The 144,179-nt window shown below is 39.0% G+C and overlaps 1 protein-coding gene across 1 annotated transcript; it reads left to right on the top strand.

Moving 5' to 3' along the window:
* Window positions 1–94,298: 94,298 nt before the first annotated feature.
* Window positions 94,299–140,825, top strand: LOC134869800 (BMP/retinoic acid-inducible neural-specific protein 3-like). The gene is made up of 9 exons (XM_063891709.1): window positions 94,299–94,891; window positions 110,699–111,067; window positions 123,167–123,357; window positions 126,506–126,696; window positions 131,574–131,679; window positions 131,862–132,098; window positions 133,979–134,201; window positions 138,311–138,653; window positions 139,549–140,825. Exons 2-9 carry the CDS (start codon window positions 110,847–110,849, stop codon window positions 140,317–140,319), a joined length of 2,283 nt encoding a protein of 760 aa, XP_063747779.1. The 5' UTR covers window positions 94,299–94,891; window positions 110,699–110,846; the 3' UTR covers window positions 140,320–140,825.
* Window positions 140,826–144,179: the final 3,354 nt, after the last annotated feature.

Here is a 144,179-nt window from a genome sequence, read left to right as displayed (position 1 = left end):
GGAGAATTTTGGAGGCAAATATACTTTCTTTGCTAACACAACTTACAAATGCCGGCCAATGAGAAGCTGAGCCTGGCACGACTTCCTGCAGAAAATCTTGCTTTGAATGCCAGAGGAGCATGATGGGAGGTGGATGCCTGCAAAGTATGCCAGAGGGGAAGAGAGAAGAACTACTACTGGCATGGGAGCTGAGCGTACCTCTGTGTCTCCATTCACTGCTCTCTGTAGGTGTTTAAACCTGAAGATAAATAGCTGCAGAGTTCTACTGGGTAGTTTTGGAGAAAAATATCAAGGGAAACACACACACACACACACACACACACACACACACACACACACACACACACACACACACACACACACACACACACACACATACTTTATACACAACACACCTCAGAGTATTCATTATTTTGATGGTTTATTTTTGCAGGCCGGTTTTATGGGATTCCGTTTCCTTTGCTTCCATTTCATTTGCAATCTGCCTCAAATCAAACCTCTTTCTGATCAATAAATCCACCGTCAGGGCCATTGTAGCAGTCCCCCATCATCCATCTGCCCTTTATCCACTCAGCAGTGGCAACTGAAAGTGCCTTTTTCTCAAATCATGTCTAAATAGAACTGGTTTAAGGAGAGTTAAAGTAGGAAAGAAAGGTTATCTGCTGTCTCATAAGTTAATTAGACAATATGTGTGGCTTGTGACGCCTGGAAAGAACAGCAAAGTACACACACCAGTAGCACACTTTCTGAAGTCACATAAACACAAATTTGAAGACACTTTGCTATGAGACTTGTAATTTAGGTCAGGGTCCTCCTATTTCTCTTGATCACATTTTTCTACACCTTGATTGGACACCAACTATGGTAAGTTTAGATTTAGAAAATCATTTGGCAAGACATACAGTGGGGCAAAAAAGTATTTAGTCAGCCACCAATTGTGCAAGTTCTCCCATTTAAAAAGATGAGAGATGCCTGTAATTTTTATCATAGGTATACCTCAACTATGAGAGACAGAATGAGAAAATAAATCCAGAAAATCACATTGTAGGATTTTTAAAGAATTTATTTCAAATTATTGTGGAAAATAAGTATTTGGTCAATAACAAAAGTTCATCTCAATACTTTGATATATACCCTTTGTTGGCAATGACAGAGGTCCAACGTTTTCTGTAAGTCTTCACAAGGTTTCCACACACTGTTGCTGGTATTTTGGCCCATTCCTCCATGCAGATCTCCTCTAAAGCAGTGATGTTTTGGGGCTGTCGCTGGGCAACACGGACTTTCAACTCCCTCCAAAGATTTTCTATGGGGTTGAGATCTGGAGACTGGCTAGGCCACTCCAGGACCTTGAAATGCTTCTTACGAAGCCACTCCTTCATTGCCCTGGCGGTGTGTTTGGGATCATGGTCATGCTGAAAGACCCAGCCACGCTTCATCTTCAGTGCCCTTGCTGATGGAAGGAGGTTTTCACTCAAAATCTCACGATACATGGCCCCATTCATTCTTTCCTTTACACGGACCAGTCGTCCTGGTCCCTTTGCAGAAAAACAGCCCCAAAGCATGATGTTTCCACTCCCATGCTTCACAGTAGGTATGGTGTTCTTTGGATGCAACTCTGCATTCTTTCTCCTCCAAACACGACGAGTTGAGTTTTTACCAAAAAGTTCTATTTTGGTTTCATCTGACCATATGACATTCTCCCAATCATCTTCTAGATCATCCAAATGCCCTCTAGCAAACTTCAGACGGGCCTGGACATGTACTGGCTTAAGCAGGGGGACACGTCTGGAACTGCAGGATTTAAGTCCCTGGCGGCGTAGTGTGTTACTGATGGTAGCCTCTGTTACTTTGGTCCCAGCTCTCTGCAGGTCATTCACTAGGTCCCCCCGTGTGGTTCTGGGATTTTTGCTCACCGTTCTTGTGATCATTTTGACCCCACGGGGTGAGATCTTGCGTGGAGCCCCAGATCGAGGGAGATTAGCAGTGGTCTTGTATGTCTTCCATTTTCTAATAATTGCTCCCACAGTTGATTTCTTCACACCAAGCTGCTTACCTATTGCAGATTCAGTTTTCCCAGCCTGGTGCAGGTCTACAATTTTGTCTCTGGTCTCCTTTGACAGCTCTTTGGTCTTGGCCATAGTGGAGTTAGGAGTATGACTGTTTGAGGTTGTGGACAGGTGTCTTTTATACTGATAACGAGTTCAAAAAGGTGCCATTAATACAGGTAACGAGTGGAGGACAGAGGAGCCTCTTAAAGAACAAGTTACAGGTCTGTGAGAGCCAGAAATCTTGCTTGTTTGTAGGTGACCAAATACTTATTTTACAGAGGAATTTACCAATTAATTCATTAAAAATCCTACAATGTGATTTTCTGGATTTCTTTTCTCATTCTGTCTCTCATAGTTGAGGTATACCTATGATAAAAATTACAGGCCTCTCTCATCTTTTTAAATGGGAGAACTTGCACAATTGGTGGCTGACTAAATACTTTTTTGCCCCACTGTACATCAGTCTATGTCTGAATTAAAAATCTCAACAGAGAGACCAGAAAATGAAGAATGGAAGGTGTGCAAAGCGTTTCATGTCATACCCAACAAGACTTAGGACTGTTATCGCTAAGGGTCCGAATTCTCATGGAATAAACATGTAAATACATTAAAAATCCTACAAGCAAGGTATAGTAGCGAGGTTTTTTGATCAAAGGAAAAAAAGTGAAGGTGTCTAAATACTTAATATGTTAATGTGGCCCTATCAAACCATGTATACAGTGGCTGCTTAGAGTAAAAGAGACAGACACCACATGTGTGGCTGTACTCCATTTGTGAGTGTAGTTATGTGTTATGACAATAAAGTTTTGAAACTTGAATCTTTTTGTTGTTTTGCCCACATTGGGGAAACATTTGTATTATTTGAATCTTTAAAAAACTTCATGAATGTTGGCGATTTGGAGGTGTGTAAATATGTTAAAGCTGATGGACAGCCAAATAAATTCTGCAGTTTCAGCAAGGCATATCTCGACTTGAACAAATAAAACCTGGACTCTGCATGACTTCCACTTGTCCATTCTTTTTTCTTTAAGTGTCAGAGAACCAATCCTTGAAACCTTTATGTAAGGGAGTCTTTCTTTACAGGACAATGCCATGGTTCAAGTTCACAAAGTCACATAACTGGAGGGCACCTCCAGGACACTGACAGCAGTAGGGAGAGTAGAGCGGAACCCAAGAGTGTCCCACTTTTTAGGAAAAACAAACTCTGAAAGTCTGATTGAGGATACAAAAAAACTAGCATCCTATGAATTTTCCCTCCCGGGGAAAACAAAAGTATTATAGTACAGCCATCATTCTGAGTCTAAACAAAACAAAAGTGCACAACTTTTTCCAAACAATATTTCAGCTTTTCCTCTGTACAATTGAAACAAACATTGCCATAACAATATCATTGTGTATACCCAGAGCAACACATTTATGAAGTAAGTGGGCTCACTGATAATTATTTCTTGTCAAGTAAAAGCCCGTTTGTTATAATGGAACATCTTAGCATTAACTGGAGGTAAAAGATGTTGGTTTCTGCAAAAGAGAAGCAGCGATAGCAATGATATTTGTAGTTTTCATGGCGATAGATGTAGTTGCTACGTATAGCGGCACTTAACTGATTTGCCAACACTACACACTAATGCACCACTTTTTTAAATGCTGGCTGGCCATCATTCTACATTAGAAGCAGCATCACAGGCTTTTGTTAATTGATGAATATAATAGACTGCATTTATGTAGTGCTTTTATCCAGAGCGTTTTGCAAAGTAATATTCTTTTAGCCCTCACATACATACTAGGAATTCAGCTGGGGACCAATTTGTGGTTCAGTGTGTTGCGACACAAGGACAGGAGGAGCTGGGGATCAAAAGGCCAACTAACTGTAGCAATTAATGGATGACTTGCACTGCTTACCTTCGACTGCCTTTATTTTTCTAGGTCCTTTTTTTCAATTAATATTGCATATTTAATCAATGTTTTTCTCACTTTAATTTATTAAACACTGGATGCGGAGTTGAGTTAGCCTCAGATTCAGACAGTACCTGTTTGGAAAGGTTGATTTACACATATAATATTGTTGATTTGTTTATTAAAGTCAAAGTATTAAACAGAAAATGAAAATTGTACTTTCTACACTAGTACATATGTTACAGTTCCTATTGAACTAAAAATCGTCTCTGCTTGTTGTTTTGCCTACAAGTGTGATGGCAGTCCCCTTCATCCCACCTCAAATATCAACTTGCATTGTTTTATGTGTAGTAGTGGTAGCTCTAGTACGATATATCATGGCCAAATGAAGCTTACAGTATGTACACTTAACACTTTTTCAAACAAACACAATGATGTATTGTCCTCACCTTGGAAATCATCTGAAATGATCAATCCTAAACATAATAAGTCTCATTGATAAAGAATACCATATGACGTATCACCGATTCACTTGCCATAATCATTTATACATCCACTGAGTTAGGGGAATAAGTATCCAGGATTTAAAGTCGGGAAACCAAGTTGATGTGTGAATCAATACTTTGAGTGCAATTTTGATCCTAAATCTCGAGGTGTGTTGTCTGGACCGTAAATTGAAATGCGCTGGGAGCCATTTATGCACATTTACATGGAGACAGGATGTTGATTGTGGGATTGCAGAGTTACTGAGCGCCACAATGGGGAAATTTTGAGAGAGGCAAAGCACTAAAGAGTTCACAAGCACATCGACATCAGGTCATAAATCTTCCTCAACTGAATAAGCACTCTTTTATATTCCTCTTCCAAATGCGTCACGCCTCCCCCTCTGTGTCTCCTTCTCTACTGTCTGTGGCTTATCTCACTGTCTCCCTCTCTTACTTTTCAGTCGGATAATGAGTGTGATGACAGTAAAAGTTTCATCATCAGCGTACATCCCATTAGGCTGTTATTGGATAATGTTTGTTTTTCAGTAAGCCTTAAGGATAGAAGAAAGAAGAGTTAAGGCGCATAGCAAAATGCAGACTGTCAAGTTTCGTCTTTGCTTTGTCACTCACAGCAAATGAGAATTAAGTTCATTATTGATATATATGCATTAATATGCAGGAATAAGCAGCCATCCAAATAAATTGACAGTAGAGTGTGTCTAAATCCAAAATCACTGAGGTTTGAGTGCTTAAAATGTCATCCTGACATCCACAATCAACATGATTCCACGCTTTGTTTTCTGGTCGCCTTCTTAATGCCATTGCCCAGCAGATGCTCCAGTCTAATTATTCAACTAAGAACTGTTGCCTTAAAAATGTCATCTGCTCGCCCTTCAGCCAAATATTTGTCCATTTTATTGCACTAATTAAATGAAATAATGAACCAAGTTGAAATACAGCACACTCTTGATAAATTATTTACTCATTTAGCTGAAAACTAAGTGGCCAGAGATTAAATGACATGAGGACCACTTTCTTGCACAGTCAAACACAGAGAACACAATATGAATTATGAGGAAAGAAAACAATTATATTAAGTAACAGCAAGGTTAACTAATTCAATTTAAAAGTGGAATTAATCATTTCCCAGGCTGAGAATGATTCCTGTCATCAACAATGGGAATCAGCATTTCGGTAATGCCTGTAAATGATTTTCCATATCAGACTAATGACATATACAGCCCAGTTTCCACAGAGCCAGTGGTGACAAATTGTCAGCCTCCATCAGACTGCCCCTGATCAAAGGGATCGATTTGGAAAATATCACAGCAGCCTCAGGATCTTCAAAATTGAGAAGAACTGTCAACAAAGCGCAGAGAAGAAAGAAATTTCACTGGCACCTGGTGTCAACATGGAGAAAAAAAGAGAACCAAATCAATACTCTGACCCTGAGAGGGGCTACTGTCGTGTATGTGAAATACCAAATAACAATCACCTTTACAATGCTCCCAGAGGCTCACGATAGTGTTATTTGAGCAGAAACAACATATTACAGACTCTGGGTTATGGATGTTGTCTGCTTGTTTTGTGGTCAGTTTGCAGAACTAACGATGTTTGCAGTTCAATACAGGAGAAAATGAAATGGTATCATCTGATGTTTGTCCGTAGCGCAGAGGTGTTCAGTCTGGTTTAGTTCAATCAGGAGCCACATGAAACGCCCTCAAGTCAACATCTGAGCATATTTTTATTGTAAAGTATTTCCTTTAGCACACTTGCGCTCGATGTTCACCCACTGGTTGGATTGTACTTGGACGGTTGATACCTCCCAGTCCTGTTTCTCATTGCCACTCAATAGGGGATGTAGAGGAACATTGGTTGGCAGCTGACATTGAGCCGTTGAAGAGTTTTCTTGAACATAACATATCTGCATTGGCAAGAGGAAGCCTTTTAATGCATGTTTTAACTGCCCAAGTAGCTGTTATGCCGACCATACCTAAAAGCCACAGCTAAAATAAACCTTTTAGCTGTGGGATTACCTAAGAAAACACTTTGACAGGTTTGTTCTTGTTAATGTCAACGCACCTTTTGCAAATAATTGTCCTACGGAGGGCACGGATGAGGAAATAATGTCTTTATAAAACAGGAAAGATGTGCTTTGATGTGCGTAGGAGGGACACAGCATCAGGTTGCCGGCACAATATGATCATCATGCCAATTAAGAGCCGTGTCAGCAGCAGCAAATGTTCAAGCAAACTATTACTGCAGTTTTCCTCCGGCTTGTTTTGCAACAGAACTCAAACCTCTACCTTCAATTTGCATTTACTAAAATAAGTGTTGGGTCCTATTTTGCACAAGATTGATTGTTGCAATTAGCTGTTTTGCATTGCAAAATATTTGTGCTCAGATGTAGAGAAGGCAGAACAATGCTGTATGTGCAAGTCTGGCAAGTCTGTGATGAGTGTGTGCATGTGTGTGTGTGTAACATTGTATCAGTTCATTGACCTTGAATGTGATGAGCGACACTGACAATTGCCTTCTTTCCTGCAGATTTTTTTTTTTTTTTTAACCAAAAAAAAAAAAAAAACTGTTTGCAAGGTAATTCAAAATTCTTATAGACAATGACAAACAAAGAGAGCAGATGCTTGTGTCAAGACTTACGCTTCTGTTGCTCGCAGATGTGTCCACTGAAGCATCGTATGAGTTGAGCTGGAAACCATGACTGAGACTAAAAAAGGTATTGACCCTTGATAATGGCCGGGCAGCACAAAGCAAAACACGTTTACAAGCTGAGTGAACCTAAAAGTGAGAGAGTCTGGAACTCGCACAGTCACAAAATGAGGCTCATTAATTTTCTGTTCACTAGAGAGATGTATGGGCTACTGGGCCGTACCCGCCAACTTTCAATGGTCTGAAATTACAGCTAAAGTGAAAACCATGGAGATGCTAAAGGCTATCATTCTCCCCACATGTCCTATTCATATCTGAGCTGACATCTCTTGACAGCACACAGGCTAAATGTAAAACTAAGATTCATCTAAAGTCTGTACTGTTTTATTTCCTAGTGGATTACGATTAATAATGTAGTTTTGATCTTAAAGAAGGAAAAATCAATGATTTTCAGTAAGAATTTATTCCTCTGTGGTCAAGAGCTGGGGAAGTACAAGAATTTCAGATTAAAGAGAACCACTCATGATTATTTAACATATTTTTCTATAAATGCTACTGAGCGAACAGAAAATTACTCTTCAGAGTAAGGCATATGACTGATGTTGTGGAGCATAATTTGATGAGTGACAACACAGAGAAGCAGGTCAATGCTCATCCCAGGAGGAAACACAAGTTTCATCCCATTTGCTTATCTTGCCTCCTCTTTTCCCTCACTCGTGTCTCTTTCTCGCCTCTTAGCTCCGCCCCAGTAAGAAGCAAGAGAAGCGAGGACAGAGGAGTCCTCAGGTATGAATTGGGATATCCTCGTTCACGCCATTTTCACTTTTAAATGATGCCCTCTAATGCTGCCTTGTGCACAGTCTTTCACCTGTCACTGGACTTCACTCAAAGTAAATCCTTTCAAACCTGTGATTTAGTTTAGGTCACATGTTCGTTGAAATTAATTTGTCCATCTTTTTTTTATTATATTTATTATTATTTTCGGTCCTGTATTTGTTTTTCCACATATAACATTTAAGTTATAATAATAATAATAATAATAATAATAATAATAATAAAAATAATAATAATAATAATAATAATAATAATAATGATGATGATGATGATGATGATGATGATGATGATGATGATGATGATGATGATAACAATAATAATAATAATAATAATAATAATAATAATAATAATAATAATAATAATAATAATAATAATAATAATAATAATAATAATTGGTGGGTTCATTTCATTATGTTATTTGAGCTTGTTTCAGATTAACTTTTGTATTGGATTTCTCCGACATAAGAGATCACTAAAAGATCTCGTGGATATTCGACAAGAATTTATATATAACCTAAATGTTCTGTGGGTTTTATCCATACATGGAGCAAAAAAACAGGAATAAGATCTGTATTTAATTAGTTAATAATCAAACCATGATTATTTAATCTGTAAGTACATTTCACACACCTTAATGAGTATGATCTCATTATTTGTTAAAGAGATCTATATTTTTTACTCAGATAGCAGTACTTTAAACATTTAATGACTGTTCTTCCTTTAACAGTAAGAACAGCAGCAGCTGACGGCTGTGGAACTGGGGCGGAGCTTTGATGCATGAGTAGCGATAATACGCAAAGTCTGAACTCATGTATCCTCCCTCTCATCTCCTCTGGAAGCCTCCTCCATCTTCTCCCCTTGACTCCTCCGTGGGCATTGAAGCGATAGGGATGTCCTTCAACATGGCGTGTCTCGATTGATTTCCGGGTAAATAATGAAGGAGAAAGGAGTTTAGGAGTCGAGGAGGGATATTAGGATGAACCTCCAGATTTAAGCCAAGGAAGAGAATTTTGTAGAAGTGCCAGAAGCTGCAGTTCCTCGAATGGCCACGTGAGCCTGGCTCAAAAAGCAAGCCAATCTCCATATACCTCCATGTATTAACGCTCAACTTCTAACAATAATAATGATAACACCATGGTTAAATGTAGAATTCATCAGCTTCACCTCTATGTTTGATAAGGCTGTAGTTAGGCGGTATCGCCACTGCCAAAATGGCGAAGAACAGAGGGCAACACATATTGAGCTTCACGATGGCTTCTATAGGAAACCTTTGGGTTACTCCACAGACTACACTGTTTCTACAGTCAGTGGTTTTACTCAAATGAGCAGATGTGGACAAATGTTGACGTTTTAGGCTCATATAATTGCGATTAGATTCTGACTGGGAAGATGTACCTTATTCCCCTTGAAAAGGATGGGTATTTTTCACTACATTTCTACATACAGTACCTCGCGTCTTAACAATCCTGTAGACTTTCTAGGCAAAAAATTGGAAAACCAGTGTCATTCTTTAAACTGGTGGCTAAAACATTGTTAGACACAAATTGTTTTGGGAATACCAATAATTTGGGTGTTTAATTAAAGAAAATTAATGAATCAAATAGTCTGATCTGGATAGTTTCACACTCAGGGACAGAAACAGATCTGTGCGCAGCTCAAGCTGAAAAACAGGTACAGATACAGGCTCAGACAAAGAGATATGTTAAGGCTTAAAAGCAGAGAAGTTGCAAAGTAGACAAATATTTTGTGACAGGTTTTACTTAGGCTAAGGGTTTGACAAAGGGAATATGTTTAGGCTTAGTTTCAAAGTATCATCTAAACGTTTTTTTGGTTGGTTCTTGAAAAAAACTAACAAAGAATGTGCCTTAAAATGCATTTTAAACTTAGCCACTTTAATCTGAATATGCAATTCAGAAAAAAAAGACAGAATACAAGAGGACAGCCCAGGAAATGTAGATTACATTAGGTTAAGTAAGGCCAGACAAGAGTACAAGCTAAAACGTTATGAACCCATTGAGATTCTCTCCGGTGTGAGTCTCGGGAGAGCTGCCACGGTGTCATATCTCCGCCACCCTGATTGAAATGAGAGGTGATGACACGGTAGTATTGATTCTTAGCATATATGCATTTTCGTAAAGGACAGGCCCAGCTGTATTGATTGACCCTGCACTCCAGGGATAATGTTAAGCGATGTACAGTCGTCCATACCGAGCCCATCTAGCAACATAAAATCTTGATAATAAAAAGACGGCAATTACTGACTAAGCAGAATTCAAATCAGACCCCTTTAGCCTAAGCGGCTGCTGAAAATGATTCTCATGTCAGGAAAATGCTGACAGGAATTTCTCGAATGATATGATCACTTTAAATGCATCTACTGTATATGGTATTTTCAGTATAGCATACAGTACTTAGTTGTTGACTTTTACTTCTGCAATGTGTAATAGATGAGAATCATAAGGGGGGGTAGCTTCAATATGCCCTCATTGCCTCAGTATGAAATGAAATTATGGTAGGATTGTCTAACAGCAACTCCGACCTCCCTCCTCTCATATGCTTCAATGTTGGAATTGGGGTGGTTGAATTGAACAGTTTTGTAAGTTTCCCAAAACAGACCATCTGACACATTCGCCCACTCATTCACAGGCCAGGTACACTTACCTGTTGGGCAGACCAGGGTTTGAAATTATCTCTCCTGAACTTATACTTGTATTATTTACACGCCATACACTTTTTGAGAATTGGGCAGGCAGTTTAATACAACCTTGTCACGAAGAAGTTACATTTAAAGTATATCACACTTTTCTTTTGGCAACTCGAAGGTAAATCAATGTTCTGTGGGTGGAAACAAACACATTCAAATGGAGGGAAGGGCAAATATGTATAGCAGGTGTACAAATTGTAGGACAATGAAAGCAGGATTTTGACTGTCTATGGTTAGATTTCAAGAACAAAATGTCAATAAACGTGCCTATAATTGATATTTTTTTAATATGAAAATGTATCAAATGAGAAAGGTAAAGGTGGTGAACACACTATTACTGTATCCTCCATGTCCTTGTTTGCCTCTCTGTGTTTGTGTTGTTCCTGTTCTCCCCTTCACCTGAACCCTGCTACCAACACACCTTGGTGTTCTTCTCCGACTCGTTGTTTTGGGAATCACTGGCAATAAACATACTTTGACGTTTTGGTATGAAGGCGGATTTTTTCGTTATATCTATTTACTGTATTGGTTTTAAATTACTTCTACCCATTTTGTTCCAAGTACACACAAAGCCATACATTATGCTATATTCACAGATTAAATAAATATAAAGCCTAAATAATACTGTATATCAAATTACAAGATTACGCAGAAAGCTTTCATTGTAAAAATAAAATTGTGACACTTTATGGGTCTTATGTAATACGATGGTGTCCATATAATATCTGATGAACTTTGTAAAAGGAATAATGACATCACTGACAATTTAATTTGTGTACCAGAACTCTCCAAACCGGATTCCTTCTCTGAATGTGTGTATACTTTTAATCTCTTTTAGGAACAAATTATCTCCCTACTTTTGTAATAATGAGACCCTAAAATGTACTTTAGTGTCTCCACCACAAGATTTTCAGGCCATAAAAGAGTAAGATGCCTTTTTCTGTGGATGCCTTTTATGCCATTTTCATTGTGGCAGCCCTGCTTTTATTTGAACTGTGTTTTGCATAACCACCATCGCCTCAAGTCACTCCATCTGTGAAACTCAAGCAGCATGAACAAAAGAGGAAAAGAGAGAAGAGACCGAAATTAGAAAATGGGAGGGAGAGCAAAAAGAGAGAAGATACATTTGAGGAGAAAGGAAGCACAGAAGGGATTAGAGCGCAAGTTTCAACTGTAACCTTGGTCTTGGTTTGTCTCAGAAGACAAAACTGTTCAATAGTACTTATTATACTTTTGGGGGTTTTCCCTTTCCTGTAGAGTGTTACAGTATATAAGTTTTGTGCATGTTTATTGTCTGGAAAGGCTAAAATCCCAAAGTTATCTTCCACCCTGCCTGAAACGCCTTGATTTGACTCCTTTGTTTACTTCTGTAACATCACTACGTTACACTTTTGCTTATTTTGGCTTGCGCTCTAACACATTGTGCATGATAGGCTAAGGGGTGGGACAACTCTAAGTGGGTGACCATCACAACAGAGCTGGCCTGCTAACCAATCAGAGCAGACCGTGCTCTGGTTTCAGACAGAGGGTGAAAAGAGGCGCTAGTATGGAAAAAATAAAGATCTTTTTGCACATGAAAGCATGGAAACATGTCACAATAGAGACAGAAAAAACAATTATGAAACCTATAAAATATTTATTTGTTTATCAAATGCTAGGTGAGCTGAACAATTTATTTGCCCCCCTATGTTTCATTTAGTAAGTAATGTACAGTTGTCCTCTTTGCCTGGCTGGCCATTTGTAATTTAATTGCCTTTTTTTTCAAATCTTCTAACAAATCTTCACTGACTGTGCACTGCTGCAACTTCAAAGTGACCTTGTCAGACTGCTGTAGTGTGACTGGCTTACTACAGTGTGTATTACAGCACCATATCGACTGATATAGCAGACTGCTGACGCACAAGTAGCGAGGTAGAGCGTGCCTTTAATCATCTCTTAACAAGAGCACTGATGACATGTGCAGCAGAGTGTTATCTGTCCTGTATCCCTTCGTGTGCCTGAATTATTCAGCTGGCACAGAATAAGGGAGACATGAGACAAGCCTGTTCACCAGATTAGTAGTTAATTAATAAACTTTAGGTGGTTTCAGTGTTTCAGCAAGCCTGCATTATTCAGTTTAAATATCTGTCCTAATTACCTCCCCTAAGGCTGATCTATGACTTTGTATTTTTTCCTTGGGGGCTCCATTTCTCCGGACCAGGTCTCCTATAAATAGCTTTTTTTTTTGGAGGCTCTTTCACCATGCATACCTTTTTTTCCTCCACTAATGATTGTAAGATCTGACCTGTCCAAACATACTTTACTGAGACGCAATACAGCCAAGAGCATGTGGATGTGGGAGAAATAAAAACCAAAAAAAGAGCCAGAATGGGCAATTGACTGCAATGTGAACTCCACTATGAAAAGTAAGGAGTGCGTAGGCTTTTAATTGTATCATAGTGCGTTCAATTAAAAAATGCTGCAAACATTTTTTTTGTAGATTAATGTACAATAAGGCTTATAACCATGTGGATTCAACACCCCAAAATCTAAGAATCATACAAGTACATCAATTTCATCAACTATGCTTAACTGCTTTTAGTGCTGCATTAAGAAACAATTAGTGGATCGTTTTCAATCTACGAAGGAAACTGTGTAGAGTCTCTGCCGTCCTGATGTCAATGGGGAGCTTGTGCCGACATTTATTATTTTGGTGAGTGATAGCACACTGACTGGCAGTAATAGGACATAGAAGACCGGCTGGGTTGTATAGTTTTTATCATGTCCAAGTTTGAGAATGGGCCTGAGATATTTGCAGCACGGTAAGCAATTACCCCTGACTTGAATTGGATTCTAGCAATGGTAACTAGTGAAGGATGCAGGAGGGAGTGTGAGGACAACTTGGGTATTGAAGACCGAGTCGGGATGAAGTCAATCCGAAGGAGCCTTTTGAAATTGTAGGAATTTCTATTGTTCAACTAAATGTATCACATTTTTAAGGACCTAAACATGAATGCAAAACAGGTTTTTATATGGCGAAACATGAATCATGGTGAAATTGTCATAAAGTATGGGAATTGCTCATGGACATGGCAAATTGGCTCAACAGCAACACCTACAACGCAACCAATGCCAATAATATGTCCTATGAAATTTGAAAGGTAAATGTACATGTGGAGACAACCAAAAAAGGTAGTCTCGATGGAACAACTTCATCGTGATGTGAACAAGAAAAGAGTGTGACATTTTTAGAGAAAAACTTTACACACAGATTCCTGCTGCCAGCCAACATTAGTTGCATCCAGACGTGTAAGAAATATGTCCTTTACTCTATTAAAAGGTGCTATACCTCACTGTGAAAAAAGTACGTTAGTATCAATTATGAAAATGTACTTACAGTAAAATAATTGCTTGTGCGGTTACAAGTGATGTGTCAGTCTCAAGAAAGTGTTTCTTTTCATTTATGGTATATTACTATTGTAGATGTTTAGGTTAAGGTGCTTTAGCTCCATTATGAACAGTTGGGTGGTCTGATCTACAGAAAACATCACATTCTATGAGATCATCATATGTTTATAGCTTTGTCACTTTCATATTAGAACCAAGTATATTTCCAGAAACATCTCTATGTTTAGCTTTGCAATGAAAATGTTCCAGCCTATCCAAGAAGAATAGTTTTTAAAAACAAAAAGCAACACAAACATTCAAAATTAACATATACATTATTTAAAAACACATTATTTACATCTGAGATGTAGTGTATGGATGTAAAGTAAAATTGGAGAATCTTAACAGTACTTGAGTAAATGTACTTAGTTTCTTTCTACCACTGATTGTATTTGTACTTATGCAGGTATTAAGTTCTACAAAGACTACAAACTACAACTACAAACAACCAATACGAGCATTGTTCAACCCTAATGCTTAAGAGTATTCCATCTTTTTAGCACTGCACATCTAAAATGTTGGCCAATACGGCCACTGCAGAAAACAAAACCCCTTTAGTTGAGGGTTCATTCAAGCCTGATTTGATGGATACATGACAACTTCATGATAGCTTTATTCTCGTGTTCCACAATTCAACACATGATAAATGTGATCAGTGACCTGATCAAGTAAATGCATGCTAATCCATGATAAGAAAACAGGAACGAGAGAAAGAGAGTGATAGGCTCAATAAGTAGGAATAGAATGACAGATCTCAAGATGGGAGATGAATGTGAACCAACAGTTAACACTCCCCTATTTAAACTCCGTCGACACAATATATTTGCAGTGATTAAATAGCAAATGGCACTAAATCATCACGTAAAAGTAAGGTTGATATATTGGCCCCCGAAAAAGTAATCCATTCTTTGACCATGTTGTTTGAATATCAAAGAGTGCTGCGATGTGCGCCACGTGTTCGCCGACATCTGCAATTTAAATTGGGAGTCTGAATGTGCATTAAGCACATCAGCATCAGCATCAATCATTTGGCATTTAGTTAGCTAAGCTGTAAGGGAGGAGGTTGGTTCAATGTTCTCCTCTTTAATGAGAAAATAGTTCCATCTGAATTTGCCTCATAAATCATTGCCACGGTGACCAAATACTCTGGTTTTAAAGTACCAGTCCCTTTAGACTGTTTTCCTTATGATTCAGCATCCTTTCTGTGTTCTTTGCTGTTACTAAAAACACATTATTTAATGGGCATTTTGTGGCATAATAAGCATGTCAGAAAAATAGCTTGCTTTGTAATTTCTTCATCTTATATCAGCATTGCATTTGCAGCAGTACATATTCATGTCCCTTTGGGATGTGCACATTAAATAAATTGCAGTACATGTCGTATCATGATTATTTACAGCTGTGCTCTTACTTTCTTTGTTTCTTTGTTGTGAACACTGTCAGCTTACACCAATGTGCCTCTGTTGAAGCCCAGTTGTGAAAAGCATTATGGTTTCATAATTAACAAAGCTCTCATAAGTGTGCTCCATCATTATCAGTCCAAGATGAAATGTATTTTGAAGTCGGAAGAGGCTCAGTCGCCTGTCAACTGTCATAACCCCCCAGGTGTCATTTTCTAATCAAACTTTCATTTATTGTCTCCTTCCTTCTGCAGACAGGCGGGCAAAAAGAGTTTTTCTCCATTGCTAAGACCATCTGCTATTGTGGGAATCATTTCAAGGTTGTGTATGCAATTTCACACCACAGTAAGCCAGAGTAGGGTCCATAGTGCACCCGTAGGTCTAGTTATGTGGAACAGAAAGCCACCTGAAAAGGCGACAGCTCTAAAGCCAGAGGCTACGGAGTAGCCGTTTAAGTATAAGCCTCTTGGTCAGAAATTGTACTTAAGGAGCAGACGAACCTCGGTTTTCTACTTGTGTATGGTGTTTTGTCCTTCATGCTCACTTATTCAAAGTTGAAGGTTTCAGAAATGTGTTTGAAATGGAATTGCCCTCTGCAGGTTGTACGCACTACATGTGGAGACCCTTTTACAATGCATTTCATTTCAAGACAGCTCTTGGCTGTGTTCGTCCAAATGGCAGTTGTCAGTGAATTTCGATTTCCCATGACTAACTGCAAAAACCACTTCATCTGTTGTCATATTTATCCTTTTTTCCTCTTTGTGTTTCAGTACTTTATGTTTTGAATGAGCAAACATTCGCAACATTGAGGGTCAAATTCACCAATAATTGTGTTGTAGCCATGCAAAGTGTTGCCTATAAAGTAATGTCTGATGCCCCGGTGCAGTTTGCAAGTATTGAAAGAGGCCCTATGATGCTTTTGGGGTTTCCTATTCCTGCCATGTGTTTTATAGGTTCTTGTACTTTCATATGGTTCACACCAGCCTGAAGTGCCTCCATTACTCCTTTGTTAACTTCTGTAACATGGTGATATCACTACGTAACACTCATGCTACTATTGGCTAATGCTCGAAACACATTGTTCGTGATTGGCAAAGCAGCGGGACATTTCTAACACAACTCTAAGCATTTTACCAATCCCAACAGAGCCGGCCAGTTTATCGGTTTCAGAAAGAGGGTGAAAAGAGCAGGCAGTATGAGAAAAATGAAGCACTTTCTGAACATTAAAGCATGTAAAAATGGGCCAGTGGCGGCACAAAATACAAATTAAGACTTTAAAATGAGCATAGTGTAAATGTAGAGAGGGTTCTACTAAATTGGGTAAAGAGTGATCTGGGCAATCAAGAGCAAATTACTTAAGTTTAAAAGGTTAAAATAATTCATTATTTGACATAAAAACTTTACTCTAAGTATAATTAAAGCAATAAAGCAAGCTAAAAGGACTTACAAATATATATATTTTTTAATCCAGCTTAGCTCCCACTCTAAAAAAACAGACAAACAGCAGTCACTTGTCTTTTAAATTCAAATCAGGTATTTGATTAGAGTAGTTTCTCACGAAACAAGCACAGAGCTCTAAACTCTGCCCTCTTCTGTCCTTGGCTTCACACTCTTCACTGGACTGCTGTTTGTCTTTGGAAAATGGTCTGTCTGCGTCTTCTCTTGTCTTCTTCACTGTGTTTCTTCCCTCCCCTGTGTTCCCTGCCTTTTATATGTAGGCCATGATTGGCCCCAAGTGCTGTCAAGTGTCCTTAATCCCCAGAAGTAAATAACACCATTTCAAAATAAAAGCATGCTAAAAGGAAGTAAAACTAGATACAATTAAACAGTTCAAACACTAAAAGCACACACAAACCATGCAATATGATTAAAATACTTTGCAATGTGACAAAAGTATGTTCTATTTAAACTAACTAATACAGTATGTACACATTTGGTGCACAATTGCAAAAACTGTTCAATTCACAAGATCCTCCATAAAAGCAACACGCAGTTGCTTGTATGTACAGTGACATTTTTTTCAGAGATTTGGAGGTAACTGAGGTGCATTTGGTGTCTGCTTCAACTCGTTTATTTGACCGTGCAGTGATGACAGTTGTGTCATGAGAAATAAATGAAGTGAGGAATAGAATGCACTATTAAAATATAAATATATATTTATTTGCTCTCCCTTCTTTCCCAAATCCTTGGGTTTCATGTTTCCTCTCTGGAAGCCTCTCTTGTGGAGTTTGGATATAATTGGCAGTCTTACGAGTCCCCCCTGCCTCAGACTGACTCTGACCGGTCATGAGGGGAAGCATCAAGCACATTTATACTTTACCACAAGCATTATTAAAAACAGATGCTGAACTTTCTGGGCATGTTTTAGCTGTAATATTCCTTAAAAACAATATCTGTGTTGGGCAGATCAGCGTGTGCAAATGATTGGCAATTCTCATCAAAACATTGAATATTCTGTTGTTCAGGATTATGTGAATCCTACTATGCCAATATGATGATTCTAAAAATCCTTAATGAAGTTATAAACCAATATTGTCTGATAAAACACATCGAAAGCAGAACATAATTATTTGACAAAAAATGATACATGAGAGTTTGCAAGCACAACATCTTCTTATTTATCTTTGAAACAATATAAAGGATTTTTATGGATTTCCCATTCCTGTAGTTTGTTTTTGTTTTTGTGCATGCAAATGGTGTATTAAGGCCAAAGCCTCCCCCTTGGACTCATCAAAGCAGACTTGACTCTGGTTTCAGTCAGAGGGTGAAAAGAGGTGCTGCAGCACTGACTGAATGAGAAAAATACAATACAGGCCCAAAATACACGATATGTACCTGAAAATGAATATAAAAGGGCCCCTTTAATATTAATATTATCCACATTGGCCGGTATTAATTAGGGTGATGAAGAATCAAACATGAACCGTCAGTTTCAAACATTCTTGACAATTGTAAAAGTGTTTATATACTTCTGAAGCTGCACATCTGGCAGAACATGACATTTGAGGTTGTATCTTACAGGCGCTCCTTGCTCAGCCTTGCATGCAGGCTTTTCTCAGATCAGTTACGTGTGTGCTGTTCACTGTGAGCAGCCTACGGGTTAGAAAAGTATGCAGCCTTTGTGTGGAAGGTCAGCGCTTCAAATCGTCGGACCAGCTTTAAAATTTGATTAGGCAAAGAGAACGGGTACCTATCTGTGCTCCCATGACAACTAGGAATCGAAGTGCCCTTGAGCTAAGCATTTAACCTCCCACTGCTCCACTGGAGCTGCTCATTGGCCAGAAACCGAAAACAATGGCTATAGTGTGGGACTCCCATGTGTGAGTGCTTTGTACTTCAGCTGGGTGAAAATTAGTGTGCCTCTCTAGTCAACCTTGCCTGAATAAATATAGATTAAAGACACAGGCAACCAAGAAACTCCACAGCACAATAAGTAAATCTCGCAATATAAATAACAAATAAATAAAATATAAATATGCAATACAGCTGATTGTTAAATTGCTGACATTGTTCTGCACTTGTTAATGAATTCAGGTTTAGTATTAACCTTAATAGAACTATAAGCCAATTTGGGTTTTATTTTGCCTCACATAATATTACAGTTTGCAATAAAAGCCTATCATCCAGAGAACACGGCTTTTGTTTTTAAATCATTCGCTTGCTCTCATCCAAAGGAGGCCAGTGAAAAAGTACAGCAGTGGTAACAACTTAACCAGCACATAGGAAAAAAGTGCCCTAAAGTGCACTTTGCAATCTGCTCCAACAATTCAGGGTACACACTTCCCAGGTTGCACTGCCCCTGGCTTGACAAATGGAGGGAGCTGGTTTCACACTAATCACTGTGGAGTACAGTACATCAGCTGCTGTGTCTGCAAAGTGGGCCTTTCCCGCTGGATATTGTACAATCAGACCTCCACAGGAAATGTACTGAGTGACTAAGAGAGGGAAAGGTGTGCGGGTGTAAGACAGAGTGATAAAAGGCAAAACAGAATGAGAAGAGGGAGAGAGATTTCAGAGTTTGCTGACCTTGGCATCCGTGTGGCAGAGTTGTACTAACTGTCCTTGACTTTGACATGGAGAAACTATCAGAACCCTTTAGTGCTCCGAGTGGATGGGGATTAGAAGGCTCTCTCTCTGTCATTGCATGCTGGGACCCACTGGAAATGGAGGACCAGATGGGCGGAAAGCCTCTGGCTCCAACTGTTGATTTGCCTGGACAGCATGGGATGGATTGAAGGCTGACTATTTGTGTATATGTGTGGGTGAGTCAGTGTGTTTATATTGTTGGTAAGTGAGTGTATCAGCGTGATAAAGAGAAAGCGGCTGAGGGAGGGAGCGCGGGCAGCAGATCTCACTCGGCTGGTGAGAAAGGGTGTCTGAGTGTAATGGGCACATTTGCCTCCCTTTACATACCGGAAACTTTGGCTCCAGACCGTGGTCTTCGCAGGCTGCCATCCATGGCTGAAGCTACGCTGCTCCAAGCCATGTAACCTACCTCACTTGGCAGCAGATACAGCAGCGCTCAGCCAGGGATTTCTGGAAACAAGCACTCTGCCGCCTGCATGCCGTGTTTATATGCAATCAAACCAAAGTTAATGGGAGAATTCTCCCTTGCAATACAACAAAACAGAGGTTTATCACTCACACCCTGAGGGTTTATGAATGCCATATCCACACACCATATGACAGCCCTCCGTGTGAATTTCCCCTCTGCACTGTCACATGCTGCACCCTGCTATTATATACTGTAGCTACAGAGTACTGAGCTCCCCCCTCCTTTCAACTTCTTCAAGCTATAAAACGCATACTGGGGAGACTCTGACAAAAGCACATGGATATAGCCTCTCAGATATATTAAGTCACAAACCCCCACAGAAAAAAATTGCTCTGGTAACTGCCAGGAGGATGCAATACTCGGCAGAAATAAAAAGTCAACCGTGCCATGGGGATGTGCCTCAGCTTTATAGAAGGAGCCACTGTTCTCTACCTGAAGCCCAATCTTTGAACATGTAAGTGTAAAGTCATCTTCAGGATTTTTTTACGCACCATAAAAATGAAACATGTTATCATCAAACAGCTACGTAAGTTCAGTCAGGAAGGCTGCAGCTTGTAAGTCTGATCCAAAAGAGTGCTTGCTAGTATTCCCTTTAGACTGCAAATGTTGTACAAAGTGGCTGCAGTGCTGTCAAAACAACTAATAGTCTGTTATGGAGGTAAGACTTTGAGACAGGTGGCTAGCATGCGTTTATGGTATTCTACGTTGCAGGATGTAATGTATGGATTTACTGGTGCTCTTCTACAAGGTCGCTAGAATCTTGTGCATGCTAGAGAGAATAGAATAAGAAATATACAATTGAATAACTCATAATTTGTTACTGCCCACTCTGCAGAAAAGTCAGTCCATTTGAACTTTGAAGATCCAGGCCTGTTGCAGACTGTGCTGCTTTTGCTGACATACTGCTCCAACTACCACCTGTTTAGAGTTGCTTTTATGTTCTATGACAGGCACATTATGTGCCACTTAATAGCTGTGTAATTGCTCCACTGTACCAACAAAGCAAACAAAAGCAGGGACACTGCAAAATAGCACAAAGGTTACATTTCTTTAACCAATATCCAAGCTGTTCTGAATGTGGATTGGTTGTCTAAAGTTTCTCGAACAATTATGCAGGTTTTGTCTTATTTTCTTGTTGAAAAGCAAAGTGAAGCATCTAATCCCTCAGCTGAGACAAAGCACATCTACACAGTTAGCCTAAATTCAATGCTGGAGGTGGGTTATGGTCACTGAAAGGAGTTGTCTCGGCCTACAGGAGATAGATCAAAACGAATAGTCAAATCCAGTATAATCCCACAAAGCAAAGGGATACAGTTCTGAATGTCTTCCATAACTCTACCCACGCAGCTAAGCTCCTACAAAGAGGACAGATGATGACTTGTGGGCATTGGAATCTTTCTATTCAAAATGCTTTCTCTTCATGCTGTACTGTATGTATTCATACTAAGGGGTTAAAGAGACAAAAATACAATTTGAAGTGGTAAATCTGGCTTCGGATGCACATTGAGTGCAGCTTTCTATGTTAGAAGAAGAAGAACACATACGTTTATAATCCCTTAGCGGGACATTTCTTTCTCCTTTCTGTTGTGTTTTACAAACATTACACACACAGGGAGGATATACATGCACAAACACAGAGGAAACACATGCACAAACACAACCACATGCACATAGGAGAGGTGGCAGAGCAGAGAGGATGCCAGGTACCCGGCACCAGGGAGCAGTTTTGGGGTTTGCTGCCTTGCTCAAAGACACCTCGGCAGTGGCTCAGAAGGCGAAGTGGCACTTCTCCAGTGCCAGTTCACCTTGTCCTTCAGAACCAAGTCCAAGCCCCTACAGACTGAGCCACTACCCCAACTGCCATTAGAGAAAGCATATGGATTTTCTTCTGTAAAATAGTATTTGCTTCCCTCTTGGATTGTGCAAACAATCTTCAAGACATCAAACAACTGCTCTGGCCTTGGATGCATAATTTGTCTCTTGCTGTTCCTTTTTGCTCTTCTGAACAACACTTAACACCATCAGACTATATGATACAATTTTCTGGCTCATATTTACACAAGGAGAATCTAAAGCAGCAATCTGCTTTAGAGGAGTCAAATATGGTGTTAACCTTGTCATTTTCCAACTGAATCTTTGTGTCATCTATTTACTGTATTACATAATTAAATAATGTTGTTTAATCAAGGGAGGCTGTGACACAGTGGAATAGTGCACTGCTCTTCTGATCAGGGGAGAGCAGTTTCCAGTCCCACTGCATGGAGGTAAGACTTTGAGACAGGTGGCAGCATGTCGTTGTGTCCTTGGGCATGTCACTTCACCCAAATTGCTCCTGTCGGGATCACCCACAGTACTGAATGCATGTAAGTCGCTTTGGATAAAAGCGTCTAACAAGTAACATAATCAGTATAATACTCTATCAGAGATTAAGGAACCAAAGATATGTTGAAATACTGGCTTCATTAAGAAACATGCAGCTACTGGTATGATCTTTCTTTTTTAGGGTGTTGTTTTGGCCTTTGTGTTTCTACCCATGGCCCTTTTGACTCCCTTTGATGAAAAATAGGAAAACAAATTGGTATTTGCTGTTTGGAAGCATACATCTTTCTCATATTTTGAGTTGGTGGGTTCCAAAGCAGAGCTAAATTAGAGAGTAATCCCTGATTTATACTATCCAAGAGCCAAGGACCAATACTCAGATTGCTTTATTCATTGAACAATGTAATAATCATGACCACAATCATTTCCTGACCCCAGTTGTTTTGATTGCAAAAACAAAATCATAATTAAAGTCAAGAGCTCTTAAACCCCCACTTTTGCAACAAAAGCTTCGCCCCTACTTCGGATGTGCTACTGTCCACTGCACATCTCCTCTCCTGCAGATTTTATGTGAATTTGACAAACAGCAGTGCTGCTACAGTGAATGGCTCTTGGGAACATGCTGTGCTTTACTCTTAGCAACTATCGTCTGCAGTCACACTGTTCTTGAAACTTGTGGTGTGAAAACATATTGTGCTTTGAGTGCATCAATCTCTCCCTCCTTCTGATTTTCTGAAGGTGAAAACAAAGATGTAATGCCTGATAATCTCAGTAATGGGAGCTTTACTGCATTACAAGTGCTAACTATTGAACCTTTACACCCTGTGTTCAGGGCAAATATTGGAATTTTTCATTCCAGTTCAAGGTGTTCTAGCTGCACATTGAGCATGGATAGAGAGCTCATTCTGCTTAATCCATAGGGGATTATCAATTATTTACTGCATAAGACGGATCAAGCTAATTTGCCCCCAACGGTCGGACCTCGCTGTTCATTAAAAGTAGCATCAGAGAGACCAATTAATCAGTGTTCCTTTCATCTGTCAAACAGGAATAAAAAAATGAAGGTACGCTCCCCTTCATACATATAGCCATTAGAGGATAAGACTTTTTCTCTAAATGTTTTTCGTATGCTGGCATTAGTTATTTCTGCTTTTACCCCTGAAAAGGGTGTCGGTGTAAGGAGGTAAGGCATGCCAATTAATGATGCTGCATAAATATTGAAAGGTAGACTGATTACTTCCTTTTTAATTCAAATTTGACAAACTAATATAATAGCTTCCTATAAAACTCATTTTCTGTGTCAGTCAGAGGACTGCTTAGACATTTGGTGCTCTTAAAAAATAATAATTAATAATTGATTTGTTATAAAAAAAACCATAAAAAATGATGTCATGTTTTAAACCAGATAAACACAAAAGTGGTCTGAAGTGAAGAAGAAGAAGAAGAAGAAGAAGAAGAAGAAGAAGAAGAAGAAGAAGAAGAAGAAGAAGAAGAAGAAGAAGAAGAAGACTTTTGACTTTTACAAAAACACTTTATTACAGGTTTACATCAAGTACAACAAAAATCAATTTACCTAGAATAGGTAAATAAAAAAGCTAAGCCTTAAAAACTTGTGTAAAGTGCAAATCCTCGTTCACCACAGAACATACAATATCTTCATAACACCACCGTTGTTTAAAAGCTTCCAAGTCCCCAATGTGTTTGTAAAACCGATGTTCTAGCCAGAGTCTGGCTCTGATGTTGCACAGCCAGATCGCTTTTGCTTCTTGTCCCTTTTTGTTTTCCACTCTGTTCTTCCTACTTAGATAGATAGCCATTTTAGCTTCACCAGAGAGGTAGTTTAGGAGCTGCCACTTTTCTTTGCTTGTCTTTTTGTATGGAGCCCCCATGATAAACATGCTCTCTGTAAAAGCTATACTAAAAAGACTAAAAACCAATGTTAAAAGAGAGAAGAAACCTGTGAGTCTCTGGCACTCTGTAAAAACATGGAAAACAGTCTCTCTAAAACCACAAAATGGACAGTTGTTACTGACAGCAGGATTGATGACAGAGATAAAAGAATTGGAGGCGATAGCGCCGTGTAAAATTCTCCACTGGAGGTCGGCAGTACGTTTCTTTAAGGGAGGTTTGTACAGAATCCTCCACTGTGGGCCTGGTCCGTTTCCGGCACCCAGTCTAGTGCTCCACACAGTGGAGGCCCTGTCCTTCAGTCCATTTTTGTTAATAGTTTTTACAATGTTCGTGTAAATAGTCTTTTTGTCAGCTTTGTGTATGCTCATTTTCTCTGGGTTTGCAACCTTGAGCAGGGGGCCCGTCAGCTCTCCGAGCCCTGGGCTCAGGTTTATCTCCGGGAAAGGGTCTGTTGGGTCTGGTTTGGCTCTGCCCTGTCCGTAGCTCCTTAACAGTCTCTGTTCCTCAGCGCAGAGGCTCCGGCTCCAGAGTTGCAGGATCCTCTGGGCCACCCGGACAGAGTGGAGACCCAGCAGAGAGCCCAAGGCCCGGGCATCGCTCAGCTCCGGCCCCGCTGCTTCCACCACCTGCTGAAGGCTCAGGGTCCCAGATCTGCGCAGCACCACCGCCAGTCCTGGTGTCTCGCTGCAGCTAACGTCCAGCCTGGCTCCATGAATCAGAGGCTCTTTTAACAACCAGTGCAGAGAGTCAGTCTTTGGACACCTTCTATGGTCAAAAAGGGCCCAAGACTTAAAAACACCTTGATAAAAGGGAGGTAACCCACTTAACTTTAAAATGGTTAAATCAGTTAAAAACAGAGCAGCATCCAGCCCCAGGTTACTCACGCATCTTAGAATGCAGCTGCTCACATCTCTCCACACCAAATCAGCCGGGCCGGTAAGATACCTTTGCAGAAACTGCACTCTAAAGGTGGCTGTTCGGCTGGCCAGGTGGACAAGGCCCTGTCCCCCCTCCTCTCTAGGTAAAAACAGCACCCCCTGTGGCACCCAGTGTAGCCCATCCCAAAAGAAATCTACCAATCTCTTTTGTATTTGGGCCAGTAGGCCTGAGGGAGGGTCTACACAGGTAAGGCGGTGCCACAGTTGGGATGCCACAAGGTTGTTTAAAACCAACACTCTACCTTTAAAAGACATCTGCGGGAGCAGCCACTTCCATTTAGACAGTTTTTCCTCAATTTTCTCTGTGACATTCTCCCAGTTCTTCTGGACTATATTTGTGTTCCCTACAAACACCCCCAGGTACTTTATGCCATCTCTTTTCCATGTCATTCCCTGGGGAAGAACTGGGAGACCGCCACGCCACTCACCGACAGCGAGGGCCTCACTCTTCTTCCAATTGACCCTCGCTGCCGATGCTGAACCAATATCTGTCACAATATTGGTTAAAGTGTCTGCATCCCTCTGGTCACTAATAAAAACAACAATGTCGTCCGCATACGCAGATAAAACCGTGCTTCCATTAAAACCAGGTAAAAACAGCCCTTGCAATTTAGAGCGTATTTTGCAGAGGAGGGGTTCTAGGGAGAGTGCATAGAGCATCCCAGACAGAGCACAGCCCTGCCGGACCCCTCTACACACTCTAAAAGGAGCACACAGCCCACCGTTGAACTTCAGCACACTCTCAATCTTATTGTACAAGACTTTGATCTTAGCTATGAAACCAGCGCTGAACCCAAACTTCTCCATTACTTTCCAGAGGAAGCTGTGCTCAACGCGGTCAAAAGCCTTTTCCTGATCTAGAGAAATCAGACCAGTATCAATGCCCAATGAGCTGGAGACCTCCAAAACATCTCGAATCAGGTGGACATTGTCCACCATGGACCTGCCGGGCACACAGTAGGTCTGATCCCGATGGATGACCTGCTCAATAGCTCTCCCCAACCTGGTGGCCAAAGCCTTGGACAGAAGCTTGTAATCCACACACAGCAAAGACACAGGGTGCCAGTTTTTGATGTCCTGCAAGTTCCCTTTTTTTGGCAGCAGCGTGATCACCGCTCTGCTGCAGGACATTGGCATAGAGCCAGAGGCCAGACTCTCATTAAAAACGTCTAACAGGTCATGAGACAAGATGTCCCAATACGCTTTAAAAAACTCTACCGAGAGGCCGTCGATACCAGGAGCCCGCCGTCCCTGCATGCCTTGCAGTGCGGCCTGCAACTCCTGCGTTGTCAACGGCCCTGCGAGCTGTGAGTTGGCCTCCTCAGAGACCTGAGGTAGTTCTGCACAAAACTCCTCTGAGAGCGTTTCGTCCTCATTGTACTCACTCGTGTAGAGGGTGGAATAAAAACTCACAGCTCGCCTCCTGATCTGGCTTGGCTCTGTTAGTTCCTGCCCTGTGTCTGACAGCAGTGAGTGGATTACCCGCCTCTGTCCATTCTTTTTCTCCAGGCCGAAGAAGAAACTAGTGGGAGCATCCATCTCGTTTATGTTTAAAAACCGGGACCTGACCAATGCACCCTGAACTTTAACGTCCAGCAGGCTGGCTAGAGCCATCTTTTTCTCTTTGAGGATTTCAATATATCCTCGATCTCCTGTGGACTCGCTTATTGCTTCTAGTTCCACTATATCACTCTCCAGGTCTTTCATAGATCTGATGTTGTCCTGTGTGACATTGAGGGTGTGCTGTTGACAGAGCATTCTTATCTCAGTCTTACCATGGTCCCACCACTGGCTAAGACTGCTAAACTCTCCCTTCCTCTGTCTAAAAACACTCCAAAAATAAGTGAGGGCCTCTTTAAAATGTTTATCAAATGTTAAAACCAAATTAAAATGCCAATAAGCACTTCTCGGTAAAACATTTCTAATAAAAACATTACATAGAAGCAAAGAGTGATCTGTAAAACCAGCAGGGAGTATACTGCACATTTTAAAAGTATTAAAATGATGCTTAAAGCAATAAATGCGATCTAGTCTGGCTGATGAAATCCTATTCTCTCGGATGTGGGACCAGGTGTACTGCCTTTCGTCTGTGTGCATTCTTCTCCATACATCCACCAGGCCGTGGGAGTGGACCAGCTGCCTCAGAGCATGCTGGGATGCTGGATGCGGCTCTGCATGGTTGCGATCCAAAGATGCATTCTCCGTACAATTAAAATCCCCACCCAAGAATAAAAAATCCTCCGTGGCACAGCCGTTTAAAACATCATTCACTTTTTGTAAAAACAGCTTCCTCTCTGCACCGTTTGTTGGAGCATACACATTCATAAAAACAGCCGTAAAAAGGTCAAACCGTGCTTTTATTAAAAGCAACCTCCCCTTGATAAACTGCTCGACCTCCAGTGAGACAGGATTAAAAGACTTGGAGAGAAGGAAGCCCACCCCTCCACTGAGAGAGGTGCTGTGGCTTAAAATGACTTCCCCCTCCCACTCTTTTTTCCAGTCATTCTCGTTACCAACGTCGCTGTGCGTCTCCTGTAAAAAAAGCACGTCGACATGTTTTATACTTGCTGTTTGATAAATTAAAGCCCTCTTTCTTAGCTCTCTGGCTCCATTGACGTTCAGGCTTCCCACTCTAAAAGTGTCCATTGTGAGTGAGGTGGTGCATACAATAATAAAAACAAATAAGTTAAATAAAACACACATAAGGGGTTTTAACTTCATTGCTGCTTATTTGTTTTCGTACTCTATACACCAGTTTTTTTAGTCTCCAAGCTTCCTGTTCTGTGAAGACAGACTCCTCTTTTCGACTAAGATTGAACTTGGCCGAAGAACAAAAAACGACCAAATCAGGGAAATACTCTTCCACAACTACCCCATGCTGGTCCTTTGTCTGGAGTAGATAGTTTTTAATCATTTCCGCTGTGTACATTTTTTCCTTTTGACTGTCACTGAACCCTATCACATCACTGCCGTCTGACACACACTCATCCTCACTCTCATCTGTCTGCCATTGCTCTCTTCCTTTCTTTCCCTCGCTCACCACTTTGCTGCTCTTTCTAACAGTAGGTGCGTTGTTCCTCGTGCTTCTGCGTTTATTAGCAGTCTTTTTTTTTTTGCTATTGCTGTTGCCACCTCTTCATCCTCCATCTCAGCAATCTCCACCTGCTCGCCCCATGTTTTCCTCTCCTCTCCTGTTTTCACCATATGCGCTTCATTTCCCATATTTTCCTCCTGTGTTTGGCAGACTTCACCCGTCTCTACCATTTTTTCGATTATCTGTTTTTTTTTGTGTTTTTCACCATTTTTCTTTTTTTTTTTTCTTTTTCTCTCCCCACCTGATTTTCTTCACCTCTACACAAAACCACAACCTCCCTTTCGTGAACATCTTTATCATCACCCACACCCTGTGCAACACCCCCGCATGCCCCGTCGGACACAGCAACAGCCGGCTGCTCCGGAGCAGCGGCGCTGTCCGCAGCCGCGGCCGCCTCCGGAGGGGAGCCCCCCACCGCCACAGCGGCCACATTAACGGCCACCGTCGCTGGAGACACCCCTCCCTCAGCAGCAGCAGCCACCTCCGGAGGGGAGCCCCCCACCACCACAGCAGCCGCACCAGCGGACACCGCCGCTGGAGACACCCCACCCTCAGCAGCAGCAGCCGCCCTCTGCTCCACTACAACCGGCACGGCCGCAGACGTTCCCGGCACGGAGGCAGAAGTGACATCCGGACCAGGCGGAGTCGAGTCCCCGCGCCCCGGACAGGCAATCACGGTGGTGGAGAGCGGGGTAATGTGGGACACAGGGTAATGTGAGACACCCGCTGTAACTAGGCAAAGAAACAAATTTGCGGTCATGTGACCATAATGTTTTCAAGCCCCTCCCACCCCCCACTTGTCATGAAGGAGAAGTTGGTGCTGGTTCTGTAAGTATTTTTTTCACAAAAATGTGTTTTTTGCATGTAAAAGTAAATGTTCTTACTGCGAACGTAATCAACTGTTGTGTCAAAGCAAATTGATTTAGGTTGAAAAACTTATATCATACATGTTGACTTCCAACATATAAAACCGTGATTGATGCTAGTTAAAGATTAGCCTGAATTGCCTAGAGATGTTGTTTTTTCTAAAATGGTGGCTGTGGGGTAAAGTGAGACAGATGCTGTGGGGTAAAGTGAGATGCTGACTCACTTTACCCCGACATGAAGCACAAGTTAAGTTTAGTCTTATATTTAGTCTAATATTGCAATACATATGTTTTAATTTTAATGTCATAAACATTGTAGAAAGGTCATCATGCCAAGACGATGCATCAGGAAGACAGCTTGGGGCCAAACACCCCTCACAGAGATGGAGAGTGCAGCTGCTGAGGTCATGCAAGGAAAGAAGTCCTTAAGACAAGCAGGAAAGGAAAGAAATATCGACAAGACAACCCTCCAAAGATTCATTAAGAAAATAGAGAAAGGGAAAGTTAAATCAGTAGCCTGGGGTGCAGTAGCTGAGGCAAAGAGAATACTCACAGATGAGATGGAGGAGGAGCTTGCCCAACACTTAAAACAACTGGCTGACCAGTTCCATGGCATTGCTCCAGTTAAGTGCCGTGGACTGGCATTTGAATATGCAGACAAAAACCATATCCCTGTCCCTGCCAATTGGACGGAGAAACAATGTGCAGGTAGGCTAGGGTGCGCAAGAGATCACATGATTCTGTAGGTCAACTTAGGCCAACTGATCTTGCCACAAAGCTAATCTTATAATAACAAATTGTCCACTCTTTAGGAGTAGAGAGGTTTGGCAGCTTTCTAGCCCGTCGCCATCTCTCTGTCCGAACTCCGGAGGCAACATCCCTGGGAAGGGCTACAGCCTTCAATAAAACTACAGTGGGGGAGTTCTTTGAAAATCTGGCTGTAGTGATGGACAGGTGACATAATTAATTCTTTAGTTGCAAATGTTTTATGGAGGCTTTACCTGTAAGATTTGGTTTTGATTCTGATAAGGTTCTTCCCTTGCCTCTCTTCTTTAACAGACACACATTTCCTCCACACATGATTTACAATGTGGATGAAACAGGCGTCTGTACAGTACAAAAGCCACGGCAGGTAAGCTACTAGAGAGCAGCAGACTGATACTGAGTGGCTTGTGATAATGACCAGCTAGCTATTGGCAGAATGCTGAAACTAATGCTATTAGTAATGTTGTGAGCCTGTGAACTAGAAAAAATGAATGGACTGCAACAAAATAAAATGTACCTTTAGACCAATAGTAGCCTACTGATTGCACATGCCATTGATTCTAAACTTTCTACTTGATTCAGGTTGTGACAGAGAAAGGAAAAAAGCAAGTTGGTTCTATCACATCAGCTGAGAGACGAGAACTGGTGACTGTGGTGTGTGCAGTGAATGCTGCTGGGAATGCCATACCTCCCATGTTTGTCTTCCTCAGAGTTAGGTTTAAGGACGACTTCATGATAGGAGCACCTCCAGGAGCCAAAGGTGCCTCCACCAGAACAGGATGGATGAATGAAGACACCTGGCCTGAGTTCCTTGATCACTTGATACAGCACACTAAGTGCACTCCTGACCATCCCATGCTGCTAATCCTGGATAATCTGAGAGCTCACATCTCACTCAAGGCAGTGGAGAAAGCAAAGAGCAATGGTATTGTTCTGCTCACCCTCCCACCCCACACATCCCATCGCTTGCAGCCTCTCGACGTGACGGTGTATGGCCCGTTCAAGACCCTATACAGCCGAGCTCTTGATGGGTGGATGAGATCTAACCCTGGCAAAACAGTCTCCATCTATCAGATTGCAGGATTTGTGAATGAGGCCTTCTTGTCACCACGGAATATAACCTCTGGCTTCAAGTCCACTGGGATCTTCCCATATAACAGAGATATTTTCCCTGAGGAAGCGTTTGCACCATCCATGGTGTCAGACCGGCCAAACCCTGAGCTGGGGCCTGCATCCACTGGTCCATCCACTTCAGATGATCCGGATGGTCCACGGCCTGCAGATGATCCACCCCCTGCAGATGAACCACCTTCTGCAGATGATCCACTCGCTGATGCTAATCCATCCACTTTTCATGGTCAACATGGATCGGCCTCGCCAGCTGTCTCAGATGTGCCACATGTTCCCAGACAACCTGGATATGTGTCTCCTCAGGAAATCATACCACTTCCAAAATGTCCCCCCAGAGGACAAACAAAACGAAAGCGTGTGAAGACAGCCATCCTAACAGATACTCCAGAGAAGCAAATCATAGAACAGGCTTATGAAGAGAGACAAAATAAACTGGCAGGGAAAAAGCAAAATAGCAAAGAAAAGGGAAAACCCAAAAAGAAGGCACCCAAGAAGAAAATCATAGATAGCAGCTCTGAGGAGAGTGATGACCCTGTCCCACTTGACGATGATTTTGAGAGCTCTGAAGATGAGAGGAGTGACCCTGGAAACAAAGATCTGTCCTTGGGTGACTTCGTCCTCGTTAACTTTGCCACAAAACACCGAAGTCTCCGTTATGTTGGCATGGTTGAGAAAGTGGAGGGGGACGAAATACTAACCCAATTCCTCAGAAGGATCCAGGGAAACAAGAGAGAGTGGGAGAGACCCACGTTTGCCATGAAAGAAAAGGATGTGGCACATGTTCCTAAAGGTGATGTGGTGAAGAAGCTGCCTCAACCTAATAGGCCTGGAGGAACAACACGGAGAGAGCAACTCTTCACCTTTCCCTGTAACCTTCAGGGCTGGAATGTAGAGTAGGCCTTGTTAAAATATGCGGCTGATGTTCATATCATATCGTGTTCTAATCTAACTGGTTAAATGGTTAACTGAATGTTTATTAAAGCACTTTGAAATATATTATGTTGTATTTGACTTTGTTTGGAGTTACTTTGTTTAAAAAATGTGCTAAATTGACCAATCCCCATGATTATGTTGCGCGTCCGACATTAGTTTTGGAATGTGTGGTTGTCAATCTATCTGTCAGGATTCTAACTGTTACAACATGTGTTGTTATGGTAGTTTAAAAGTGGAAAAGGTAAGTAGTTCACTTTACCCCCTTGATTTCTCTAGTCTGTCTCAGTTCACCCCTTAGCTGGGGTAAAGTGAGACACAAGACCACTTTTTTAAAAACAATCATATTTTGACTGCCCTTTGTCCTGAAGACATTCTGATCATTTCCAGTGCTAGGAAACATCCTGAATTAATGGGAAATGTGTACATTTTACTGATATATCATTTTAGCTCGCCTACAGGGGAGCAAATGTAAAAAATGTCTCACATTACCCCGCTCTCCCCTGTGCCCCTCTTCCCCGCAACCAAAACACTTCATAACTGACGAGGTTGCAAAAATCACGTAGTCATAATCATCTACTTTAACGTAAAAACGGAGGTTGAGCTCCGCGTTCCGATTGTTAAGTATCATATAGACTTGTCTGCGATGAGACATCACATGCTTCAGTAACTGAGACTTACACCCAGACAGCATCTTCTTCACCGGAGAAACAAGTTTCCCGTGTCTGGATAGCTCTCTACTAAGGAACTCATCAGTTATGAAGGGAGGGACGTTGGATAGAACCACTTTGGTTGCGGGGAGCGTCAGCGGCTGCACCCGCACAAACATTTCACTCACCGTGATCAGTGGCGATTCTAGAGTCTGTTGGGGCCCAACAGCAAAAATTCCCAGGGGGCCCATCCGACCGGTGTCTTTTACAAATGCTGCTTACGGGCCTTGGCTTGTGCAAATGCTGACACTATGTCCTCCAGATCCACAGACCTTCGCACACTGTGCTCTATTGAAATAAGAGCCAGTCCTGAAAGTCTCTCTTGTTGACCTGAGATAGGTTTTGATTCGTTTTAAAGCTGAGAAACTTCTCTCTCCAGAGGCAACAGTGACTGGAAGAGTTAATAGCAGACGGAAGGCAATGCTGAGATTTCCATAAAGATCCAGAAGCTGTTCCTTGTAAATGTAATCAAGCATCTCTCTTGGGGAGGCAGATACATGATCAGGAAAGGCATAGACAGCAGCCCTGATCTCCAGAACCAAATCCTCAGAATCAATGTCATGTAGTGTGTTTTCCAGTTTCTTGCAGCTGTCTTCAAGTTTGCCACCCTGAATATTTGATGACATATTTTCTTTGGAGAAGATAAAACCATAAAGGGCATAAACATCCTCCATTTTTGAAAATCTTTCATCCAAACGAGTGAGGGCTGTGTCCACTAGGGGCAGAAAAAACTCTCTGTTAAAGTGCTCATCTGGAGTGGACTGCGTTTCTTCTCTGCCCTCATACAGGAACTGCCTGGTTGTTTTCTGCTTTCTTTTTTCAGGAAACTTCATATCAATCTCTAGGTTTTCTGCTATCTCTCTAGCATCAGTCTGAGAGGCAGCAAGTCCATTTCCCCTGAAATTCTCCAGATACACTCTCACTGTGCTTGTTTCTCTTTTAAGTGTTTCAAGAGAAACAGTGGGACTCTGGAGAATCTTGCTGACGTGGTTGATCTGATACAATATGTTGTACCAGATTACAGTGCACATTACAAAACTCCATGTCAGGAGTTCATCCTTAATGCTGGTTGCTGTGGACAATGTCTCTGAGTCCTTCTTCTGCACTGAAAGTTTTTGGAGAGCAGGCAAAGCTTGTATGATCTCCGGCAGGTGGTAACGCACCACTTTCACACTGTCAATCCTGGCCTCCCATCTGGTCACTGACAAAGATTTTACTGTTAACTGTTTGACATGTTCCTGTAAAACTGCCCAGCGTTGCACAGAGGAGCTAAAAAGATTATACAGTCTCTGGAGAACACCAAAAAAGGAGATGGAGACTACTGAAGATTTTGCAGCATCTGCTAGAACCAGATTAAGAGTGTGACTACTGCATGGGACACACAGTGCCTTCTCATTCATTTGCAATATTCTTGCTTGAACCCCTTGTTTATGTCCCATCATGTTGCTCCCATTATCGTAGGATTGTCCACGGCAATCTGCAATGCTCAAGCTGAACTGGTCCAGCTTCTCCAGGAATGTGTTACACAGACCTTTGCCAGTGGTGTCTTGAACATCAACAAATCCTACGAAATATTCAGAGATAGATGCGCCAACTGATGGCTCGCAGTTCACCACTCTCAAGACAACAGAAAGCTGCTCGGTGTGGCTAATGTCAGGAGTACAGTCCATTATGACAGAAAAGTACTTTGCTTTTTTCACCTTTTTGACTATCTCATGAATTACTTTGTCTCCAATTAGTGCTATGATTTCATTTTGGATTTGACTGCTGAGGTAGTGCACCTTTGTTTCCTTGTTTTGGATCCTCCTCAAATGTTCATTCATGATTGGATCAAATTGTGCCATTAATTCCACCTGTGACAAGAAATTACCATTATGTGGGTCATATAGCACATTTGTATGCCCTCTCAAAGCGAGGTTCCTTTCAGCTAGGTGGCATATTATGGCAATCACTCTGCGTATGACACCTCTCCAGTGCTGCATCTCAAGATGCATCAAATCCTTGTTGATCAATGGCTGTTTTAGTTTTGAGCCTCATCTGGAGTTCATGCCAAGTTGTCATACAGGTAATGTGTGTTTTGGAATATTCATGTTCCTTTAGATGTCCAGCCAGATTCCTCCAATTTCTGAAACCTCCTTTTGTAAGTGCATTGTCCTGTTTACCAAAAACTTTGCACGCAAAACAGAACACAGAGTCTGTGCTAACTGAATAAAGAAGCCATGTTCGCTGTATCTTTTCCCCATTTCTCATTACCATTTCGTAGTTTTCCTTTGTGAATCTACGTGGATTTTTCTCAGAATTCTGTGGGAAAACCACATCTTTGATCTGCTTAGGCCTATTTGTGACTAATGCACACACTTCAGTATGGCTTAGAACACTTGACCATTCTGCAGGGTCTTCTGATGTGGTCAAAGCTGTTGTAGAAGCAGGTGACGTGTCATGATGAGGGGTAGGAGTTGCAGTCCTGCTGGAGGTGGACGTTGCCGGAACTGAATGACAAAAAAAAACAAGGTATACATTGTCAAAAAGAATCTTTACAGGGCATGGTATATGTTATCAACTAAAGTAAAATGTATTGATTTATTAAACTCACAGTCATCTGTATCATAACCTGGGATGGGCACTCAATGTGCCTCTGGTGTCTCTTCCTGCTCATGACAACCACCAGGCGGAGTGTCCACTATCCCACTGGAGGTAGATGTTGCTGGAACTGATATGACAAAAAACAACAGGGTATATATTATCTTAAAGAATCTTTTCAGAGCATGTCACATGTTATCAATTGAAGTAAAATGTATTGAACTCACAGTCATCAGCATCATATCTTGGGATGGGCGCTCGATGTGCCTGTGGTGTCTCTTCCTGCTCATGACAACCACCAGGCGGAGTGTCCACTATCCCACTGGAGGTAGATGTTGCTGGAACTGATGTGACAAAAAACTAAATTGTGTAGTTCTATATTGTCATAAATAATCTTTACAATTAACAATTAAACAGTTACAGTCAACAGTTAACAATTAAAGTGGAACACTGGACTTACGGTTTTCACCGTCAGCATTTGGTACGGGCACTTTATCTGTTTTATTTGTGGTCATAAATTTAAGTAAAGATCCTGAGGAGAGATATGAAAGAGATTTGTAATTGTTCTCCTTGGGCATAGCTTTCATTATTCATTGCTATCATAGCATTCATAGTAGCTAGCTTAACACTAGCTGCTAGTCTGTCTCCCTGTTAGTTCAACAATAAATAACACTAGTCAGTAGTTCAATAACAGTAGTCATTTACTGTTGATGTTATGCTTAGCTCATTATCTGCTCCACTTACCACTGTCTGTCTTTCTTTCTTTTTTTTCTTCTTCTTCTCACAACCAGATGGATAGCTCCTCTTCATTTTCCTCCAGCTTAGTTTCCAATTTAATGAACGATGGCATCACATGGGTTAACGTGAAGTGGGATAACTGACCTAGAGACTTCACCCATTCACTTAAGTTCATTTTCGAAACCGGGCGGGAAGTTGGGTTTCTGACTCGGCAAAGCCAATGTCAATCAACATTCCATCCAATCGGAATATGTGTACGAAAAGACTCCCTTTATTTACGTGACGTTGCCTAGCAACGCTGCGCATGTGCAGTTGGAGAGTAGCACGTTTAAGTTCGCGGCCAAATAGTAATTTACGTATTGTTACTATACAAGTTAAGCACCTGTAACATCAGTGTTAAATGCGTATGTGCCGGTTGGTGTGCGTACCTTATGAAAGTAAGTGTTTATCGCCGTAACTAGTAGTTGGCTTAACATGCCAGCTCTTGGGGGCCCCCTAGCGGCTCGGGGCCCCAAGCAGTTGCCTGCCTCGCCTGTTCACAAGCTGCGCGTCTGCCCGTGATGCCTGTCTCGATAACGCGGTTCACTTTCTCCACCTGGTCCAGAAAGATCACGACTGCACTGTTCATCCGCGCCAGGGACTTAATGCTGCTGTGTCCGACCTTATATCCCACAGCCAGCCCGATATCCTCCACAGTGCATGGGAAGCCGGCCGATATTTTGATGCCGTGCTTCCGCGTGAGTTTGGAAAAGTCTCCATTCACCATGGCGTCAGACGCCGGCTGGCGAGACACCGGCAGGAGAATCCCGCAAAACACACCAAAACCACCACCAAAAGACACAAAAAGTAAAGCAAATGAAACTACCACCGAAAAACTATATTAAATTAACACCCATAAACAAAAATAAACGGAAAAATAACGCAACAAGTGTCGTTCTTTTCTTCAACTCGCACTCCGAAAATCTCCCAGCATGCACCGGAAGAAGAAGAAGAAGAAGAAGAAGAAGAGGAACTTTGTGCTCATTGGCTAATGCTGCACTGTTCATGTTGACCTTATGCCTATTGTGTGTGTGTGAGGTGTAACCTAAACTCATACACAAATACCACTTTCTTATAGTTGAATAGTGAATGATGAAGTCTACTAAATGTTCATTCAATATGCAACTCGTTAAATGAGGCTGCAAGAATAAGTTCCACTTGAAAAATAAATACATAACTACAAGATAAAAGTAAAGTTCCTGTTACTTATTTTTTCAGTTATGAGACTTTTAAAGGTCAAAGACATCAACTTAATTTCCATTTGCCTGGTCATAAAATGGGTTGCCATGAAGCTGATGTGCATTGACCAATTCAGATGGATGACATGCTCTTCACAATATGCGTTTAATGAAATATGTTACCTGGCGGGATAGAGACAAAGCATGAATAGAGGTTTCTTCATAGACCCTGTATGTTGTTGACATTTCCAAATAAACAAATAACAGGAAAAACTCAAAACCTCAATTACATCTTTTTCACATGTGTAAATACTACTAATACTTAGCAAGTGTTAAGGAACCTTAACGTATTATTCAATGAATCTGCAACCATTCCAACATATTAATACAGAACATATCTGAAACCTTTCCACTAGTTGTAGTTTTATAACATCAATAACCTTTTTTAACATCTAATCCTGGCAACCAAAGTGCAAGGCTTTTGTGCGAGGTAGTTGTGGTAAGTATGCTAAGGTTGTGGTCTATTTTATTTTAGAAAAAGTACATTTGTTTTCATTTATCCATAAAAATCATCGACCAAATGTTTTATTAGATTAAAAACTACACTGGTATGATAGAGGGATAGCCAATGACAGAAGAAGCTCTGAAAACAAACAAGATAGAAAATAGTTCTGACTCATATTTCCTTCAGCAGACAAACACCACTACTTCAGTAAAAAAAACAGGTCAGGTCAAGGTCAGGCTGTGGAGCTGTGTAGATAAAAGCATGTAGTGCTTGTTTGAGTGACCCCGCTGCTGCTTTGATAATTCTGTGTACAGCCCAGAATTAACCTGTGCTTGTGTGTGTCAGACAGAGCTCAGAGGTGTGAAGAGGTCTTCTTTGACTTCTAAGCAAACTTAGAAGAGGATTGCACCCTACTTCACAGGGTTTCTTGTCCTCCAGGAAGGCATTTATGCCCTCCATTTGAAAGGATGCTTTACATTTACCGTTGGCTAATGCAGACAGTGACATGAATTGATTCCCTTTATCGATCGGGGCCATGCTTACCAGACCTCAACATATTGCTGAGTTATGTTGGAAGTTTTTATAATGACTTTTCGGCTGGCTCCAAAAAGATCTTCAATAAACATCAGCGTTCATTTAAAGAGGACAGGAAATGCTGCTGCCCAGCATTAGATATGGAGTCTTTGAAAGATGCTAGCAATGACAGGATAGCTAATAGTGTAAAATAACAAAGAAATTCCCCAGAAACTAGAGACATCCTTTTTTCATCCCCAATGGCTAATTGTGTTACTGAAAAATAAGGGGCAAACATTGGACAGAATTGCTAAAACCTCATGGGATATTGATTCTCAGTTGGATCAGAAGTAGCAACTAGCGGAGTGTTAGTTACATTTAATATAAATCAATGGTTTACAAAAAGGGAATTTAAAACAACAACAAAGCCAAGTCCTTTCATTCCCCTATGGTCACATGCAAAGCTAACATGCCCTGACCACAAAAGTTGGCCCCTGTTCAAACCCTGTTAGTTAGAACACTACACAACCCCCAAAAATGTTGGGAGTCACATGGACTATATTCAGTTGAAAACAGAAACAGCTGTACTCATCACAAGTCTCTCATCACATTGTAAACCACCTCCTTATGAAATACTATTCAATCTGCTGCTACTCTTTTTGCCATTGCTTTTCTGTAGAATATACAATTGCAAAACTATTTAAAGCTTCTATTATAGATGATTATTTCACAGACATGTGTTTTGTTTCACATTTGACATTTTAGGCAAAAGTGTTTTACTTTGGAACGGCATCACTGTATCATTGCTGTTTGATGATCAGTCAGGTTGATAGTCCAGAACAAAGCTGTTATGGACTCACGTCAGATGATATAATCATGAGCCAAAACACATTGCAGCGCTTTGAAAGAAACCCACACTTCCTTGGATATAATGTTTCAACCCAGTTAATTTGTTCCTCAGTGCAATTTATAATATTCATCCTTGCGGATGACTTAACTTCACAGAACTCTTCCATTTTCCAAAGAAGCAATTACCTGACATCCCAGTATCTGTCATGTCTCAGGCAGTAACAGATTAAACTAATTTCTGAACTGACCTTGATTATAAGAGCCTCATACATTTAGGTGCTAAGCGACTGGATTTTCTACACAAACATTAATGAGGTACCAACAGCTAATTATGCAAAACAGGTGTCATAGCAGGAGACTGATACACAAATTGCTTGCAACTGTGATGTTCTGGAAAGGCCTTTTGAGGCAGCTGTAAACTCACCTCATCACTTCGAAGGATTTCTACATTTTGTCACAATGTCATACTCAACAGTGACAAAACTTGATGATCCTTCAAGAGGCTAAATGTGATACAGAATAAAGCAAACATGGATAAATGGTTGACTGTTCAACAAAAGTGGCTTTACATTTTCGGACATAATACTAAGATTGGTCAATGCTATGGTCCCAGTTATGATGAAAAAGCAAGGACAAAAGAAAATATGAACCATGGGGCATTGATAGATCCAATCCGTCTTAGACGGGGAAATTGCCCACGTTAATAACAATAGCACTGAGCCATTAAACATTTATGATTGTACAGCCAGTCAAGAGGTACAAGCAAAGCATTTTAGAGGGGTTATAGTGTGATCTGCCAAGCCATGCATCTCACGTTACTTAGTGCTGGGGCTTGTCTACAGTAGACCATCTCAAAATGACTACTAGCCTTGACAGCTCATAAGTGGGTTTCAGGTTGAATGTGCAAAAAGAAAGGAAAGCCATGCTTTCCCAGGCAAATGGCATTTAAATGGTAGCCCTAGACCCTGAGTGCCAGCATCATATATCTTTAACACCCCTTGAATGGTATCTCTTTGAAAATGGGATGATGTGCAGCGAATTGGTCATTATGGGGAAAAGAACACCCGGCTGATCAGGGAGCCCAACACAAATCTTGATCAGCCTGAAGGGTGTTCTTTACTAAAGACTAACTAACGACTTCACTCCCAATATTAATTGAAATTATTTTATTGACAAAGTCTCATATTTATTCTGCTAAGGAGAAAGAAATCCGTTCCACGGTGCACCAATGGCTGGAACTGCAAAAACAACAAATTTACAGCAGCACTGATCAACCTTTTTTCCTTTCTCTTTTTGATCCTCCCTAGAAACGGTCATTATAGTCCTTGACAGTTGTCTGCACTACTGTATTAACATGTGTCACATGTTATCATTTGACCAATCAAAATCGAGTATACAACTAAGCCGTGGAATAAAATGACATAATATATATCCAGACTTTAATGAATGCCGAGCCTAATGGCCGGTACTTTATGAGGGGCTCCATAGTCGTTCAGTCACTCATCTTTTTCAAAAGAGTCCTCATTCAAAGCAGATCCTGTCCCCACAGAGTACTTTAGGTTTCATAAAGGGTAGGGCTATCATAGCTTCACAATCAAACCTATGTTCAGTCACTATTAGTTCTTAGACTAAAATAAAGTCTGTACTGTCAATCTACAGGTCCATACAACTGGCTGACATATTTTTCCAGGGAATATTTTATAACAAATTGGCACCAATTTCTGTACTAATAATATTTGTCTTTAAATGCAGAAACCTAAAATACTTGTTTAATTTTCTGACTTTACCTTCATCACCATCGTGTGACATTGAGAGTAATATCAAAATATGGGATGGATTGGTATGACATGTATTATACACCATTATTTCCTCTTCATTCAAATCCTTTAACTCTTCATCCATTGTTATTCAATTGTCCAAAACCTAGCTTTATGATGAAATACCTGCAAATAGTTGGGGTAAAGCTTGTTTTTGTTGAGAGGAGCAATGACATTGTGGTAACATGCTAAACTTAAGTAGTGAATTTAGTATAAAGTGTACCTGCTTACTACTAGCATATTAACCTTTTTCAAACTATTTTTTTCCCGGTAGGTTAAAGGTTACATTTAAACTCAAAGAAGTTCTAAAAGTACTTGAAATTATATGAAGGTATTGGCCAGTCAACAAACCAACATTCATTTGTGACTCTTTTTTAATATTGGCAGGGAAAGTATGGGGAAGTCGTTTTAAAACAATATTAACTTAGTAGGGACTGTACTGTGAGGGATAACAGCCATTAAAAAACAAGTGGTGCTCAGAAGATGGGTGCTTACTATTCAACAGGGTTACGCCCCCTCAACGAATTGAACCTGCTGAGCATAGAGCAAGAGGCAGTACAGTAGTTAACACAAATTATATGAATCATCAAACACTGAAACATTACGTTTCTTGCATTAAAAATCCATAAAAAGTGTTTCCTGACGGGATTATAATCACTGCACTAGATCCTATATTACATCAGTATGTCGGACTATTGGAGAGCTCTTCGTATTTTCCATTTAGACAATTCAAAAAGCCCACACACTCTCTAACTGCGTGGGATTGATGTCATGCTATGACAATCATGGTTACAATACATGTCACCTTCCTGAAACAATAACTGTACAATTGATCCTCCACTTAAGAGGGAGGAAGCGCAATTGTACAAACAAACAAAAAATAATTGTTAATGCAACTTTTTATGACCGTTGTAGTTCAAAAGACCTCCTGTTCCCTCTAAGTTTAGTATGCCTGGTCCCTAAGCATACAACAGGAGTCTATCAGTCTGGAATTGAGTGCACTCCATGAAAGATCAGACAACAGATCAATACTCCACATCCTTAAGGACGAGTCTGTTAAGTCAAACAGAAAGAAAAGGAGAGCTTTGACATACAGGGAAGGTAGGAATAGCAAATCATGCCAAAGAACAACACTAACAAGTCTAGCCATTAGTGCTGAGAAAACTATTAATGGGGAGTGGATGCTGGAATATCTTTCACAACACAAATCAGCAAGACCTCAATGACCATTCAGTTATTGCATGCAACAAATAAATGCATCATCTCCAACACTACAATACACACACACTAACACACATGGTTTTACCCATCAGTGTTCAACAACCAATTCAAGGATTACAAAATGACAAAGGCAATGATGCAGATACTGGACTATTGGGTTGTTGATTATCTGTTAAACACAGTTTTTGTCAGATACATCCTGCAGTAAACAGCAATGCCTTGTGGGTATTACCTCCACCAAGCTGGGCAAACCAGGATACAATTGGTATGACTATTTGGTATATCCCATTGACTGTTAATAGAGTTGTTCTTATTATTTTCAAGTGAATTGGGATGGTGAGCAAAAAATGGTCTTTTGATGATTATTACCTAACCATGTCCATTTCAGAGATGGCAGTTTCAATTGGACAGCACCAGGCTGCACATTTTAGCATGGGATGACTTTTTAGATATGCATTTTTTTATTTATTGAGTTTCTGTAGTGCGTTTAGGTGATGAGATTTTTCTTTTTATTCATTTACTGCAGCTCTTTCGGACCACTCAGGTGGTAAGCGGTAAGTCTGTAAAAGCCACTGCCTCCACTCACTGGGGTTTAAATCACTTCCTTACAAGCAAGTAATTTTCCCAGGTGCCAATGGACTAAATGGATGAAAAAAAAAGGAGTTTTAATGGGTGAATGCTTTCAGGCATCATTGAGTTCTGGTCTGCTGTTTGGCTTAATCGTTCCCAACCTCAGGAAAGAGTGTTTACCTCACCTCTTCAGCAAAGTACATTTACATCAAACTACCTTCACTGTCTCAGCTCTCATTTACAAGGTAAGCGAGACCCAACAAGGCAGGCTCACAGACCTGATGTCAACATCAGGAGGTGTGTCAGTGAGACAACGTATTGATTTTGAAACTATGCTGAGAAGCACTTACAACTTTTTCATGGTTTAGTGCTCCATAAAATAATAGAGTCTTAAGCATGATACACTGAACCCGAAGTATATACACATTTGAGAGACTAAAGGTATTTTTGCAATTTGTTTGAAATGTAACAACCTGTCAGCCTGTCAATAACTCCTGGTCGGCAATTTAAAATGTAGTAATGGCGCACCCTGCCACTGATGAATATTAATATTTAGAGAGGTAATCACTGAATTTTAATGTGGCTGACACAGAAAGAAATACAATTCATAAATTGCATCAAAAAATGATGTTTGATTCAATAAAAATCCCTAGGACACCAGATAACTGCACAGCTGTGCAATGCCAATAGCAGCTATTAAACCTGGTTCATTAGGACTCAAGATCATGTTCACCTTGACTTTAGCCTCCACGGAAGAGTCTTTGACATTTAACATCATATAGCTGAACATTATGGATAACTTTATAGAACCTCAATGTGTCCCTTTATGTTTTCAAAAGAGCCCCAACAGTCAAGGTTTAGTAATAAAATGTCTAATGCTTTTCTTTGTACCCGAGATGCTTTTCCTCCACATTTCTGTCGATTAAAGTCCTGTTTTTGTGAGATAAGAAATGTTCAGATCAAATAAAATAATGGTTTTAATTGAGGAGTATGAGTCACATTTCAGACATATCCAAGGCTTTTAGCTTGGATACTTAATAAACTTGATGAAATATGCTCAGGTACCACACTGAATGTGTGTTAGACTCTATGCAACAGAAGCATCAGAAGTCCTAATGTAAAGATGTAATCAAATGCAATATGTTAATTGTAACTAAAGACACTTGAAGACACATATACTCTTGTGCTATCTACCCTTGAAGAGTCCCACAGGGTGCATGATGTTCACTTAAGAAGTAATGGCTTGAATTTAATAAAGCGAATGACTATAATGAAACAGACAATTACCATCTTCAATGAGATTATTATGTTAATACTGATACACGCTCAGGTTCATCAAGCTTTACTTTAATGGGCATCGAGAAACTACAGCCAAACACATTTGTCAGAATACAGTACCTTTGTTGCTTTGATCTCCAGGAAATGTTTCCACGGGGAGCCCTTCAGACTCATTGTAATTGTCTGACTTGTTATACATTTAATCAGAGATTAAAAGAGGTTTAAATAGTTCCAGTGAGATCTTACACCGCACTGTATTCTATGTGAGATTCTACAGGCAATAGTGGGACCTTTGTTGTTTCTTTATGCAAATTGCCACCTATGATAAATGCTCTCGATTTGCATGGGGGGGTTAACACAATAAGTTAATGACATGAAACAAATGAGCTCATGGTGGACTTGCACTGGCAAATATGCTTTTCAAATTAATGTAAGTTCATATTTAGTTTTGATGATTATTCTTTAAAGAAAACATCATTATTTATGATTAAATGTGAATGCTGTTTGTATACTCTGGTTTCATTCCAATTAAAGTAATAACAATATTTCATATTCCATTCAACAGTAAATGACTACATTCCTGCTGTTTTACCACACCTCTAGTTTATATATATATACACAATATAAAAAATGTATATATACAGTGGGGCAAAAAAGTATTTAGTCAGCCACCAATTGTGCAAGTTCTCCCATTTAAAAAGATGAGAGAGGCCTGTCATAGGTACACTTCAACTATGAGAGACAGAATGAGAAAAAAAAAATCCAGAAAATCACATTGTAGGATTTTTAAACAATTTATTTTCCAATTATTGTGGAAAATAAGTATTTGGTCAATAACAAAAGTTCATCTCAATACTTTGTTATATACCCTTTGTTGGCAATGACAGAGGTCAAACGTTTTCTGTAAGTCTTCACAAGGTTTTCACTCACTGTTGCTGGTATTTTGGCCCATTCCTCCATGCAGATCTCCTCTAAAGCAGTGATGTTTTGGGGCTGTCGCTGGGCAACACGGACTTTCAACTTCCTCCAAAGATTTTCTATGGGGTTGAGATCTGGAGACTGGCTAGGCCACTCCAGGACCTTGAAATGTTTCTTATGAAGCCACTCCTTCGTTGCCCTGGCGGTGTGTTTGGGATCATTGTCATGCTGAAAGACCCAGCCACGCTTCATCTTCAGTGCCCTTGCTGATGGAAGGAGGTTTTTACTCAAAATCTCAAGATACATGGCCCCATTCATTCTTTCCTTTACACAGATCAGTCGTCCTGGTCCCTTTGCAGAAAAACAGCCCCAAAGCATGATGTTTCCACCCCATGCTTCACAGTAGGTATGGTGTTCTTTGGATGCAACTCTGCATTCTTTCTCCTCCAAACACGACGAGTTGAGTTTTTACCAAAAAGTTCTATTTTGGTTTCATCTGACATTCTCCCAATCGTCTTCTGGATCATCCAAATGCCCTCTAGCAAACTTCAGACGGGCCTGGACATGTACTGGCTTAAGCAGGGGGACACGTCTGGAACTGCAGGATTTAAATCCCTGGCGGCGTAGTGTGTTACTGATGGTAGCCTCTGTTACTTTGGTCCCAGCTCTCTGCAGGTCATTCACTAGGTCCCCCCGTGTGGTTCTGGGATTTTTGCCCACCGTTCTTGTGATGATTTTGACCCCACGGGGTGAGATCTTGAGTGGAGCCCCAGATCGAGGGAGATTAGCAGTGGTCTTGTATGTCTTCCATTTTCTAATAATTGCTCCCACAGTTGATTTCTTCACACCAAGCTGCTTACCTGTTGCAGATTCAGTTTTCCCAGCCTGGTGCAGGTCTACAATTTTGTCTCTGGTCTCCTTTGACAGCTCTTTGGTCTTGGCCATAGTGGAGTTTGGAGTATGACTGTTTGAGGTTGTGGACAGGTGTCTTTTATACTGATAACGAGTTCAAAAAGGTGCCATTAATACAGGTAAAGAGTGGAGGACAGAGGAGCCTCTTAAAGAAGAAGTTACAGGTCTGTGAGAGCCAGATATCTTGCTTGTTTGTAGGTGACCAAATACTTATTTTACCGAGGAATTTACCAATTAATTCATGAAAAATCCTACAATGTGATTTCCTGGATTTTTTTTTCTCATTCTGTCTCTCATAGTTGAGGTATACCTATGATAAAAATTACAGGCCTCTCTCATCTTTTTAAATGGGAGAACTTGCACAATTGGTGGCTGACTAAATACTTTTTTGCCCCACTGTATATATATATATATATTTATATAACATAACACAGCTGGGACTCTTTAACACACAATGAATAAGGGATTTTTACTTTTAGCCAATATCCAAAATGCATAAATACCTGTTAGTAGGCACAGAGCAGTATCCATGATGCTTTGTGACAACAAATATAAAAAATACTAATATCTTAAAACATAAGGATTTATTAAATTATTATTATTATTATTATTATTATTATTATTATTATTATTATTATTATTATTATTATTATTATTATTATTAATAATAATAATAATAATAATAATAATAATTTTAAATCAATTATAAGGTCATGTAATATATTACTTTATAACTGATTGTCACTCATTTACATTTCATATCTAATGATTTGTTATACTTTTATCAGTCTGAATCTAAATGTCTAGTATGTGGTATGAGTTTGATCATGTGTCTGTTGCAATGATTAATTATTAACCTTCCTGTTGTTCCTGTGTCAATGTATGCATTTATAAATGTGTTACTATCAGAAATATGGGTTTGTTCTGTCTGATTGCAACTTGGATAGTTCCATGCTTAATTTTGTTCAAATGTATAGCTTCTGGGATTTATTTAATGAACTTTTTAAATTTAAAAATGATGTAACATTTGGGTCTATTGACCATAAGTTCCAAAACACAAATAACGTGTATTAATGTGTCGGAATACAGTTTGTTAAAGAAGGTGTAGCACATAATCTGGTCATACATTATATCACATAAATAATAAGCAATCAAACCAAACCAGCTCAATTTTGACTTCAGGGGAGAAAAACCTTCCAAGTTCAATGAGAATACAACACAAAGGTTATATTAAGTCAAATGATATGACTATGCTGGACATTCAGGGAATATCTTTCCAGCAAATGTATGCAGTAAAAATATGTACATTCAACTATGGCAGGTGGTCAGGGTTCAGCAACACCCACGTTATGTACTGCATGACTGACCTATTGCCTGAGACAATGTAACTACTTCCAATAGTTTGATTATGTAGGAGTGAATACATTTTGTAAAGCAAGGGAAATCCTGTGTGAGTCCTTAAAAATCTGTTGAAACGTTTTTTTAATTTTTTAATTTCTTAATTGGCAGGTTTCCTACACCCTCTATTAACCTACCTGAGTTTATCAGACAGTTTTCTCTTCTATCAAAAATAAATTTAGTAGCGCTTTAGCAATGTGTTGCATTACAGTCATATCAGCTGAATGGAGTTAAGAGAGATAACACTGCTCTATCCTCCTCCTCCTACTCTTTTCTGATCCTGCCAAAGCAGGGGCAAGCAATTAGACTCCTTGTTGGAGGGAGGTTATCTCTGTGTCCATGACACAAGCACAACAACAGAGTCCCACTGCAGGGCCACGTAAACAAGATTGACCATGGGATTCGTGTTGCGTGTTAGGAAGCAGCTATCAGCACATGGTTGTGTGGGGGGGGGGGGGGTGTTGTAACGAACAATAAGGATTCACCTCGGCAACACCCACGGCTGATTAAGATGCTCTGGAGGGCCAGCTGCTGTTTTAAGGAGAGGGCAACTGTTCTGGTTAAAGTGCAACATTTTGAAAGACTAAATAATGAATAGTGAACCTGTGGCCCTCTCATTACCTCACCTGTGATTGTGTGGGGACGTGGAGCCGTGCAGCAGTGGGGGTGCGTCCGCTGTTATCTAATGCCAAGATTGCAGCAATTTAGATCCAATCTCTATCTCAGGGCTATGACCTATTCCCTGCTCAGCTGGGAGGATATGTTCCCTGCTGGATACAACGACCAGATCATTTACATCGGTTTCCTGGAGCTGGAGGAATATACAAGAAAGGGAAATGATTTCAGTTCTGTGCTTATAGAAATTATTTGAAGTTGGGAGTTGTTGTTCAATGACTGTTTACAAAGGAGTGTCATTTCCTGCCTGTTTAATTGTACATTTGTTTTAAAACGACATTTTGTCCACATTTACGCTGATTCATTCTGACACACAGTTGCACGTTGACATCCATATCCCACTGCTTTGCTGCAAATTATACACATCGTGCTCATTATTTTTTTCACAAATAAAATGTTTCTACAAAATAACTTATAATCATACATGGAGCTGTCCCGAACCATAATTACAGCTTTTAAACAGCGTAAATACATTATTTATGCAAATACGTGGTGCTTATGCCGCATTTCTTTGACTTTATTTTTTTTCTGCACTAAAATAAACATTGTAAATTCAAATACAACTAAGCGAGTGGAATCCCCTCAATTGAAAAAAAAAACCCAATAATTTTAAAGTGAATATAGACCGTCATAGAAGCAACATGTTCTTCTTCTATTATAGTCTTGCTGTTAGTTATAGTGGAATAAGATAATAACGTTTCTATACAGAAAAAGTAACACTAGATTGGTTTTAAAATGATCCAGATTATATCTGAGTTAACTGCTTTGTTTTACTATTATATATTGGTAAAACAAGTCATCTAAACTTCTTTGAGAATCAAGAGGAAACAGCGGTAGTTTCAGCTAGGAAACTCTGCCAGTTGTTCATATGGCAAGTCAACTTTATTCTAGGAAATAAACTAAATAAACACATACCTTGTCAAGAAAGGAAATATTATTGCTAATATTCTATTTTATTGAATAGACAAATACAGATTGGTTAAATTAAACCCTTAATTCACAGAGTTAGATGTGGAAAATGCTCTACACGGTATGTATCCCAGCTGTCTCTGCCTGCTGAGTATGCTGGCTGGACAGCCTACATTCTTTGTAGAACTCTTAATAAGTCGAATAAAAAGACAAAAGGCAAATAAGGGATATGTAATAATGTGTATGTCTACTTCAGTTAACTGTTAGCATTTTCAAAAACAGTCCACCAAGCCTGTTAGGAGAACAGAGGTGTGAGCAGTGGATGTCGTCAATAAAGTGGGTTCTTGTCAGTCCCAGCAACCACAAGAGGTCCTTGAGCAGTTAATGACAAAAAACATAGCAGGGTGATTTGTCCATTAGCATGGAAGATTATCCATGGACAAACACAAAGATCACTCACTCATGCTGTACTTACATGACAAATACTTTGCCCTGGTAGATATAGGCATAATCAAACTGAATAAAATTAGCCCCACATAACCACACTGCACTATTCTTAACCACTGAAGCAACTTGCAGGGGGGACATGATAAAAACACTAAAAAGCTACAATCAGGATTCCGCCATGTGGCCTCATGGCTGTTTTCCCCATTGTGAGCCAACAGCACTTGCACTGTAATGCTTGTCCTTGGGTCTCCTGCGTTTAGGCAAGCTGCATGCCCAGAGAAGGCCCCATGCTGGCCCTTAGTGGTTCTGTAATGTGTGGTGTGCTAACTGGGCCAAATCACACAACAGGGGACTTCACAGCTACACTCGACACAACTGTCATATCTGGCCCAGCAGTCTGTCCCACTCCTCGCTCCATTACCAGTATTTGTTTTGTTTAAAGATATCCATTATCAAAAACAAGAAAGCAAATATGCAGACATACCACTGTTTGACATGCAGCTTAGAGGTTTTAAATACTGTTCATTCATTTGAATAACTTTCTTTAAAATGTGTGATGGTGGTGGAGAGGACTTTAATGGCTTTACTTCTACTTAGTCTCTCACCCAGTGGCGGCTCCTGAACAAAATCTCAGGGGGGGCAATTTTTTATGATAATGATTAAGGTGACCCATTTAATAGGTACATTAAGCAAGACCATATCAATTTCTTGTTAGCTGATTTACTCAGACAGAGATCCCTCTTGTTGTCCACTAGACGGCAACACACAACATAAATATATCCCCTCTAGCATACACTCCAGTAGCTCGTTTTGAACAGTCTTTGATGTGCCCTTGAACACCGTAGCATGTTTCAGATGCTCATCAAAACTTCATCTAACTGTTCCACGAAATGTACCAGTCCGAGAGAAATGCCAGGGTTGGTGGAGCCCTCAGTTTCACCTTTGCCTCGCAAAGCTAGCTCAAACACCCCGCAGAATTTCACACACTGGACAAGCCGGTTGAGGTTGTTGGATGACGGTTCTTGCTCACATCATCATTGTGGCGACAAACAGCTAGCCTGTATCCCTCATCCAGTTGAGCGGCAATGTTCACCCTCCCAAAAGGCGAAAATCTCAAGCAGCTATCCATGTGGATCTGCGACAACTCATGTTTCTTTATTTTTTCGGATAGATGCTGCATATCTGTTACACCAGTCGACGTCTAAGCATTGCTGTCTGCCGTGCCACCTTCAGGGTGAAAAAGTAGGCAGGGATAGCAGAAAACTGCTTTGGCTACTTCACAGCCTGCTAGCCAGGTTTGTCTCTCATACCGATTTGTAGAAAATCCTCGGGTGTAGGTCTTCCTCCCCTTTGTAGAAACTTGTTGAATGGTTAAATTTGGTCTTGAAGGTTCTTGTTTAATACCAATTTATCTGGATTTGCACGCCGACTAAAAGGAACTTCTTTCAAAGACACAATGGAATTGCACTGCACGCTAGCTATCTTGAGAGTACTAAGTGACTTGATCGAAGAAGCTGCCCGCTTTTTTTCTCAGTTAGGTATGATGAAAGCGCGTAAGTGCAAGCCCTCCCGGAACCCATAGAGATTGCATTGAAAGCTCTGACGTTTGAAAAAAATGCATTTTATATGAGAGTCTATGAGAGAACCCTGGGTCGATGTTCAACCTGACTGAAATCGCACCTAAAGGGGCAGGACCATGTAAAGCACGACTTTAGTCTGATTGGACAATGATGTTTTTGACAGATATGACGTCTAGAACACTGAATACGACTGCTGCTGTGTTAGGAAAAAAAATCCCTCTTTTTCCCGTTGGTAGTGCGTCGCCCAAATAGCCCTAATACACAAACCACCCCTGCTCTCACCTCTAAATGTAATACTTTCTGTGGAATTGTTTGCCTCTTAGGAGGAAGAAAGGTCAGGTACAGGCTATGTTGGTAACAGTCAGTGCAGGGAAGAATTGTTTCAAGGATTAGCACGACTTGGTCTTGTTTCACCCACTCGCTCACTGAAGCGCAGGTGAAAGTGCAGTTTCCTCTGTGGAATTTGTCTAGGCTCGCGCTGCAACTCTCATAAACTCTCATAAACAAATCATACTCAGTATCTCACTAGCATTGTGTGTGATTATGAAGGTAAACAAATACCAAAACAAGTAAGCATATCCTCCAAGCAATAACTTTTTTTTAATACTGTACTGTGATTGTGGTGTCAAAATCGTCATTGCATGAAAGACAGGGGTTGATTCCACTGGCCATGTTGTCAGATGTTTGAACATTTATACAAATATATTTCATGATTTAATTCTCTGCTCTGATCTTTAGTGAGTTAGTCATTAGGAAGAGATCAAAGTCTTGGTTTTGGATGTTTTAATTTGTGAGCAAAGGAAGCATTTTTGAAGATGTAATGAACGGAAGGTTGGATCAACATATTAAAGTGTTCACATATATTCAGATAGACTGTAAAACTTTACTGTAACCCTAACCCTGTCCCTACCATGACTCTCTATCAGGGCTAACCGTAAAACTGCTTTTACTCGTCCACAAAGCACAGTACATAAGATTTGGAATATAAACAGGATTTAGTGATAAGAAATTGCAGATGTCGAAAGAGATTGGTTGCCACACAGTGACTTTCCACCACCTCTGGATCAAAGTTAGCTACGTACCTTCTAGATTTATTTCCTGCCCAGAGTTGCCGGCAATGCTCTCATGGTCTCCTTAAGTGATTTGCTGCAACTTGCAGAATAAATAAATAGATCAACATCCTCTCATCTGGCACATTAGGGGCCCTTCTACAGGAAAGCAAAACAAGTAACTTGATTGATAAGGCAAGACAATGTAAAATAATCTCGGACCAACCCCCTTGTGCTTTGTGTGTCAAAAGTTGTTCTTGAGATATATTCACAAATATTAAAAATGTTTGGCCACTGCCTGAATTCATATGAATATTATGTTGGCATGCAACCAGAGTAAGAATTTTGCAGGCCAAAGTTCAACTATCTAGTCAGTTTGCAAAATGCTTTTATTAGCTGCCTGCATTATTGTTCATATCAAGTAAACATGGAGATTTGTTTGCAATCTTCCTGCTTGTTTTCCTGCTCATGTTCAGATTCTGACCTCATTCTGATGTTCCCTAATATTCCCCAGATCTCACACATAATGTGTTTTCACAATCAATAACTACCTAAATGTGTTTCTTTACAGTCTTCAGAGTTCTAGTTCTACCATAGCCTAGGGTAATCATATCCTGACAATAATTCAAAAACACGAGATGAATCAATACTGAAAAACTTAGCATTTTCTATATATTTAAGGCTGCCTTACAGCTGTCTCATAAAAACAAAATATTGTGGTATATTCTGGTCTCCACCCCGTTCACTTGAAATTCGACCTCACCACATCTCAAAATAAATTTGAGTGTTACCACATTTCAATTCCATCCAGTTATGGAGTGTTTGTGTGTGGGTGAATGAGAGAAAGACAATCACGCACTGCCAGTCTCCAAGGAGAATAATATGGTACCGAATGATTTATGAGAGTCAGAGCACATATCATAGCATGATATTTACAATCCACTCAGGGGAAAAAAAGAGGGCAATACTTTCCCGTGACCTCCAATGTATCTTTCTGTAACATTTTGGCATTTCACTTAAGGCGCGGTTATCCGAGGCTGTGCATATTGGAGTGCAGGCTGCAGAGAGATGTTTGCCCTGTCACATTGTGTGATCTGAAATGTGCTATTGCAGACCCCTCGGCTCTGGTGGCTCTCTCCTGGGTCTCTTCTGAGGGAAGAGTCAACATAAACAAAAAAGAAAGCCCCCGCAACCACTACATGCCACTCAAATAGAAAACATGATTATTGATGCTTTTTCAACCTAAATGCAAAAGCTGACAGTACAGATGTCGCTATTACAAAAATCACACTTTTCTTTGTAGAGATGCTTCTTGTGAGTGTGGATTCTTGCCACTCTGCTGCTCAGGGGAATATTCTAATTTCTGTTCTTCTTTGTTTTTTTCTAGCTGTCAAAATGCACAAGAGAAAATATGGCAACCAGTAGAATTGAAGAAAAGAGATAAGCTTTGTGCATGTTCTGCTTTAGATTTAAAGAGTTGCTGGTTGAAGCTGCATGCTGAGGTCTGTGTTTGCACTGTCAAACTTAATAACTGAGAAAGGTAACAGCATGCACACAGACAGTTTTATATACAATATACAAATGTAAAATGGAATAACTTATATAAAGGATTATACAAGTAGCTGGTGTTAAAAGTATTATGAAGACTTCAGATTTAACAGAGCAACTTATTTGACTTATTCAACTTTTCCAATAACATGTTCTATATTCTTGCTTATTAGCAGCCCTTTCACAATCCATTTCATTTTTACAAGATAGTGATTTCTACAGTTAGTTTCCTAAAACACTTGCTTGTAATTTTAAGCTTTTTAAGGAAAATAAGACGTTGAAGTTCATTGAAGTCTGGCAAACACCACATTTGAGAAATCCTAATAAAACACAAAATGATGTGAAATATTTATCCAATAATTGCAAAGTTACACAGCAGCAAAGTATTTACTGTTCCATGAGTTGTTTTAATTTTAAAGCAAAACTGAGCATAGATACTTTGCAAATGAATTCAGGGCAGGTTATTCCCATAGCCCGGGGGGCGTTGGGGTACTTCAATGACATCACCACCCATCTCCACATATCCCTATCTTCCGCCAGTCTCATGCATGGTTAATGCCCGTCAGCCAATCTCCGTGCATGTTGTTTGATAGCGACCCGTTGGCCTTTGTTATTTGTCCAAACCACTGTAACTTTCGCCACCTAGCTATTTCCGTTAATGGTACGAAAAGCCCGAGCAGTGCTTGTATGTCCTGCTTCGCTGAGTTGTTTCTACGGTGTATTTATCACCACACAAACCATTCAGTGAAGATGAAATCAGAAGCGACCAATTTAAAATAGCAATCATGTGTGAGCATTTCCTAATATGTCCACCTGATCACATTTAATCTTTAGATGTGTTTCCTTCTATTACCTGAAACCGTATGATTTGAAGTGACTTGGGTCAATGACGCAACCCCAGAGGTTATTGTCTTCCAGGAATCAACGGTTCCTTAACATAAACTTTTTTTAATTGGTTTATCCGCTGAGTTTGAACAGGCTGTGATGATTTTTGGGTGACCTACTTCTCCGCCGCTTCAGAAGAGACTTAATTGGAAGCTAATTGAGAAGTTTAACGGCATCCTGTGATCATAAAGTGGGGAGTGCTGCAGATAGAAGATGTGTGGGCTTTAAACATTTACATGCTGCTCAGCTGGAATGCAGTTAGGAAGGCAGGGCCGAATGGGGACGTGTCACTAATACTCGGCCACTTTGGTGGGCTTGATTGATTAGGGCCTCAGAGATTCCAATGTATTTTGGAACTTTTAGAGCATAGAGGACTGGGACATAGATGCACAGTGACACAGCTTCAACAGATGTGCTATCAGTGCTTGGATTCATCTATATAGCACATTGATGAAATCAGCACTCTTATTTTGAAGGGATATGCCCCTCTTTTATCTACAAACAATGCTAAGTATGGTCTTGAAGGCAAAATTCAATATTCAAAAAGAGAACAAAAAAATCAAATAAATCGTGTTCAGGGGGGGGGAAATGTCAAGTGTTTTCTTTCTCTTTTCAAAACGTGCTGCAGTTAGAAATGTCACTTTCTATAAAGCTGGAAAAAAACCTCTTTGGTGGTAGAGAACTTTAAAATGCCCCATTAATGGAAACTACAGTCCATTAAGTCTCAAAGGCATTTTTAACATCAGATGGGCTTAAGAAGTGATAAGCAAAAATGTCTCATGGGGGTATATAGTTTCACAGTAATTAAAAAGTAACTTCTAGTGCTTGGTTGGTTTTATCAGTATCTCCTGAGCAAGTGCTTAGTAAAAAGAAAAGTTATGTCGTTTAACAGCTTGGGTCTTATTTTTTGCTATCATTCACGATAACACTTAACTCACCGACAGACAAATTACAGAGATGTAGGGCTACAACCAATGCTGTATGTGCCTAAAAACAAAATGTAGTGGATGATTGAGCAGCTAAAGAGCCTGAAACATGACTTCTTAATATTGCCAATTTTGCACAATAATGGAAAGTTTGCCATACCAACTTTAACCCACCAAATGGTGCCAAAAAAAATGTAAAGGATAAATACTAGGCAACTCAAGTTTCTTGCTCCGCTCAAGTTACAGCTGTTTGTAGCTACACCTCCATACAAAAAATCCACTGTGGTCATGCATATCCCACAACATATTTGTTTATGTTAATTTTTAACCATAAAGTTTTAAGAGCAACAAGGTTTGCCATCAATAGGGGGTTCATGGTGAACAGATTGCTCCAAAATCACCAAGGGATAATGCTACTTCCATATTATTTCAACCAAAGCAACGACGCATTTGTCATGTGACATTACGACTTACGTAGTAGTTTCAACCTCCTTTGGTAAACCTAAATAAGTAGTTTTGTTCCCTTGATCTTACCAACTTGAATTACTTGAATATGGTAGGTTATTCTGAAAAGACCATATGCATGTAATGAGTGGGAAATTGTACAACGGCCGAGAGGTGCGAACGTGCTGCAACAGCTTAAAACACTTCCATTAGGAGACATAGGAGAACATCGAAACAAGCAAATAAATGCGGCAAAACACATGCAAGTTAGGAAACATATTCCTCCACATTACCAGATATGCACATTATTTTTGGAACTGCAGCATGTTTTTCCCAATGGAAATGTTATGGGCCATTGTACTGCGTTTGTACCTGTCAGCCACTGTATAATTGTCACATTCCTTTGAGAAAGCATGAAATAAGGAATAACCTTTTGGAAGCAATCATGAGAACGGTTGTTTGAGAAAACATTAATTTCCTGTGGTGACTTCACACTGTGCTGTGTCTTCTTTAAGTGTTCCAAAAATACTGGTGACATTCATGTTGAACACTTAATGTATAAAAGATTATTTGTAGTCCCACTTCATGTGTTCAATTTTACGGTGATGTTCTTTATGTCTGCAGAAAAAACACACCTCAGGTCAAACATCTGTGAAACAGTTCTATATATATTCAGTGCTATATATAATGTGGCCATCTACCAGAGAAATAAATGAACCGCTCACTCAAAAGGAACCGTGTGTTCAATGGTCTTTCATCATAAGCGATAAAGCTACAGGAACAATTGTTTTTGTTAATGCAGGAAAAGACAGACTATTCATTATCTGCTTCCATATATATTTATATATTTACACATGTACTTAAGTGCACTGTGTACCAAGGTAAATCTAAATATTCAGCACTTAAGCATGTATATGCTGAGTGTTTGTTTTCCATGGTATTCACGTTAACCGGAGTTTCATTAGTGTTTCAATTTTGTGTACTCCATCCATTTAAATGGCTTCATCATTCAGACGTTATTATTGCAATGTGTTGAATAAACATCCACAAAACTTGGGTCGCTGGGACATTTGGCAATTATAATACAAAAACACGGAACTTTGCCAGGGGATTTTCTTAATCAGCTGCACTCTATTGCACCATCTGTTACAGTCGACAATAATAGGCTCTACAATTACCTGTGAATGAATAGGATCCTCTTCATTCAACATATGTATGATAACCACACAGTATTTTATTCTAACAGTACACATCTTGACTAGAGAGTGAATGCAGGAAGCTCCACAGAGGTTTTGCTGGAGATGTGTGTACATTATTTCATTCTGGACTGACAAAATAAAAACACAAAAGATTTGAGACAAAATATGAGCCTTTTTAACAACAAAACTGCAGTTGGGCACAGTTATTTGCCTTGCCTAAGCCCCTTTGTCTACAAATCATGCCAATATACAATAGCAAAAATTCATTGGAGGCCGAATTCTTTCCTAAAATGCTGTAGATCTAATCTTATGATATAAGATACATATACATAGACAAAGTGTGTTTTCTGTTGCTCAGAGTTGAACTGGGGACAAAGGAGGGAGTGTGAAAGGTGCATTTTGATATAAAACAAAGACAATTTAAACACAGAAGTGGAGGATATAGAACAAGGAAAGATGCAATGAAATGCGTGTGAAGTTTTAAAGCTTGGTGCTTATGATTCAAAGGTGCCAGTAATGTTAATAGAAAACAGTAAATAAATTGAAGGAAAAAAAAAAGAAGTTAAGGCAATGAAAGGTTCCCCAGAAGTACAGATGGGATATTATAAGCTGAGAAAGGGCAATGAGATAGGCTAATATTGTTTTTCACACCAAACTTTCTATAAAGTTTATCCATAACTTTAAATTAAATACATGTAGATAATACTTCCTAAATCAGCGACCCTTGCTGCATAATGGGGGGATTATAATCTCTGTTTCCGTATCGGTTATCAGTAATAAAATGCAATCACAATAAGGCAGGTCATTAACTAAGAAATCATTTTTGAAAGACAAGAATGACAGATTAATGTCTGCTGGCCTCACCTAAACTGTTTATTGCCCTATTTCTATTAATAATCACTGTTTGAAATATTGCATGAATTTCATTTTGCTTAATGAAATCATTTAGCTGTCAAGATGTCTTCAATCAAAGCACTTTCACTAGAGCACCAAGAAAAATAACTTGTGATCGTTTTGACTTTCAATTTGTTATTTGATCGAAAAAATGATAAACATTTATTGGAACACGGCATATGACGGAAATGTCAATCATTCTAAGGATGTACCATGACTTTAACTAAATTATTTTTACAGTTTTTCGATTTTTTTTTTTCGTTGCAGAAATGATTTCATTTGATGAAACTGTGGTACATTCTTCCAATATCCTCTCACTGTACTTTAGCCCGTTCTGTATTTTTTTCCCCCTGCCATGGTAGAGTCTGCTGTTAAGCGGTGTGGAGGTGCTGGGATTTTGCAGATGCATGACAAAGGTGGAGGGCTCTCTCTGTGGTGATTAATCAAAGCTGACATTTGGATGGAAATAAGCTAAGATGGAGGATCAATCTATGTTATAACAGACCGCTCCAGATATATTGTTTAATGTACACCGTTAAACTTGAATAAAGTATTGCCATGAAGCCGTAATTGCTTCATACAAGACATATTGAAAGATAATAATTCTTCTAACTGCTCATTTCCAACAAAAAACCTCACCAAACCATTTCTAAGGAAACTCAATATTACCATTTTTTATTATTAAATGAAATACTTTATACAGCACTTATCCTACCTATTGATGCTTACAAAAAGGGGAGAATAATAATTGATCAAGCTGCTGCTAATAATAACCAACAACGGATTCAGAGCTATGACTTATATTCCGATTCAACTTGATTTGTAGAAAATAACCACAACAAATGATGAAGGCTGCGAGATAATCACGAAATTGAAAGTGTTTTAAAGATTTGTTGCTCAAAGTCTACTTACCAAACATTTGCTTGTGTTTTTTAGTCATATTCCATTATTGTTCATCTTCCGATAAAGTGATAACATGTGGCCCTATCATTTATTTAAAAAATGACTGCTGATGAAAACCGTAAAATGTGACTTTGAGCTGAGAATTGTTGTCAAGCTACTCAATGTTAGTTTCAATGTGAGTAATCATTTTTAAAGCTTACGATAAAAAAAAAATATTGGAAACAAATAATAATGTTTTTGAGAAATGTTATCTATTGAGGACACTGACAATTTAGCAAATTCAGCTTTGACATTTGCAAAAACACTTTGCCGATATGTCCTATGGACTTTGTAGCCTCCAATAGTCAATTACAATAGAAACACAGAGGGATTAGAATCTGAAGAATGGACAAATAGAAATGTGATTGCTTCAAATTTGTTTAAATGCATACTATAGAGACTATGCTAGACAGACAGCGCTTACAATTTTTGGGTGATTGAACGAGGGATATGATTTATTTCAAACCAACATTTCACCTCACATAATCGTCACTTGCTTTGCTTTAAGGAAGGCTATTCTTTGGGGGGGGACAGTACTGTAAGTGTCAATATGGCTGCAAAGCATGGAGGTAACAGGTTTGCTTTGCATGTCAAGCAACGTCTGACTAAAAGCGGTAAACTTTAAAATGGTTACCATGACACTTGGGTGCTGGAACATTATACATGGGCCAATATCATGCAGCCATAAGGACAGGCAGAATACTGATGTTTGAGAACCATTCAATTTTGGATTACTTTGCTAAACTCTCCCAGCATCATTCCTCCAAGGGACAGGCAGGTGTTGTTTTGACAGGCATTTAATGCTGATAAGTGTGAAACTGAAAACAGTCTCAGTATACAGAAAACAATTTTACAGAAAACAATTATATTTCTCAGCCTGTTTAGAATAAAAGTACTTATTTGGCAGGTTTAACAAAGACCAGGTTAGTACAGAGAAGTAATCTAAAATATGCTGTGTAATTCTATATAGCATCAAGTAGTAATCTCATGAAAACAAAGCACTTCCTGTGTTTACATGAAGTGATAATAACGTAGCCCTCCCAACCACTTAGCTCAGGACAGTACTACGAGCATGGGAGGAGCTGTGGTGGGATCTACTATAAGCTCTCCTATCTAGGGTTCTCACTTTGGTCACTAAAAGCCCTCAGGTGGCACGGCGATAGACCGTAGCTATACTGCAAAGTAATAAATCTCCCATGCAACTCCAAATATCAGCTCTAGAGCCCCCACTCTGATTACCATCAGAGAAATATTCGATTATCAGAAATACCCGAACTGTACCGGAATTGATTGTCAATCTGTATACACTTTACCTTATTAACATGTCAACTTAATAACAACAACACATATTCCACGACTCGGTTCAAAACAAAATCAATAAAAGTACCCGGGATTTTAGTCAGTTATGGTACCCTTGTTGGCGCGCTAGATGGGGCTCATATTCCCTCCACACGGCCGATCCATAGACCTATCTCCCCGATGAAACAATCCTGCGTAGTCCTCCTGTTGGCCCGATGTCCTTCTTCTGTCAACCGGCAGCAGGCAGGCACAGGAGTCTCTTAAGATTAAGTATATATACTGTTCAACTACTAAACAATAAACCCGGACTCCGGACAACGCAGCCAAACATGAGGCTAACTTAGCCGTTGCTACAGTTAGCATACAGTCTCGCTGTGGAAAAGGCTCCAAAGTTGTGTTGATGTTCAGTACTTTCAGTTGCTGGGTAGATGATGAGGGGGGGGAGGGGAGAGCTCACGTGTTTGGTGTGACGTGGCACTAGGTCAGACGGTGGCCATTACAAGTAGTTGCGGGAAGGTTTCGTTGTGTTAGTGTGCGTACATGATGGAAGACTATACATCAGGGGTCCCCAAACTTTTATCGGTGGGGGCCACATCAACTTTCCTATCTGTGATGGGGGGCCGGGGTCAGTCTATAACAGGAAATAATATGGACCAAAGTGACAACCAGTATTATTGTGGAAATATAATGATCATTTGTTGCAGCTGCCCTTTGCTTGGCCTTGGCACCACCTGTTGGTTTGCAAAAAAAAGTAATACAAAGTCTTCACGTGTTTATTTGAAGTACCACAGATACTCCTTTTATTTTATAGAAAATAAAAACACAAGCTGATGCCAGGTAACAATGAGGTAATGTGATTTTGTAACAGGTACAGGTGAAATAACAATTGGTAGGTATTTTGTATTTACAGATAGTGAAATAATATTAATACAGAATAACAGTAAAAATCAGGTGAAGTAATCTGATCTAAGTGAGCTGAGTGAATGTGTTTATACAGAGCAGTGGCGGTGCGTCAATAGTGGGCGCTTGGGCGCCGCCCACCCTGACTTTTTGAGTTAAAAAACGTTATATACAACATAATTGAAATAAGAAATGTACCGTGTTTATGGGTTAAATGTGTATGGGAGACCACTGTCAAGAACCGCTAAAATGTGTCCGGACATAATATATTGCCATTCGCCTTTTCTGAGAATAGGCAGGTCGGCTACCGTCCGTGGGCGCCGATAACATGGGAGTCTATAGGAGAGCTTATACTTTTCTCAGTCATTTTAGCAAGGATAGCTTTTCATTGGAGGATGAAACTTAGATCTGTGGGCGCAAATCTTTGCGCCCACAGCCAATGGCATTGTTTCTTAGTTCAATGTGACATTCTTAGATACGCGATTGGACTATTTCGGCGAATCAGCATCGTTATCATTCCCTAACCACAAGCGTAAAGAGCAGCACCATAGCTAGCTGAAACTTAGATTGAGTGAATATGGCGACATCGATGGCTGAGAACTCCGTGCAAGCTCTACTTAAAACACCGTTTCATCGACTATCAGATGTCGAAAAGAAGAAATTGAAAGACTTGGGACCCGAGCGTCCGGATTCAAACATTCAACAGACGACCACTGATCGCGGGAGAACCTACACTCGGACTTTCTTCTCAAACTTGTATGCTAAGCGGAATTGGTTAGCTGGTTGTACAGTGAGCAATGCCTTTTTTTGTTTCCCTTGTCTGTTATTTCAAAGTCCTGTGACTGAAACACTTTGGACTACAACCGGGATGAAGGATCTAAAGCACTTCACACAAAAATGTAAGAAGCACGAATGTGGCCGCAGCCACCTAACCAACTGTCTTAAGCTAAACCTCTAAAAAAGTGCTATTTAAACCGTGCCGCCCAACTGCGCCCCCCCAAAAAAAATGTTCACCAGCCGCCACTGATACAGAGTAAAGTAAAGGTGAGTTAACAAGTATGTTGTCTACACAGGTATATTTGTTTACTAAGGCTACAGTGAAATAACATTAATGCAGAACAAGTGTAATAAACAGGTATATAAGGTGATCTGATTTTGTATTTACATGACTCTTAGATGAGGTTTTTGTGCTGTGATGATGAGGATCCTGGCTCCAGGATGGGAGCGGTCAACCACAATCTCTCCTCCTCACTTCACCGTGGTCCTGGAAGCATGCAGGCCCTTCAGGAATGCTAGATAAAAAACACAAGCAGCCGATCAGCAGATGACATGCTGCAGTCTCATTTTGTCTGTGAAATCACTGTTCAAGAAACATGTTGCTTATAAAAAGAGCATTGCTATACTGACATAGTATAGTATGTATCAATTCATAATATAAATGCATAGTTATTGAAATCAGCAGGCTTACCATATCAGTGTGAGCTGTGGGCTTGCTTCTGACTGGTGAGGAGATTGATGTCAGGTTCTATCCCAGTTACAGCCAGTCTCAGAGACTGATGCAGGTGTTGATCTGAGAGTCTTGATCTCATCGGATTTTTTATCAGCTTCATGCGTGAAAAAGCTTGCTCACAGATATATGTGCTCCCAAAAACTGTGGACATCTTCAGTGCGTGCTTTCTTATGTTGGGGTAGGTCTCGTTTGGGAGGGAAGCATAGAACTCTATGAGACAGTTGGAGTTGAATGCGTCTTTCAGCACATCACAGGTCTGCAACTCAGCCAGTTCAAACTGAAGAGAAGGCAGGGTGTCAGTTATGTCGGCAGCAAAAGTGTTCTGGAATATGCGAATTTCTTTAGCGTGGACATGAAGCTCACGGAACCGCACACTGAACTCCGCCCTCAGCGTTTCCAGTGCATCCTTGCACTTCTTGGTTGGGAATGGGACCACTGGTTTCTCAGCTGAGAGGCTTCGAGTAGCAGGGAGATGGGTGAAATCTTGTTTTTGCACTTGTCCAACAAGCAGCGCCAGTTTAACCTCAAATGCTTTGACATGGGAATACATGTCACAGATTAATTTTCCCTTGCCTTGGAGCTGTAAATTGAGGGCGTTTAAAATTGGTTTGAATATGTATAGTATACATATTCAAACATCCAAACCATTAAAATACATAATAAAGAAGGTCAAGCATCATCTCAGCTCCTCATTTCTGGACACTGGACCTTTGGCTTTAAGTGGTGTTCTGGCCGACACACCGGGGTGAACCTAGTGATAAACTAGAGAACTAGTGCCAACACTTGAGTTATCTTTAACTCTCCACTACACTCGCAGTTTTGCGTAGTCTTGTGAGTTTGTCACCAAATTGGTTCCACGCTGTTCTCACAGGCACTCGAACACACAACAGTAATGCTATCTTATTTTAACATTGGTAACCCCAAAATAAATAAAGACGTGTTTTTCCGGTCTTAACTTCTCCGTACTTTGCCTCTCACCCCTTTTCGCGCTTCTTCGACCTAAGTCCCCCCTCTTCTCAAACCCAGTAGGTTAGAACACCTGAACTGTGATTTGTTCGCTATATAACTGACACCTCTACCACCAATACAACTGTGAAGTTCAAGGACTTCTAAAACATAGGAAATATGAAAATTTAACGAATAAATGAACATGTAAACAGAAATTAGTAGGGGACTACAAGAGTAACAAAGGAAGTGCAGATTATTCAAATTAAAAGTCTCAATTTAAAGCTGCCTTATTAAATAAGCAAATGCAACGTGTTGTAACGGTTGTTTAAATTCTTCATGTTTTAGGCAATATACAAAGTTGTTGCTATGGATAAGGTATGGCTACTGGTCATATTTAGGGGAGAATTTAAAATAAACAAAGGCAGTGTTTCAGTTCAAATTAACTGAATTATGTTTAAATGTTACTACATTATTCAGTCTGACTTCCTGTTTCAGAGGTGGTTTTGTTTGACCTTACGAATTGCGTTTAACTGTAGTCCGCCACCTTTGGTCCGTTTCTCCCATTAGTCAAATAAATGTTTTTCTTTCTTTTGTGGCAGTATTTCTGTTTCTTTTTCACTTTCTCTTTCACAGGAATGGGTTTTCTAATTTTTTTTATATATTATTTTGCTCAATTTGCTTGGGTACAGGCGCTTTGAAGTTGAATAAAGTCTATCTGCTCTTATTAGAGCAAACAGCCACAATTCAGCAGAAACCCAGATCAGAACCCCGGAGGTTTGGTTAGCAATTTAAACCTCGACTGATCACCTTGAACTCTTTAAAAGTGAGTTGAGCCGGGAGCAGCTCTGATCCCGATTTATTGCTTGATAAAACATCCCAGCGGCCAATCACTTGTGCACTTGTTTGACGGGCCTGGCCATGCATGTCCCAATTGAACAATAAAGAATAAACCATGGCATAGATCATTTGCTCCCATTTCACCTTGTTAATGACAAACAAAAAGCTTTTTCGAGAAAATGGTAAACATGTCCTTAAACGCTAAACATGTGTCATTACTTGAAACACTTGGTTAAGGTTAGAGCAGGACTAATAACTGATTTAATAACGCCTCTCTTTTCACCTGCTCATGTTTTATTTCATGTAGTAAACACATACCTATCCTGACTTTACTGAAGCATGGTACAGTTAAGAGAATTATCTGTGGTGCAATGATATGAGTCAAACATAACATTGAAACCATCAGATAGCAGGTACGCCTCAGAGGGAAATGCTGAGTCTGCTGTGATCCGTCTGTGGTCACGGAATACACAGAAGGTTTCATGTCAATACTACATACTGCTGAATTAATCCTGGACTCATAACGGCCTTCAGCTGTCAGAAGCAGTCTGGGATCAGCTTTGTGTTCCTGGATTAAAATGATTTTCTGAGTGTTAAAGCAGCATGAAATTGGTTCTGTTTGAAACCAAAATACTGGGACTCTTTAAAAGAGGAGCACCAAGTATTTCCAATCAGAAAACTCTATATGTTCATCCTCTAAGGAACAATAGACGGACAAGACAAAAATCGATTTAAGTGTATTTGGCTCAATCAAAATAATATGATTTCTTTTCTGTGCTATAAATAAAAATGTATTGCTCTATATTGGATAAAAATGTGTACAAAAAATAAAAGATCTAATTCTATCATCTTATCTTATTGAAATCATGGTGGTTATGAACTTAATGACATTTAAAGCATTTTTAATACAATAAAATATATTTGCTGAATAACCCTAACACTGATCGTGTATTGAAGAGGTCACCACAGATTTCTATATTATAATGCATAATTGTAACTTGATAAAACTAGGACGCACACAGTATTTTTAAAGTCACACAATTCAGTACTACATTCTTAAAGTTATTTCAACTTAAATGTTCAATACTTGCAATAATTACCATTCACTATGTAAGGGATATTTTTAATACAAATTAGATTTTTGTATTTTTATAGCATAATGTTGCCCTTAGTTAGGCAGAGAAAGTTGCTTCTCTACTTCAGAGAGACAATTGGGACATCACAATACAAAAAAAGTAATTGGTTGAAAAAAATCATTAACGCATATCAGAATCATCTATACAAATTGTCTCTATCTTTGCAAAGAGGTTTTTTGTTCTTTCTAATTGTGCATAAAACGTTAGAGATAACGCTTTTCCACCACACCTAGATTCAAAGAAACCAAACCATTAAAAAAGTAAATAATTTGTATTTCCCATAATGGGTTAGGGTTGGTAATCTAAAAGGTTTACTTGTTCACCCTCAACTAAAGCTCATTTAATTGCATGATAGGCTACTGAAGCTATCCTCACCATGTGATGACCATGTTTGTGACATTTCTAATTGTTATGCTGGAGAAATATAATGTTCCTATTTACACAAAAACAATAATAAGCATTTCAGAGTTTATCCTCAGTTGCAGTTTTCACTGTCAGTTAAACAATGCTCGATTATTTCTCCTAGCCAATTTGGTGGCCACAAATAACCCTTAAAGTGCAGTTTACAAATGACAAATGCACAACACATTTTCAAAGGGTTTTATTGTTTGCAACACACAGACCTAACTTTGGCTTTCGATTTGTACATTTAGTTTTTGTCTGGGTATTTTTTTAACCATTCACCAAACCACAGCTCTAAGGCAAACATGTGGCACTTTCTTGATTGATGGAACACAGCATATGCACAGGCACATTACTGTTGTGACAGCTGGCACAGTTTGAATAATTGCATGCTTCTGTATCTTCTTTTACACACAATTGGAGAATATTTTTTTGTCAACAGGGTTCACTTTAGCTCCTGTTTTGAATTGCGTGTTGGTACTTGTGTAGGCATGATGTGTTTAGACAAGTGCGATTTTGATAAAGGGTAGCTGTATGTTCTCATGTGCAGGCTGTTTTTGTGGATTGTCATTCTATCAATGCAGAATACATTAAACCAACAGATTGTTGTGAGCTGAAACATCATCAATTAATGAAGCTATCTGCTGGCTGTTCTGTGCTGTTTCACTAATGATGTAATTTCAAAAAATAATGCAATATTGAAGCAGGGGAGACATCTGTTTTCAGAATGCACATGCCAACACATTATCTTTAATTTATGCAATAGATAAGAATACACAATATGGTTTGACTCTATTCAAACCATATTGTGTATTCTTATCTATACCTGGGGAAAATGCAGATTTCTATTTACATGTAGGTTAAATTATTATCTTAATAGAAGTTTAATTATGCTAAATCAGAAAATGTGCGTTTTCACAAATCCCTTGAGCAGTCGATGTCCATTACCAAAGTGAATGTATGTACAGAGAAAAATATAGAAAAACCTTAATTTACTCTCACTGTAAATGCATGTGTGTTTGTTTATGTGGGAGTATTCTGCCCACTGAACAGCAGCAGCTATAATGAAAGTTCACCTGTTTTGATTTCCTATTTAAGCACCAATAGTTGCACTGGCAGTGGAGGCTGCCTGTGCCTGATCGCCTCATTAAAGAGCCATAAAGCAGTTTGACACTCGCAGGATGCCAATCCATCACAGCTAGGCCACTTCTGATAGGGGGGAAAACCCTCTAGGGGAGGCGGGCTGCAATGGCTGGGAGGAAGAAGAAAAAAAATATCCATGTCAAACTGAGCTGTCGTCTGGTGAGCCGAGATGCCAACACCCCCGAGGCGGCAGAGCTGGATCCAGATCCAGTAGCCGACTAACACGTCCCACAAACTCATGAGCGAGGCAATTAGCAGGAGCCCCTGTGGATAGCACATTCCTCTCCCAATGATTATTTCTTTAACTCCCAACTCTCCAAACCACCCCTCCAACGCTTTCACCCCTCTCATTCTTTTTCAGCATGTCTTTGTTTCTCTTAAAAATTCTCTGCTTGCTTGCCAGTCCAGCTCTTACAATTCAGCCATCAAAATATTTTGGTGCGGCAGCAGTGTTTGACTTGCCCATACACTGTCTTGTGGTTTGTTCTGTTAGAAAGCAATGTTCCTCATTACTCCAATTACCTCTGCAGGAAAACATGAAAATAAATAAAATGTCATTTGGGGGGCCAATTAACAAAATAAAGTAAGAGTTAATGCAAACTGCGGGAAACTGAGTGCTTGGAGTTAAAATATCAACACCTCCTAATTGTGTGCAAATTATTTTCAGTTGACAAGTTAAATAAATGGATCTTTTAAAATATTGAAAACAATTCAAATGTTTAGGAAAACCATTTTGTAATAGTTTGTAATTAGACGTTTTCGTATGTTGAGATTGCGTAAAATAAAAACACAAATGTGCTTCATCAACTTGACGAAACGTTAAAGGTTTCCTAAAAGTGATGCATAAAAGAAACACTGCTAATACTAAAAGTTGCAAAGTAAAACAAACAAACAAATAAACGCTGAAAGCTCCAAACATAATGGGAATAGGGATACAAAAAATGTTTGCATTGGTGGATTAAAGTTGTCCAACTGTTGCAGAGTTAGTCTGTTTCATAATTGTTAGTATAGTGTCAGTATATTTGAAATGACTAGATTAGCTATTTGTGTCCCTGTTAAGCTTTTAGCAGTTTTTTTAATTTATAGCTTTTTGTCTATGCAGAACATTTCTTCTAATGGAAGTGTTTATGGCTTTTGGAGCCATTTGACCCTGTCTGCCACTGTACTATATGGATGCGGAAAATAACAAGCTAAAAAAAAAAAATGACAGAGGTATGCTTCATTCGTATTACCCTTGGATAATCTATGTGATGGATGTAAAAGTGCGATAATTGTAGATGGTGTTTATTCATTTGTCAGATTTGCATGACGATTTTTGAAAAAAGTTGAAATGTTGTCAGATTTATAACATTTAAGTGAATGCTGAACCAAAGGCCATTACAGAAACAGTATGTAACCTATATATATTTTCTTCCCTTCAAGATGTGAGTAATGAGCATGTCATCTGAACAATGGAAAGAAATACACACAAACAAACACACATATCCCCGGGGATAATATTCTCGCATAACCTAATCAGCAACCCCCTAACCAAATAGTCTACACTATCTATCCATGCTGCACTCTCATTATAGTAATAATAATAATAATAATAATAATAATAATAATAATAATAATAATAATAATAATAATAATAATAATAATAATAATAATAATATGACTCGTTTTGCCTCATATTTGACTGAAAGTTAAACACCCAATGGCTTTCACGATTATAGTTGTGTCTTTGTAGAGACCTCATAATGGTAGATTTCAAATGATTGCATAACCTCACCATACTCAAAGGACATTTTTTCCTTTTGTGACCAACAACAGCATCAAACTGATATAGTTGAAGTAGATGATCCATGTCTCTGCTGCAGTTCCAATGTATAGAAAGCTACAGTTTTAAACGTTTCTACTGGGAAAAAAAACGTTATGTTTTTTTTCCAAAATGTCACAGAACCTGAGGGACAAGTGGTTTATAATCCTTGTCTGCGTCTCCATTCTGACGCTGTAGGATACACTGGCAGGGCGCACTGCTTAGAAAAACAGAGTGCTCCTTTCCCCAGGCCGGCACATGCTTTGTTATTAATAAATGTCCTTCATAATTTCCCGCAGTGGGATCTTGTTAACCTATGCACCACATATAATCAATCCTGAGGACAACCAACTGTGTCGCCATACAGGTGCAATTACTTAGCATGTGAGGATAATTAGTAAATATAAAGAATAAAAAATAAAATAAAAACACTTAATCTTGTTTATGTGTGTGCATTTTTTGAGAATGTTGTGCATGTGTTGAAGAGAACTGAATCCAACTTCGAAAGGGGTCCTATTATGCTTTTTGGCGTTTTCCTTTTTCTGCAGTGTGTTAGTTTGGGTGCAAATAAATAACCTGCAAAGACTAAAATCCCAAAGTTCTCTCCAGAGGGAGTTTCTCTCACACACACCCCCTGCCTGAATTGCAGTCATTCGTTTACTCCTGTGACATAGTGACATCATTTCGTAACACTCGCACTGCTATTGGCTAGCCACTCAACACATTGTACATGCTAGGCCGGATATCTCTAAATGGTTGACCAATCACAACAGAGTGGGCAAGCAAATTAATCAGAGCAGACTGGGCTCCGGTTTCAGTCAGAGGGTGAAACGAGGTGCTGCAGCACAGGCAGTACGAGAAAAATAAAGAATTTGTATTAAAGCGGGTACAAATGTTACAGTAGAGGCATAAAATACAATGCCCTTTTAATATGATGATGAAGGCAACCTTATTTGAAGTCCAATAAAACAACTCTCCCATGACACGATATAAATGGCCACATTGGCACAAATAAAAAAGCAATAAAAACAGCAACATTAAATGTAGAATACCAAGGAAGTGGGACCCAGGTATCAACATTGTTTGTTTTCGAGTGTTTGATTTCATTTATAGCTGTTTCACCTTGAACTAGAGGTAGATAGTCCACCCACCAGGTGTGGTAAAGTGACGCTGTGTTAGTCCAGGTTTCTTGTAAAACTTTCAAACCTCCCACTGCTGTCTTGCCATCCGCTTCGGTGAGAGTTCTTCCTTTGAACATTACAACAAGAGGAGAAAGCAGCACGGGCAACGAGTCAGATACTGTATCGTTCATTTCAAAAGTGGAAGAATGTTTCAATCATTGATGGCCGAGAGAAATTCACTTTGGTTGAATATACTGAAATATTGAAATCAAATCACTCCTGAACTGCATGTTTATTATGTCATATCTAAAAAGCAACAATATAAATATTTGTTTGATAGGCGCTTGAATAGACCATTTTTGCAACAAGATGACAGGTGTTCTATTATTTACAAAGTCCTTTTGCATGCTGACAGCATACTTCGACTACAGTAGAGCTCTGATAGACTTGACTCAATTTTGATACCAGGGGCAATTGTCTCTTTACTCCTTCACTCGACCACTCCTGATAGCACACCTTTAGTGTAGGTGTGGTGGTCAGCTGATAGTGCCAATCCCTCACAAGATTGCAGTGAAAATAGGACACTTGCTGACTTCTTTGATTGGCCACCAAACAGAGAGGACTGTGTGTACTTCACTGTACATTTTAGCGGACTGCCATTTGAAAATATATGTATTTCTTGGTTGAACATTTTAAAGAAATGCATTCGATGTTTAAAAAGTGCCGGGTTTGTGTAGTATGTCTTCTGACAATTTGGGGTCTTCAGTATTTTCTCTCCAACTTTTAGTAACCTCTCTGCTCTCTTGGATGTTATCTCTGCAGTTCTAAAATAAATACCAGCTATTATCAACTATTGCTAATGGAGAACTTAAATGCAGCGAGTAGAGTTCAGTAGAGCTGTGCTAAAACATGCGGGGGAGATGTGGCAATAATGTTGCACACTGAAATGCAGCCTTTTGAAAATGATAGCTCTGTTTGTAGAAATAACCATTTATTTTGTCACTGAACATGGTATAGTTCCACTTGTTGCGATCAACGTATTACCTCTGCCAAGGAGGTAATGATTTGGGCTTTGTTTGTGCGTTTATCTATTTATCTGATTGTCTCTCATCAGTGTAATTGAAAATCTACAGGCCTTGATTTTCATAAAACTTTGTGGAAACCTAGGAGAACCTATTACACTTTGTAGTAGATCCAGATCCCAGACAAGACGCACAAACTAAGTTTACCTTTTGCTAACATTGCAAGATACTGCATTTATGTGGTGTCAGACTAAACAAAACACTAAGAAATGGGACGATCAGAGGAGCATTCAAATGCAGCATTGGCCTTGGAAGAGATTCATGCTCCCAGTGTTCCATTGTCGTATTTAAAGAAATAATTGTAGGGCTTTGTTTTGACAGGGTGTCATTGAAAACATGCGTTTTCGAATCTGCATACACTTGAGCTGCGATCAATTGTCTGTCTGAGATTCTGTGATTTCCCTAATCATTTGAATGTGAATAATAAACCACGTTTGTTCTTTATAAAGCCTCTGATTGCATTGTTCTTCTAGGAAGAGATGCCAACAAACTCGTGAATACAAATATGTTATTTTTCTTTTTCTTTTTCGGTTTGGAAAAAAAAAGCTGTTGGTATGAGTAGAGTTGTGCACAAAGTTTCTACAGCAGGTATAATGTGAGCTAAATTAAATCAAAGTTTCTTGCTCTAGGTAGTTTGTTAACATAATGTCACACAACATTGCAAACAACTATACTACAGAGTTGTAGCGGCGCTCATGAACTCAAGCAGATTAGATGGAATAAATGCATTTCGGTATTGAGAGCATTTCCATTTAACAACACACAAATCAGCTTGAGAGAATGCAGCTTACCTTGGGTCATCGCACCCGACTCCATGGGAAGAGATCTAACTGAATCAGTGATTAAAAAAAAGGAAAAAAAGGAAAGGAGGAGTAGGATTGGTTCCCTCTGACTGAACACACCGTGATATATTCATCAATACTGCTGAAACCATGCAAGCAAGGCCGCAGATAGTTTAGCCGTTCTATTCTTGGAGAGGCAGATAGTGCCCCTCTTGTTAAATTCATCCGTCAATGCTGTTAGAGGGGGGAGATAAGAAGTAGAGCAACCCCCTCATGGAAGCAAGTCGAAGTCATATCGATCATTCGAGCCTTCATTTCAGCAGAATGGTTAAAAATGATTAGAGATCCGGAACTGAAGTTAATTCTCAGGGATTGACGCTCTATAACAAGAGTGTGACACAATCAATGTAAATGATCTGACACCCCTGCGCTATCAAACCAGCTCCGCTCATAGGCACAGGCTTAATCAAGGACTATCTGTCATTGTTTAAGAATTGCATTACAGCTGTCTGTAGAGACCTTACACTGTGCGTCCTGTCAAGTATCCCGCATATTGCTTTTTAATGCTCTTAGTTCTTTAAAATAAATAAATAATACTAAAATAGTGAGCTCTCTTGAATGGCAGACATTCTCCACTGTGTGTGATTTCGTAAAACATGCTCGTTTTGAATGTGGCTAAAATCAATATAGTAGTATAGTATTAACAATGAATCCCACGGCTAACACTACATACCATTATAGCTTTCTTCTTTCAGCTCATACAGTATGGTTTTCAAGGGTTCACATTCATAAGTAAGAATATGTTCCCTGAATATTTTCAGGGAACATATTCTAAGTTAGAAATACCTCAATTTGAGTTATTTTGACACAATTAACATGTGCAGTTGAATGGCTTGTTACATAAGAATAGACCATATTTGTTTGGTGTTATTATGGGAGAATAACTGTTCTTGTGGTACCACTGCATTATTAGGCCCATATTGAGCAGAGCATATTAAGACCAAAACTCATGTACAGCAACTTCCTTACTTGCTATAAATAAGCACTAATTAGAGGGTTATTGAGGAACAACTCTTAACTAATGGCCTATTACTTGTAGAATATGGTCATATAGAGTAAGGCATTAATAAGTGTTTTTTAATGACAAATAAAGAGCCAATATACTGCTAATATGCATCTTAATTAACAACTAGTTGATGGTGAATTTGTGTACCTTAATATAAAGTGTTACAGATTTTTATTTTTTATTTTTTTGTATTTTATAAACTACTGTCAACATTTCTCTTTGTTGGAAATCAACAGACACCTGGAATGGCTGCCATACATGTAAAGATACAGACTTAAGAAAAATCTGGAGTGGCATCTTATTTTTTTCGGAGCTGAATATGTATGAGTTGTGATGACACACCAACAAACCTTGGTTAACTAGACACGTTTGATGGCACTCAGGAGGCGGAGTTTGTGTTTGCGTGATGACTATTCTTGGGGCACAAAAGTTGATGGGAAATACTTTGCCACCTCCATTATCTGCCCAAACAATATTAGTTTTGTTGCTGATGATGCAACGTTAAATAAAGTGTATGCAAAGCAATACCTTTATAACAAATTACTGGTATGTTCTTAATGTTTGCAATCTGTTATGATGCACTGTGTAAAATTGAAACCTTTAAACAACATGCCTTTTTATACAGATGCTATTTTGAGATGTCAAAGTGGTAATAGCACAGGTGTGACAGATAAAGTAAACGATGGCTCTCCTGCATTTAGCCTCTGGTACTGTGCAGCCATCATAATAGTATTCATAACACCTGGGCTTGTCCTAAAATGAAATGTCAGATTGTCAATGAAAAAGGTCTATTTTGTGTTGCTTTTTCACAGATTAACTTTAAGTTTTAGTAAATGATTCTAAGTTGAGCAAAACATACTTTTCATTATTCACCCCCTGATGCTTAAATACAATTCTCAGCCCTTCTGGCACTTGGAGCTCAGTGTTCACGACAGATGCATAGAAGGATGGCAGTATTTTACTTGCTGCCCTTTTGTCAGAACTTGCCAGAGTCAGAAGAAAAGCGCAGCGATGTGATGTGTCAGAAACAATCGCAGCTCAGTACAATTTAGTGACGATAGAGCGGTACCAATATTTAACTTAACATCTGAATCACGGTGGATGAAAGTCACTGGGTTTAAAAAAAAAGTAGTTGCAACAGTAATCAGATTTCTCACTCTTTCCCTGCTCCAATGTTTCTTCCCCTTGGGAGTTGACATAGCTGCCCTTGCTTGAAGAACAACTGTTCTACACAAACATTGATCACTGTGATGTTTCACAATCCCTCCCACTCAGGCTCTCTAGTGAGAAGCATAACATTTCCTCCCTAAACTGTACTGTACCAGGAAAATAATCTTTTGTTTGCAACCTACATTACTCTGCACATAAGTTTGCAGTGATTTTCCACAACTGCAGATTGATAATATTGATGAAAAGCAAGGATGGGTGAGTTACCAGACACATTGCTGGTGAGCAACGCTGTGTTGTAGTAATCCTTTAACAAGCCCTACTTCCCTTCTCTTTGACATCTGGATATATGGTAGTATGTACCAGTATTAAGTAAATCAGGAAAGTGGTCTCATGGAGATTAAATGGCTTCTAAATGTTTTGTTTTAATTTAACTGTTTATCGCAGACAGTACATATTCTGATATTATAACAGAATGACAGAATGTGTTGCAAGCTCAGTTTTGAAGCTAGAGTGAAGAAACTGGCACCATATGAAACATGAGTTTAATCACTAAGAGAGAATACCAAGCATATAACAAACTGAAACAGAGCAAAGCATTTCAGCACCATTTCAGTGAAACGCTACATGAAAAAATTGATACTCCGAACTTACTCCACTTAAGAGATGTTTTGGAAACAGTGCTCTTGGCGATGGAGCTACCGCACTGACCAACGTTCCAGAGAGCTGCCGCAAGGAGAGGATGAAAGAACATGACTAAGGAAGGAGGAGTGTGAAAAATAAGAGGACACTGATAAGAAAGGCAAAAGAGGGTACATTTCCATGAATGGGTGTAGAAATGCTGATATCAGTAGGGTTTGAAGTTGTCTTTTTCTTTGAGTTCATAAGCACATTCAGCTACATTTTGCAGAAATACGAAACCAAGAATCTGATGGGTCAACTTCATTTACTTGAGTTTGAGCATTAATTACTTACTACTGTAAAATGACTTGGACCAACCATATTTTAAATAGTTCTGGCCTTGCCTTATGTTTGGAAATGTAAATCAACATGAATATGTTATGTTGATCAAACATCAGTGAGTTTGGACCCATAGTTGCTAAATTATGTTTACTTTATGTTGAAAAAGTTTCATGTCTTCTTTAACTTCATTAAGGATTTAACTTCAGGATTTGGGAAAAAGTCATCTGTAACAGATTCTGGCAATACGCCACAAGCAGCTCAAATCTGAAAAGAAATATAAAATATCAAAAGTGACATAACTTACCGAATGACACTTAACAACAACTGTCATAAGTATTCATTAATGTTTATGACAGGTGTCATGTCATGGTTATGACAATGTTATGTCAGTCTTATAAACACCCATTCAAGTAATGTGTTACCATAGCTACTTCTGCTATCTTGTAAAACATGATGAAAAAGATGATCTCTTTTTTTTGTGATTATACAAATGCACTGTGAATTTTTAACTTAATTTTTAGTTTGATTTGATTTCATTATAATGACATGCTATGAAGATTAGATTGTATACCCAACAGCCATATCTTAAAAGTGCTCAAACGCGAACAAGGGACTATGAAAAATAAAATCATACAAAATTACTTGGACAATTTTCTTTTTGCTTTTCTAACACATAATTACACCAGAATGCACACTCCAGATACCTGAGGGATATTAAGGTAGGCCTTAATTAGAAGCGCCTGAGACAGGGCAGCATAGAACTGCGTTTGTAAAAACGCAAAGGGAGACTCAGGGACTTCTACTTTGCATTTATGCAGCTTGCTGCTTCTCGCTGCTTGATTCTCTATCGCATTGCCCATCTTTTAAAACCACATACTTCCAAGTCAAGGGACATGTCCTTTTTTTCAAAGGCACAATTGGGGAACACAAAGTGCTCTATCATTTTTTGACCAATTATAGAATGGTCAATTGTTTAATGGTGCGTTCAAAAGGTCCTTGTCATCGTGGGGAAGTCACATAAGTCTTGTCACTACATAAATGCACAAACTGCACTGCAAAAATTGAGGCATGACGTTAATGGTCATGTGTGCATTGTTTCTTATGAAATGTCACAGTTTATAATGTCAAATTGATTTAGTTACAAAGACATTGTCACTATGTGCATAAGGCACCTGGTAAAAGGCACACTCAGTACAACACATTGAAAAACACAGTCATTGTGGTGAGAGCATGCACTGAAATGACTTGGGTTTAATTCTTGTTGGAAGTTTTTTTTAAAATAATGACTCAAATCATCATTATGTTATATGTGTTATATTAATCACACTTAACATCACAATACTTTCCACTTTGCCAAAGTAAACTACTGTCCCTGTCGTTCACAGCTTTTGAGTTTGAAGCAGATGAACAGACATGTGCTGCCTTAAATAGACGCTCAAGCATACACACCATGTGTTGCCAATTGGACCATACCATGTAGTGCATGGGTATGGGTGACAAAAATGTCTGATGAACTTAAATGTCATTGTTCAGAGCTTTAATTGGTTAAATTAGTATAATGATTACTTTGAATAATTTAAGCCACCAATACTTGGGGGGGTGTGTGACAGTGGCTGTAGAGCAGAGAGGTATCTGTGAAACATTTTCTGAAAGCTGTATCTACATATGCTTTTTTTTTGTGTTCTTTATTGTTGCTGTCATGAACGTTTCTTCATGTAGTGTTTTGCTTGTTTTTTAAAATTATCTTAAACTACTTTAAAAAAATAAAAATAAAAAACAAGTTGGCTTGAGTCGCAAACACATATATTTAAGTGTTTTTATTTACAGAACATTTGAAAATGCCAAATTACATGGATGTCCAGTCCACAAATAGAATGGTAAAAAGAATAGGTACCTGTCTGGTCATCAGCCACCGTTAGAACCCCCCCCCCAATAATTGATGGCCAGAGGCTTGAAGCCCAAAAATAAGAGACCACTTCAGCATTATCATTTTCTCTTGTTTTACAATTTATTATGTGCCACAGATTGTTGTATCGTACAGCTAAGTAACACACCTACATGCTTTCCAGTGGCTATCATTCCAAGCAAACAAAGTGATGGAAAATGAACAAAAAGTTGATATTCCCAGTATCATCATGAAGCCCACTCCACCTCCCCGACCCCCCTTCGGCTTTTTTCAGACTACAACTGAATCCTGTTTGATACAGCAATGTCAGCCAATGATTGACATTTGCTTAGTGTCCCACTCTTGCCAAGGCAGTTAAAGGACAGTTAAAGGCTCGGGGCTCTGAGCAGGAGTCCATGTTAATGACGATCCCCTGCTGTGGCAAAAGCAGTCTTAGAACAGCTCATTTGGCTCCATCTTACTAATCACGGATCCATGGCTCCACCGGGTGTAATTGAGGGAGTATACTTGACTGGAGAAAAAACCCCTTTGGATTTCAAAAGTGCAAACAACGAATGATCTTTCTGCCTCATTGCAATTGAAAATCCAACGAGAGGCTGGGTATTTTATCTTGTTATGAGTCCCCCCCGGAGCGGATACGCTCCCAAATATCACGTCGTCTTCAGAGCGTCATAACTTCTCAGCAGTTTGAGCTCGAGACATTGGATGCCTTCACAGCCAATCGGAGTATCTGTTCAGAGGGTTCGGTGTAAACCACTATCAGCAACTACATTCTCCACAGGGAAATGTGTGCTGTGAGACACAATATTCCCATGAATACCCTATTCTGGTTCAAAGCATGCCAGGTTCCCCTGTGTGTGACTGTGGACAGGAACTGCCATGATATACATCATCTTTAGACATACAAATTAGCAGGAGAAAGATTCCTGTCAAAAAAACGCCCATTGACACTATTCATGAGAATGGGCCTAACTCATGTACAGAAGAAGTTAGAAGCTTCTGATCACTTCTGGCACAATCCCAACAAATGTGGGCAACTTTCTGTTTTGAATGTTTTTTTTACAGTGCTATGGTCAGCAGTTCTGTTTTAATGAAATAAGTTACAAATTCAAGCTGCGTTTTTAGATTTGTTTGTTTCATGGGCAGAAATCTACGGTGGTGTATTGCTATCACACTAAAAAAAAAAATAAGGCTCAGTATCAAGTAATAACGTGAAAGTTTCTTGTTATAACAAGATCTTTTTCACGTTTAAACAAGATAAGTATCACGTTATAACGTGAAATTATCACGTTATTTCATGATAATTATATTTTCACGTTATAACGTGAAATTATCACGTTATTTCATGATAATTATATTTTCACGTTATAACGTGAAAATATAATTATCACGTTATAACGTGATAATTATATTTTCACGTTATAACGTGAAAATATCACGTTATAACGTGATAATTATTTTTTTTTTTAGTGTGATAGCAATACACCACCGTAGAAATCCCATATTATAGTGTATAGGAGTTTTTAATGAGTGTCATATAACCTTACCTGAGGTTCTGCTGATTTCTGGGAGGTGTTAAAATTGATTATATATTAAAATAAAAAAAGATCGTTTACAAGGCAAAAAATACAAATATACAAAAACGGAAATCTCCTAATGTGGGTCTCATAGGGTTAAAACTCACATGAGTATTTATGTAGACACCTTCAATGACATTGTTTGTGGTTGTTTCTGCAATTAGTTTAGCTAACTGGTTTATGTGTTTAATTCGTTTTGATAGCACAGACCTCTTTAAGGCCTTGGAGTTATAACACATGCAGCAAACCTGGCCATTAATAAAATATAGGATGTATTTAAAGGCATCAACCACTGCAGCAACTTTTGTTTCTTTTCAGGTCTTTTAAAGTTGAGCTCAATAAAAACTGCAATTAATCAAAACCAATGACTTCCTGAATTGTCTGCTATAACATTAAATGTGTTTATATAATAGTCTAAATCATAAGAACCACTGCCATGTCCTTTTTCTCAAAACATGTCTTAAAGTTAGTAATAAACCCTCATGTTTTGTGGATGATTTGGAACCATGAAAGTATGTTTTTTTCCATTTTATTATGCATACACAAGCATCACAAGCTATTTGGTTTGCAGTCGTATTCATAGCGAGGGAAGCAGTGGAGGACATCAATCAAAAGGTTGACGGCTGTAGTCACGGTGAGTTCATAACTCACCAGAACCTGTGCTGTTTCTCATAAACCCAGCTGCTTCCTGTTGAAAAGAGGATGTTGCAAAAACTGTGCTTCCCCCTGTTTGTTTTCACGGGAAACATTAAAGAAAGTTATTACCAATATGCATTTAGTCCAGGAAGGCTAATGTGAAGTGAAACAAACAACAACAAAGGTATGTAAAGGTAAAAGATTTCACAACAGAAACAACAGGGCACATAATCATTTTTCAATTTTGAGTACATGTACTGCTCCAACACATTTTACATACAGTAATAGGCTAAAAGCCAGGACATTTCCAAACATCTCAAATTGGTTGACCAATCACAATCAGGGCTGGGCTCTGGTTTCAGACAGAGAGTGAAAAGAGGTGCTACAGCATTGGCAATATGAGAAAAATAAAGACCTCTTTGCACATTAAAGCATGTACTTATGTTACAGCACAACATTCTAATATTAATTTGCACATGAGCATAATAGGGCCCCTTAAACAGCTTTAATGTTATATTCATTTTTACTGCATCAACTTGATCCATTTTATCTTTTGTTGATGTTTTATTAATACCCGACATGAACCTGAGTAGAGGTTTAACCAGCCTGAACTGAAAACACCTGTGTAAGCCTTTTATCACAACATGCAGTGAGGTTAACACGCTGCTGTTGCTCCCCATCATAAAACATCTGATGCAGAACGGGATATTGTGCAACCTCTCTGTAACTCACTCACTGCCATGCCTTACATGCATTTCAAAACAACCCTTATGAATATTTTATGCCAGTCCCAAGGGAAAGCTTTTTGCAAAGCAATCAGACATTGGCCGCTTGTTTAATCACAGCTGGCTGTAAGGAGAGGAAGAACAGACCCGTTTGTATACCCATCAAAATTGTTTTTCCGTAAATATTTTTGCCCTATTGCCTTTCGAGCTCTCATGGTCATACGCACAGCGACTGTGAGCGACATTTGCACAGGCTTGTGGGTAAGGCCTGGGTCAACTTGCAAATCAATCTGCGTGTTTTATGTAACATGATGGCATGTCTTTTACACTCCAGCACAATGAAGAGTGTGTCAGCAATGTCAACAGGATGTCAATCACAAAAAAATATACTAAATTGACTTTAGAATACATTCTTGTTACTGTCAAAAGATAATTGGATTGATCTATGGGAAACAGAAACACCATGGCATTTAAAAACAAACACCATTGAGTTGGGCTGTGGATGGCTGATACAGTATTGATGTTGATATTTTAAGACTGAAGCTTTGTATTTGCCAGTATTGTGGCTGATGCTCAATATGTCTGAATATTGCAGCATTGTAAACAATAGGAATCTAATGTTTAACCAGAAATGTGCTCTGATCAAGGTAGATATCAATATGGGAAATAATTACTAGAGGAAATGAAAGCTCTCCTATGAAACCCACATTTTCAGTGAAGCCTTATAGGGAAGACTAGCCTGGTAACACATGATGAAAGAATCACGTTGCGAAAATAGCAATGGAATAAAAAGACATTAAATGTTTTTGGTTTTTTTTAAAGATCATTGATCATTTAGATCAGGGGTGCCCATCTACGGCCCGAGGGCCAAATGCGGCCTGCAGGCCATTTTGAATCGGCCCTCAGCTAATTCTAAAAGTATATTGGAATATGGCCCACAAGTTAAACTTCTGCTTGTCTTGTATTGTACTTCTCAAATATATATGTTAAAATATATTAATGAGCTCAATTTTCAATTTAGTCATTTTCGAATTTAAACCATTTTCTAACAAATCTTAGTTGATAATAAAAAAAAAAACAATAACTTATTTCCATAACAAGCTTGAAATGTAACCTTCATATTTACTCTTATTATCAGCAATCTGAGGCTTCTGTTTTAAGGAATGAGCTGCCAACAACATTAATGAAACACTAAAGACAGATGGGATGCTGGGCTGTTTTTTTCGCGCATTATTCACCTACATTTGATTTGTTTTGCTAACTTATAACTTAACTTATGAGACAATATTCACCTCTGTAAGTGGCCCAGCTCTCCGTATATTTTTCTGTATGTGGCCCTCGGTGAAAAAAGTTTGGACACCCCTGATTTAGATACATTAAACTCCTGGTTTTACTATTTTCAACCACTTATATCATTAAATGGGATAAATAAATTGTAGGACAGATATGAATTCACACAAGAATCATAATAATTGTTACTTTTATTATCATTGTGATATTATATCTATCCTGTGTTTACCCCTTTGCTGTTGCTGCTAAGACACGTCATTCTAGATAAACAAAGGTCCATCTTATCTTATTAAATGATCAACCTATGATTATCATTGGAAATATAAACATATATATATACATATATATATAGATCATGAAAATATCGTCATCTGTAAACAAGGACTAAACAATGCAGTAGGCTCCACACCTTCCACATTGCGCATGGCCATTTCATTTATTGGATATTTACTTTTTATTATTATTGCAAATTAGCCTAGCCTATTTCATCCATTTTATATTCCCACTGAAACAATGTTAACCTCGATGAATGTTCTTAAATAAACAAAGCAATGAGTATGAGCATAAAATGTAATGAAACAAAACATTGATTAGTGAAGCATTGAGCAAATTATAAAGGCATATCAGTAATTTTCTGCTAGAATGCTTCTGACGCAGTGTTTCTTCCTTTCAAAAGGAAGACTAATAGGACATATAAATATACTTTCACATAAGCCATAGTTTATAATACTATAAAACTGATTAGGTAAGAGGTTATAAAAAGGAGACAGTTCAATTTACACAATTAGGTGGGAAGTGTTTACGTCAGCTGAAAAATCCCTTCTAATGACATCATACACTGACTGGTTGAACAAACACACATGCGAGAATAAAACAAACTTGAAAGATAAAGAGGCCATAGATTTCTGTCCCTTCCTGTCCTGTCCTCCCTCTGCCTCAGGGCCCTGAGCGATGGCTCTCAGTAACTTATGTGACGGGGAAGTTATCGCCATGATTGATGGAGCCCCAAAGGAATCGATGGCATGCATGCCCCCCGACAGGGAGAAAATGCCTACATATTTCAGGGCCATTAACTGACCACAGTTACCATACTCGGGGCAATGTTTCTCAATTTGACCTGCCTCCTCGTATCAGCAGGTACTGTGGGCAGATATGAAAAGATCTGAAAATCAGATACTGAATGCAAAGGTGCACCGCATCTGCTGAAAGAATCTGACGCGGTCCATTTATCGGGTCAAAGGAAATTTGTTAGCAGCGTCTGCTAGATCTCTACTATCCCATTTTTTAAGTGATAGTGTTTACAGGCAGGCTAGATGATTTATGACCTTGCCTCCCACAATCGTATATCTCTCTTCTACTCTTAGAAACCACATGTAAAGCAAAGTCAATTAAATGAATGGGTGACATGGTGTTTTATCAGGCGGGGCAACATCACAAATGGAGGAACTTCCTTGGTCAGTCATTTGACCTTTAATTATCTTCCCTCAAAACTGGATTAGATAAAGCTTTGCACTCAATGAAAACATCTATCCTTTCAATTACTCTGGCCCCTTGATGAAGAGGAGGAGGGATTACATTTGAAAGAAGGCTAGAGAAAAAAAAAAAGGTTTGGACCTTTCTTGTAATTGTAGGATTAGGCATGTTATTTTAAATGCAATGGTTATTTCAAAGTAATGTTTGATGTTATCTGTATCCAATTTTTTCATTATACAACTCTGTCCGTGTCTGTTTTAGGCTTTTCAAACCCTGGCTATTGATACTATTATTTTAAGTGACCCTAATAATGCTTTTTGGGGTTTTTCCTACCATTATACGTGTGATATAGGTCTTTGTAAATGGTCTGCAAAGGCAAAATACCAAAGTTCATGACAGAGGAAGTTTCTCTCCCACACACTCCCCCCCCCCCCCCCCCCCCACACACACACACACTTGAAATGCCTACATTTGAATGCTCTCTTTACTTCTGTAATATAATTACATCGCTATGTAACACTCGCCCTTCCAATGGCTAGTGCTCAAACTCATTGTCCTTGATAGGCTAAGGGATGGGACATCTCTAAGCGGTTAACCAATCACAACAGAGTCAGCTAGCTAACCAATCAGATCAAATTGGGCTCTGGTTTTCGACGGAGGGTGAAAAGAGGTGCTTGAGCACAAGCAGTATGAGAAAAGAGCTTGTTGTGCAATAAAGTATTTACACATTTCACAATGAACATAAGGATACGTTTTCTTAAACAACAATGTCAAGCTATTTTGTCTCAGATGTTGCGTGTCCATGGACTCAAATGACAATATTATGATCCCATAGCAAATTCAGAAGGACTAATAAAGACAACTAACATTACATGGTATTTACATTATGAGAACTCACTAATGTCATTCACTAGGATAAATGAATAATTAGTCAGTCTGTTTGTTCATTACTCTAAATAGTCAAGAAAATATATGTTTTCAGATTTTCTTGGTTGTTAAACAGACCTTCTGTTTAAATAAATCCCTCATTTAAAATGTCAAATTGTCCTTTGTTCAAATTAAGGCTTACAAAATTGTTTGCCTGATGTTAAATTAACTATTGCTTACAAAACTAATATAGTTTAGATTAGACCATCAGAAAGAAAAGAAGACATGAACAAAAATAAAACTACACAAATTGACAGTAAGAGGGAAACTCCATTTCAGATCTGACAGTACATGAAAACCCCAAAAGGCATAATACTGAAATTAATCACTTTTAAAATAAAATAATAATTAATATTTTTTATTGAAAGCAATGGCACTGTTAACAAAATAAACAAAGCAGATCAGAGGGCCAATAAGGACCTTCCAAGGGACAGCAACGCATTATTGTCGCAACACACATTATGATATTTCCTCCTTGGCATTGCATGCCATTATGAGGCAAGAGCAGCTGGGGCTCTATTAATTAACTTGGCAGTGGCAACGTTTGGTTTTTGTTCAGCAAAGGGGGCACAAGGGTGTTTTAGGGATGTTAAATTAGTGCTCTGGAAAAGGGGAACGCTTGCACCAGATTCAGGGAAAATTACAGCCAGTCAAACCACGAGGGAAAGAACCTCTTCTGGAAGTGCTATGTAATTTAACATGGCTGTCAATCTCAGCTCCTAAAGGACCCCTAAATCCCTGCTCTGTAGTGAGGATAAAACAACAACGGGAGAGATTGGCAACAGCTCTGTGAACGTTCTCCAAAACCCTGAAAAACAGGTGTACAACATTCAAATTCTAAATATATGTAAATGACTGAAAGTCTTGAAGACAGGCCAAATTGCCATGTTCAGTTTCACGGTAAATGCACATATTTATGTAATGTGTGGAACAAATAAACCCACATTATGTTACAGAGGCAAGTAATTATAAAACTGACTTTAATTTCCGACTGAACTCTTCACCGGTGCAAAAAAAAAAAACCCTGACCTTTCCTTGCTTTCGGGTTGATGACGATATTAAAAATATTCTATTTCTGGTTCTATGTACTTTGGGGACTCATTAAGTCAGTTCATTTTACTTTACAAAAGCAAAGTTTCAAAATCTTTCGGCAGCTGTAATATTTGTTGACAATGTGAAAACACTGTGTCAATGTAAGCAACTAACAGAGAATTATAATGAAGTTTAGATATATATTTGGAAGTACTGGGAAAAATTGTGTAGTTTAAATTTCACAATGATTATCTATTATTTATAATCATTGACATTAGTGACATGCATGGACAAAACAACACATTTAACCTGTCTATTATGTTGCCATGACATTATTAATTTCAGACCACTTCAGTCCCCTGATTACCATTTATTTACAATCATCGCATCAACTTAACTTGCAACAACACCCATATAAAAACAGCGCACTGAAGTGTTTACAGAAATGTGAAAGATTAGACTCATAATATTTTATTTGTATTTTTTGTTTTATTACATGAAGTTCACTGAAAGGGGAAATAGGACTAATAAGTTGAGGATGAAAAAGTTGTATTTTTGAAAATATTTTGTTCACCGGTCCGCCCACTCCGAGGTTTAAGAGTTAAAGGATGCATTTCCTAAGATCTTTCTTTAAACATTTCGAATAATGAAAAAATACTTTTGAAAACGTCTTCCAAATGTGTTTAGTATATTTACTCTCAACTTTAGTTTCATGTTCTTCACTCATTTTTTTAATGTGACATGTGTAATGCACTGTAAATGTACTTTCATCTGTATGTTCCAAGGCAATTATCATGTAATGTAATTATCATGTTGAACACAGTCCAAGTTTAATTAACAAAAGAGTAAGAAATCTTATGGAGAAGTTTTGTGGTATTTATGAGCTAAATCACTTACAGTATGTGAACCTACAGTAAAAAACGTATCTCATTGAGGAGGGACTTTTGTTTAAAGATCATTTAATGAAACATGATGATATAAAATAAATGTCAATTTTCTTTGCCGATTGGACCACAATCCTGATATCGTATATGTTAAGGGGGAAGAGCAGCCATAACATTAACGCCTCAATTCATAGTGACTGCATTAGAGAGGAGAATAATGTTAAACTTCTGCATCACAATGAATAGCTGCTGAAGATTTTGGTAAGATGTATTTGGTGAAGAGTGGACACCCATAATGATCTGATGATATGCAGCTGAGGATTGAATGAATGAATAGCCAGTCTTCATGACTAAACTTACACTCTAGCTTCATTGCAGGAGTAGGTAAACAGTACATCATTGATTGATAATCTTAGATTTAAAACATATCAGTAAAGTTGAACACAAAAACAGAATTATTGACTTGCAGCACATATTTTTAAAGACATTTAATAAGATAACTTAAATTAGCTTTAAAGAACAGTTGACTAGACTGTTTTTTTCATGGTTTCCATGAGTAAATTAAAATAGGAAGGACTGGTTTTTGCTCTGTGGCCAAAAGAAGCAAATCCATTTTGCTAAGCCCCGCTGTAATTGAAGTAATTAATTTGGGCAAACGGGAGGGTATTATGGTAATGTCTAAAAAAAGAAATCAATTTCTCTGCATAATGTGGGAAGTGCTGGTTTTCGTAATACTTCAATAAGGAGAGCCAGGTTTTAGCTATGCTTTTAACGTGTGTGTGTTTAATTAGGGCTCATGGTCCACATACTAAATCCATAAGTGCAAATGTTGAGATCTGCCTGCTGCTTTTTAGACACTTAAACATTCCCTTTTGTCGAATAAATAATTCTCTTCATCGCATCAAGTTATAGCTCAAGGGTAATTCAACTCATGCTCACACCTATTGTCCAGCATTCTGGCTTTTCTTTCATCCTAAGAAAAATCATTTTCACAGAGTGACTTGGTACATGACTCACTGTGATAAAACCTACCTTAACCATAACTGTTGACATGGTAACGACTTCCAGCAGAATCAATATGTATTCAAGCAGAGGCACATTATGATATTGATTCAAATCAGTACCCGTATAAAAGTCTTCCATAACACGTTTCTGTGGCATCTTCTTGTTTCGATTCACTGATAAAAAATAAAAAGGAAGCCGGAGATTTTGACATCTTTAATGAAGGAGGAAGAATCAACACCAGACTGGGTAGACAGTGCTCCCGCCAGCTCATCCCTGACAAATTAACTGTGGACAACACAGTGCCAAAGCCATCACTGCTTCGACAGCTTAAGTAGAGGTAGGTGTAATAAATGATTCACTATAGTCCTGAGAAGTAGGGTGCCAATTTGTAATGTCCTCCAAATGCCCAAGCACCTCTGCCTACAGCCACAGAGCTTACAGATTTGTCTGAAACCAGCCGTAAATTTAATTTTAATGGTGCGACACCTTTCGCTGAGTCATGCACTTTCCCCTCTTCTGCGCTTTTGCCCACTCCTTTGCTTTTCCCAACGCTGTCACAAAACAGTCTTTCTCTCTTCCCTGTATTATCTCTGTCAGCAGAGGGCCAATGGATCTTTCAGGCCAAGCTGGGAAATACAGATAGTGACAGGGGTAATGTGGACCGGGTCACTTCACATGCCTTTACTTGTCCTCTTCTTTCAACGCTCAATCCTCTGCAAACCACATGCTGGGAATTTATCTGTACGACTTCCCCTCAGATTTGTGTCATCTGTTCACTCACTTCGAAACTGCAACAACATGTTAGATATGAAGAATACACAAAGGGAAAAAAATGACCAGACAATTATTCAATTTTCCAACACTGCGCAGTTGCAGAAAGATAAATATATATTTGTTTGAATTTAGAAACCCACCTCCAAAGCCTAAATCATAAAGTGTTGCTGGGAGGAAATGCCCTAGATTTTTTTCATATACCAAATAAAATCTGACGTAAGTTATGCTTAAAGGGAGCAAAATCTAAGAAACATGAGATATCAATCTGCTGCCTTTTGTAAGGCTGGCCTAAGGCCTTTTTCACGACCCAGGCAGAACAGGATTCCAACACCACATTGTCGTCCCTCTCTTTAAATTGACATTGGCTGAATAATAGTGAATAAGTAAACTCAAATCAAGCAAGATGGTTCAACATGTACTTTATGTTCTGCCATTCTGTATGACCTTTTGAAAATACCAAATCTGCCACCTCTCCCTTGGGCAGAGTCCGTTGGCTCAGCGTCTTATCAGCTCATTGAAAAATGTCAAGTAAAAGCAACGAGCGGCTATTTCTTTTTGTGGTTAAATTGCAAAAAAGATGGTTCAATCTGAGAATTAATTTCTCAAAACGTATGCACGGCAAAGCTCAATGCTATCAATATTAGAATAAATCTTTCATAAGAGGCATGTGAAAACCTGTTCTTTTAGAAATTATGTTGATATGCAAAATAATACTAATCTGTTTTCCCCATTATGTACTGATGATATTTAATAATTGCTGGAGGGAAAATGTTCACAAGCTTGGAAGTCAAAGGAAGTTAGTCAGGGTCGATGATTGGGGTGGGTATACACAGTGGAAGTCTGTATTATTAGGACTGGTGTTTGCATACTGGGTGATTTTAGCTAACAATTGCTAATATAATACTTCCTGTTTCAAACTTTTAAGTTACTCTGGGGTTTTCCTGTATAACACCAGGTCAAGGATCATTCCCTAACCTTGACTTAATACTGTGAGTGCCTCAAACAAACGTAATAGTGTTAGATAATGTTTACAGTAAGTTGCTAGGAAAAGCTCAATATACCGTCCTTCTAGGGCATTGCGTTCCAAGAATGCAGGGTTATTGGTTGTTCCTAGAGTCTCTAAAAGTAAAAATACAATGGGAGCCAGAGCCTTTTGCTAACAAGCTCCTCTTCTGTGGAATCAGCTTCCAGTTTGTGTTCGGGCGGCAGACCCCCTATCTGTTTTTAAGAGTGCGCTTAAGACCTTCCTTTTGATAAAGCTTATAGTTAGGGCTGCTTAGAACAAACCCCTAGTTTTACTGCTATAGGTTTAGACTGTCCGGGGAAATCTTAACTCTCTCTCATCTCTCTCTGTACCAGTTTACTCTTGTGTTCGAAATAACCCAGTTTCCCTGAACAATTCATTTTGGTGTCCGACTACACCTGGATCACAAGTTGTTGCTGTGGCTGTTGCTGTGGTCCTGAGTCCTGGATCCTGAGCTCTGGACCCTGAGTAGCGGATCCTGAATCATAGCTGTGCATGTTGGTCTGGTCCTGCCTGATGCTCACCTTACTGCTTCTTTGATGGCACCCAAAGGATTGTTGACATCCACCTAGATACTAATAACATGACTACCAGGATTAACTTTTCCTAAAATGTTGTATAAGATGTTTCAGAAGTGATGAAAAATGCTTTGGCTGAAATATTTTCTTCATGGAAAAAAAAAGGCTGTCTGAATCCTTTCCAGATCCCTCCTGAACAAATTATATAGAATATTACATTTTATTGGAAACCCTAAGCTATAAGCTATATTTCTTTAATGCATGGACATTAAATTTGTTTTAAAAATGTATAAATTGGTTCATTAACTTTAATGCATGCATTAGGCAATGCATGTACAGTATAAAATACAATGTAATATAAAGTGTCTGCAGACAGAGGTCAACCCAATATTCAAAGGAGTGCAATCAGGACTGTGGGCTAATATCTTAAGTAGAACATTGCTATTAAAAAGAGACTATGATGGGCAGGATATTATCATGCAATGTTATTGCTGAGGGTCATGTCTTGTGGAGCTCTTTGAAAGATGACTCATCCCTTTGGTAAATAGCCTTTTTAGTAACCTGGTGTATGTTGATAACGTCTGTTTACTTCGCACTGAAATACAAAATCAAGTCTCTCCTGTGCGCCTGTTTGGGGCTGCCAAAGTGCAAAACCAAACACTGCACGAGACAGATATTCTCAGACTCATGGTAGTCAAACATTTACATCAAAACACAAAATGCAGGCTCAGCAAGAGTATATTTAACACCATCAATGTCGAATAAAACAGGTGGAAGCTATTGAAAACGCACACCAGCTGCACGGTGTGACAATAGCCTTCTGACTTCACCTTCGAGGGCTGATGTTGAGGAGTGGGGCTTTCCTTCCCGTGTCTGTAGACAAATAGTGTATTTTCTTGTTTTCGGTGAGTGCACACAGACCACCCCCAACAAATAGTGTTGATATGAGTTCCCTCATACAAAGACAAGCTCTGCTGTTGTATTAAAAAGAGGAGGCAGTGTATGCGGGTATGGCCATGGGGGAGTTTTTTCTTTCATCAAGGAGGTCAGCCCCTCAGCAAGAGCTTGTTGCTGCCTAGCAGTTTATCTGCCATACATCATTGGTGATGGATGGGTAATGGAGAAGCCTTAGCCTTCTCATTCATAGCACTATATCATTTCTGATAAATCTCCAACCTATCTGTTCAGTGGGTTTCAATGATAGGCTTCCTCCCTACACTCCACATACTCAAGGTAGAAAGGAACACAGGTCCATCCATATCTTGCCTCTCAATACCCCATTTATTTTTTTAGAAGAGGACTGACTGATAATATCTGCCATTTTGAAATGTGTCACAACAAACTGTGTTAGAGATCGTAGTTATTTTTTTTGTTTCAACTAAACATTTAAAAAAGAATACTTTGCAGCAGCAACAAGGGAGCATTTGCAGTGGGAATTCTTCGTCAGATGTTTATTGCATTGCTGTTTTGTTGGCCAATGAACAGCTTAACAAAGATGTTTATAAGTTCAGTGCATCACCTATGGGTAAGTTCACTGTTAAATCATTTTTCTTTCAGTCTGTCCAGGGATTTGTGCAAACAACTCAGAAAAAAACATTTACATTTCCAGTTAAAACTTTACTAAAGCCCTCTAAGCCTGCAGTTTTATGAAATCATATGTGAAGAATAGCACAGATATTGCAAATGTGATCTGTGTTTACTCAAGTGTAGACAAAGCAGCTTACCTTCCTCATCCCCCCCTCCACAGTTGCTTTATCAATCCTGAAATCCCATCAAATTAGCAGACACACTGTTAAGCACTGAAGCTGTCATACCATGATGAATATCTTGAATGAAAACACTGATGACTATCGCAGTATTACTATTCCTGCTTTCAGCCCAAAACAAGGTTATCTCACCTTTTATAACACTGCCTGTGGTATCAATATAATCCCTCCTCTCATCAGGTTCATCATTAAGCCTTTTTTATTCACCATTACACAAAGTGTTGTTATTGTTAATGGCATTATGGGAACAGCAGTAGGGTGATTTAGGAACTGGTTATGATATGAGGAGAACCAGTAGTTTAAAACATTAACCCTGACCACGATTAAGTATTTTTCAGCGCCCAGTAAGAAGCCGTGTCAATGGGGTTCTTCTCGAGATTTTGATGAATAATGGTGATTGCTACTCAACTTTTCAGAAAGTCAAGAGGTGTAGAAGAAGAATTGACTCTGTGATCAGACAAAAAAGTAAGATTTTGCCTCTGAGCTGTTTAAAACTTCCTTCTGTTCATGAACCTTTTGTCCTGGGTAAGCTGTGATAAGCATACAGCATAACAAACAGGGTATGATACCGCCGGCGCCGGCTTATATTCTAATACTGAATCTGTAGTGCGGCAATAGATGGAAGGTAACACAAGATAGCTTGAGGTAATCTGTATGAAGTATGAGGTATGAGGTATATTCATCCCTTGCACCAAATAATCCTCGCTGCTTTAAATATAGAATAGATAACTGCCATTCTGATGGTATTCTGGGGGAAATGATAGACGGTGAAATGGAGCCAAAATGAATGGGCCTTTAGTTGAACAGACCTAAATGCATTTCACAGGCCCAGCGGAATGGAGCTATCTGAATCAACTGTCCTCCATTGCTGCCAGAGGGGTATTGGAGACGGCTAAGGTCAAATTATAGAGGGGTTCAGCTTGCGTGTGACTTGGGAGGAATCTCCTTATGATTCCGATTGAGCCTGACTGTCAGGCATTATGCGACGTTATAATATCCCCTAAGATGGAGCACAGAATGGGGAGAAATTGCAAATCCTGGTGTGTGTAAAAGCATTGTCAAAAATGTAAAATCAAACAAGTAAAACCAAACCGCCTCGACCACAGAAAGGTTATGTGTCGGATTCAGATATTACTCATCTTTGAGATGGACATGAACTCTTTTTTTTTGCGGATTTAGAAAATTAAGAAAAAGGCAAATGTTTCACATGACAGCCCTCTCTTCTTGTTGGTGGAACATTTCCTGCACCCGTCCAGACAAGTCACAGAACTAAAATAAATGTGATGATCTCCGAGGCACTCCCAAGTTCTCTAATGGGTCTGTGCTTAAGGTGTAAATTAGTTACACAGCCTAGCTCATCACAGGCGCTGCAGCGGTAAATCCACTGGGTTGCTCCAGTTCCACCAGACATGATGGAGATCCGTTTCATGAACGTCGCTCATTAATATGCTAATGGTTGTCATTAATGGTTAATGATTACATTAATGAATAACAGTTCTTAGCGGGTCATGGCCAAGAAGAAAGGAAACGCGTAGTGATAAAGGTATGTTCGGTGTTAAAGCGTTGACTCCGGGGAAGTTTTTTTTGTAATTATTATGTTTTGTTTGTTGTTATGGAAGAAGAGCATTCTTGATAAAGCTAATCCACTGCACGATTAGAACTGTTTTTAATCGAAAATGTCAACCTTGATGATCCCAAATGTTCCAAGCATGTTGTTGGTTATCCAACACCTCGGAAAGCACCCATATACACAAGATGATCACCGACAACAACAATCACAGAGCTGGAAAGCTTTAACAAGAATGACAAATGGATTGGGATGGGAACAATGCTGTCGTTTCTCTAAAGCGGCCCGCGGATGGATGAATACACTTAAGGAAACGGTTAAATTAATGACATTTTCTCAACAAGTTGTCACTTTTTGGCGCCAACGTCTTGATCAGAATTGACAGTTAGGAATATAGAATGGAGTCTTTGTCACACCGAATCTGGCACAAATCTCTGCTGGGACGCAACATAAATCAACTTCAGAACCACGGACAGCTACAGCACAGCACAGCATACTAAATGGACGCTAAAATGCATGGGGAACTGGGTTAATTAGCACCACACTGAGGCTGCTGTGCCTCTAGAATTCCACGACCTGATTGCTTCCACAGATTAATTTATGCTGTTTCGGGTTAGAGATATGGTCTTTTCGGAGCCCGAGCATAATATGGAATTAATAAAGGAGCTATGGACACCCACAGTGTACTCCCCCTCCCCGCATTTTTTCACATGAAAACCTCTTATCACAACAAAATAGCATTTGCATTTCCTTATTTGCTACACTGGACTGGTGTTCCCTACAAACCCTTATCACAATGCTATCATCTTGCATACATAAATGTTGGATTTTGTACTACTATGATATCTGCATTTCAGTCAGACAACTCATGTGTTTCATTAATGTGTTTATTAGAAGCAGTATATAGTTTGAGTTGGTGTCTAGGCTTGGGCCTTATCACTCCACAGATTCACATATAACACTGAGTGATGATTATATAACTGACCCCCCAGCCTACAGGTGGAAGCTGGGGTGGAAGCTGGTTTGGTGGTGGGGCAGGCGAGCATCGCGAATGTGAAGCAGCAGCAGCAGCATTAGGCAGAACTGACAGCTTAAATAGAGCGCCAGATTCAGGGGAATATGTTTGATTGGTTGCAAAAGTGGCCAGGGGTGTTATATGCGAATGTATCATTGGTGCTCAAGTTGACTGCCTGAACTAGCTCGCAGGCTTCGCCCCATTAAGTCCACAAGAGTCCACATTAGGTATTCAACAAACAATTAATTGTATCATCATTTAATCTGTTTATTATTTTCTCGGTTAACTGATCAATTGTTCTATAAAATGTTGGAATAATGGATTGATCATCAATTACTGTTATGGGTATTATTCTGTAAATGATTATCTTTATTAACTGATAAGTTGTTGGTACACCAGTCAATCAAAAATGTCAGAAAAAGTTGGTAAATGTTGATCAGTGTTTTCCAAAGCTAAAGATGATTCACTTCGATATGAAAATAGAATAAATAAAATGAACTGAAAAATGTACATTTCAAATGCTAAAAGCTAAGAAATGTGTCTGTTTTAAGTTCAAACCCTTCTATTGAACTAGTTCTGATCAATGACATCTGAAATGAACCAAGTAGCCATTAGCATACAGTTTAACAGCACTGATCCCTGTAACTATAATTTGTGCTGTCATAGTCATTATGAATATGCCAGCATCTATTCGTTCACTTAGTAGCCTCTGCTGCATGGTGCTTTTAGCAGAGCTGCCTTTGTAGTGCCACTTAATGACTCATGGCTTATGCATAGGCATGCTCCAGAAGACAAAACCAAAAGAGGATTAAGCATTATGCTCAGCACCTTCGCTCCTCTGTCTAATGTGACAGCTCTCACAGATCAGGACTTAAACGCTGTTATCCTCTATGGAGGACGCTTTTTTCAACTGGACCAGCAGAGCAATGAAGATATTCAATAACTCCCATTGCTCCTTTTAAAACTAACTGCGGCAAGAACTGTACTTCGGCATAAAGTTATTGATAAGAGTGCCATTCCGCTTAGTGCGCACCTTTGCTTTCCTGAAAAGGAGAGACTGTTAACTTGTTATAATTCTGCCCACGTCGCCAACGTTAGTCATTACTCTTTTGGCGGGTAGTACAGAGGGTTACTTGTGTCTTAAGCATGTGACTGAGTGAGAGAGGGGGAACACATAGAGCTCAGGCGCCCATGCCTGCGTTATGCGCTGCTGGGGCGCGTAGCTTCCATATCTCCTGCGCTCCTCTACACAGCGATGCGCAGTAGGCGGGTCAAGTAGGGGAGAAGAACGCCGCTGGGGGTGAATTCACAACAGGATATGTAACGGTCTTCATGGGGTGTCTCTCCACGTCCTGCTAGCTGCATTCCTTCGCATCTGTCCGAGGCTGGACCCCGCCGGTGTGTGGCTGAAACGAATGCGCAGAAGCGTCTTTTTAGTCCTGTAACCGACAGCCCCTTTGCGCTCCTTGAGTCTCTCTCCTCCTCCTCCTCCTCCTCCTCCTCCTCTTCCTCCTCCTCTCTCTCCTCGTCTCTCCTCTTGACTACATCTCCTGCTGGATGATTTCATTTTGTAAAGTCATTATCCCCCAGAAAGGTCAAAGCCTCTGCTTCCAGCAACTGAATTACACTGGGATAAGACGACTTTTCACCCCCCAAGCGAAAGTCAAAGTTTCTCGCCGGTGTAGAACCGTGCGACGGATTGCTCCGGAGCAGCCTTCAGCACCGATCACTGTTCCCTCTTCTCGGATCCCTGAGTATGTACTAGTGTTTTTTGGAGTGCTGTTTTTTGCCTCTCTCCGCGGAGTTGCTATTGAATCCTCATAAACTGTGACATGAGTTTACAATATCGGCAGTTTAGAGGCACCGGGATTCAGCAAGAGAATGGGAAATACTGAGTTAAACTTTACCTGCAGTTCCAAACCGCGGTGAGTTCTTGACATCATGCATTTTATTTTATGAAATTTGGATGCATATAACATATAAAACCTATACACCACCTACCTGTGGATGTTTTCTGCAAATAGGTTTTGTTTATTTTCTGGAAATCAACATAACAGCAGTGTGCTCGACCTGGATAAAAATATTGCTGTGCTGTTGTAGGCTACATGTATTGCTTTCTGAGGCTTGACCATAATACAAGTATAAACTCCCACAGAAACACAGAAACACACAAACACACACACAGTCACTCATGCACGACCATGACTCACACTCACACATGCATACACAATCTATCTACTGCCGCTTTCAGGAAAAGCATACTCCATATTGCTTTTCATGCCTTGTCAGTACATACATGAGCACAATCAGACTCATCTCACTCCTTGCTTCACTCCTACCCCCCGCCCCCCCCCCCCCCCACCCCTTACCAATACAGCCACTCTATCTGCCTTAACCAACAAACATCTCTAATTTATATTCCTCGGGGTGTATTGGCATTCTTGCCTGTAGTTGATCAGATCTCTTACACTGATGTGTGCACACAGAACCGTTTGCCAAGCACCAGCGAGTCAAACAAAACCCAGCTTGCTCTAAAAAAAAAACAAAAAGAAAAAAAAGTCCCAGTGATTTCATAATTATACATTTCACCCTCAAGCAGTCACCCTGGAAGAAGGCACATGATTCAGGGCAGCCTTGTGGGACTGTCGGTGAATGCTCTGATTATCTGCCAAATGCCCTGGAAGAAAACAAATAACATTTTAAATGCAATCATATTGGCCCAAGGGTGGGCTGGCATTCGTTTTATTTGTAGTATTTAAACTTAACTTTATATTGAGCCAGTGAGAAATCTACAACAGTTGCAAAAAGGTTGTCTGGTCGAAAAGCTTTATGGGGGAAAAAAACTGTGAATCACCTTTGTAATTCTCATTGCCACTTGCCAGTGTTAGGCAGAACTGCCAGAGCCTTAGAGTTTTTATAGGACCACAACAGGGCCACTGTTCAGTGCTGTCCTCATCTATCCTGGGAGACTGGTGAACCCGACCGTGTCTAGGCCTGAAAGGCACACTGTCTCCTCTTATGAAAAGAAAGATTTCTCTCCTTGAATCGCTCCCCTGCCCCACAAAAAAGGAAGGAGTCACCCGCTTAACACATTTCTCAATTTTCCCATTGTCAGCATGTCCATTTCAGGTTTTATGTTTTTGGTGTGTGCTCTCCTTTTAGGTTGCTTGTGGATTTGCTTTTTCTGATAAAAAACAGATGGCTCTGATGAGCATATACTTGAAAATGAGACAAATTGTGCTCGAAAAACACTTTAACATGGCAACTGTGACTGAGCAGAGAGCCATCTATAGGCTTCTAGACTAATGCCAACAGGAGGAATTACACGCCTGACAGGGCTCCTTGTTCTTACTGTTAAGTGTTGGGTGCCTGATATGACTGGATGAGGCATCATCCGTAGGTGTGATTGCTGGGGAGAGAATGGGAGAGGAGGGAAAACGAAAGGAAATCTGCCACCCCCCACCCACAGCAACTGTAAACACATCACAAGGGAATGAAAATACTCTGTGGAGTAAATGGTTGTCTATTGCTTTTGGTAAGGGGTGGGTGGACTGTATGAAAGCTAACAAGTGTTTGATGTAATGAAGAGGGTCTTTTCTGGCGTGAATTGCCATGGAAGTATATTTGATCATAAAATATGTTTCTAAGGAAGGAAGTGGGAGTTAGGAAAAGACAGGTAAAATGTCTGAAATAAGCAGATAAGGTGTGGAAAGTAAAGAAATTGGCATGAAAGGAAGAAATTACTGACTATGCAGGTTTTAGTGGTATTTCGGGGTCAAGTTTTGCCAGGATCTGCTCAATCTCCACATCCCATTATTTTATGATAATGAGCAAACAGACCAGTTTGACTTTAATCTGAGCCGATGGAAAAGAGTGGGTAGAGATGACAAGATGAGAAAAAGGCAAAAAAGGAGAATATCTGTAAAAGTGGACTGAAAAATGTCTCATTGGGCAGTTTGAGACTGACACGGGTGATAAAATAAAAGATGTCAGATTAAGTCGGACTGTTGCATTAAACTGAACATTTCTCTCCGAGGCCAATGGTAATTGAATGTTGAGAGTGAACATAATTCTGTAAAAGCACGGACAGACACTTCCTTTCTCTTGCAGCGAATTTGCAGTGAGGCACAAAAAGTAATGTACTCAATGTCATTATGTTTGAAGTGGGTACTTCTTTTCACTAAAACAGGCTAGCATCAGTGATTCAACTAACATGACCAAGGACAAACTAAAGGCATGACTAAAATGAATTAGCAGGTAAATGTACATCAAATATCTCCCATGTGCTATGTATGTTATTGCCACAAAAATGAATAGTTATCACTCCTGTCGTGTTTGGGTCAAATCTAACCAATTTACTATTGTCATCAATTGCAAATATTATGTTTTACATTTGATTGCCTCAAGGCCTTATGATATCCTTCACAGTACCCATCTGTATATATACAATTGCTGACACTTATGGTGTTCCTGATCAAAATTGAACTCAATAGGAATAGAATAAGCCTAGATTATGTTCATCCATCACTTACAGATATACAAATCCACAACCATGTTGATTTTGGGATTCATTTTAAGTGTCTATTTTTTGCATTCTCGCTGCAGTTACAGTTTTCATGTAAACCAGTAGTCAAAGACATTGTTTACAGGTTAAAAGGGTGTTAAATAAAAGTTAGTGATTTAGCGATTTGAGATCAGTTAAAACTGACCAAACACCAAAGAAAGGCTGGAGAAAAGAACATACCAGGAAGGTTAAAGCTGCTTTCCAAAGGAAATGTTGAATGTGAGATCACATGGTTAATGTAGTGACAATCTCGACTTTCTGGTTCCTATACTGTATTATATGCCACATATAAATCCATTAGGTTGAGCTTCAGACAAGATGACAGGAAAATATCAGCCCTAACAGATTGCATGCTTTCTACATCTCTGTAAGGAAGTGAAGTAAGAATAGACCATTTGGCCAATGTACTAGTAAAAGACCTAAGCTAAATAAAAAATCCAGAGAGAAAAGTACAAAAGGAATGTATTGCAACCTGTGTCCCTGTGTGTGCAAGGCCACCAGCAGAATATGTCTATGTGTGTTTTACTGAGATTTATAGAAGCCTTAGTCTCTGTTTACTCACTCGGTGATATGCAGCCCGTATAAAAAAAACGTGCAAGAGAGAAGTTTTACAGTCTTGGTAGCAATTATTAAGGGGACTTTTCCCCTGTTTGCTTTCAGCTTGAAAATGTACAATAGCTTAAAATGATTTGCTACAACACCCTTGAAGATTGGAAATTGCACACTTAATTTTAAAGTGTTAAAAGCCTCACATGTACAGTACACACATATGGACCGCCAGCTGAGTAATTGATTGACTCCGCCTGTATAATTAATCTCCTATTCCTGCCACAGTCATCAAGGAAAAGACTAACACACACATACAGTCTGAGAAACAAACACACACGTACACAGACACGCTTTCTGTCTGTACTTGCATAGTTATATTGACAATCAAATATCAAGGTTTTTATAGAATTGATTCGCATTATTTTTTTCCTATTTCTGTTATGATGGGAAATTTTAATTGCAGAGTGTGAGGTGACTGGCTTCATTGCAACCCGTCTCCCTTAATGAATTGACGACATATTAAAAAAAGGAGCCTTCACTTTGTTTTTTTATCAGGCTATTGCCTCCTCCGGCAAAAATATGATCTTGCTTCGGTGACAGAACAAATTTGTTGACCTGTTTCCATGCTGGGCCTTGAAGATGTCTTCTGGGTAGTTGCTCCATCTTCATGAGCCACGCATTTTTATTAAAATATTGGTTGAAGGATAAAGTTTAATTTCCGATGTGATTTATTTTTACGCTCCTTGAAACTTGAGTAAGCAGTTTTCTAGAAAAAGGCAAACAAAAACATGTAAATTGTTTCATCCCTGTAGGCAAGGGATGACATTAAAATGTAATCACAAATACAGATCAAAAGTCACAAATTCATCCCTATAATCGTCAAAATATTTGCTAAGTCATTCCACCAAAGCATTGTGGGATCAGTTTATTTTACATTTGGATGGATCACAGATAGGATACATGTCTGTTATGGTGAAGAAAAACAACAGTTGGTCACCCTCTACAAGTACAGTACATGCATATTACATGCAATGTACAATAGTTTTCACACAGATTTTACAACCTGCTGTAAAGATTCTATGAGAATTACCTTTCTGTTTTCACATACTGTCAATTTGAGGATGAAGCTATAGCTGCATAAACATCAAGCTACATTAGTCGCAGTCGTGAGGCTTTGGCAAGGGTTAAAATACTTCTAAACTATTTTTCTATTTTTCTTCAAGACACATATTTGTAAGCCTGGAAACAGAGCCAAGAGGAGACACACAAGTCTGTTTTTCTATCAGTCCCGTAAAATTATGAGTTTTTAAATAATATCATGATATATTTTGAAAAGTTATATTGATTGTTTGACAAATAAAACCCCCAAAAAATAATTCCTATCCCGTTTTCAAGACGATGATTTCATTCTGAATTTTGGTTGAAAGATCGAATGGGATCTTGCAAAAAACAGTTTTTCATATTAGATCAGTTTATGATCCTAGAATTGATCGACATACTGTAACAAATCACTTGTGCATTTGTGGCACACACTGGCCAGGTTTAATTGCTACCTGGCTTAAATGTTGATCAACTTGTTCTCAACCGACCTACAGGCAGATAATCTTGAAGATTTGCTTATTTTTGTATAATCAATGTTCAAACTGCTTGATATTTCATGACGTTCACTCATTTTCTGAGAATTGCTTATTAACATGAATGGATGGCATGTTCAAAAGCCAGTAACAGAGAGTTGTTTGTGCTCAGCGACTCCTGCAGTAAAATAAGGTTACAGTAGATATAATTGATTTCCAATGCTCCATACAGTGACTGTGATTGAGGTTGGCGGTTCTTTTATTTTATGGCAAACCAAAGGGAATGTATAGCTACTGATAAATAGCCAATAACACAAGACGTATGACATATTATCTTGTTAGCTGCAATAACTTCATGGTGTTAATTAATAACTAACTTAATTTTTAATTAATGCTCGTTTACATTTTCTTCATCAGTTGCCTTTACTGTTCCAAATCAATCTAAAAAAAAACAAAAACATCAGATTTACGACGCGACATCGGGTTTTTGGTTAAGACACAACATCACCTTGGATAGGTTTGTGGACAGATCGTAATATATATATATATATATATATATATATATATATAGATAGATAGATAGATAGATAGATAGATAGATAGTTCATTACTTTATTGATTCCAATTTGGGACATTTTTGAGGGCCATCACACGCTTCGCATCCACAATAGAACAGGACATCACACACCCACTCAATCAGTACCTCGCCCCACTGCCATCCGGGCGCAGGTACAGAACACTGAGACATAAAAAGGCTTGCTTTAAAAAAAGCTTGGTTCTGGCAGCCGTTTCTGCCTTTAATAACAGGTCTTGCTAAGTGTTACTGCCATGTGTGTCTCCATCTGTTGTTGTCTGTGTTATTGTTTGTTGTTTATACTGTATATTGTATGTATACTGTGTACAGTGGTGTGAAAATGAATTTCCCCCTGGGGACAATAACATCTAATCAATTTATTACAGCTGCTTTCCCCATTTACTCTTAAAAGGAAAATCCCGTCCATATAAACATGCAAAAACTCAATTGAAGTGCTGTCATTACCAGTGTGCAGGTTGGGACACACACAGGTTACATCAAACACTGGTGTGGGGTGTGTCATTGGAGTACTTAATACTGTATTAGTGGCACATTCTGATGCCTCTGTTAAAAAAGGTCTACTTGAAAAGTGACTCTACATTTATGTTTTAAATATAAAAAAATACATCTTTTAAAAAGTTTATTAGCATCACTATTTTGGCCGTGTCCTTTCTAGCACAAGTTATCAAGCCAGAAATGTCTTTCCTTGTCTACACAAAAGATGGAAAGTTACATTTTTCAAAATATCCACCCTGGTGTTTGACAAATGTCAGTTTTCAACGACCTAAAGCTTGGTTGTACACAAAAGGCCAAAATCCATAGAAAAAGCCTTGTTTAGGAAAAAAACTGTGTTCTTGAGGATTCTGCTTTGATCACTTGAACGTAAAGACATGTCATTTTGTTGCAAATGTGGAAGCACAGTTTGTGGCAAAACAATTGGAAAACATTTCAATAAATTGTTGTAATTTTGGGTCAGATTATGTCAGATGAAAAAGGGAAAGCTAATTTAATACATTCTTCAATATGAATTATTTGAAAATATGCAGCACTGGGGTTCACGGACCCCAAACAATTAGAATGTTTCAGTTTGTGTACTCTTCTTATTAATAACATCTCTAAATATACAATCTCCATAAATGGTTCTGCATCATTATACTGTTATTGCAGCCCATGTAAATAAACAAAGTAAATATGTTCCTTTGTTGTGTGGCACCACTAAACTCATTTACATACAAAGAGGATTATAAGAGATGATGAATATTGCAGCTAAAATGCCAATCCTCATAGTTTAAGTACAACTTTACAGTGCTTAAAAACATGAAATGTTATTGCCTTAAATAAATGCAAAAATGTCCCAGTCTGGGATTAACAAAGTATTTTTAAATTGGAGTTTTGGGTGGGTAATTTTTTTTAAACCATTCAATCCCATCAGAGCTACAACATCTCTCGGAGGTTAAAAAGTAAACCCAGCAGTCCACAGAAACCACTTACACAAAGGTTTGAGCAAAACAAAACTAAAAGAACACAAGCACTTTTTCTTTTTTGACCCCCCTCACAGCAACACATATCTGCTTTTCATGCATTATTGCTTTGAGTTTTCATACTTTGAATTTGCATGTCTGGCGCTTTTATATGCCCATTTGTAGATATGCACGTGTGTGTGTTCGTGATTGTGCGTGGCTGCGCTTACAATGCAACATGTTTTGTCTTTGATGTGTTTTTTTCCGAGGACACGACGGGAGCTCATCCTTTGTATTTGTTTGTAAGACAGCCGGATGAGTGCAACTGGCAGTCATATATTATAATTTTACAAAGGCTGTGTTTTACCGCTGGCGCTAGTTTGAGAGGTATTGTTGACAGTGGTTGGAGGGGAAGATAACTGGGTTAATTAGGGCCAAAAACCTCATTAGTCAGCACGGAGGGGAAGATGTAAAGTTTATCAGTTCCTGTTTCCCTACTTAGAGGATGATTTCAGGGTTGGCTCGCAGAAAAATTACAAAGCGGATACTGTTGGAGAAATTCTAATGAAATGTTTTAATCAAGCCCCCTCCACCCCCTGCAAAGCCTGCGCCTACACTCAATCTCTTTTTTTTTCCTTCAAATGGTTTCAAAGTGTGAGATATCAGAAACAGAGACTCATTCAATTTGCATACTTGCAGTGCCAACTAAGAGGATCTGCTTTGGTGCGTGTTCCAGTCCAGGATATGAACACACATTGCCAAAACACACATACATACATCTGCACACACAAGGCTCAGGTAGGTGACCGATACGACTCCGTCATCCCAAAAGAGAGCAGATGTTTGGGCGATGAATGCTCTGTTTTGTCCCAGTCTCCAATGAAAACGGCTGCTGAAATGCTTCGAGAAAAGATTAGGGTTGGGAGTTCCCACATCTCATCAAGCTTACTGTATCCTCCAAAAGACAGGGTGATAGTCAAGATCCAACACTGCATTCAGTAGCTAGACCTATAACTCTGCAGGGAAGATGGGATTCTGGCAGCAGTACAACGTTACAGGAAGTGCTGCCTGGAAGAAGTGCTTCCAAATCTTGTGAAGACAGATACATCTATTCATCTCAAAATTCATAGATTGGTGGCAAAGGAACTTGTTTCAGATTTTCTCTTCAGCAAATTCAAACAAGATATTAACTGGCAAAGTGGCAACACTGGCAATTTAATTTAATTAAGCTCACAAAGTCTGCGACTCCATCGCATCATTTCTTGAATAACATCAATAACATCAGCCACCATGGCTTTTTTTAAATCATGTATTCCACCAAAATTACACATTTGCAAATGGTTTTCTTTTTTTTTATGGTAGTGGAAAAAGTGGAAATACAAAGAGAGATGTAATTTCACACAGAGGTTCCAAATAGCCTCAGGACATGCCAGGCCCACACTGTGTACATCATACCTTAATAGAACCACAAGTATTGCTCGTAATGAATAATGCCTCTGACTCATTCATCGTTTTGTTGACATTTGTTTACATTATGCCTTAGGGAAGAACATTTAAACATATGAGAATGTTATGAAAAAAATAATAATAATTACCTTTTTGAAAATGAAAGCATGTGAACATGTAGAGGCACAATATGCAAATACAACACCTTAATCTTAGCATAGCATTTTAAATAATTTCAAATCCAATCATTTTTATATCAAATACGATTGGCCCAAGAAAGGAAAAACTATTGGGAAACTCAGCTCTCTTTCTCTGCTATTGATCTGTTCAGCCTTTTGGTCATGTAACGACAAGACATTACAGATGACATGAGTCACATCGACTTGTTAAGTATTTTTGCAGCTAAAGTATTTGATATTCAGTGGTGATTACAGAATATAGCCTGTCATTATGACGGGCAGTGGGCGTAAAAATGTTGTAGCGTGTGATCTAGTGTTGGCTCTGCCTCACTCGAAGTGGCCATTTGTTTAATGCCCTCCTTTGTTGACCGTTTTGGCAGAACATAAAACACTTAGAAACATATATTTATTTCTTGCAGAAACACACAAGTCCTTGACATATATGTCATTTGAAAGATCACAAATATCTGCTTACTTAAGGCGTATACTATACAATTTTTTTTATCTCCAAATGTTTCAGAAATGTTTTTTGAAGGAAAAATACTCCGTCACATGACAAGGCTGAGACGATTTGGCAAGGGGGCCATTTCTAAACCTTTGGGGTCCAATAACGGATGTTTTCAAAAGCAGGAAAATTGCTTCTGACAGCTCATACTGTTATTTTAATTTGAACTTACCTTAATGACTACCTTGGTGCTCAGAGAGTTTATCTGGCAAGGTTTTGACATACTGAAAAGAGGTTATGAAAGCATTAAAAAACAAAACATTCAGTTAAAAGCTCAAATCTACATGTATAATTGGTGAAAGGCTGCTGTAGGATGCCACTTCCTGCCTTTCAAAGATATTATTCCTGGCATGTGCCTGTTCAGAGACGAACACCACATTACATTCATGTGTGGGAAAATCTATTCCCCCATCATTTGCACTCTACTCACAATTCCATTGAGAGGACATCACAGGAACAAACAGAGCTTTCATTTCATACAGAGGTTCCAAACAGCCCCGGGTTATTGGTGTCCCACGTTGTGCAAAATCATATTCGAGTGGATTCACTGCAGCCCGGGTGCTTGCCTCCTGTTTGAATTGAAAATTCCTTCTTGTTGAATCACCCAACATTTTGTTCCTTTTTTTTGTTCTGCCTAAAGGAGAAGCATTTTTCTAACATTGTTTGATGAAAAGCGGTGATTGCATTAGGTGGGATGTGTGACAAAATGCACTTGTAAGTGAAAATGGCATGTATCTGATCTCTTCTAGGCAATAGATGACAAAGGCTTAGTGGAGGGCTTTGTTTGGGTAATAATGTGATTATAAGGCTGGCACAGACCTGTCTGCAAACAACCAATGTGTACAGACAGGGCTGACATTGCAAGTGGGTGAAAAAAATAACAGAGGATGTGAGTCAATATTGGGTTTTAGAGGTATTTGAGAATGCAGAGAAGGAAGGGAGTGGGTTGTTTGAGGATGGAGAGACACAAACCAAAGACAAAAAGAGAGAGAGAGGAAGGAAAAGCAAGCAAGTGAGCAACAGGGAACAAAGAATGTTCTCCTGCATCAGCTTTTTGGACAGCTGCCTGTAGGATGATAGGATTAAAGAGTCTTTTAATGTGACCTCTGTGATATATTTGTTCTATTAACACACCATGCACACCCTTAAGAGATAGGTCACTCCATACAAAACATGCACTTTGTGAGTCAAGGCGATGTTTCACCTATAATATATTAAGTCAGGTGGAGGCGAAGGGTAGTTTTGGACTATACCAACAAAAGATGCACTCGTAGCTGTATTGAAGCCACATTTCCGGCAGTGTAAATATTGTGACAATACACATCATCATACAGCTATTATCAAATATGATGCTTCAATAAGACTATAATGGCAATCTGCCAAGAATGCATTCATGTGCTCCTTGGAAGGTACAAATTCCCATTCGGTAGTCCAACTTTGATGTGTTCAAGAGATTAAAGTAGTGAATTGAAAACAATATGCACACTACAAACACAATGGGTATTGTTTCATCGCTCAGCGGGTTAACAACACAGTTTTTTAAGGTGTTCAAATTTAAGGGGCATGAGTTTTTTCCTAAATGACGCTTAATTTGTATATGCCACATTTGTTGTATCTGCTTCAGAACTGTGTAGGTTTTTCCATGGTCCATGCTTCACCCTTCAACTCAGTTTCATCAAAATAGGGTTTATAGTCTTTCTGTGATCCTACTCGCAGACCAACAGACCAAATGAGCCAAAAGCCTTTCCTCTTTGAGTAAGACACAACCCTAATGTCAGACGTTGTCAAACCACACACACAAAGTATGATTCTGCTGTCTGTGTGGCTCTACGCTGCTGTAGGTGTAGAGAGCTAAGTGTGATGCTAGAACATCGAGCATGGCAGAAGATAACAGAAATGCCGGAAAAGACAGCTCTGCCTCTGTGCGAATAAACTATTCAACACCGCAGGAATGAGAACAAAAAATTGCAGAAGGACTCGTTCACAGCTTAAAGGCATCAACAACAAAAGAAGTTAATACAGAATTGAGAATATGCTCCGTTTCAGTATTGGGTATCTTTATCCCCGTTCTTATTTTACTCTCAGTAGCATGCTGTGGAGGTTTATGCCTGAACTTCTATGCATGAGATCAAGTCTGTAATGTATAAAGCACTGGAGACTTGAAAGTGGAGTCTTTGATTATTCAGACTGTGTGGGCAAACACATTGCAATTATTGTGCCAATTATTCTTTTGGCAGCATTCACATGTTGGACCATCAAAGCCTGGACCCGGTTGTGTGGACAGTTGGGATATAAAATGATATAATGTGTGATAGTTATCTTTAATTATGCTCATTGGCCTTCTTGTCAATTTGCTGCCCGTTTAAGAAAATGTAATGTTTAAAACTGGAATCCAGACCAAGGGGGAAAAAGCAAACCAAGCTAATGATAAAATACCTTTGGAACTTAGAGTGAGAACTATTAAGCAAAATGATTTGTTATGTTGTGTTTACACCGAAGAGACAAACACCTTTTGACGCATGCCCATTTCTGTTTTGGTACAGTACAGGCTCCTAACTCTAACCATTGTTCACCAAAGTGTTGTCCAATTGTAAACATGTGTAAAACTAAAATATATGTGTATGTTGGTTGGAATAAAATATGTGTGGTCTGTACATATGTGTCAAAACATACTGAAGGTTGATAAAGACTTGACAGCTCTGACACTGGATTCACATGGGATTTATAACCACAAGACTTCATTTCAGACTTAATCAAATATAAATGAAATCAGAGCCTGATGTCTTCACATCATAAAATACTACAGAGCTTTGAAAGGAATTTGTGCAAATGCTAAGACTGACCTACTAACCTTGAAACGTGACTTATGATTTGCTCAGAGGAACTCTAACACCAGTCTGTTCACAGGTGTTGGAGAGTACTATTGCAAATGTACAAAAAAAAAAAGGGTTGAAATGAAATAAAGCCTTTGGTGGCTCAACAAGGGGGTTTCAGTCGGAAAAATTAACATTCAACTAACATCACTTGAGGCAATTTCACATTTTTATGCACCGGGTGTAGCCTGCTCCTCATCTTTGCTTGAGGCTAATGGTGTGGAGCTAAATTAGCTGCTACTAGCATAACATATATGCACATCTTACTGAAATGTTGCAGTGAAGTTGTATTGTAATTTAGGTCCAATATTTTTAGATGAAAGGCTGGAATAAAACAATTGCCAGTGATTACTTATTATTTTCCTCCCCTTTTCAAATGTTATTCATGATTTTTTAAATGAAACAATAATGGCCAAAATGCATTATACCTGTAGAAAAATAACAAAAGAAAACAAAGTAATTATCCTAACCCACTGCCAGGCGAGCACATACTCCTTCCTCTTAACACATATATGTCAATTAGCAAAACAAGTATTGCAAAAACTGTGTGATTCACAAAAACAATGCAAAAGCAGTCACAATGAAGTTGTTGGATACTCCACAGACTTTTAGGTAACTATACATTGAAGGACATCTCGAGTTAAAACATGTTGATTAATTTCCGTGATCTGGGACCTCCAACACTTGATTGGCAATAAAATCCTATTATCATAATAGCACACCAACATAATAATGCAAGTGTTTGAACACACACACAAACACACACACAAATGATACAAACTCCCACACACACTGGGGTCAGGCAGGCCGAGTCCTAGGAGCAATGACAGCAACGTCCGACTGAAATTGATTTCTAAAATGACAGCTCATCTGGTGTTATTTAAAAATATTATTTGCATCCACAAAAATAGACAGCCATGGGGCTAATTATTGAGGATGTAAGCATGCAGGAGGAATGTAATTTCATCTTTATTAATACATTTTAAATCTTTCTCTATCCACCTTCGGCTCATCCCTTTCGGTCTGCTGTGTTTTCTGAGAGTAATGATTTTTGAAATGCACATCTGCACACACACCCACACACATGGTCATATGGCTGAGTTAACTTTACAGATTGTGATCAGAATACTGTAATGGGACTCAAACCCTCCCTACACACACACACACACAGTAAAGGAGTATTTTACAGCAGGGGGAGATGATTGACAGGTCTCAAGATGGTGATAGAGACAATTGTAAGCCCTGGACAGCAGTCTGAACAGCAGGTAGTTGGATAAAAGACAGCAACAGCAACTTTTTATCTATCAACATAAGTGTGGCTGTGGGTGAGTGTGTGTGAACACGAGTACTTTTCTTTTTTATATTAGCATTTCAGGTACAACTTTGGTTGGTATGTTAGAGTAAAGCAAGTGTTGAAGGAAGATGAGCACACTTTTCAAAACAGCTGCACAGCAATAAGACTTAATCGAATGAATTAACAATTGCAGGCAAAACTATTTCACTATACTATCTGAGTAAATCACAAATTAAGACTGCTACAGATATGGCTTTCATTACAAATCACTAGTCTGTAAAATGTGTCCCTTTTACCAAAACAAAGTTATTGTGGCAGGAGGGAAGGATGGAAGTGATGAATCATTACAAAAGGGATTTTTTGGTTTGTATATATCGTTAAATTGTTCTTTCTCCATAGGAGGAAGATTGATTCAGAGCACATCACAGTGCATTTCACTTTAAAGTGCTTGGATTTATTTGATGACTCATTTCACCAACAGCCCCTGAGAAAACCAATTTTAGTTTTGTCGGGCTGTTTCTTTTATTATAGATCCAACTTTAATTCTTTTTTTTACAAATCATTTGAATTTTCTAAAATGTCAAAAGCATTTCCTTTTGCTTTTTCTCTCATAAAATGTTAAATGTTTGGTTTTAAAACACCATGTTGGAAATTACAATGAAGGAAGTAAATTAAAGTGTGTATTAGAGTCAAGCAGATAGTGTTAGCTTATATTGATTGATATTGCAGTAACCCAAGGTATGAGTGTAGGGAAGTCTCCCAGCATGCCTTAGGGCATTGAACTCATTGATTTCTCACATTGTTAGCTGTGTTATTCGGTTCTACCTCATGTTCTACAGTACAATATTTCCACTATTTGGTTTTTAGAGAGGGGGCCTTCATAATTCAGGTGAATCATGATCTTCAGCAACCTCAAGAATACCTAAAATATGCACCGACGTGACCCTCATTAAAACACTTTATTGGAAATGATATTGCTTGCATGCAATGAAATGCACTGCTATTAAATTAGGTGAATTCAAATTAAATGATAGAGAGGAGGAATTAAAGGGAGTGAACTTTCATCTGTCGATGTTGAAAAAACTTGTATATGTACATCTGTTGTATTATGTGGTTTAGGAACGGATTAAACTTGAGGACAAGGTCATTGCAAGGGCGTTTTATCTATCAGTGATAAGGGGTGATGTTAGCACGACTGTTGTGTGACATTGGGGTTCATAGCTGAAGAGGTTTGTGAAAATGTTGAAGTGGAACATCGAGATAATATATGAAATTCAATATAACTGCATATTTGATATTAGTTCACACAATGGACACATTGATTTATGAAAAGCCTATTCATGGTTATATAGAGTAATAGGCACACTGCGATAGTTAGTGTGTGTTGTCTAGCACAAAAAGTGCCTTCCTATTACATATATATAAAGTGTATATGTCAATTATTCTTAGGCATATTTCTTTGTTGTTGTATTTCAAACAAATATGTAAAAGGTAGAAGAAAAAAAATTCAATAAATATTGATTTGTCATGGTTCTTGCATTGCTACTGGTTGTATTCGGTTTTATACCGTGTTCTACAATATGTCAGTTGTCTCCACACATCCACTTTTGCTAGATTTGGTCATTGCCAGTGAGTGTGGTTGGATTGTGATTAATATGTGAAAGAAAGGACCCCAAATTCAAAAACTGTGGGGTTGTGCATGAGTCTTTGGAAGCCGTTAAAATAGCAAGCCACTGTAAGGACATTTGTGCGTCATGTCTATGCATATTTAACTATTCGTGTGACATTTAGCATCCCAGTCTCATTTGCAAATTGTCACTACAGACACATGGTCAGAGTATTTAACATTATTATGAGTATTTTTAATATAGAACCTGTAAAAGCAAGCATTATTTGAAAAATGTAATAAAATCAGATTATCCCATTATCTTATTTTAGCTCATTTCCATCTTCAGTTCCTGGGAATGAACACACAATCAACAGCAACTAAAAACATTCATTTTTATGCAACACCATTACTTAGTCTCTGTCATACTGAGAATTATACAGACAACACACGTCAACATACAAATACCAGCAAATGTGGTTAATGTTGTGAATCCAAACAAAACTGCTCGGTTGTGTAAACACAACAAATGGTTTTGGAAAATGTTGCTCTTTGATCAAGACCCTAAATCCCAATTTGCTCTAAATGAGTAATTAGTAGAACAGTGCATGACATGATAATATGAAAACATAGCTCTGTATTATTTTGCATGGTCCCATCCAAAAAAAGAAGCATTTTTCAAAATTTGAATTTGATTTCTAAAAGTTTTGTCAAGGTTTTTTTTTTTTCTGTAACGTGTCTGACTAACATGTTGCGTTTGGTTCCATTAATAAAAAAAACAATATAATTACAGTATTAAATACAACATATGTAATATAAATATAGGAATTATAGAGAAAAGCAGCAGCATGTAAGAGGTTGCAGAAATGTTTTGCATGTTTTCTTGAGTAACTAGTAAATTCATTATCAACATTCTTAGAAATGACCAGATGATATCTTATGTCTTTGTAATAAAACCTTTTTGAATAATTAACAATTCATGCAACGAGCTGCGTCATGGTGCTGCTAAAGTTTAGTATATTGTACGTTTTCTTTTTCTTTGTGTGTTTTTATTCTGTAAGAGGGTATTTTTATGTATACTTATCTGAACCTTTGTGTTTTTCCGTAGGTGTTCGGGGGGCGTTGAGGTGATGCAGGTCCCCCGGTCATCCCAGTGGAGGAGCCAACTAATGACAAGTGGCTTTGGCTGCTGAACCCTGCCCCTCCTCCCCTCCACCATCACCATCCTCACCTCTCCTTCGGCCCCTCCATCTCTGATGGCTCTATGGGGTGTCCTCAGCCTGAGCCTTCACTGCTGGGTGTGTTTACTGTCTTCGGTAACAGCAGCAGGAGCGACAGCCAGCCTCCCCAATGACAAGCCAGGGGGCCCCCTGGACTGGCTCCTGTCTGATAAAGGGCCTTTCCACCACTCCCCAGAGTACATCGACTTTGTGGAGAAGAACCGGCAAGGCTTCTCCACCAGATACAAGATATACAGGTGAGTCATGACAGCAGGATGAAGGGCCACTTTAAACTCCTACTATATCACTGCTCCTATTATATGCATGATACATCTCCCAGCAGCCACATCAAACTGTCACCATGGTTGTCCTTTAAAAGATCGTCTGTGTATAAATAACTGCCACATGCATAATATGATTATGTTTGTGTGTTTATGAATTTAGATGAGTATAGCTCACAAATTCACAGTATTTTGTCCCTAACCATAGGCTATAATCAAAAGCATTCAGAGTTGCAGTGTAGTGTAGTGTAGTGTAGTGTAGTGTAGTGTAGTGTAGTGTAGTGTAGTGTAGTGTAGTGTAGTGTAGGGTCAATTAACATGAACAAACACTTGTATGTTGATTTTACAAATTAGCAACAACTGCGGTGTTCATATTAAGATGCCAGCAGTCAATGCAAACATTAAATGATTCACTTCTAGGTTTGTGAGCTAGCTTGCTCCAAAAAATGCTCTAATACATTATTTCCGCTGGAAAAATATGTAATTTTGGTGAAAATACAGTACGTGCCGTGGGAATTGAATTTAGCGCCATCATTCTATATTTTTCTAGAAACCAGTCTGATAAGGCTTATCTCTTAACAAACAATAAATCTCTCTTTTTTTTTTCTGTAGTCATATGATTGGTATATTTCCAAAAAGTAGAAACTATTGCTTTAAATGCAGTCAGCACAGCCGTGACCCAGTTCACTGTTAACAACTACAGCTGCCCCATGGCTGAGTACCTCCACTATACCATGCAACAGTCATTGCAAACAATATTCTATAATTGTATCAGCATCACTTTGATTGCATGTACCGTATATGGCGGTTTGGGGGGAGGGGGTATATATTTTCAGTACATAGGGTTTTACTGTATAAATCTAATGATTCAATATATTTTTTGGACATTGAAAGACATAACTAGATGTTTTTCATTAAAACTGCACCACAATCCAATCAACACTGTTTGTGTGTGTGTGTTAAGACAAAATATAAATGAAGAGCGGTGTTCATAATTAATTCGAACCGTCCCTTGTCCCTACCTTACCCTTATTAAAGCAGTCTGGTGGAAACTAAATTGCTTGCCATGAAATGCATCACAGTTAAATCAGGTGAAGTCGAATAAAATTATAGAGACAAAAAGGGAAGGGAGTGAACTTGCATCCGTCTTGGTTGACTTAATTTATGTACATCTGCTGTAAAACGGTTAAGAAACATATAAAATGGAAGACAAGGTCAATCCAAGGGCGCTTTATCCTAACAACTGTACACTTCTGTAGATTGACAGTAGTTCCAAAGCTTGCAGAAGGCTTTTTAGTGGTGTGAAAATACCTTTTCTTTCTAACTTCTTCTGTAACATCAAAATGCAATACAGCTGCATATTTGATGCACACAGTGGAGAAGATGAAGAAACCCTATTCATGGTTATTTAGTAGGCAGACAGCATTATTTGGCCTGTGCTGTCATGCCGAAAAGGTTTCCCACAGTCCGTGTTCACATCATCTTGCACATGCTGGCCGGACATTTAATGTTGCTGGCTGTATATCACTTTCAGCTGTCTTGCAAACCCTCAGGAGTCACCTGATCAGGTGGTCAAATGAAATATGTTGATTAGCAGTGGGAAAAAATTATGATTTGTCATGACAGCAACACAGTCCGAGGTATCGGCATGCCTCCAAATTAGCAGGGATTGTGTCATGAATCACATCCGTTGTCATTTAGCAGGATGTTGTCCAGACTCCTGGAAATAGACGAACAGGGTTCCTGACATCTATGGATCTGTGCAAGGATGCTTTATGGCTTTGGTGATCAGCCGCCGCGTTAAAGCTCTTTAATATTTCGTTCTCTGGCTAAAAAGGTAGTGATCCTTCGGAACTGAGCTGCATGGGCGGCAAGATTAATGGTCTTATCATGTGGCCAAGTGATTAGTGAGCTCTTAGTACTTATTACTCTGCATTATCACAGAATCCCCCGAGAGGTTTCTGTCAGCTGCAAGGTTGTGTTTGAGGCTCTCTAGATCACCACAATGCGGCATTGATTAATAGCGATGATATTAAAAGGAAAAACTTACCCAAAAAGTAAATAGCCTGTAAATCTTCCTACATTTTATTGACTTGGATTCATTCCCAATCGATTTTTAGAAAGACATCTAGAGAGAAGAGATACAGCTGTGGTTATGCTTCTGTTTTTTTTTTCTGCTTTGGCACATAATAGCAAGAAAGTGAAATGTGGTGATGATTTGGGGAGCTTACACCTGGAGCTGGCTACGACGGAGTTTTCTTTCATATGAAGAAAAAAAATATTTTTGCCGTGACGAGATTAAAGTCGACACGGCGACTTTAAAGTCAACATGTCGACATTAAACTCGAAATGTCGAGAATAAAGTTGAAATATTATGTCGAGTTTAATCTCGACATGTCGAGAATAATCTCGACTTTATGTCAATTGACACTGAAAACTATTCAGAGAGAAAGCAACCGCTCCACAGGTGCAGTTTGAGTCACGCATGGTTCTTACACTAATCACCACACTGTGGTTCTGCGCTAAAACAGCGAGGATCTCTTTATTGTTAAATCCAATTCGGAAGTATAATTTGACCAAATGATCTACACAAGCCATTTCGGATTCAGTGCAGGACCTGTGGGAGCGGTTGCTATGTCTCCCAACTAATTTCAACTTTATTCTCGACATTTCGAGTTTTATCTCGACACGTCGAGATTAAAGTCGACATAATATTTCAACTTTGTTCTCGATATTTCGAGTTTAATCTCGACATGTCGAGATTAAACTCGACATGACATTTCAACTTTATTCTCGACATTTCGAGTTTAATGTCGACATGTTGACTTTAAAGTCGCCGTGTCGACTTTAAAGTCGCCGTGTCGACTTTAAAGTCAACGTGTCGACTTTAAAGTCGCCGTGTCGACTTTAAAGTCAACGTGTCGACTTTAATCTCGTCACGGCAAAAATATTTTTTTTCTTCATATGTGGCCCTAATACTCCGTCGTAGCTGGCTGATACAATATTCAGTGTGGGTTATTTTATTAAAGAGAGTTAGTCCCCTTCAATATCCTTCCAGGAGGGCCAAACTTCATAGCTATGCTCCTGCTTTGAATTGGAGGTTGTTGAATTTCAAAATCAAGCTCTAACCCACATGCACTAACATATAGAGGATGCTTGTATCTCAGACTGCTGCAAAAGAATAAAAGCAGAATTGCGTTTTTTTCTTGTTTGACAGAAAATGCCAAATCTCTCATTGCATCAGTGGTTTAAGCAGCTGTAAGGAAAACTATGTGAAAAGAATTAGAGCTGCCAAGTAGTGTAACATGAACTAACAGTTGATTGTTGATTGTTGATTTTAGGGATAAACAACAACTACATTCGTCATATTAGGACGCCAGCAATATGTCAACTTCTTCAATACAAGCGGCAACCTACAGGTCCCAAATGGGGAAGCTGACGCACCTCTATATACTTGCATTATTTCTAATCACGCGCCAGGCAGCGAGTCACTTATTGCAAGAATAAATCAAATTGTAAAGAAGAAAATAATAGACCTCTATTTAAAATCAAAATATACATCAGACAACATTTTACTGACAAGTTTATGGTTTTAATCCATTCTTTCAAGTGTTCTTTAAAAGCTGTTGTTCAATTTTGAGTACAATCGGAATTCATTGAAATGAAATAAATATGAATAACGTTTAATTCTTGACAGATATTAATATTTTAATTCAATTTTCAGACAAATCAAATATTGATGTGAGGTGTGAACAATGTTTGTTCAATACATTCTGTGGGATATTCCTAAGACATCCATGAGTTAAAACTCTCACAGCAGGAGCTGAAAATGCTGTCAACACAGATTCTAAAATCATAAAAAATACTCAATTAAAAGAAAGAAGAACCCTAGAGTTTTTAGAAACAATTAAATAACTATAGTGTCAACAAGCATCTCCACACAATGATTTAATGATCTGCAATTAGTTTATACTGAAAACTGGAGCAAGTCTAGCTTTGTGTTTCACTTGATCGAAAGAAACCTTCGTCCTGTCTGATTTAAGAGCCACTTCAAGTTAGATGAACAACAGCAGATTTCCTAAACCACAGGGGAGTCTGCAGGTGCTCTGAAGAGCGTTGAGGTGAGTGTTTTAGAGCAGACTCCCTCAGCGCTGCTTCTCAACATCCCACTGCTACTCTCATTGATGTTCTTTGTCTCCACTCCTGGAATTCCCTCAGAGGTTTTCGCAACTTTGCTTTGCTCCATGGTATTTCAGGGAACATTATTAAAGAATAGTTGTTTGTGCTTGGACACTTTTGCTCAGACGTTATTAAGAATATGGGAAACTAAATATGTAAGTGTGAAAGTCCTAAGAGACACATTAGACTGTTTCTCTAGAATCAGCACGATTAGTTTGAAAGTTTTTATTTAAGTTTTCACTGGCTACTCAACTTGCAGTTTCTCCCTAGTAATGCTTTCTCACTCTTGATTCAATAAAGAGAATGAAAATGTGTCAAGTGGCCATGATTCCATTTTTAATAGAGGAAAGCTTCATCATGATTTGCTTTTTATCCTCTATTCAGGTTCTTAGCCACACTACTGCGTTGAAAGATGGCGATGTCAGTCTGTATGTAGGTCTACCATTTTCAGGTTGAACTATCTCAGCTAATATCAAATAGAATGTCATTACCATGAAACATGTATAGAAATTCATGGTCCCTATAGCATAAATCCTACTGACTTTGGTGATCACATGACCTGCTCTCTAGCGCCCTTATGAGGGTGTGATCTATGGTATCGGCCAATATGTTTTAACCCCCTCTTGTAAGATCAAATAACTTTGATAATCTCTTACACTTGGATGGTAAACATGGTAAACGCTGTATCTGCTAAACAGTAGCATGTTAGCATTGCCATTGGGATAATACCAGCATGATTGCACTTGGTACAAGCATGGCTTTCCTTATGAACAGCCTCAAAGACTGTAGACTCTTAACATTGATGACTCATGGCAACAATCCAAAAAGGACACTTTCAATTTCCTTAAAAAACACAGGTCAGCGGCTAACATATTTCCATTAAACATCATTACGTTTACTTCCCACACTCTGCCTACAGCTTCTGCTTAATAGTGAGTGGATCAGTGTCTTGGTTTTTGATTATATGAGAAATTGCGTGCTGAGTGCTTAGAATATTCACACAGACTATGTCGCTTTATTGATAAGGTTTAAAATAAAGATTATTTTTTTGAAAAACACAGGCGCTTGGATTGGTGTGTAGGGGGACAGCAGCTTTAGCGAATATATTAAAAAGCTGTGATGGCTCTACAAGGGCCACAGTATTTAATAAAATACAGTTAATGTCCTAAAAGGCACAAAGATAACAAGTTGGACGTGCTGTCATCTCATTGTCTCAGCAGTTTCTACGCAGAATAGCTGTAACTATACATTGTCTTTTTGAGGAACGTACTTCAATAAGTGTCAGAAGACATTGCTCGAATTGAACAACAGTAACAGTGAACGTCTTTAGCTTGCGTTTGTTGTAAATAATCATTTTTGAATGTCCATCGTTGGTTAAGAAGCACTTCACTGTGCAGAATAGAGGGCAGAGGTGATTGAATGTGACAATGTTATTTTCTGGTCTGGTCTTCCTCGTGTGTAGTCAAGATCTCTGCTAAATCCTAATAAATGCTCACTGACAGAAGAAGATGGATCACCAGAATAGGTGCTTCGGGGTTACAGTTCTTGAGCTACCTCAGCAGCGATGGGGTAATGAATTTACACCACGTTAACCCTCTACTTAATTTCCCGCCTTTATCACTGATTGAATTTGAAAGGATTTTTAACAAGTACTCTGAAGAAAAAAAAGAAAAGAGGGTTCATGTTTTTGTGTCTGTGTGTTTGTTTAGGGATTCACTGCAGCACATTCCCATTGCTTGCACTGCAAACATAATGTGGGCCTTCCGCCTCGGCCACCTGTCCACAGGAAACATTGCCAAGGGGAAAGCAGCCATATTCACCAGGGTTAAGGCAGGAGTGTTAATGTGTATCTGGCCACATTCTGAACATATTGCATTTGAATAATACATTTGGATTGTATTTTAGGGAGAAAGATCTGAATAGAAATTGTATTTTAAAGTGGGAAATCACTATGCTCACTGAATATTATTTAACTGCTTTAACATGTAGGCCATATGCCAGCCAACAAATGTGGATATAGCAACTAACATTATTTATTACCTTTAGTACTGCATCAGTACATCAAGCTAACAATATCAAAAAAATAGTTCTGGTTTCAAAATCATACCTGAGTATGTTCTGCTAAATATATTTAAAGTTCAAAATAGTATTAGTACTTTTTTCTGCAGAGAGCTGGCTGAACCTAACCCTAACCCAGTGGCATTTGAGATCCATTTTATGAAACAGCCAACAAAAATTGGTTCTCTTTGAATGTAGAGAAAAGTCTATAACTAAAACCAACATGACTATGATAGCGTCCAAAGTGTTAAACTGATGAAACTGATGTACCTCTGCGAAAGGGAGCAACAAAATGGATAATAATAATGACTTTGCTAGTTCTAGAGAGGATTGCAGCCCCTAAAGTCAACTTTGTGGTGAAACCCATTTCATTTCCTCCTCTCTTCTTCAGGACGAACCATTTGGCCTATCGGGGGTTTAAGATAAGACAGGGCTAGCTTATCACAGCCAGCGATAACTGAAAAAACGAACGACAGCGGGGATTTGCGAATACTCTTTCTATACCTGTTCTCTTACCCCCCCGCCTTCCCCTAGCTCTCTCTTTTGCACTCCCTCCTTGTGTATTCCTGTTCTCCTACAGAACGTGCTGCAGCTTTGAAATAGTGCTTTAAGGCTGCAAGGCACAACTCAAGAGACACAGTGTTCCATTTGAAGAGGTCATTTATTTGTATGGCATGAAATGAGGTGAAGATTAATAGCTACACTAGATTTATCTGAGCAAGAGATTAGTCAAAGGCTTTGTCTGAATACCACAGCGTCAGCAAAAAGGTCAACGACTACCACATATCCATTTAACATCATTATGTTTACTTCCCACTCTCTGCCTACAGCTGCTGCTTAATATTGTATGAATTAGTTTCTTTGGTTTGTGATTACGTATGAAAGAAATTTAAATCGAGGTGAGTTGAAATCTTCGCCTTCAGCTTTATCTAACTTCTGTGTACACAGGGATTTACATTGTGTATCATTCAAACATCTGGTTGTTTGAGCTTTCCTCATTACTCCTGGTTTAATGTGATATATACCCTTTCAAAAGGCCACACTCCCTCCATCCATCATAAGCAAGCAAGGTTGTTCAAGCCATTCTGATTATCGCAGTCGAGGTTTTACTTTGGAGAGAGAACAAGTGCAACATTTGACTGATAGAACAATGCATTTGTGAATGTTTGTTTTCTTGTCACATTATGTAATCAGACCAAAAACAATGCTAAGTCACGACATCTATCATTTTTATCTTTAGCTGGCTCCTTTATTGGTTTTAATGTGTACCAAGGTTTGTTTTTTTCTTATTTCTAAAACGATTCAGAATGGAGCCCTTCAAATAATGTATGCACCTTTCTAAAAGACAGGTGTGTCTTAGAGGAACATTTCTTCCTTGTTGCTTCCTGTTTCTTTCATCTCATAAGCGTGATTATGTGAGTAAATTGGGGGCAGTGCCAGGCATAAAGTAACACATTGGCAATGTTCATTGAGAGAAATTTCAAAGTAATCACAAATGATGCGTTATAATTACATCTGAGATATCTGCCTGTGACTTCATAAATGTCTCTTTATAAATTCATTGCTATGCAGATTTGTGATGGAGGGAAAGCGTTTGAAAAAGTAAATGCAATCTTGCCCATGGCTTAATATCAGAGTCGTACTTTTAGAACATCAAAGATAGTTATGGTCTTCAAAGAAATGTATGGTCTTCATCAGTGTTTTTCATTTATCAACTTAAAGATGTATTAGTCCTTGCTACAGATGAGGAAACAGGTTATTTCTCTATAGGTGGGTTTTCTCATTTGTTGAGCAACGATTCCCCCTGCTTCATGACTTGAATTAATACTCATCCACTCATTATAAAACTGCCTTTATCTACATGTCATATACTCTTACTGTGATGATGGTAGTTAAACTGTTGATGTATAAAAGGGATCACTTCCTTTGCTTAGAACTGTAGATATTAATGCTTTTAAACATATATATATAAAAAACGTGTAAGGTTGATAAAAATAACAATACATTGTGAACATCAGAAAGGAAAAGGTAATGGGCATAAGGGCATATCGCATAATGTATTGGCAAAATTTGTGGAGAAAATGTGAATTTCAATATAATATTGAAGTGGAGTCTATTTTAATAGTGTCTCTTCTTGGAGGTCATGACATGTCTCTTCTGTATCAGTTGCCCACACTGAATTCTAAAGAGTAATGTTCGTATTATGTGCCGAGACTTCTAATGTACATCTCTTTAAATAGGTATTCCATTAAAGTATATCAACAAAAAAGAATTTGTGAAATAACCCAGAAATTAAATTGAGCTGCAGGTTTAATTGTTTTGCTGCCTGCATGAAAAACATGATCAGCATCCTTTTAACATTCAATATGTGTGTTCTTTAAACAGTATTCATTGTAGATTAGTGACTTTTGTAAATACTCTATGTATGTCTGATTTGACTTAGTGCTTTTCCCTGGAAACATAAGCAAGCAACCTAACAAATGAAATTATAAATTGATTTGGAAACTATATTTGACAAATGTTTTCATACATTTAGGTTGAAGGAGACTGTATCACAATCTTAAACTCCGGCCATTAGTCGTGGAATTGATCTATTTGTTGTTAAAATCAAATTGATAAGTGGAAATAAATGGTGTCACCTTTAAAATGACATCTTCATATTTTATGGCCTTTAAGCCCAACACAGTGACGCAGATCCAGAAGTCCTGAGCTGAATGCTCACTTCTGAGAGCATATGTTATGCACAGCAACAGTTTGGACCTTTTTTGACCTTGTACTGCTTAAGTCATAAGGAGTTTAGCCCACGGTTATTTTTTCCAATTTGTTATGACAGCAGGTTAGCAGTGGTCAGAGTACGAGTTGTAGCTTTGGCTCATTGGGGCAAGTGGAAGCACTTTCATCTAAATGAGTTCATTGAATTTTACTTTGAGAGGCATTGAGTTAGATGACCAGGCAAAACAGCTTTCTGGGTACATGTGCACTTTTTTGTCTGGAAGACCCAACCATATACAAAAGGTTAGGTGCATCTGTTACCAGGAAATACTTAAAAAACAATAGAAAGGGCTTTCAGAGTGTGAATGATTATGAATTTTATCAATTCTGTTCGACAATTGACATGATTGTGGCTCCCTGCCAGTCTGTTGTAGGTACATCAAATATGTGAACTTTTTTCATTGGAAATATTGCATTTTTAGCCATGCTTTTGGCATAGCTCTAGTGATAAGAATGAACACTGACTATGAACTGGGCGACTGTGGCTGTAGTGGGGTTGTCAGTCCGATCCCAGACCCTGCAGTCAACATGTTGATGTATCCTGGGGCAAGATACTTAACCCAGAGTTGCTCCCAGATGGCATGGACAATGGTGAATGTTTGTGAATGGTAGCTTCGTTGAGCAAACCGCACATTGCTCTTTATGAATGGGTTGTCAATAGGTGAACGATGACTTGCTAATGTAAAGTGCTTTGAGGGGACGTTAAGACTTGATATAGCAATATAAAAAATCATCAACTTGATTACTTAGGAATTTGGTACAGACACACATGGTCACTAGAGGATTAAACATACTGACTTTGGTATTCCCGATTTGTACTGCAGTGCCAGCAGACCAAAGTTTTAACTTTTTAACTTTGATCCCTTTTCCTACAAGCATGTTTTGTTTGAGGTGAAGACTGCGGGTTGGATGGCCATGCAATTTGCAACATTAACATTGTTGTCACACTGAGTTGTAATGGTGAATTGTAATCATTTTGTTCATCTTTCAACTTTTTCTCTTGTGCCTTCATACAATTACAATTTGGACATTATTTTGTTAATGACCAGAAATCGACTATACAAATGAGCATTGCATGGAGAGATATTAAGGCTCAGTTTTGCATAGCATCGCAACAAGCATTTCCTGTCAGTACTCAAGAGTTCAGCCTTCATTTGAAAGTAGCTGATTGAGTTTTATCTCTGCTTTTGCTCCTCTGGTGATTAACTTGACACTCATGGGGCTTCTCCAAAGCTTTCCAGTCATTAGTGTCTTAGATCAAAACTAAAATGATAAAATGAGGTACTCTCAGCTATCATTTGTCCCCAATGTATTTTGTGTTCAAATTCCAGCTGCCGTAAATGCAACATAATGAAAATAAACCATTGGTGGTTTTCCATTTAAATGTCTTTGGGCTATCTTGTTCTGAATTCAAACAACAAAGAAAGAGATCAGCTTGTTTTACTCCCGTAAACTTAACTGCTTTGAACTGATATTCAAAAACAATAAGTTACTTTCTTTGACTTGCAAAGCCTTTCAGGTTAAGTAAGCCCTGCACACATTTATCCTCAAAACACAAAGACTACAATGTGTACTGTTGCCAAATGTCAGACAAATCCCATTCAAGTCAGATTTTTAATTCATAGCAAGCTCTCTCTGTTAAGCCAAGTGTGGCAGTGCAAGTCAAGCAGTACACAAAAGTATCTGTGAAGGTCATTTCACATGGAAAGCTTCCAACGAATATCTAAAGTTTTTGGGAGGAGAATTACATTGTATGTAGTCAAAGCACTTTCAAATGCAGCGTCAGTTCAAAGAGCTTTTCACAGGTCAAATGTTGGACACAAAATAAAAAAGAGAATGTTTGCAGGGGTCTAAGATTGAAAATCCATACTATTTGGTTCCTCGTGTTTTGCTGAAGTTCAGCTTACTATCCTGCCGATGCCTTTCTTCTCATAATGTATGTGCCAAGATTGTACATAAAGGGAGAAAATCACAATTGTACATAAAGGGAGATAGGCACACAGAAACCATTGCCTATCTGGTATACAATGCTTTATATAAAATGCATCTCCTTTCCTGCTGCTAGCATTATTATCATCTTAAAGCTGTCATATATGTCATGCAGGCAATTGAATAGGAATGTGTCTAGATATATTATAACCAATGAAACATTATGGATCATACCAGCACATCACTTAAGGTTAAGGTCAGTTGTTAGAAGGACAGAGAATACTTGAAAAGGCAACAAAGGCTGACAGTCTTGTGTTCACTCTGCTTCTCTTTTTATGACATTTTTACTCCCACTTTGTATCTCTCTCATTACGGAAGACATTCTCCATTTAAGCAATGGGGACATTTCTTGTACCAACGTGTACTTTATCCATTCCGATGTATATCTCTGTCATGATGGGCTATTAGGGAAAACATCTGTCAGCTGTGTAGCAGGAACACATTTCTGTCCCAGGTGACAATCATAGTTTAAAATGCCAGGTTTTTTTTTTTTTACTTTTCTGTCTTCACACTAGCTTTCTCTATTTACTCATTCTTCCTTTTTTTTCTCCTTCAATTCGCCCTTGCTTTAGTTCAGGCTGTGTCGGCATGGTAGAGGGATTCCTTACATCACAAAAGCACAGAGTGACATAATGAATTCAATTTGCCTCTCTTTCACCCACACTCTCATTCCACGTCCTGGGTTTGTCTGTCTCTCTCTTCTAACTATTTGTTCTGCTTACAAATTCAGCTTTAGCAAAATAATAGACCTTCATGATGTCATTATAAGAAGATGAATTTGACATGCAGAATCACCTCCTCTGTGTTTGCGCTGCCATAAGGAATATTTTTAATATGACTAGAATTGTTTATTTTTCTAATAAGACACAAACAAATTCTTAAGCTCAAGATGATGTTTTTTAAATTGCTTTTTTAGACAAACAATTTTCACCTTGAATGAGGTTATTATAGTTATTGTGAGGCTGTGTTGGTTTATTCATCACTGAAAGTGTTATTTTGTTACTTGTAAACTTAAAAATGTACATATTATTGCAGTTCTTCAAACCAAACTCTATATTGAACATGTTTTTTTTCCAGGGAGTTTGGGAGATGGAAGGTGAACAATTTGGCAGTGGAAAGGAGAGATTTCTTGGAGTCTTCGTTACCTCTGACTCCTGAATTCATCCGGAACATTCGACTTTTAGGCCGCAGGCCCACCACCCAGATGATCACTGACAACCTGATCAGGAAGTATGGGACTCACTTCCTGTTGTCAGCTACACTCGGAGGTAAACAAAAATCAGTTGCTCTTGATCTAGATGTTTTACAATTTGTACAGATATCCTTTATATCCTCACGATAACTTATCAAACCCTTACACTGACTCCACCAGCAGTGTGTTTTTTCACTGTTCTATCCACTGCTTACTTTTTCATTTCAACCCTTGCTCACAAAAATGCTCACAATTAACAACAACTGGCTATTAAAAATCATACTGATCCTTGGAACAATAGACATTTGATTAGAGTTAGGATAAGACTGAAGCAGCCCTATCATTAAAAGTGTTATTACCATCATTAATGAACAACTACCATTCATTCTGGATGCAATAGTTTCCATCATTGGCAAGATTTATCATCTGTAGCCAGCTTGATAATTAAGAATAATTGTTGGAAACTGTCGTTGGTTGATTTTGAAATGTTTCAACTGATTTGATTGAATATGAGAACCCTTTAAAAAGGATGCAAAGATGATAATCAAAACAGAAGCTTTACAAATAAAAGTTGAGCTGAAGTTCATAGGACTTACGTAAAATCAGAAAGTATTCCAGAATGAGGGAAATTGTGTAATTTTCAGAATGACATCTCTTCCAGATGATAAAGCCTTAGTGGAGTTCCCATTTTGTGTTGATAGAAGATCTTAGAGTTTGCTCACGAAGGCGTTGCATACAGTGTTGGGTGTAATGCGTTACAAAAGTAACAGAGTTACAGTAATGTATTACTTTTTGCTGTAACGCAGTAATATAACGCATTACTTCTGAAATTTGGGTAATATAATACCCGTTACAATTCTCAGTAACGCAGTTACAACACATTTTAACCCGAAATGATGTGTTTTGTTTTTAAGAATTCACAAACATCGCGAGACATTCCGACACCAGAGAAATAATTGTGTCGGTAGAATAGCAACTCAGTAAGCCTGTTTACTATTGGTTAAGAAGGCTGCAGAAACAGATTCACAATGCAGAGCTGCAGGCTCGTAGAAAAGAAAAGAAAAAGACAAGAGTGCACACAGGCCGAAGCAACAGGTTACTTTCTCTGGGTCTGCTGATTGAACCCCGAGAAGTTCAGAGACTCGTGGCAGAGTGTTGAAGATATGCAGCCTCTGTGCTCTGTGGAATCGCCGGCTTTTCGAAAGCTTGTCAGTCAAACCTCATTAACACACCAACGACAAGGTGAGCTAACGTTGCCATAGAGACTCGTTCATATACAGCAGGTTACAGGGCCGTGCAGAGGCTCCACTAACATGTTATTAATGACAAACAGTGACGTCATGTTACCGGTATCACATATTATTCAGCCCACTTAAACGGAGCATGAGTTTAAGTTCTAGCTCCTTTCCTAATGTTCAGCATGTACTGCCAGATAGATAGCTTTAATTAAGGAGCTGCAATAAACAACACTTTAGCATTTAAAGCCCTACTTTTGCGGTATTTTGGTGAAAGTAACTCAAAGTAACGCAAAAGTAGTGTAACACATTACATATCAGAGACAGTAATAATGTAATGTACCGTATTGCTTTAAAAAGACAGTAATAAGTAATATGTACTGTATTACATTTTGAAAGTAACTTACCCATCACTGGTCGCATATACATAGCCTAAAGATGGACTTGTCCAAACTCAAGTCATAGTAACTAGCTTAATAACTCATGACAGACAATGAGGTGACACTAGCAGCATAGATTTTGCTCTTCAGGGATGTTGAAATATATTTTCAACCCTTTGTACAGTGAACCAGCCACAGTCGCCACATTTTAGTTTTCTGTAGCCGGATGAATTGAAAAGCACTGATGGTCCTCTGAGTAAAGAAAAGAAGAACAGACAAAAACTGATTTAAGATGCCAGAGAGGTCGAGCCGAGTCTTGCAAGCCCGATTTGCTTTTACAGAATAACACTTGTCAATTACTTTATACTGAGTTCTGGTTTGGAAAAGGTTGCTGTTGTGAGTGGCTGCACATAATACAACCCTACCAGCTGCCTGAGCCGATGCAGCCACCCCACACCACACACACCACACACACACACAGACACACACACACACAGACACACACACACACACACACACACACACACACACACACACACACACACACACACACACACACACCACACACACATACTGGCTCCCAGCCAGCACTTAGTGGTATGAAGAGAGGAGAATGAGGAGTTTGCCTTGGATTGTTGCCAGAGATATGCCTCTGTGGTTCTGAATGGATAGCCTCTGAGTTCGGAAACATATGGACTTAATAAAATTAATAAATAGATTGTGATATCGAGAGGGTGCCCTTCAGCAGCTGAAGAAGAGAGACAGTGGGCAGAAAAAATGGCCATATAGCATTAACGCTGCCTTATGATGAGGAATATGACGTGCAGTGTGTTGGAAACTCTCTAGCAAAGAGTGTCTGCTGCACCATGGCCCCTAGACTGATTGCTATGATCTACAGCTACTGATACTGGGTGACGTGGCTTATTCTAATTGTGGTCAAGTATCGTAGTGCTTCAGGGGCTCCAGTATGGCTGCTCCAGGTCTCTTAACCACCTGGAATATAGTGTGTGTGTGTGTGTGTTAGATTATACTGGACCAAAGCTGGGCCCAGGTGTTAATATTATGTGGTATTGTAGTTTAATCTTTATACATTAAAAACTTAAAAGGTAAGGTGTCATTAACGGCAAATAAAACATATGCCGACAAAGATAATCAAAGGTCTGACAACGTTGAAATGCTTTTTGATTGACAAGTATTTTGGAGGAAGTGTGGCATATAAATCCTTCAGTAATGAGTGCTTATATCGCCAAATATAGAGACAAATAATTACTAAAACACTTAAAGATGCTCTATTTTTCTTTTGGGGATTTTCCCTTTGCTGTAGTGTGTTAAAGGTTTTCTGCATTTCAATGGTCTGCAAAGGCCTAAATCCCCAAGATGCTTCCAGAGGGAGTTTCTCTCCCACACACTACCCCAACATATCACGGTACTAAATACAAATATGAACCTCTGAACATGAGCATAACAGGGCCTCTTTGAGATTATTAACTCTTTGTTTTTATGTTGGAGAATCACACTTAAGCTATGGAGAAGCAAGCATGAGCAACATATTATGTAACTTTACAAATTGTAAGCTCAATTTTCTGAAATTATACATTTTTTTGTGCAGGAGAAGAGGCCTTAACGATATTTGTGGACAAGAGGAAACTGAGTAAGAAAGCCGAGGTGAGCGATTATTCAGGAAACTCGTCCACTGTGACTCTGGAGGCTCTGCACCAGCTGGCTGCATCCTACTTCATCGACAGGGAGAGCACTCTGCGCAAGCTGCACCACATCCAGATCGCCTCCACTGCCATCAAGGTAATGCCTTGGTATCTCTATCTCTATTGTTGAAGTCTTGGGGCGTCCTAATGCCATTATTAAATAAATCTTCTTTAATCTGCCAAAAGCCAGAAATCAAGTCAACATCATCATACAGGCATTGACAATAAGCTGAGATGGTAAAACGTTTGGAGGCTGAGTGCCTTGGTCGATTACGGTTTCACCTACGTCTTTGACAACTTTTGGTTAAGTTGTCTTCATATTTGTACAAAACTGTTTGCTTATGACTAATTTTGCAAATGATGTTATGTAACTAGTACCTGTAGAAGTGTTCTTTTATTCGAAATCCAGGAGTAGGTTTAAAAGAAAACAAAGTGAAACTCCTCTTTTAAGTTTTAAAAGGAGTATTTAATAAAATTATGCGGCAGTAGGTTTTACAAAAGTTTCACAGCTGTGGGCTGTGGCTCAATAGTTCGGAACACGCTTCCACAGGCCACGTAAGAGTAGAAACTCAAAGCAGTTATCTGTCTGGCGGTCAGCGAACAAAAGAGGTGTATTCTTCAGTTCAATGGTCCTTTCGTGTTGCTATCGCCTTGAGGTAATACCGGACTTCTGGTCATAAAAATAAACCTCTTCAAAATAAGACGAATTTCGGTCTCGTCTTCTCTCATTGGTTGGCAGCGGGGGCTGGATCCTGTTGGCCCCTGTCGTCACATGGGTGTTTCCTGGTCTCTTCTATTGGCTGACATCGTCGGAGGCGGGTCCTCTTATGACATCACCGTCGCTATCTGTTGGCATAGTCATGAAGCTTCCACCTACGATATTCTATTATGCAATTCTTCTGAGGTTTATTAATGATTAAACACGTAATAGTATTATTGCAGCATCAATGAGTGACATGTAGAGGTGGTGTGTTTGTAACTCCACGCGTCATTTTCCCTCTACTCATATATACATTACACTATTAGCTACATGCTATCTGAGGCTAAAAACAACATCCGGTAGCACTACCGGAATTGGACAAATATGGTCCGTCCAGAAACAGTGAATCATCTTTTAACGTTCCGTTTCAATATATTGATTATTTCTTACATACCAAGCCAAACTATTTTTTTTGTTTGTTTTTGTTTGGAAAATCTGGTAACATTCCATTTACTTTATCAACTGGAGACATTAGGCCGACTCAATAATAATGTAATGACAGTGCCTACAGACTTTGAATAAGCAGGGTATCTTATAGTGAAACATTGAGAAATAATGAAGCGCAGTATTATTGTTCAAATTACATTAGAGTTTAATTTACAAAAAACAAAATGCTCTTAAATTAAAGCAGCAGAGATCAATAACAAACATAAGACCTTGTGCTCATGTGCCTTTTTTATCGTTGTTAAAAGTGTCAGACCCAATTTGATTCTGAATATGAAAATCTACAAAATGATTTTGTGTATGATTTCTGATTTTAAGTATTTAAGATGTACTCTCACTGCTAACTAGAGCTGCTTACATGGGAAGCTGCACAGAAGAGCTTCTTATAAAATCCTTCTTTGGAAAGAAAAAAGAGCGAAATTAGCATAGCTGGAAGTGATACGATGTATTGTTATATCCTTAACTGTAACTAGAAAACATGGTACAGTAACTGCACCAAATGTATGGCTTTATCACAGTCAACATGGATATATATGGACATAGTGGCATTAAAGAAAGATTGTAGAAAGATTAGTTGTATTTGTCTTTGGTGATAACATTACAATGCAATACCTAGCAGGTAATACACATTTACTATAAACTTAGATGGAACTTGTAAGCACAATTCTCTGTCAAGGCCAATGGTGCATTCAATGCTCCTAGGATGGGACCATTTCCCAAGTTGGAAAATCATTATTCCAACTATGGCGTGTGATGAACATGAGCTTGAACGCTTATTGGTACATTGAAAACAACATAGAGGCTACAATGAAAATGTCGTCTGCTCACATATTTATTTGCCTTTTCCTTGGCCCACAAAGAGACAACTATTTCAATGTCAGAGTTGAATGTAGGTGTCATTTCCAAAGTAGAAAAAATGACAATAGTGATAAAAATAAAATGGGAGATGACATTTTTTATCAGCCTGCTCATGATGAGATATAATCTTCACCTATCGTGAGCACATAACGTTTTTAGGAAGCTCTGTGATGAGCACATATGGTGAGGGGAAGATAAATTAATCTTGTGAGACACAGCTTGTGACCGGTTTCTGCCTCCGGTTGTCACCTTCAGGCCGCATGGGGTTAATAGCGCTACAGAGCGAAGGATGACTCTCCTTTCATTTCTCGAAACACAGCGGCAGTGGGTTTGTGAAGTTTGGCTTGCTCTGCTGTAGCAGAACATGAATCAGACTTCCTGTACTTATATCAAAGCTCCGTCCTCGCACTACATTGTGTTCAGGGAGGGTCTGATATTTCATTCGCAGCTAAGGTGGGCGCATCAGTGGTGCCGAGGACGATCCTTTTGTCTGTTTCATTTCTTGGGAATTAGGGCTTTTCTTTAGCTACAGAGAGAAAGAGAAGAAGAGAGAGTGTGCTTTCATGCTCCAAAGGCAGTCATCTGGCGTAACTGACAGGTAGGAAGTGGAAAGAGGAGAGATTCACCTCCATCGTTGGTAAATAGGGAGTCAAAGGAGCGATACATTCTTCTTCACTTCTGCATCTTTTCCACAGGACGTTGACCCACCAAGCAGTGGAACAGATACAACTAAGCACTTTTCTGCATGAATTTGTCATCGAACAAGTTTAGGTATGAATAAAAGAGGGCTGGCGAGGCGAAGACCCCCCTGCTGCCTCCACGCAAAAGGAGAAATCGAAGCTTATTCTGGAGGAAAAGCCTGTTGCTATTGGTGTGTGCTGGGGATTGGTTGTGGATATTTAGGCTCCCTTGAAAGATTTTCGGAGCAGGGCTAAGTCTGCCGTCAAGCCGGCTTGTTTGTACAATGAGTAATGAGTCCATTTGTTTGAGAGCGTCAGGGATCAGTTTTGTTACAATTTCGGTATTTGACTGAATCGATGTCAATATCACCATCTGACTGAGACCATGTTTGTCAGTGTGTCTGCACACAGTAATGAACAAGGGTATAGACTTGAATGAGGAAACATTAGTATTGTATTGTGTTCTATACATTGTGGAGAAAAGCATTTGTGTGTTGTTGATCTGACTCAATAACAGTATATAGACAACTACCTTGATAATCTTTCATCCCATTTTTTAAAATGACCTTTTTTTCACGGAATATAAGGACACATATATATTTTTTCATATTAAAGTAGTGTATAACTGCCATAGCAGTACATTTCAGACACATATTTTAGTCAGCTAGACATTTTGAGACCAGTTAAGCTCATTGTTTTGGTTTTAGAGCTGGAGTTAGTATAATTTTGAATCAAAGCAGGTTGTTCCATAATGTTCCCACAATCTGCTAGAAAATGTCAAGACCAGTGATTGTTTGTACGACTGACTCACTAGACAGAGGTTCATGTCCACTCAGCCCTGGAAGTGCTTTAAATATAAAATAATATTTTACTACATGTATAACAACTTTTTAACATGACAATATATCAGGCACTATGTCACTGGACTTTGACAAACAGTCCTTTAATTTGCTGCATATGTTGGATCACATCCTTGTGCAGTCTATGTTGAAGAATAAGCCAGATAAATAATAATAATTTAACACATACATGTTTAATGTGTTATCATTTTGTCAGAGTTTTGCTCTCAATGAATCAGTTGGTAATATACTCCTAGGACTGTAGCACATTTAAGTTCTTATAATGAAATAAAACCAAATATATTCTAAAGAAATGCACAAATCTACCAACAGCTCAAGTATTTGCTTCAATCTCTCAGTCATGTGCCAAGATACAGGTGGCCAATAATGTCCTATTACATATTTTTAATATACCAGAATGTATCTACAGTGAATAGCAGCTGCTATGCAAAACGGAAATTGAATGCTCTGCTCATCAGTCAATGTTTTGCCATATGGCATATCATATGGCATATCAAATAATTCCTTATAAGGATTCAATATTCATGTGGTCTGAAACCCAGGGTTGTTTCTCATTTCCTCACATTCATATCAGCTTTAAAAAAAACCCATGAGGGAAACAAGGGATTTATACTGTGATACTATTATTATTGCTGAAGAATTGTACTCAAATTATCTTCACTTCCTTTTCTCATCCACAGAAGATATGTATTCTTCCTCTCACACACCCCTTTATTCTGGATTAGGGTTTTCATTAAAAAGCCTCTCAGTGTTTACTTCCCTGCAACACAAGCATCATTTGAGTACCCAGGCCCTTCAGCCCTCTATGATTGTGTTACTGATCGACTGACCGTCATTGTCTCACCTCATCCATCCATCATTTTACACCAACTGTCCTCTGACAAGCAGGACCAGGACAAATTGCTGAACAAAATATGGTGTCCTAGAAACACAAAGAAAGAAAAATGAGAATCAGTTAGATGCTCTCCGCCGTGTCAAAGCAAGAAAAAGGAGAGCGTTGAAATAAGATCTTCTCTTGCAAATGAAGTGAAAACGGATGCTTTGCTGGAGCTGCTCTGTGGCAAAAAGGTCAATCGAAACAACTTCAATCATGGACTACACAAAAAAAAGAAAAAGGTGTAGCATTCTCTCAGAATAACAAGTGAAGGAACCCACTCTTTATCCCAGTTTTCTGTTTGATATTCACAAGTACATATTATTATGCAGAAACCACTATGATTCAACAGAACGCCATTACACGGCATCTTCTTCCCATCAAACTTATTTTGAATCTGATATACAATATAGAAATACCACTTTAAAATGAATTGTAATTGAACTATGTCCCAAATAGAAGATTTTACAAATGAGCTTTTGGTTTGTGGTTGCCCAGGTGACGGAGACCCGCACAGGTCCTCTTGGATGCAGTAACTATGACAACCTTGACTCCGTAAGCTCTGTGCTGGTTCAGAGTCCTGAAAATAAAGTCCAGTTGCAAGGTTTGTCTGTTTTTTACCACTTTTTTGTGTAATAAAAGATTATTCTGAAAAATGTATACCTGGGATTACCAACATAACACACAGATTATTAGATTGTGTTTAGTCAATTAGCTCAGGCAGCATTATATTGCCATGACAATGTCGCTTCCCACATTTGACAATTGTAAACCTTGGTTTTACAGGCTTGCAGGTGATCCTCCCTGACTACTTGAGAGAAGGCTTTGTGAAAGCTGCTCTCAGCTACATAGCCTGTAACGGCGAGGGCGAATTCGTATGCAGGGACAATGACTGCTGGTGTCATTGTGACCCCAAGTTCCCAGAGTGCAACTGTCCCTATATGGACATCCAAGCCATGGAGGAGAGCCTGGAGAGGATCACCGAGACATGGGGGATACTCTATAAAGAGTTTGAGGATTCAGGTAAGAAAGGCAAGACCATATTGAATTTTTACTTCAGTTCACGTTGCATGCCTGATCCTAAATGCAGGTGGAAAAACCTTTGGAATACAAATATGAGAGGGACTGATGAGGAATTCCAGGGTTTTATCTGTACCGTTATATCTGAGTAAGCTTCCTATATATATTTTCCTCCCTATTCTGTGATTTATATGTGAACTACCTGATAGTGAATTGTTGTTTCTGGAAAACTTTTTGGATAGAAGGAAGTTAACTGTAGAAACGGAAAATAAAATAAAATAAATGAATTGCTTTTGGCTCAGGTAGTTTCCAATAGGTCTGGAGCAGATTAATCAGCCATAAAACCCACTTATTGCCCGTCCAGCTTTTTATATCACAGGGGGAAACAGAGTTTAGGCAGAAGCTCTTAGTCTAATGTTTGGTTATTATTGCTGTGCTAGGTCGCTCTGCCTTGGTGATTATTACTCGGGTGAAATGAAAATGTCTGTCTTTTTTTCCACTACTTAGCTTTGGCAAAAAAAAGCCCTAAAGTGCAATTACTTTTAAAGTTTATGTTTTAATAGCTGGGTGTAAAGTGAGGGCAGGAGTGTGCCCAGAATACAGACACCCGAAAGTGTTATATATGTGTCCTTCAGCAAGGGATATCACATGCTTCTAGTCGGCAGTTTTTTCAGCAAAGGGACATACCAGAAAGTGGCGGACCATTGAAACAGATGGAGATCTAATAGAGACCCCACTGTAGTATTGTTAATCTTGAACCAAACGACAAAATCGGTGAAAAGAAAAGTTGCCAAGTGTTTTTCAGGGTTGTATGTAGCTCATTGATAGAATATGTGGCATTTGCATTCAGAAAGAATATCATTTACTGGTTATGATGTGCAGTTTAAGGAGCATTAAGGGCAGATAAAGCATAATTTGTTTTAAATAAAAAATAAATATCTGACATAATAAGCCCAATGGCATAATGTAAAAGGAGAAAAGTGCATTAAGGAGGTTTACCTTTAAGGCAATACATAGGACAAACGGTCATGATTGTCACACTTGCAGTAGTATTTCAAATAGCTCCAGTGGCTTTACTGTCATCTAGTGTCGTAATGGTCTTTGTATTGATGACACTTAAATACATGTGAGCCTGTGTCACCACACCACACTTCCCATTAAAATTGTTTCTGCTTTAAAGTGGACACTATATCGTTTTATCATCTCATTCATTATGGAAGCTTTTGGATCCTTTTTTCTTTTTACTGAACATAGTCAAAGTGTTTGAGTTAAAGTTCAAATCACCACCTGCTAGATGGTGTACCAGATTCAAGGTAAAAATCCACATTTCAAGCCCAAATAGAAAAGCCAGCAAAGGTCTGACTGATTTCAAAGGGCTCTTCAAAAGCAGCTCAGAAGTAAAGCATATATTTCCTCAACATCAATGATACATCTGATGCATCCGGTGCATTGTATAGCATCACACAATCAAAAGTGCATTGGTCAAAAACTTCAATTGAGTGTTGAGTTGATGCTTAAAAGGTTGTTAAGCACACCACACTGTATGATCATCATTGACCTGTTAATAATTTATATGAAAGAACAGAAGTTTAAGATGGATATAAACACAGGCCAGTAAAAGAAAAATGGAGGCAACATAGATAGTATATTTTGTGTTAACATGGTACACTATTTGCCAGTTACATCATATCTGTGTGTCAAATTAAAGTACCAATACTCATACTGTTTAATCTGGTACCATTGAATCAGCATTTATACTGTAAACACCTTACGTGCATGATTGGAAGTCAACAATCCTTTTGGAAATAAACATGGCAGCTTTGTATGATGACAAAACAATTATATATCCCCTACTGTAGTGTGTGACTTTTTGGTTGTTACAGATGAATTCAAGGCGTTCTACGCAAGACTTCCACAGAACTATTTCCTGAATGTGTCAGGCATACAACACTTGTGGGCGCTGGACAACTTGTTCCAGTGGCGTTATGAGCAGCTGGAGAACAACATGCGAGTCCTCTCCGGTAGAGCCCAGAGAGTCATCTTCAAGCTCTTCAGTCTCAGTAAAAGATGTCAACGCCAGCCCCAAGTCCGCCTACCGAGAAAACGGTGAGCAATGAAACACTCATCTTATGTGTAATGCAACCATGTATGCCAGATATTATTTTTCAGATTTTGACAAGGCTTTGATGATTTCATATCAACTTCAGTAAACCTAGAGCAGCATAGAATTAATGTATTTTTGTAATGAAATTCATTTTCCTTTCTGTTTGATTTATATACCTACATGTGCTTCTGAAATGATTTGCCTAACGCCACTGAACAACAACTCCTGAAGTTCTTTCTATAGACTAATCAAGGGATGTAGGTGGAAATAACAAAGCTGCCATTGCTGTGGTAGCATAGCCCTTAAATATATGCAAAGGACTTCTTTTTATTCTCTATTTTTGCAAAGAAATATGTAGATTCTGCTCCATGTTGAAAGGCTGTAAAATACAATTATAGCGAACCAGATATCTACTGCTCACAAGCTTTACTTTTTTAATTCTTTATTTGGATGCTGAAATATTCATGGAATCAAGACATCCTTTAATTGGAGTTCATTGGACATGTCCATGACATCCCTCTGAAACCCTATTCTCTGCATTTATTTTGCATATTATAGGATTTATCGAATTCTGTGTTGTTAAGGATTAGTTTAGGTAACCATAAGTAGTTGTTTTAGATGGGAAATACTGCGTCCTGATTTTATACAAATTACTTCCACTTCAACCTCTGCGACTTGTTGAGATGCTATAACAGCACCGCTAACCTACAGCTGCTGACAGAGGACAATCATTTTTCACATTCTGGCAAGGTCAGTAAAATAAATACAAATAGGTATTTTTAGTTAGTAGTTTTAGGTAGTTTTAACAATGCTTGCAAACACATGTTCTGAACTCTCAGACTATTGCTTCAAAAGGAATGAAATTCACATTCACTCAGGCTACCTTTCTTCGTCAGTGAACCAGATTGCTGAAGGCGATGGATCCAACCATTACTGTCAGTTACAGTTCTGTAATGGCAGCGATGTTACAGAGCACAACACATAAATTATCTACTGCTCTATTCAATGTCCAGTCCCTCATTCTGTTTATTTGCTTCTTCTTTGTTTATTCTGTCTCAGTCTCGATCTCTGTTATTCTCGCAGCCGCCACTTTGTCACAACACAGATTAATCTCTGATGTGCGCAGCTGATATTTCCAAACACTTGCCAAGAAAAGAAGTGGGAGCGCCATCGCCCCCACCCAGGCAGTGTTTATCTATGTTATTACCACCATTGCGGCTATAAAGCTTTCCCTTTCTTTTCCCTCTTCACAGATATATCCATACTCAGAAGAAAGAGATTGAGAATGGGGTGTTTGTCATTTTAGCCTAGAAGAGAAACGGAAGCTCTTGAAAAACCCTCAGTCTTTTTTCCAAAATCCTGTTTGAAGCACTTGAGATAGTTGAGAGATATGTGATTGATTTTGCTTCCTGGGGGTTACTTTTCTCTCTGTGCTGACAATTATGAGTGAATAAGCCAGTGGAAGCAGCAGTCAGCTTGGCTTTTATTATGCGGGTAATGATAACACTGCACAGCTCACTCAAACATTTGCCATAAGGCATAACGGTGCATATTGTCTTCATGTAATGATATTACTAATTATGCTTTAATCAGCTTAGAAAATGCCTTTCTTGTGTGTGGGCTTCAAGAAAAGGTGCCGATTTGTTCATGTATGCCAAGTTGTTCAATACTTCACTGTAAGAGCTCTTTCATGTTTTGCTTGACTACTAAGAGAGTGCAATTATGATTTCACAAGACAAAACAAAAAAGAAAACTTGCATAGCTTTTTAATTAACTTGTCAAGGGATTCAGTAGATCAGACCAATTTCATCTGAGCAGTCTTACGCTGTTTCAATTACATGAATTCACACAGAGGAAAAAATGCCAGAAGGCGTAATTATTGCATATCATGACACTGGTCTTTTCTTTTGTAACATTCTTCCTATTGATTTGTCTTGCTTGATTCATTTCTGATTGACTAACTGAATGTTTTGCCTCTGAGAGAAGATGAATATAAGTTAAAAAATGACTGGTATTTGTAAAAAAGTATAATATATTATTTGCAAAAACATATAAAGTGTAGTCCAGCTTGTTCATATGCTATGTGGATCCAAATATATTGGTCTCCCAGTCCTTGACACATATGTCCATTTGGTTTGTGGCTGATTGTGGTGGTTTTTAGACATTGCTGTCTTCCCAGCTTAATGGCAACTGTTTCCTGTTCTAACGTGACGATGCGAAAAGCTAGGTCCATAAAGAATGGTTTGCCTCGTATGGAGTTGACTACCGTTCAAAGAATCTTAAACTTATTCGATATAATTTAGATGAACTGGATAACCATCCGTGAGACATGACCTATAGCCCATCATCAGCAGCATTAATGCTCTTGTGGCTGAATAAGAGCAAATTCCAAAATAGTGAAAGCCAGAAACAACCAGAAAACTGCAGGCTGTTCACAGCCAAATCATTTTTCAATGGATTAAGAATGGCATGATTATTTATTACATGTGGGTGTAATGTTTGGGTTTCTAGACACTTCTGGCCAATAATTGTAATTTACTTCAAGCAAACCCTGCACTCTGTCAAGGAATCCAACTTTTCTTAATTAGAAATTCCAGGGATGTCCCTTTTATATTTCCCTTTATTACATAGCATTTTATTGATAGAAACATGAATTGAGTGCCATTTGAATGAATGGCTGAGTTGTTTAATTCCAAAAAACAGTCACTGTACATTTTAGTGATTTATTTTCCGTATCACTGAAAAGAGACATATACTTGCTAAGACACTGTGATTTACAGCAGCTGTTTGGAGGAAGTGTATGCAAAGGCTGTTTGTACACCAGGGAACTAACAGTTCAGCCACAGTCTCGTCTTGGTGGCAGCTTTGCTCTGCTGAAGCTGTCAGAGGTGAAATTCCTTGTCCACAGGTAGCGTGACGAAAGAAAGAGCCTTTTTCGGATCATTTCCCATGACCGCTTTTTCCATTAGGGGGTTTTGATATTTAAATCAGTGATTCTCTGAATTCAGACTTGTTTCCAATTGCCAAGCACAGAATACAATTTTAATACAGTGGAAGGAAGCCCCAAATGTAATCCAGCAAACATTTTAAGATTAGCATAAAGTTTACCACAATACACCCTCATCAAGGAAAGAGGGTTTTTTTTTTCTGAAAGGAAAGCCAGCGCTATGTACAGTGTGTTCCTTCTCTTCAGCAAGCAAAGAGGACAAGAGGCATAAAGGGATCACAGTCAAGAAAGTGCTACAGACGGGAGTCAAACTCGTGCCACATGGGGGATTTATATGTATGCCTGTGAGTCACTTACCCTGCGGCTGCAGCTGCTTCTAATATTTATGTCTCAAATTGATCAAAACCAATTGCTCTATCTATACTATCAGAGTTTCTGTTCCTTTTCAAACTTTGAGGTTTGTGCTCATATTATTTGCTTGTATAATCTTCACTTTTTAATACAACACAAAACTGGTACTCCACAGGAATGACCTCTATAAGAGTTATTTTTGCAAACCCTTCCATTTTAGGACTATAGGTAGCTGGGACCTTAATTCAAAACTAAGATTTCAACTTATTGGAGCCAATCCTTTCTAAAAGGATTGGAGGTCCTAAATAATCAAAGAAGCCATATTTTATCATGTAGTTAAGGACTGAAAAAGTTATTAATATAAAGCGTATGTAACTTACACTGAAAAAAATAAACATTGTCTTAAATGAAATGTATTATGTCAATCGGTTACACATATTAGGTTAGTTGAAACAGTAGAATTAGGTTGAACCTATTTGTTTAATTTAAACTTAGTATTATTCCTTTCAACTAACCTTATTAAGTAATACATTTATTTAAGTCAATGTTTCCGTTTGCCTGTGTAGATATCTAAAAAAAAATCCACTTATGACCTTACCTTAACCATGCTTACTTGAATCCTCTGGGGCAAGCTGCATGCTTTACATAATGCTGATGATGCTTTCTATTTTTTAATGAGCAAGCTGTCTGCACACCCGACAGGTGTCCTGACCCAATAAAGCAGCAATTTATTAATCCAGCTCAACCTATAAGCCCTGTTCAATAACCACTCCCTTTCTTCCTCTCCCTTTCCCCGTTTTGTCTATGGTGCAGGTCTCAGTCGTACTGGCTGAGTCATTTGCAGTCCCTCCTGTATTGCTCAGAGAACAACCAGCTTGGTGCTTTCTCTGAGGAGCTCCACACCTGCAGCTGCCGATACGAACACAGCCCCTGTCAGCTGCCCCCGCCATGCCCTGTTGGGGAAGGCTCGGCCTGTGCGGCATGTGCACTAGACAACCACACACGCTGTGGGAGCTGCAACCCCGGCTTCGCCCTGACCCAAGGGGCCTGTAGATCTATGGTGGCGGACTCTACGGAGAACTACCTGGGATTTGAGACAGACCTCCAGGATTTGGAGTTGGGCTACCTTCTGCAGAGAGCTGACCGCAGGCTTGAGGTATTTTTCTTCTAGCCTTTTGTTAAATCAAATCAGCATGAGCTGAGCTGTCTTTCACACCAGTATCCTGGGGAGGATATACTCACTGATGTGAGCAACTCAGCATTAAAAGGTCTTGCCCCTCTGGCTACTGAGGAACTTCATTGTTTTCCCATTTTTTAAAACTTTTTAAAACACATTTTAGATGTTCTGTAAATCCATGGCAGCTTGTAGTGCATTTATTAAAAATAGGTTAGCTTTAAGAGCCATTCTTGACTTTGGAATTGGCAGCTTATTGCTTTTTGTTGTTTTCACAATGGAATTGAAGACCACAGGCTAGAAATACTCATGCAAAATGCTCCTCAGTGGTCTAGTGTTTCGACTTTGGTAAGTTGTAACGTTGGAACACGAAAGGTACAAAGCAGATATGTATTTTATTTTTCAGAATATTTGAAAATACGTACTGATATCTCTTTGTGTTTTAACTAAAGTGAATTTTGCAAGTCGGAAGGTGTCAAATAACACTGACATAACATGAATAAAAAAAAAAATACTCACTGCTCGCCGCAAAGTCTGTATGGGGATGTCACTTCTTTTTTTCCCAAAAATATTTTGGAGATATATTCCTTTTAGGACCAAGTATGGTCTGTTATTATAATTGTATATTATCCAAGATATATACTGTTCTTTATACCCACAATATGCCTGTTTCTATTTTAGCCAGTTACTTTTGTTGCATTTTGTACCCTTATGAGACATTGCGAAAAGATACACCATACATAATATATATATATATATATATATATATATCCAATTACGCAATTTTTTTTCATATTGATACATTTAACTTCTGCATGTATTCACTGTGTTGATGAGTGCTATAAGTCTATCCTATCTTCATGTCCATCTCTGATAGGTCCATGCAATCTTCATCAGCAATGACATGCGACTTAACAGCTGGTTTGACCCATCGTGGAGAAAGAGGATGCTGCTGACGCTGAAGAGCAACAAGTACAAATCCAACATGGTCCACATGCTGCTGGGAGTATCCCTCCAGATCTGCCTTACAAAGAACAGTACCCTGGAGCCTGTCCTTACCCTCTATATCAATCCCTTCGGAGGGAGCCACTCAGAGAGCTGGTACATTCCTGTCAATGAGAACAATTTCCCAGACTGGCAGGCCACCAAGTTGGACCTGCCTTTCGAGTGCTATAACTGGACTCTGACCCTGGGCAACAAGTGGAAGACATTCTTTGAAACCATTCATATCTACCTTCGGAGCAGGATAAAGACTAAATCTGGAGTGAATGACAGCCAATATTATGAGCCGTTAGAAGTGACAGATCCTGCTAGAAACCTGGGTTATATGAAGATCAACAGCATCCAGGTCTTTGGCTACAGCATGCACTTTGATCCGGAGGCGATCCGTGACTTGATCTTGCAGCTGGACTACCCGTACACCCAAGGGTCCCAGGACACTGCCATGCTTCAGTTGATGGAAATTCGAGACCGGGTGAACCGGCTGTCTCCTCCTGGTCAACAGAAGTTGGACCTGTTTGCTTGTCTTCTGCGACACCGGCTCAAACTGACTGCAAGCGAAGTTGTTCGCATTCATGCCACCTTACAGGCTTTCAGCTCACGTCTGCCCAACACGATGGATTATGAGACCACCAAGTTGTGCAGTTAACAGATACTTGAGGGATGTCGGGACTGTACACAGCCTCAAGGAGAACTCCTGGACATATGAAGTGCCCGTGGGGTGGAGATGCTTACGGGTGTGTCTATGGATTACCAAAATGTGGGGTAAATCAGGAGAGAACCGACTGTGGACAGCTGAAGATTGTACTCATCTGGTTGTTTTGGTTTCTGTTTTGTGGCAATTTTTTTCAATGCTTTATCATTGAATATGAGGTGGATCACTGAGAAAACGCACAAGAACAAACTCTTTAACACAACAATTCTTCATTACAAATTCAAATACCAATTCATAAAAGTTGAACCATCCTGTTTCAATATGACTCTGCTCATTTCTACTGCAACTACCAGTGCCAAATGAATGGACATTTTATGGTAAAAATGGTACTGTCTGTTTGTTTGTAACTTTTATATGTTCCTTTGCTTTAGTGACAGTGCACTTTCCATGAAGACAAGAATACAGTGGTGTAAGTCAATATTTTGTAGATAAATTGATATTAAAACATCATGTTATAACAAATTACAGCTGTTGGAACATTTTTTATCATTCATTTATCTTGCTTTCTCTACATTCAAAACTGTACTTTGACATGTTAAATTCAGGGTCAATGGATTTCATGAAGTTATTGCTTATACTGTAAGCAGTCTTTAGAAACATCCATCTATAGCTGTCACTCCTCTTGGAAGGGTACACTGATTAGCCTCCATGTTACTGTATTAGTAATAATTAATCAACTGAAACAAAAGCCTACATTTCTGTCAAGCGCCCTTTCAATAGAAACTATTTGTTCTTCCCGTCTTTTAGAAAAAAAAGCCATTGTTTAAGTTAGACATTGCATGTTAGCTAAAGGCAAACTAGTGTATAATTGAAAGCATGCAGTCTGGACAGTATAAGACAATAATTTACAGTACATATGACATCTGCAATACAGTGAAGAGTAGAGGTCAGCTACAACAAATGATTGTTGGGGGCAGGATTGTAGGCAATATTATCACACTTACTGGACCTGTGCAAGAAATGGTAATGTTTGGCAGGATCTCTCTCTCTCTCTCTCTCTCTCTCTCTCTCTCTCTCTCTCTCTCTCTCTCTCTCTCTCTCTCTCTCTCTCTCTCTCTCTCTCTCTCTCTCTCTCTCTCTCTCTCTCTGCAATGTATTCTGCAAGTAGCATCATATTAAGTTGATGATATACACCAGCTGGGTTGTGATTTGGGCCTTACACAACCCACTTATACAAAACAGAAATATGCTTTGTATTGGGCAATAAGCTTTGTCAAAGATTTCTTGAGTGCACACAGTAGTACAGCTGAACAGAGGACAGCAGCTGCTGCTATTGTGTTGCTGATGTGCTGCTTCTATTTCATGGCCAGTTTCAACAAGGTGATGAGACCAAATACCAATTAATCTCAGGCAACACACAGCACTATTGTTCAAATTTGCCTGCAAGACACTTGGTAAATGGTGGAATCAGTGTATCGAGGCAAACAGGAGGTTTTACTTATTTTGACATCATGCCATTTTGCACCAATGGATTGTTTTTGTTCCCCAACATTAATAACATAATGCCAGTTTATTTGGCATTTCCAAACAATTTGCATTTGTTTAATTTAAAACATAGCAATTTTTAAAACACTTTAGTTTCCATGAGTTAACATTTTTGGGATAACCAATGGCTTTGTGTGCATTAATGTGCATTAACAGTTTGACATTATCTCAACCTTAACATCCCCATCCATGCAAAACGCATCTCGTGACCAATATTTGTCAATTCAAAGCCAATAGCAGTATATCAGTGTTAAGTAATGATACAAAGCACTCTGCAATACTGGGTGCAGTCCAGCTAAATGTTGAGTTTGCCAGTGAGCATACTAGCTATGAAAGCACCAGACTGTCTTTTAGTGTGGGTTTATGGCTTGTAATTACTGTGTGCAGAATACTGCCTACAGCACAACAGCAGGTTGGATCTCGACACCAGTCTGGGAAAGTGTTGGAGGACTGAACAACATGAAGTAAAACTCACTTTATATAAACCTCTGCTCATGATAAATGTTGGCATTCAACTTCAGAATGTTGCAAGTCAAGAGTTGTGCAGTAATATGTATTTATTATTTACCAGTGATTGAACAATCTTGTAAATGTAACACTGGTTTGGGTGAAGGTCTGGGCATAACAAAATTACCACGTCTGTATGGCAAAACCAGCTTAATGGCAGAACTGCAAACATACACCTTGCCAAAACATATACACTGCTTTTGAAATCCAACAGAATTGCTACTGTATCTTTGCCAAATGAATCCAAACATTAATTTTGGATAATAAATATCAAGTGTGCCTGCATTAAAAGCAGGTTACCCCAAACAGGTATTTCACCTAGGTTCTAAAATGGCCTTGTGTAATAACATACAGCATATTATTGTGAATTATATGCAGCCATGTGCAGACACCCTTACACTTTCCTTTACCTCTCTGACTGGAAAACTTTAATGTTGTTTACTGCAGATTGCAGTTAGGCATGAGTTTCCATGTGCCTATCTGGAGTTTGTTTGGTAGGGTTTGAGTTTTAATAAATTATTTCTTTTAAAATATGCCTTTTCATTTATAGGAATTATTTATGTAACGTGCATGGGACATAGGGCTACCCAACCAGCAGATAAAAAATGCAAGCAGAGGCAACACTTTAAAGGCAACCCATTTTCACAGGGCCATGGACCCAAGGTCTAAACATAAACTGTAAACAGAAAGGCTCAGCTGTGTAGGTTCTGTAAGTCATGGGCAAACTCATGTGTTTCCTTCTAATTTATTTTTAACTTTAAATAGAGGCTTATAATGTCTCAAGATGAATCTTTGTTAAAGAGATACACAAACATGGATGTTTATTTCTTTCAGTGAACAAACACTTTGTTGCCTTTTTACACTTTTTACACGAAAACTAAGTCTGCCATTAACGTCAGGTTAAAGATGCCAACTCTAATCTGTGCCGTAGAGACAATGCAGACCAAAGGGAAGTCATGCACCTGTGATGGTTACAAATCCTCACATCGACATGTCTGTTCCTCGCTTCATGTCATGTCAAAAGCTATGTTGGAAGAAGGCTGCGCATGGATGAGTAGACTTTGATGAGAGGTGTGAGTGCAGGAATGAATTAGCAAATGTCAGCATGTCCTTTCCTGGACACAGCCGTGTCAATTACGTGTGGTTTGCTTCACCTAACCATGAAAAGAGCAGGTCAGGATGAGTGAGTGGCAGATTGATCGTGAGAGTGTGTGGTGACTTTGTTCCAACTTTGAGGTCATTAAATGTCAAAAAAAACTGTGTTTTTGCAGCTAGTTGGCGTACCCTTTTAAATCTCTGTGCAGAGAAATGGCGTGAACCACAAAACAGCAAACTAATCTTATTCTTAGCATTTGTTCATTGTGTTACTTGTGTAATCTTTTAAGCACTTTGGGTTTCTTTTTGGTTTAAAATGTGTTATAGGAATACATTTGCTTAAATTGTTCTTGCTCTCAGGAGTAAAATAATAAAACATTATACTTATCATTACCACATTTTTTTTGAAACATCAGCAAAGAGAGAATAATTAAGGATATAGATGGTGTTTTGCAAAGAAAAGTGGAAATGGAAGTAAGAAAAACAAATCTGCCCTTCTTATAATATGTGGTCCTTCTCCAGCAGAATGAAAAGATCTCATTGTAGCGTACCCATAATTATGTTTTTTTAAAGCATCCTGCTCATATTGAATTTACGAGGCTCAGTTTGAAAATTCTGTCCTGCAGATTTGATTAATACATTATGGTAATGTTATCCAACATTCCAAAGTATCTCAACGCAGCTTTCTTTATGACAACGTGAGGGTG

The sequence above is a fragment of the Eleginops maclovinus genome, chromosome 9 (genome assembly GCF_036324505.1).
Source record: "Eleginops maclovinus isolate JMC-PN-2008 ecotype Puerto Natales chromosome 9, JC_Emac_rtc_rv5, whole genome shotgun sequence".
Lineage (NCBI taxonomy): Eukaryota > Metazoa > Chordata > Actinopteri > Perciformes > Eleginopidae > Eleginops > Eleginops maclovinus.
Note: the sequence above shows the minus strand (reverse complement) of the source record. Positions and strands in the feature narration are given on the sequence as shown.

Coding starts and splice junctions, on each gene's coding strand:
- LOC134869800 (XM_063891709.1), top strand. CDS start 110,847: ATGGCTCTATGGGGTGTCCTCAGCCTGAGCCTTCACTGCTGGGTGTGT. Junction 134,202..138,310: donor GTCCGCCTACCGAGAAAACG/GTGAGCAATGAA, acceptor TCTATGGTGCAG/GTCTCAGTCGTACTGGCTGA. Junction 138,654..139,548: donor GAGCTGACCGCAGGCTTGAG/GTATTTTTCTTC, acceptor CATCTCTGATAG/GTCCATGCAATCTTCATCAG.